The sequence below is a fragment of the Salvelinus alpinus genome, chromosome 9 (assembly GCF_045679555.1).
Source record: "Salvelinus alpinus chromosome 9, SLU_Salpinus.1, whole genome shotgun sequence".
In the NCBI taxonomy this organism is placed as follows: domain Eukaryota; kingdom Metazoa; phylum Chordata; class Actinopteri; order Salmoniformes; family Salmonidae; genus Salvelinus; species Salvelinus alpinus.
Window position 1 is genome coordinate 55,547,877 of NC_092094.1, and position 110,398 is coordinate 55,658,274.

At 41.6% G+C, this 110,398-nt stretch overlaps 3 protein-coding genes across 8 annotated transcripts; 1 reads left to right on the forward strand and 2 right to left on the reverse strand.

The window, feature by feature from the left end:
* Window positions 1–2,447: 2,447 nt before the first annotated feature.
* Window positions 2,448–29,922, forward strand: oaz2a (ornithine decarboxylase antizyme 2a). The gene is given in 6 exon segments (XM_071326793.1): window positions 2,448–2,670; window positions 11,819–11,885; window positions 11,887–11,967; window positions 22,720–22,892; window positions 25,216–25,301; window positions 27,427–29,922. Coding segments are annotated over 6 exon segments (648 nt in total). The 5' UTR covers window positions 2,448–2,560; the 3' UTR covers window positions 27,558–29,922.
* Window positions 29,923–31,890: 1,968 nt separating this feature from the next.
* On the reverse strand, window positions 31,891–61,979 carry psma4 (proteasome 20S subunit alpha 4). Of its 6 annotated transcripts, none has more exons than XM_071326786.1 (9): window positions 56,234–56,367; window positions 55,616–55,640; window positions 55,444–55,486; window positions 51,298–51,460; window positions 51,089–51,166; window positions 46,520–46,608; window positions 46,078–46,208; window positions 40,844–40,967; window positions 31,891–32,148 (listed from the first exon to the last, which is right to left on the reverse strand). In XM_071326786.1, the coding sequence occupies exons 1-9, from the start codon at window positions 56,350–56,352 to the stop codon at window positions 31,994–31,996; spliced, it is 927 nt and encodes a 308-aa protein (XP_071182887.1). In that variant the 5' UTR covers window positions 56,353–56,367; the 3' UTR covers window positions 31,891–31,993. The 6 variants fall into 6 exon arrangements, with proteins under 6 accessions (XP_071182887.1, XP_071182888.1, XP_071182891.1 ...); XM_071326787.1 differs by having other exon boundaries at window positions 56,197–56,340; XM_071326790.1 differs by lacking the exons at window positions 55,444–55,486; window positions 56,234–56,367 and adding an exon at window positions 61,750–61,979.
* A 5,379-nt stretch (window positions 61,980–67,358) lies between these two features.
* On the reverse strand, window positions 67,359–101,230 carry ireb2 (iron-responsive element binding protein 2). The gene is made up of 22 exons (XM_071326794.1): window positions 101,108–101,230; window positions 90,669–90,758; window positions 90,286–90,451; window positions 89,524–89,661; window positions 89,134–89,373; window positions 87,647–87,716; window positions 87,261–87,444; window positions 86,723–86,862; window positions 84,895–85,066; window positions 83,890–83,990; window positions 83,633–83,749; window positions 83,132–83,291; window positions 82,887–83,022; window positions 82,541–82,625; window positions 82,158–82,314; window positions 81,789–81,913; window positions 81,568–81,672; window positions 81,207–81,349; window positions 80,838–80,985; window positions 80,469–80,591; window positions 69,887–70,072; window positions 67,359–69,754 (listed from the first exon to the last, which is right to left on the reverse strand). Exons 1-22 carry the CDS (start codon window positions 101,130–101,132, stop codon window positions 69,644–69,646), a joined length of 2,922 nt encoding a protein of 973 aa, XP_071182895.1. The 5' UTR covers window positions 101,133–101,230; the 3' UTR covers window positions 67,359–69,643.
* Between the last annotated feature and the right edge of the window lie 9,168 nt (window positions 101,231–110,398).

A 110,398-nucleotide genomic window follows, 5' to 3' on the forward strand; every position in this document is an offset into this window, starting at 1 on the left:
TAAGAGGAGGCGTAGACCTTCTTTGGCTCAAATTCTTCACGGCTTTGTTCTCCACCCAGAGCTCCTGAATATTTCATCCCCATGGGAGGGAGGGATATAGGCTGCTTCCCAAATGGCATCCTATTCCCTACATAGTGCACTTCTTTTGACTTGAGCCCTATGTTTATGGAAAGGGTCTCATTTGAGTGTATGCTTACATGGATATCTGGAGTGGACATACTGTAGACGATCCCATCGCAATGTTACAGTGGGATAACACACATGGGAGAGCATTCCCTTCCGGGGCTTTAACCTTTGATTCAGAATCAGCACCCCTCATGATTCAGCATTTATACTCCACTCCACGGTACATCTCGGCCTGAACGATGACACAATGTCAGAGACGAGCTGTCAAATAGAATTTGCATAACAACAGAATTTCAGTGTCTCACGTGGTCCATCCCAAATGGCACTCTATTCCCTATTTAGTGCATTACTTTTGACCAGAGCCATGGGCACTATATAGGGAAGATATATTAGGGAATGGACATATTTTCCACTGAGGGGACAAGGTGGCTGTGGTTCTGTTAGCCTTCACACAGCAAGCTTTATCAAGGCCAGTCGGACTGACACCATTATTAAAGTCACCTTGGTGCCAGGTTCAAGTACCAAAGTTGGTATCTTGTTACTAATCTCTTAATCTGTTTTGGCAGAGTGGCTCTTTTCCATCCTTGGCTTTACATAAGTGTTCTACGTGTTGGGATACACTTGGTGGTGTAAACAACCAAAACAGTTATAAATAAATATATGTTGTTTCAAACCAGTGGAGGCTCCTCAGAGGAGGAAGGACCACCCTCCTCCGAATTTCATAAAAATGAAAATGTTAAAACATTTAAATGTTATCCTTATTAGATAGAACTATACTAAATATATTCACGTCACCAAATAATTGATTAAAACACACTGTTTTGCAATGAAGCTCTACAGTAGCGTCAACAGCACTCTGTAGGGTTGCATCATGGTGTAGCCGGAAGACAGCTAGCTTCCATCCTCCTCTGGATACAGTGACTTCAATAGAAAACCTAGGAGGCTCATGGTACTCACCCCCTTCCATAGACTTACACAATAATTATGATAACTTCCAGAGGATGTCTTCCAACCTATTAGAGCTCTTGCAGCATGAATTGACATGTTGTCCACCAAATCAAAGGATCAGAGAATGAATCTAGTACTGAAAGCATAAGCTACAGCTAGCTAGCACTGTGGTGATTAGTTGACCCAAAGAGAGAGAAAGCCAATAGTTTAACAGTTGTGAACAAATTCATTACTTCCAAAATGAAGGAGAAGCAAGAAAGAAACAGAGAGATTTTGCATTTTTTTCCACTTTAAGTTTCACTTACTTACCTAGCAAATGCAGCTAGCTAGTTTAGCCTACTCAAACACCCTGCTAAAACAGAGGGATGCTATGTTAGCTAGCTGGCTTGGACTATCCAACACAACACTGGAACTCTTCCAAGTAAAGGTTAAGGCTGCTGCGGTGACCGTATTACTGCAACACCGGCGGTCACGAGTCATGAATGCAGTCAAATTCCACATGGCCGTTAGGTCACGGTAATTAGGCTTCTCCAAGCTCTGAAGCTGCTGCTGGTCATTAGTAGCATACCAAACGTGTTAACTGCCTGGTAATCAGCACTCTATCGTCCCTCTAATCACTCTGTCATCAATGCAAATGAATTTGAAAATCTAATCAAACACTTCATGAGAGCCCATGAGCTGATGTTGCGCAACATTTCTATAGGCTATGCAATTGCGAGAGAAAACAGAGTGACTGTCTCTAATAAAAAGAGGAGGATCCCATGAGCTTTCTATAGGATTCCAGTTAGCACTAATCTTCCTATTTGAAACGCACACAAATCACAGAGTTTCTAAACGCAGAAGCTCAGCATAATAATGAGACTTGCGAAGAAGACCACGCAGACAAGGGTTACGGTTAGATTTAGGGTAGGGTGTGAGAAGTTAATAAAATAAGTGAAAAATGATTTCTTAGTTGTTAATTTTCTCATAATCTAAAAGGCACAACCTACATTCGAGCCAATGTCTTAAGTAGTTGAACATGTTAATAATCCAACCTCGTAGAATTTACAAACCTACACGTTTTAATTTTCGTCAAAAACAACTTTATATGGAAAGAGTGCCGTTGGTTTGACGGTCTGCATATGCGCAGTTTGGCACAAGACGACCGTTAGACGATTACGTGTTTCTGCGCATGAGTTTAGCTAGCCAACGTTGCCATGACATCGTCTACATACGTGATCGGGGATTTCTATTGGAGAAGCTGTTTCTGCGTTTCTTCATACTGTACTGTCTTTACCCAATCGGTCAATAGCTAGTACATTGCTTCCTGCTTTGAATTACCCATGATTCCAATGGTCGTGTCGGACGGGCATATAAATAGCCCCTTTCCAGCATCAACACTTTAGTCGATGCAGAGGCGTCTACGGCTTGTCCTTTTGCGAATTGAAGCCCCATATTATATAGCTAGAACCGCGCCGGAGTTAACTCTAATTCCGTTTTTTTACGGATGGTGCACTTCTCCGTGGAGCTTCTGTTAAATAGTCATTGCTTTGGTTGTCAAAAAGGACATAACGTTATCGATTTCCTCGAGGGTATCATGCTGAATACCGAGGAAAGGTAGGCAATGTCTTACACGATTTTGCGAATACATTTCTACAATTATAGATATTTATTTTCCTAATCTTTTTTTCCATTGATTTGCTAAACTGACCATTGATTATGAATATTTAAATGATTATGAATATTTAAATGTATTCGTTTTCCACCCTTTAACTTTTCAGAATAACACAATAATAACCAGATATTTCATGTTGTGATAATAACACTGAATATTTGTCTGTAATTCCTGTCTGTAGGTTATCAATTATAGCTGGTGTATCCATGATTTGCTTTAGGTTTTTGATTAGATTAATTTACAAGCATTATGCATGTGAATTTTCTATACTATTTATGAACACTAATAGAATAGTATCGACGTCACATACTAGGCCCATATAATGTAACATGTCCTAATAGCATTTGTACGCCTACATGCATAACCTAGACAACATATTGTTTGTTATTGGTTATAGCCAATTTTGTATCAATGTATTCAACAATGACCCTATTGCGCACTATGCATTTAATTGCTCCAACAATAATTAAATTAGCTTATACTTAATATTTTTATAATGCTTACCCCTAAGTCTACAACAATTGTCCTACGAAGTTGTTTTCATACAGCGTAGAAGACGGATCGAATTACCAAAAACATTTCCGCCTTGTACTTTCTGCGCACGGGACATTTCATTTTGTGCAGTCAGTGAACGTAACCTATTTTCTTGATGCCCAAATGTCGCACTAATACCGCATATTTTCTTAGAAAGTCAAATCAATAGGGTTAGTATACCTTTAATATAAATGAGATGTTAATAAGGAAAAATATAGATGCACCTCTTATTATTAGGCTATTGTTGCCATAATTTGTCCAGGTGCCATGCCTACCTATGACCTGATATCACCCCCATGCCTAGACCTACTTAGATTTTTTTGCTTTCATCTATAAATCGGCTTTGTGTTAAAATGGAAATTGCTCCTCAGGACGGGGTTGCTTAGCTGTAGTCGAAGCAGCAGAGCAACAGTAGCCTCCTAGACTAGCCTATATAATGACGTGATGCATCCACAATGCTATCATCTTCAGAATCTTCTTCCATGTTCCATCAGGAGAGTCGTTTATAGCCTATCACTCAATCTTGGTAAACATGGTACTGCCTTTTCAAGAATGAGTGTCAATGTCCACAGCAGTATTCCATCATCATATACCACCAGCCTGTCTCATAAAAGTATGCATTACATGATATGCAGAAGCTAAGAATATCAAAATAGCCTACATTGAATATTACATTGACAACATAGTATGGGTGTGTACTATGCACGCATGTGCATTCATGTTTTACATGTGTGGTGGCAAGCGCAGGGTCCATTCCCTAGCGTGCTAGCTTATGTCCCTGTCAGCAGAAGGCATCAGCTGCCCTACATTACACAGACGCACACTATTACACAACCAGCCGAGCCCCCAATGGGCTTGGACTAGATTATATTAGCTTGTGGCTAAAGCACCAGTGGAAACCTGTGTGGGATGCTATGGACGCTATCTGTTTAACAGTACGATTTTCTTACTAGTCTAATGTGATTAATTTCTATGGATGATAGGGGAACCCTTTGAATAGATAATATGAGGCTATGACATGCTGTACAGTACACTGATCTCCTCAAGGGATCACCTTGTGCTGTTCTGTCCTAAAATGGCATCCTGAATGTAACTTGATACAGTACTGTAGGTTAAGACAAACGTCATATAAACATGTTTGTAAGTAGTAGGTTCTGGCTGTCAGGTGACATTTACTGTGGTCATGATACTCTTGACCTAAGCCAAGTCAAGAGTAGAAAGGGGATCGGGACAGGGTACACATGGTGGTCTCCAATGAGCACACGCAGCTCGAATTACCAGAACTTCTCAGTTTGGTATCCTTGTTTTTTTTAGAAACGAGAACCTACATTCACACTTATACTGTACAGCTCTAAATCTTACCCATCAAGTTCATGGGAACTTTTGGTTTGCTATGTAGGCAAGGATTTGTTTATCCAGTAGGCCAATGGTTAATAGTATGGTTAATAGTATATTGTTGACTCACTTAAATTGTATAAAACTAGTTATAAAATATTTGGAGCAGCTCAGGTTTGACACATGGATTAACTGGCTAATAAGAGGTGGTTTGGCCATTCGCTCGGAGCTAGTCTGTTAGCGCTTTCCTGGAAGACTTGCGAGGAATAGTATCCTGTTTTGGAGCCCTGTGTTCCTTGGACGTGTGCCACACACACAAACTCTTAACCAGTCACCAGGACAAACATAGAATGCAAAGCCATTATCTAAGGAATAATTAACTCAAATCAGGCTGCCAAAGGTTGAAACTCAAACAACTGCAGCACCAAGAGAAATGGACTGAAGAAACCAGTTATATTAATAATTGCAGAACTCATGATATTTGAAATAATCGAAAAATCCTGACCAGACAAAAAGCACTATGGGTTTTGGATTTACCTATCACCTTCAGACCATATTATTTATCGACCTTCCATACAGTACTCTCTCATTGCACTACTCTATATTAAACCCTAAAGCAGAGTTTGGTATGCTTGCCTGGGTTCCAGTGATTATACAACCCCTCTCTCACACTCTCCTAACACAAGTCCCGGGAGAATACATGGTGCATGACGCACTTATATCCCTGTGTCCCAGTGCTGTGCCTGCAACACAAATATGATTAATACCTCACCAGTATGTTAATACAGTACAGTGCAAGCTAGGTCACTGCTGCAAGACTTGAATAATGTTTATACTAGGTTGCAGTGGTTTTTGTTTTTGTTCGTTTTTCAACTTGTGACTGTGGTTATTTAGCCTAGCGCCCTTTGGCACTAGGGGGGGTCTGAATGTCAGAGGGCGAGAGTGTTGCCTTTCAAAACAAGCTGGCATTTCGTGCAAGGACAGGCGCTTTCCTATATAAGGGAATGGAAAAAGGTGCTGGTTCTCAGCATTTTATTAGCAGTGGCACCATTATTTAACCCTAACCGTAACCTCCTTAGGAAGTTGGCAGAACATTGCGCTTGCAACGGCAGGGTTGTGGGTTCCCCCCATGAGGGACCAGTACAAAAAAGTTTAAAAAAAAACTGCACTCACTACTGTAAGTCACTCTGGATAAGAGTGTCTGGTAAATGTATAAAATGTAAATGTAAAAATGGAATGTGCCCGAGAAAGTGTTAGCACAACTAAGAATGCTGAGGGGGTTCAAAACTTTTTAGGAGCTGTGACACTCCTGAAACTTTTGGAATGTTCTCGTCATCTCGTGACACATTGAGTAATCATGTGGCTAGTGACAACAAATAAATCAATGCAAGTCACCCACTAGGAGTTTCCAGGATTCGCCCAAAGAGCATAATTTTTTACACTGCTAGATTTTGCGCTGCACATTTGGAATAATATAATCAATAGATTAACTATTACATTTTTTATTTACTAAATCAACTATAAGAACAGCAACTGGTAGATAATTCTCTCTCAAAGCCTTTCCAAGGTAACTCCTAGAAACCACTTTTGATTGAATTACGAACTGTATGGGGCTATAAACAAACAAAAAACCGCACACCCAGAGGCAGCATTTCTGGTGGGCGGAGACTTTAACAAAGGGAAACTTAAAAGCGTTCTACCAACACGTCTCCTGCGCCAATAGGGGCGCTAAAATGCTAGACCATTTTTTTCTACCCACAGAAACACATAGAAAGCCCTCCCTCGTCCTCCCTTCAGTAAATCAGACCACGACTCTATCCTCCTGGTTCCTGCTTACAAACAAAAGCTCAAACAGGAAGTACCAGTGACATGCTCAATACGGACGTGGTCTGATGAAGCAGACACGAGGCTACAAGACTGTTTTGCTAGTACAAGCCTGGGATATGTTCTGGGATTCATCTGATAGCATTGAGGAGTTTACACATCCATCACGGACTTCATCAATACATTTACGCACTAGGCTAGAGCTACCGCTTACAAGGAACGGGACACAGATATGGACACATAAAAGCCAACTATGAACTCCGAGACATAAAAAATGAAAAACGACATAGGAAGTGGAATCCTATTTACACCGGCGCCGATGCTCGTTATATGTGGCAGGGCTTGCAGACGATAAACAGACTAAAATGGGAAACCCACCCGTGAGTGACGAAGAACTTCCAAATGAGCTAAATGCCTTTTATGCTCACTTAGAGGAAAACAACACACAGTCTTGTATGAAAGCCCCTGTTGTTCCAGATGACTGTGTGATCTCGCTCTCTGTGGCTGATGTAGGTAAAACTTTTTAACAGGTTAACACTCGTGAGGCAGCCGGGCCAGACGGAATACCATGGCGCGTTCTCAGAGCATGCACAGACCAGCTGGCAAGTGTCTTCACAGACATTTTCAATCTCTCCTTGTCCCAGTCTATAATCCAAACATGTTTCAGGCTGACCACCATTGTCCCTGTTCCCAGGAACTCAAAGGTAACCTGCCTCAATGACTATCGACCTGTAGCACTCTCATCTGTAATTATGAAGTGCTTTGAAAGGCTGGTCATGACACCATCATCCCAGACACCCTGGACCCACTCCAAGTCTCATACCGCCCCAACAAAGCCACAGATGACAAAATCTCAATTGCACTTCACACTGCCCTCTCCCACCTGGACAAGAGGGGACATAACTATGTGAGAATGCTGTTCATAGACTACAGTTCAGCCTTCAACACCATAGTCCCCTCCAAGCTCGTCGCCAAGCTCGGGACCCTGGGACTGAACACCTCCCTCTGCAACTGGATCCTGGACTTCCTGACGGGCCGGTCGCAGGTGGTGAGGGTAGGCAACAACACCACTGCCACGCTGACCCTCAACACAGAGGCCCCTCGGGTGTGTGTGCTTAGTCCCGTCCTGTACTTGTTCACCCACAATTGCGTGGCCACACACAACTCCAACATCATCATCAATTTTGCTGTCGTCACAGAGGTGGTAGGCCTGATCACCGACAGCAATGAGACAGCCTACAGGGAGGAGGTCAGAGACTTGGCAGTGTGGTGCCAGGACAACAGCCTCTTCCTCAACATCAGTAGGACCAAAGAGCTGATCGTGGATTACAGGAGAAAGAGGGGAGAGCACGCCATCATCCACATCAACAGGGCTGTAGTGTAGTGGGTCAAGAGCTTCAAGTTCCTTGGCGTCCCATATCACTAAGGGCTTAACATGGTCCACACACACCCAAACAGTCGTGAAGCGGACACGAGAAGATGCTCTCAGGAGGCTGAAAAGATTTGTCATGGGCCCTTGAATCCTCAAAGTTCTACAGCTGCACCATCGATAGCATCTTGACTGGCTGCATCACCACTTGGTATGGTAAATGCACTGCCCTCGACCGTAAAGCACTACAGAGGGTGTTTAACTCTGCATCATTGGGAAGGGCTCGTAAGCAAGCATTTCACCGTAAAGTCTACACCCATTGTATTCGGCGCATGTGACAAATAATAATTTATTTGAAAAGCCTCTGAACTTACGTGGCTAACCACCAGTCCACACTGGCTGCGGGTGAGACATAGACACTCCCCAGAGTGAATGTGACCCAATGCCAGGGTTTCCGTTAGCCAGTAATAGCCGGCTTTTGGCCGATATCTTTTTTTATTTTATTTTTAAAAGCAGATTAATAAAATTGGCAACGGCCATGTGTCCGGGAAAAGGACCAAAAATCCCATTGCGAAATAACGTTTTTTTGCCTATTAATCGATGGAAATACCAGTCGATGGAAATACATTATGCGGTTAATTTGCATAATTCTGTGGAAATAAATTGGCGTGTGTATATTCGTTATGTATCTTATTCATCACATGCGCCCAGCATGCAGATACAGAACCTTTGAGCAGAAAATCTGCTGCTTCAGCTCCTCAAACAGCTCTTTCGTTGCTGCTGGAGTGTAATGTGCTTTTATAAACCCAATCATTGCGCAACAATTCTAAATCGCGTTGCATCTTTAGATCTTCCCTCTTTCTAAATTTCGAATGGATATTTTCATGTCACATGGAACCGCTCGCATGTGCAGTGCGCTTTTGACAAGTGTTTTTGTGCTAATTGCATCATGGAATGAACATTTTCGCATTGCTGCGCTTACAATGTGAAGAAATAATAGTTTATCAACATTTAAAGCTAAACATTCTAATCTGTTGCATCAGCCTCATTGCCTTTTAAATTTGTTTTATGTAGCCCAGGCCTACTGGTTGTATGAATTTGGAATCTATCGTCCCACAGTCTGTTAGGAATAGGCTATTTCTTTATCTACAAGGTGACGAATAGAATAGGTCAACTTTTCTACTTTGGGGTATAGTAGATTGACATAGGCTAGTGATTTTGCTGTTTGTTACTTGTCTTGTTGGCTGTGGAAAAGTAAATGTGGACAGTTATGCCTCATTTACATCGTAACGCGTTTCATTATGCCATACGTCATCTTCATGCAATCTTGTTCAGCTACTGGACGGAGAGTTTAAGGAGGTTTTCACAATGCAAGATAAGATGGAGGAGAGCCTAGTGTCTTGTCAGGGATCGCATTTATTTTGTGAGATTGTCAAATATGACCTTTTTATTCAAGACAGGTGGAAACATATTGTTTCAGTTGATAATAAAACATGTTTTGTTTACTTTTTCCTGAACTTGTTTCTATAACTTTATAGCAAATCAAGCTAGCTTACAGAGCAGTTAGCTAGCTAAAATCTAGGCTATACTGTAGCTAGCGACCTCCACCTAATAATTATCATAAAAAACAAACGTCATTACCATCACAAACTAAAACGGGAGGCAACAGTTATGAAGTATAATTGGCATAACAGTAAATTTGGATTATTTAACATACTATTAAAATAGTACTCACTTATAGGAATGTGTAATTGTTTACAAGTTGCTAGCTATCCCATAAATCCATCGTCCAAAACCACATATTTTCATCTTCTTCAGTGGTTCGGCAACTTCCTGTTCTTCGAACTACTGATGAACTGAGCCTTCAACCGTAAGGGGGCGTTGTGATTCCACTCCGTTGTGGACGGTCCCCATTCAAATGAATTACCTCCATGGCAACGTAATGGACTAGTTATGGTTAATGTGAATGGGGCATTATTCTAAAATCTTCAAAGTACACATCGGAATTCGGGTAAGAATTCCATGTTGTTGCGTCCTCGACTTGCATGGTCTGTTAAGATGAACTACCATAATCTAAATGTGATTTGTCATTCTGAGCACTGTGGTTGGATGCCCTAATCGGGTTATGCATCCAATGCGTATGGGTCCGGTTAATTTTTGGTAAATGAAAATGCTGCCGGTCAAATGTGCGGCGGCACATTTTCTTAATGGAAATACTGGCCCATGCAATGTTTTTGTAAGCTCCCTCGGGAGCATCGGGCTATTCTTACTACTGGCCTGAAACTAGGCCCCGTAACTCCAAACGACCGAGATGTGTGTTCCTGGGCCCCGATGAGGCTATTTGCAGAGGTGTTTACAGATCATGCGCTTGTTTGTGATGCATGCCTTTCCACCACAAGCCAGAGCCTTTCTCTTCACATCACAGCAGTTCCTCTGCTGCTGGTACAAGACTTAGCAGCCTCTCAAGTCAAACCACAGTGTAGTGTGACTTTTCGATTTAAGTGCTGATAATTTCATAGCTTTGAAAATAAAATTGGTTTGTATTTTTTTCCCATATTGCAACAATGGGTAGCATAGACAACCCCCTTCCTGAGTAGCTACAGTGTATGCGCACATTTGTTCCATAACAATATTTGCAGGACCGGAGACCAGAGTTGGCCACCCCTGACATTTTGATTATTTACTTTGTTTATGGTTTAGGTTGGGTTAGTATTATTTATTACTAGTCGATAGGCCCTGAGGCCAAAGAGTTGTTTACACATACTTGTTTACTTGTCTGCCCCAGAGAGAAAGTTAAAACCAGCCATGCCTGTCCAGCCTGCCTTAAAGCTCAAGGTGAAAGCCACTGATTTTGTACATTCAGTACTACCTGCATCTGATAAGAGGCTTGGCGGCTGCTTTAGTCTTATGGGATGTTTACAAGACGTCTTATGAGAGCAGACAATGACAAGTACAGCACAGCATGTCATGGTATAATGCACTATTCTTCAGGCCCTGATTAGACATGACTCTGGGAAAAATAGGGCAAGCTGTTCCAGCCAAGGACTGCAGTGAGGTGAACCATGAATAACACAGAGGGGGCAGGCATTGACAGAGGCAGCGCTAACACTTAACTTCAGCAGGTTGTTATTGTAAAAGTCAATTTGTTCTCTATGACATCGCCTGCCACAGTGAAGGTTGAGGTTGCCGAGATTAGATGCAGTGCAGATGGAACACTGCGACTTCTCAACACCTAACTATATTACTTTGCCTTTGGCATAGGCAGGAGCAAAGAGGTGTTGTTACCGAGGTGCTGTTATTTGGTGCTATTTGTGGAACAGCACTTGATTAACACTAAGGTAGGACTGTCGTAGTGCCAGTGACGCAACAAGCTGGCAAATTGAACACAACCAAAGAAAGACATCAATCTAATGCAAACTGGACACTTTTATTACTTGGGTGCTTGGTTCCCATTAGCCATCCACTTCCATTAATTGTATTAAAATCATAAATGTCCAAGTAGAGTAGCAACGGGAAGTATGTGGGTTGACTTTATGACATGGCAGTGCACCACTTAGTGTTATTGTAACGGTGGCTGCATCCCAAATGGCACCTTATTCCCTGTATAGTGTGCTACTTTTGACCAGGATCCATAGGGCTCTGGTCAAAAGTAGTGCACTATGTAGGGAATAGGGTGCCATTTGGGACAGAACTGGTACCTCTAGGAAAGAAGATGAAATACCCTGGGCCCTTTTAACTACTTATTGATCCTGGTCCTATGTTGAAACACTGAATCAATGGTTTTACGGAAATAGTATCTCCGCCAACATTTTATCAAGTTAATAGCTGCCAACAGACACAAGGCTGGTGAATGAGACTAGGCAAATCGTATATATCCCAAACCTTGCCCCAAACCTCCAAAAACCGACAAATCTAAACCTGAACCTTAATCAGTCAAGTGCTCCTGCTTTTCATGTCTCTTTCATGAATCCTGTGGCATGGTCATTCATCTCTATCTCTCTCTTTTTCCTTCCATCCCCTCTCTGCAGTTCTTTGTTAGTGGGCTCCAGGTTCCACTGCTCCAGGCACCAGGCTCCGGGGCCTCTGTGGTGCTCCTGATGCCCCTCACCCACACTTGAAGATCCCGGGTGGGCGAGGGACTGGCAGGGATCACTCTCTCGGCCTGTTACTACACAAGGTGAGAACCCCAGAGGCAACTTCATTGCAGTCACTGATCAACAAATCACATTAACCCGTAAATAGTCCTTAAGTGGTCATGATAAATGAGTCTGAGCCTCGCCGGGCTCAAATGGATGCCCTGAAAAGCTGAATATCATTGAATGATTTATGCTCTTTATGCTGAGACAACACAGGAATCCTACATGCACTTCCTATTTTGCCCTGATCACCCCATGTCAGCATGTATAATGTACACATTGTACTGTCAAAGTAATAACCTGATAAAAAGGTGTCTTATGTACAATTATGGTACATGAAAATGCTGCTGATCTATAGCTCTGGCAGACAATATTGAAGCCATATATGGTTTGAACAGAGGCAGTCAAAATAACTGAGAAAGGTTATCAACCATAGACTCTGTACATGGTGATCTAGAAAGTGTGCATTGTCCAAGAGTTACTATCAAGTCAAATCAAATGTTATGTCACATACGCCGAATACAAAAGGTGTAGACATTTAGTGAAATGCTTACTTACGAGCCCTTTCCCAACAATGCAGAGTAACAAGTACAATAAAAAAAATGGTAACACAATTAAATAACAATAATGAGACTATATACAAGGACTACTGGTACAGAGTCAATGTGTAGGTGATTGAGGTAATACAGTGCATTCGGAAAGTATTCAGGCCCCTTGACTTTTTCCACATTTTGTTAGGTTACAGCCTTATTCTAAAATTGATTCAATCGTTTTTTCCTTCATCAATCTACACACAATACTCCATAATGACAAAGCAAAAACTGTTCTTCTGAAAAATGTAAATATCACATTTACATAAGTATTCAGACCCTTTACTCAGTAGTTTGTTGAAGCGCCTTTGGCAGCGATTACAGCCTCAAGTCTTCTTGGCTATGATGCTACAAGCTTGGCAGACCTGTATTTTGGGGAGTTTCTACCATTCCTCTCTGCAGATCCTCTCAAGCTCGGTCAGGTTGGATGGGAGCGTCGCTGCACAGCTATTTTCAGGTCTCTTCAGAGATGTTAGATCCTGTCTTGTCTGTGTGCTTAGGGTCGTTAACCTGTTAGTAGGTGAACCTTCACCCTAGTCTGAGGTCTTGATGGCCCAGAGCACTCAAGTTTATCTCTGTACTTTGCTCCGTTCATCTTTCCCTCAATCCAGACTAGTCTCCCAGTCCCTGCCGCTGAAAAACATTGTGACAGCATGATGCTGCCACCACTATGCTTCACCATAGGGATGGTGCCAGGTTTCCTCCAGATGTGACACTTGGCATTCAGGCCAAAGTGTTCAATCTTGGTTTCATCAGACCAGAGAATCTTGTTTCTCATGGTCTGAGAGTCTAAGCGGGCTGTCATGTGCCTTTTACTGAGGAATGGCTTCCGTCTGGCCATTCTACCATAAAGGCCTGATTGGTAGAGTGCTGCAAAGATGGTTGTCCTTCTGGAAGGTTATCCCATCTCCACAGAGGAACTCTGGAGCTTTGTCAGTGTGTCCATCGGGTTCTTGGTCACATCCCTGACCAAGGCCCTTCTGCCCCGATTGCTCACTTTGGCCGGGCGGCCAGCTCTAAGAAGAGTCTTGGTGGTTCCAAACATCTTCCATTTAAGAATGATGGAGGCAACTGTGTTCTTGGGGACCTTCAATGCTGCAGAATTTTTTTGGTACCCTTCCCCAGATCTGTGCCTCTACACAATCCTGTCTCGGAGCTCTACGGACACGCACTGTCAATTGTGGGACCTTATATAGACAGGTGTGTGCTTTTACAAATCGTGTCCAATCAATTGAATTTACCACAGATGGACTCCAATCAAGTTGTAGAAACATCTCAAAGATGATCAATGGAAACAGGATGCACCTGAGCTCAATTTTGAGTTTCATAACAAAGGCTCTGAATACTTATGTAAATAAGGTATTTCTGTTTGTTTTTTTATAAATGTGCGAAAATTTCAAAAAAACATTTTCACTTTGTCATTATGGGTTATTGTGTGTAGATTGAGAAATGTTTTATTGTATCAATTTTAGAATAAGGCTGTAAGGTAACAAAATGTGGAAAAAGTCAAGGTCTCAATACTTTTCCGAATGCACTGTATGTACATGTAAGTAGGGGTAAAAGTGACTAGGCAATCAGGATAGATGATAAACAGAGTAGCAGCAACGTATGTGAAGTGTGTGAAAGTGTGTCTATCTATTTGATTAACTGTTCAGCAGTCTTATGGCTTGGGGGTAGAAGCTATTCAGGAGCCTTTTGGTCCCAGGTTTGGCGATCCGGTACCGATTGCCATGTGGTAGCAGAAAGAACAGTCTGACTTTGGTGTCTGTGACAATTTGGGCCTTCTTCTGACAGCCTGGTATAGAGGTCCTGGATGGCAGGGAGCTCGGCCCCAGTGATGTACTGGGCCATACGCCCTACCCTCTGTAGCGCCTTACGGTCAGATGCCAAGCAGTTGCCATACATACAGTTGCCATACTTTACTGGCTGTGATGCAGCCAGTAAAGATGCTCTCAATGGTGCAGCTTTAGAACTTTTTGAGGATCTGAGGGCTCATGCCAAATCTTTTCAGTCTCCTGAGGGGGAAGAGGTGTGCTCTCTTCACGACTGTGTTGGTTTGTTTGGACCATGATACTTCCTTATTGATTTGGACACCGAGGAACTTGAAGCTCTCTACCACAATATCCTTTGGGTTCTTAATAACCATCTGTGCTACCGTGGATGTTGAACACACACATTTTATATATTTATTATTTTTTACTTTTCGTGGTATGCAATTGGTAGTTACAGTCTTGTCTCATCGCTGCAACTCCCGTACGGACTCGGGAGAGGCGACGGTCGAGAGCCGTGCGTCCTCCGAAACACAACCCAACCAAGCCGCACTTGACACAATGCCCACTTAACCCCGAAGCCAGCCACACCAATGTGTCGGAGGAAACACCGTACACCTGGCGACTGTGTCAGCATGCATTGCGCCCGGCCCACCACAGGAGTCGCTAGAGCGCGATGGGACAAGAACATCCCTGCCGGCCAAACCCTCCCCTAATCCGGATGACGCTGGGCCAATTGTGCGCCACCCCATGGGTCTCCCGGTTGCGGCCGGCTGCGACAGAGCCTGGACTCGAACCAGGACCTCTAGTGACACAGCGACGCAGTGCCTTAGACCACTGCGCCACTCGGGAGGCCCCAAGCACACATTTGAGTCTCTTTGCAAGTGTATTCGCACCTGAATCTGCTCTACCCTCCTTCTCTTTGCACACACTTGCACACACACAGGTGTGTCCTTGCCCCAGACATGTGACTGTCTCAGAGTGGGCTAAGAGGGTTAGGCTTAAACAGATCAGTCACACCTGTGATATCAACATCCTTGCCTCGCGTATGAAAGAAAGAGCCCTTTCATTGACAACAGAAGGCTCGCAGCTCTACTGTTACCCACTGTTTTATTAGGTACCACCAATGAGAAGAGCGAAAGAGAGGTGGGGGGTCAACATTAAACACATTTAATAACAAAAACAGAGGTGGGGTCGTATTGGATACTGTGTCCAGTTCAATTTCTGAATTGACTGACGTTGAAATTAGTTTTACCCAGTGATTTTTATATATACAGTGAGGGAAAAAAGTATTTGATCCCCTGCTGATTTTGTACGTTTGCCCACTGACAAAGAAATGATCAGTCTATAATTTTAATGGTAGGTTTATTTGAACAGTGAGAGACAGAATATCAACAAAAAAATCCAGAAAAACGCATGTCAAAAATGTTATGAATTGATTTGCATTTTAATGAGGGAAATAAGTATTTGACCCCTCTGCAAAACATGACTTAGTACTTGGTGGCAAAACCCTTGTTGGCAATCACAGAGGTCAGACGTTTCTTGTAGTTGGCCACCAGGTTTGCACACATCTCAGGAGGGATTTTGTCCCACTCCTCTTTGCAGATCTTCTTCAAGTCATTAAGGTTTTGAGGCTGACGTTTGGCAACTCGAACCTTCAGCTCCCTCCACAGATTTTCTATGGGATTAAGGTCTGGATACTGGCTAGGCCACTCCAGGACCTTAATGTGCTTCTTCTTGAGCCACTCCTTTGTTGCCTTGGCCGTGTGTTTTGGGTCATTGTCATGCTGGAATACCCATCCACGACCCATTTTCAATACCCTGGCTGAGGGAAGGAGGTTTTCAACCAAGATTTGACGGTACATGGCCCCGTCCATCGTTCCTTTGATGCGGTGAAGTTGTCCTGTCCCTTTAGCAGAAAAACACCCCCAAAGCATAATGTTTCCACCTCCATGTTTGACGGTGGGGATGGTTTCTTGGGGTCATAGGCAGCATTCCTCCTCCTCCAAACACGGCAAGTTGGGTTGATGCCAAAGAACTCCATTTTGGTCTCATCTGACCACAACACGTTCACCCAGTTGTCCTCTGAATCATTCAGATGTTCATTGGCAAACTTCAGACGGGCATGTATATGTGCTTTCTTGAGCAGGGGGACCTTGCGGGTGCTGCAGGATTTCAGTCCTTCACGGCATAGTGTGTTACCAATTGTTTTCTTGATGACTATGGTCCCAGCTGCCTTGAGATCATTGACAAGATCCTCCTGTGTAGTTCTGGGCTGATTCCTCACCGTTCTCATGATCATTGCAACTTCACGAGGTGAGATCTTGCATGGAGCCCCAGGCTGAGGGAGATTGACAGGTCTTTTGTGTTTCTTCCATTTGCGAATAATCACAGAAACTGTTGTCACCTTCTCACCAAGCTGCTTGGCGATGGTCTTGTAGCCCATTCCAGCCTTGTGTAGGTCTACAATCTTGTCCCTGACATCCTTGGAGAGCTCTTTGGTCTTGGCCATGGTGGAGAGTTTGGAATCTGATTGATTGATTGCTTCTGTGGACAGGTATCTTTTATACAGGTAAGAAACTGAGATTAGGAGCACTCCCTTTAAGAGTGTGCTCCTAATCTCCGTTCGTTACCTGTATGAAAGACACCTGGGAGCCAGAAATCTTTTTGATTGAGAAGGGGTCAAATACTTATTTCCCTCATTAAAATGCAAATCAATTTATAACATTTTTGACATGCATTTTTCTGGATATTTTTGTTGTTATTCTCTCTCACTGTTCAAATAAACCTACCATTAAAATTATAGACTGATAATATCTTTGTCAGTGGGCAAACGTACAAAATCAGCAGGGGATCAAATACTTTTTTCCCTCACTGTATATATATATATATATATACACTCGATGACTGACAGGAAACGCTGTCTTGAAGCCATACTTTTACATTGTATTATGTGAGCTAAACATACAAATAAAAACATTTTCCTTAACCCTTTACACTCATGGGAATTGGCATATATGGATAGGGTTAAATTGAAATGTTTCTTACAGGAAGAAATATGAATTAGCATGGTGGAACCAACCTGATCGCTGCATTCACCTTTCTTTCTATTTCACTTCAGATATCATGATATGTGAAGTGAAATAGAATGGGAAAACACAGCAATCAGGCTGATTCCACCAGCTTAGGTTATGAAGGTGAATTGGGACAAAACTCAAAACTGTTTTGACCAGGTCAGATGTCACTAACCTGATTCAAGTGTCCTCCCCGTTTAATGTATAGGAATGCTCACAGCGAGGCCATGTCTGTGTAATGCTGAGGGTCCCCTCGTTGGTCTTCTCTATGTTGCATGTTCGGCTGCAAACTGGACATCTTTCGAACAACTGCAGCAGGCAATCCTCATAAACAATGTACTTCCTCATCTTATGAGGTGGTGTTGACTGGGAGGGCCTGTGACAAGTTGAACCAATAGACAGCCAAGTGGTCAATTACATTTTGTTATAAAGAAAGGACAACATTTTTTAGAAATTGCACTTCACAACCAAAATGACAATACACAAAAAGGTGTCTTTCTCCACAAAAAGGCTTTATTACAGACAGAAATACTTCTCAGTTTCATCAGCTGTCCGGGTGGCTTGTCTCAGACGATCTTGCAGGTGAAGAAGCACGATGTGGAGGTCCTGGGCTGGCGTGGTTGCACGTGGTCTACGGTTGTGAGGCCGGTTGGACATACAGCCAAATTCTCTAAAATTACATAGGCGACTTATGGTGGAGAGATTAACATTCAATCCTCTGGCAACAGCTCTGGTGGGCATTCCTGCAGTAAGCATACCAAATGCACGGTCCCTCAAAACTTGAATCACCTTTTGAGAGAAATAAGCTTTTTGTGCATATGTAAATTTTCAAGGATCTTTTATTTCAGCTCATGAAACATGGGACCAACACTTTACATGCTGGGTTTATATTTTTGTTTAGTATATATTTTTGTTTCCATGATATTGTAAAACTTTGTTTAAACAATACAAAACAATTGATCTCAAACAACATATAGCCTAACCTAACATTGAACGCATGGCTACAAACACAGGCATTGAATTAATTAAACTATGCGATGATCCTGTTTTTATAATTTGTTTGAATAAACGCATATAGGCCTATATAAAACTTTACCAAACATTGCTTTATTGTAGGTATATGTAGCGTACGTTACTGCGTGAGAGCTGCATGGAAGAATTCCAATGCCTATGTTAGAAATGGCAAATAGAGAGACATTTCTCCTCCTGGCAAAAATTTACATTTTATATGACTGGAGACCTTGTCAGAATCTTTTTAAGACAACAAAAAATACAGGGAAGGCTATATAGCCAGCCACTGACAGTCTGCCGCTGACAGGTCTGTGGGTTCGTTGTGTGAATGAATGTTTGAATTTCTCTGATCGCTGCATTCACCTTTCTTTCTATTTCACTTCAGATATCATGATATCTGAAGTGAAATAGAATGGGAAAACACAGCAATCAGGCTGATTCCACCAGCTTAGGTTATGAAGGTGAATTGGGACAAAACTCAAAACTGTTTTGACCAGGTCAGATGTCACTAACCTGATTCAAGTGTCCTCCCCGTTTAATGTATAGGAATGCTCACAGCGAGGCCATGTCTGTGTAATGCTGAGGGTCCCCTCGTTGGTCTTCTCTATGTTGCATGTTCGGCTGCAAACTGGACATCTTTCGAACAACTGCAGCAGGCAATCCTCATAAACAATGTACTTCCTCATCTTATGAGGTGGTGTTGACTGGGAGGGCCTGTGACAAGTTGAACCAATAGACAGCCAAGTGGTCAATTGCATTTTGTTATAAAGAAAGGACAAAAATTTTTAGAAATTGCACTTCACAACCAAAATGACAATACACAAAAAGGTGTCTTTCTCCACAAAAAGGCTTTATTACAGACAGAAATACTTCTCAGTTTCATCAGCTGTCCGGGTGGCTTGTCTCAGACGATCTTGCAGGTGAAGAAGCACGATGTGGAGGTCCTGGGCTGGCGTGGTTGCACGTGGTCTACGGTTGTGAGGCCGGTTGGACATACAGCCAAATTCTCTAAAATTACATAGGCGACTTATGGTGGAGAGATTAACATTCAATCCTCTGGCAACAGCTCTGGTGGGCATTCCTGCAGTAAGCATACCAAATGCACGGTCCCTCAACTTGAATCACCTTTTGAGAGAAATAAGCTTTTTGTGCATATGTAAATTTTCAAGGATCTTTTATTTCAGCTCATGAAACATGGGACCAACACTTTACATGCTGGGTTTATATTTTTGTTTAGTATATATTTTTGTTTCCATGATATTGTAAAACTTTGTTTAAACAATACAAAACAATTGATCTCAAACAACATATAGCCTAACCTAACATTGAACGCATGGCTACAAACACAGGCATTGAATTAATTAAACTATGCGATGATCCTGTTTTTATAATTTGTTTGAATAAACGCATATAGGCCTATATAAAACTTTACCAAACATTGCTTTATTGTAGGTATATGTAGCGTACGTTACTGCGTGAGAGCTGCATGGAAGAATTCCAATGCCTATGTTAGAAATGGCAAATAGAGAGACATTTCTCCTCCTGGCAAAAATTTACATTTTATATGACTGGAGACCTTGTCAGAATCTTTTTAAGACAACAAAAAATACAGGGAAGGCTATATAGCCAGCCACTGACAGTCTGCCGCTGACAGGTCTGTGGGTTCGTTGTGTGAATGAATGTTTGAATTTCTCTGCCTGTTTTTTTTATTTTTGTTTTTGTTATTTTTATTTAGTTTTTTTGCAATGTATCATTGCGACAATGTATGAATTTAGCCAATGGGATCACATCATACCAGAGCTAATAATTTTCAGTATAGCCTAGGCTACTTGCTAGAGAGAGGGGGAAGGGATAGGAGAGTTGCCAGCGGAGATGAACAGTGAAATATCCGCCGGAGTTTAGGTTACCCATATCAATAAGTGGTGTCACAGATTTAGATAGAGCACTAAAATGTAAATGCAGGCTTAGTGTCAACATAACTACCCATTGCTTCACTAAAATTAATCAATGGCTAATAGCCTATGGACAGGTTGCGTTTATGTGTTTCTATTTTCTAATGGTTGTCAATTTCATCTTCATAGCCTAGGCCTACAGTGCCTTCAGAAAGTATTCACACTGACTTTTTCCACATTTTGTTATGTTACAGTCTGAATTTAAAATGGGTTCAATTGAGATGTTGTGCCACTGATATACACACAATACCACACAATGGCAAAGTAGAATTTTGTTTTTAGAAATGTTTTGAAATGAATTAAAACGTAAGCTGAAATGTCTTTTAATCCATAAGTATTCAACCTCTTTGTTATTGTAAGCCTAAATACATTCAGGAGTAAACATTTGATTAAGTCACAAATTGCATGGACTATGAGTGCAATAATAGTGGTTAACATGATTTTTTTGAATGATTACCACATCTCTGTACCCCACACATACAATTATCTGTAAAGGTCCCTCAGTCGAGTAATGAATTTCAAGCACAGATTCAACCACAAAGACCAGAGGTTTTTGGCTAATAAATAAACATTTTTATCCTGAATACAAAGCATTGTTGTTTGGGGCAAATCCAACACATCACTGAGTACCAATTCATATTTTCAAGCCTAGTGGTGGCTGCATTATATGGGAATGCTTGTCAACTGCAAGGACTATGGAGTTTTTTTTTTATATAAAAAGAAACAGAATACAGATGTAAGCACAGGCAAAATCCTAGAGGATTTCCAACAGACCCTGGGAGACAAATCACCTTTCAGCAGGACAATAACCTAAAACTCAAGGCCAAATATACACAGGAGTTGCTTACCAAGACGACATTGAACATCGAGTGACCTAATTAAAGTTTTGATTTAAACCGGCTTGGAAATCTATGGCAGAACTTTCAAATGGATTTCGAGCAATGATCAACAACCGACTTGACAGAGCTTGAAGAGTTAAAAAAAAAAAAAAAAAAGGGCAAATATTGTACAATCCAGGTGTGCAAAGCTCTTAGAGACTTACCCCAAAATACTCACAGCTGTAATCGCTGCCAAAGGTGATTCTAACATGTATTGACTACAGTATATCTAATCAAGATATATTAGTGTTATTTTTCATTCATCTTTAAAAGTGTTAGAATTTCTCTTTCACTTTGGAGTATTTTGTGTAGATCGTCAAGAAAAAATACAATTAAATCCATTATAATCCCAATTTTGTAACACAACAAAATGTAGAAAAAGTCAATGGGTGTGAATACTTTCGGAAGGCATTGTATATCACAGCTGTCTCGATCTTCCCCTTAACTGCATTGTTGGTTAAGGCCTTGTAAGCTTTTCACGGTAAGGTCTACACCTGTTGGTATTCGGCGCATGTGACAAATACAATTTGATTTTAACTTTCCCCCTCAATTTACATGATAGGCTACATTGATTTAGCATTATCCTGTAATGTAGACTAGTTTTTGATATCCTACAGAAAGGATTTAAAGCTAGGGCAAGGTTTTTGGGGAAAGGAGAAATTGATTCGCTTATGTGTGAGTGAGATGCGCTGCAGGTGGCTTTGGTTGATGGGTCCTTTTAAGTGTGTGTGTATCAGCTTGCTAATTCTCTCTATGTCCATTCAGAAAGTTTCCTAAAATAGGCCTAGCCTGTCTGGACTCTGACCTTGCGGTGGTCCAGAGAAACTGCACTACGGGAGTGATGCTGGGATAATATTTACATTGTTAGATAGGCCTACAGTGGATTGATGCATGTTGCATATAATAACAGTTGGAGTGCATAATTGCCATGGTGTTTATGCCAACATCCAATGCAACGGTGCCCCCCCCCCCCAAAAAAAAATTTGGACACACAAATCTATGTTTCTGACTCATATCGATGCCACATGGGCCGTTTTCAAAGGGATCAATTGTTTTTTTTTGTGTCAGTCAGTCTTTAAATAGATGTCATTTTGTTCTTGAAACATTTCATTGAAATACTGTAGAATTCCATTCATTCCTATGGAGGACTGCTCCTACTGGGGAATACCAATGTGGCTGACTGGTGGCTTTTAAGCTTCTCATTGGCCAATACATAGCATCAGCAATCCAGGGTTTATATACTGTACTTCGTTGGTTTTACCTCAAATATTCCATGGGAAACTCATGAGATTTAATACAGTCAATAGAAAAAAAATCTGCATTCTTTCAAGGTTTAGAGAATTTATACATAATACTCTAATCCCCATACCCACTCTTTTGAAAAACGCCACAGCCACTGTCGTTGTCTTAAAAGAGCTAGGTGTCAGAGTGCTGTGTGAACAGTTTGTATGACGCAAGCACACAAATTATCTTCAGGAAATTTACCTTTTCGTCTGTCCTCCCTTCCTCTCCACTAAAGGACGAGAGGCTTACGGTGACGCGGGCAGCTCCTGTCAATGGGACACCAGCCATCCTGCACTTCCACTACCAACTGAGCGAGTGCCGCACGGCCTGCTGGGAAACAGCCCTCTCCTCGGACAGCCTCTTTCTGGAGATCCCCACTGGGGCGCTGGCGGAGGGCAGCAAAGAGGGGTAAGCATAGGCACACACGCAGACAGGCAGGGTGTTACATACAGCTTTGAGACACATACCCCTTGTTAAGACCTACCAGCTTGCCTGCAGACACCCATTACAGAAATGTTGGATGACCTGTTAGGTTACTAATTTCACATGCAAGTTATACTCTGACAACATTTATAGTATAAGGACAATGGAGTGTGCACATGCTAACAGAAAGGACGAGGTGGGTAGCTAGCTAAGTGTGTCATTGTAGCAAAGTATTTATCAACAAAAAATCTGATCTAATTTTCGTTCTATTATCTATACAATAGGCAATGATTGATTTTAGCCCAATAGGCCTGGCATATTACCTCTTTCAAGGAGCTTTCAGTTTTGATAGGATTATTTTATCTAAAATCCTTTAGGCCTACCTACAGAAAAAAAATACACATCCCTGCACAGCATGGCAAGAGTGGCACAAAGAGTGTTAAGCGTCCCCAGTGGCTCTGCAAGCGCTGAGAGGGTATTCTCCTCTGCTGGCCTGCTCTCCAGGGACCAGACTCTGGCCAAACTCATGTTTCTAAAAATGAATTCAAAAGGCACATAAGACTGAGCCTAATAAGGCATTTTTTAAATGTATATTTAATTCTAAGTAAGTCACAGCTTATGTGCAATTTATAAACTATAACTATTTAATACAACTAAATGTTTAAATTCTGAGCGCTTCATGTCCCTGCCTAGTGTGTCACACATTCAAATGCTTCACTATTTATTTATTTGAAGGCTATAGCCTTGAAATAATTTAAATAATATAGCCTAAATAATAAATGAATTGTTCCTTCTTAGGTTACCTGTCTGGCTCCTGACCTATTTAGAGTGTTTTATATGCTGTTTAATACTGTATGACATGTAGCCTACTTGAAATTATAAGCACTTCTTACAGTCACTTTTTCCTGTTTATTTATTGAAATACTTTTCATTCAAATCATATTTTATTTAACTCGGCAAGTCAGTTAAGAACAAATTCTTATTTACAATGATGGCCTACCCCGGCCAAACCCGGATGACGCTGGGCCAATTGTGCGCCGCCCGACGGGATTCCCAATCACGGCCAGATGTGATACAGCCTCTACAGACTGTAGTGACGCGTCTTGCACTGAGATGCAGTGCCTTAGACTGCTGCGCCACTCGGGAGATTTGGTTTCAATACTTCAAAACCAAATGGTAGGTCCAGGTAGTCAAAAAGAATAGATGTGTGTTGGTTAAATTGTGATTTGAATGAATGGAGTGAATTTGGAGCAGCAGTTTTATTTCCCTTTGAGCGAGGAGCGGTTTTTAGCGGAGCAGTTGGAAAGGACGTGGAGCGCCAGAGTGGTGTGCAAGCCACCGCTCCATGAGCAATGAGCGGGATTTCCGACCACTCAACTCCACTCACATACTCTGATCTGGACCAGAGGAACACCTTTGTGAGAATTCTGTTAATTGACTACAGTTCAGCTCCCTCAATGTCAGCAAAACGAAATATTTGATTGTTGACTTGCTCCGATCCACATGAACGGGACTTCCGATAGTCAGTAGTTTTAAGTTCCTCGGCGTCCACATCACCGAGGACTTGACATGGACCAACAACATCACCAGTAGTCAAGAGGGTGCAACAGCGCCTCTACTTCCTAATGCTCCTGAAGATATTCGGCGGTAGAAATCTGACTTACAGCATTTTGCCATGGTGCGAAGAGAAAAATGTGCAGTTTATAACGCTATTCTACACATTTTGTCCCGAGGGGCACATACCCTGTGTGCTTGTTCGGTAATCCGGCCCTGCATGCATGTCACTTACATATGACTAATAAAACTTGAAACAATGCATTTCAGGGAGGCTATTCTCTCTCTCTAGTCCAGTATTTCCCAACTCCGGTCCTCGAGTACCCCTAATAGCACACATTTCTGTTGTAGTCCAGAACAAAAACACCTGATTCATTCAACTTGTCAAGGGTTTGATCAATAGTTGAATCAGGTATGTTTCTACTTGTCAACAGGGCCACTACAAAAATATGTACTGTTGGGGGTACTCGAGGAATGGGGTTGGGGAACACTGCTCTAGTCCATTCCTCTTATGAATAGAAATGAGCCATTTACGCTGCATCGTCATGTAATATGTCATCAGTGTCATGTCAATATCCTCTTGGCACAGCCTTGGCACAGTGCCAGCACCGTCTCAGCGGCTTCTCCAACTCTGCAGAGCTAACGAGCTAATTCTAAGGGGCACTGCAGCTGCCACTGCATTATTATGTAAGTCTACTCTCTTATGTAAAAACAGTGCATCATCTCATTCTCTCCCCCTTCTCTTTCTCCCCAGGCTCACCAGCCTGCTGGAGTTTGCTGAGGAGAAGCTGAAAGTCAACTACGTGTTCTTGTGGTTCGATAGAGCCAGAGAGGATCGATGTAAGCGCTCCGCTATTTAGTGCTGGATTCAAAAGAGGAGTGCAGCTAGAATTCTTATTTGAAACAAAAAAAATGTCACCCCGCCTCTGTTTTGGTGAAAAGCTCTGGATGGATGCAAGGACTGACCATCCATGATATCAAAATTATAGTTTTAAACATGTTGAGGCTATACACTGTTTGTTTACATTTACATTGTTTTACTCTAATCTTGTAAACAATCTTATATTTGGGGTTTTGATGAGGTATGACATTTAAACTAGGCTCATGGGGCATTTATAAGTTATATTCTTAAAGAATCAATGGCTATATATCATTAATGTATAAGTCACAAATGGATGAAGCAACTGCCAGTTCTAGCTTTAATGGGCACATAATTGGTGGTTAGGATTAGCATGCTAATTCATGTCCATATAATGTACTTAAACTGTCCCAATTAGATGTTTAGACTATGATACACATTGGAAAGCAAGGGTTGCAGTTCCTTTCCAACTGTAGAACATTTCCTTGGAGAAAAAAAAAACATTAAATGGATAATGACATTTGATTGAGCTATCCTTTTGTATATTAATAACGTCCATGTACACTATACATACAAAGTATGTGGACACCCCTTCAAATGAACCACACCCGTTGTTGACCGGTGTATAAAATCGAGCACACAGCCATGCAATCTCCATAGATAAACATTGGCTGTAGAATGGCCTTACTGAACAGCTCGGTGACTTTCCACTTGGCACCGTCATAGGATGCCACCTTGACAACAAGTCAGTTCGTCTAATTTCTGCCCTGCTAGAGCTGCTCCGGTCAACTAAGTGCTGTTCTTGTGAATTGGAAACATCTAGGAGCAACAACGGCTCAGCAGCGAAGTGGTAGGCCACACAAACTCACAGAATGCGTAAAAATTGTCTGTCCTCGGTTGCAACACTCACTACTGAGTTCCAAACAGCCTCTGGAAGCAACGTCAGCACAAGAACTGTTTGTCGGGAGCTTCATGAAATGGGGTTCCATGTCCGAGGAGCCGCACACAAGCCTAAGATCACCATCGCAATGCCAAGGGTCGGCGCAAAGCTCGCCACCATTGGCCTCTGGAGCAGTGGAAACGCGTTCTCTGGAGTGATGAATCACGATTCACCATCTGGCAGTCCGACGGACGATTCTGGGTTTGGCGGATGCCAGGGGAACGCTACCCGCCCGAATGCCTAGTCCCAATTGTAAAGTTTGGTAGAGGAGGAACAATGGTCTGGGGCTGTTTTTCATGGTTCGGGCTAAGCCTCTTAGTTCCTGTGAAGGGATATCATTGTACGCTACAGCATACAATGACATTCTAGACGATTCTGTGCTTCCAACTTTGTGGCAACAGTTTGGGGAAAGCCTTTTCCTGTTTTCAGCATGACAATGCTCCCATGCACAAAGCGAGGTCCATACAGAAATGGTTTGTCGAGATCGGCGTAGAAGAACTTGACTCAAAGCCCTGACCTCAAACCCCTGACCTCAAACCCATCAAACACCTTTGAGGTAGAATGGAACGCCGACTGTGAACCATGCCTAATCACCCAACATCAATGCCCAACCTCACTCATGCTCGTGACTGAATGGAAGCAAGTTCTCGCAGCAATGTTCCACCATTTTAATTTTATTTACCTTTATTTAACCAGGCAAGTCAGTTAAGAACAAATTCTTATTTTCAATGACGGCCTAGGAACAGTGGGTTAACTGCCTTGTTCAGGGGCAGAACAACAGATTTTTACCTTGTCAGCTCGGGGATTCGATCTTGCAACCTTTCGGTTACTAGTTCAACGCTCTAACCACTAGGCTACCTGCCACCCCACCATCTAGTGGCAAGCTTTCCAAGAAAGTGGAGGCTCTTCTAGCAGCAAAGGGGAGACCAACTCCATATTAATGCCTATGAATTTGGAATAAAATGTTCGATGAGCAGGTGTCCACATACACTACATGACCAAAAGTATCTTGATTAGAAGTGGCAGTGATGTTCTAGCGAAGTTAAGCTTAGATAGTGCTTCTAATCTGCTACCCAAGACAGAATGGCCACAACACTGGTTAATCCTGTCCTGGTCCTGCTAGGTTCACTAACTTCTCTGTATGGTCTCTCTTTCTCTCTGAACAGTATCCATCATAAAGACTTTCCACTACATGGGCTTTGAGGTGGTGAAACCCGGCAACCCTCTGGTGCCGGCTCGGACAGACCTCATCTTCATGGTCTACTCTCTGGAAAACAGCAGCTCCGATGAGGAGTGAATGAAACATTGTAACACCGGACCACCCTGCCGCTCCCTAGCCCACCCATGACCCCCACAGAACCCCTCCCGCCAGCTGCCTTCATCCCTGTCCCCCATCCTCAAACTGTGTGCCCCCTCCCTAACCCCAAAGATACTCTTCCACCCAAACCTCTACCCTTCTCATTGATTGGGTTGTCACACTTTTGTAGACTCTATTATAAGAGGGGTGTGCTGCTTGGGGATGCTAAGATCTCTGTGGTGATACATCTTCCCCTGATGAGCACAGCGGTGGAGCATGGAAGGGCGGAGCTTGGACCGAGTCATCACCCGATTGGTTCAGATTTTACTAATCGCCCCACCGATGGGCTCCACTCCATGCCAGGCTTTACATGCCTGCCCACAACAATCCAACAGGGTGACTTTTTGGCTGGAAGAAGCATATCTATACTCTGACAGCTTGCACGGAATATCAAAGAGCCTGACTTGGGTCTTTTAATGTACAGTAGTTTCTATACAAAGCAGGGCTTGTTTAGTAGGGACAGCAATGTAATGGGTAGCATAAGGGAATTATCTTAAGGGGATATTTGCCTGTGTATGGTTGGGTCAACATGAATTAATTAATTGTTCTGCTTGTATTTTTTCTATGATAGGGACAAGTATAACACTGATCTTTCCGTTACAATTGCATTCATTCTATAACATATATATTTTTTCTCAAACTTTTGGGTATATTAAGTCATCATTCCTACTTTTGCGTCACTAGCTATGATCTTTCAGTTTACGGTTTTCTTATTTTCTTATCAGATTATAGTTAGCGTGATGTTAGTCTCGTCTGATATTTGAAAGCTGAGCGAAGGTTGTTGTTTTGAATGTTGGGTCAGGGCAATCTAGTTCACAGCTCTCTGCAGCAATGACGTGCGTTCCCTTCACTTGAGGTCGCTCAGCTACGCAATGAGCCTGTGAAACTAACAACACCTGAATTATTGAGCCAGTAGAGGTACATCGAGAAGAGTGGAAGAGCATTAAACATAAATGTTGTAATCCATTCTCACTCGGCACATAAGTCACCACATAGACATGGCTAGACTTAGCCCTCATCATTTTGCAAATACATTGAAGCGGTATAAGAATGGGCTGAGACAGCTTTTCCTGGTTTCAATCCCAGTTAGAACTGTATACGAAGATATTCATTTTATCAACCAGAGCCCTTTTGTACTAGTAGTACCACCCCCAACTACACCTCTGCGCAGTTGAAACTATTTTGAGAGGGTTGTGGTGGGGCCTTTTCCGCCTAAGAAAAGAGTGCAATGTTCTGTTTTACACTTCAGTCTTACTGTATAATGTTCCCCATTTCCCACATTCATCCCTAGCTACCCAAAGCAATGTGGCAAAAAGGAAACGAACCCATGAAGGGAAAAGTCACAACACAAGCACTTTTGGTAGACACGTAAAATCGAGTGGAAGTGCATTAGGGTCCATTACGGAGATGTGGCCAGCGCCTTCTATTTTGTTTTGCCGTGCAAACCAGACAGAATTGCCAAAGAAATAGTTAAAAAGTTCCAGTCAACAGTAATCCGATAGGACACTGGCTTAATTTTCTCTCTCACACTAACAATATCCCTAAAACAGTGCTAGGGTGACCTGGTTTGTTCAGGAAAGCAGTATACAAATATATTCCCCTACCAATAGCATTTTGTCTCAGAGGAACATGGTCAAGAGAGATCTGTGCTTGGGATCCTATGTGAAGGGCGCTTTCATTTTTGCATGTGTGTAGATGTCTTCATAGATGAGTTAGATGATGTCACGAAAACTATACACACACTTCAAATGGGGCAGAAGTCCATGAGTTGTGATTCTGATTGGCCAGATATCTACCAACAATGACAAGAATCTGCCATGTGGGGAATCGTAAATGACTCATTTTAGCTAGTTTCATCATGTTCTTGATACCTTGTCTTGTTTTGACTGATTTCATGTCAATGCTTATGGCAAAATTTTGCTAGCTAGCTAACCAACCAACAACTGTAAAGATGTATTTGAGAGACAAGTGTTCATTATGCAAATGCATTTATGATTTCAATAGACATTGAAGAAATATAGTTTACAAGTCAACCCAGTCAGTTTTGCCCCATAGTTGCGCACGCGTCAGTTGTGTTGCTAAACAACCAACCCGTCTATAGCTGTTGAATGAGCAGTGACGAAAAGGATAATGTCTATTCATCTTCAGAGTTATATTTTGATGTATCTTTCTTTGTTGATTGTTTCTTATAGCCTAGTTTAGTTGTTTTGTTTACAGTGGCATACAGAGAATCATGAAATGGTAATCCATACTTGTATACCTTTAACTTTTTCTGTGCGGAAAAAAATAAAATTGTTTTAATCTATCTGGCTTGTGTTTGTTTATCCATCGGGATGTGTGTGCATAGTTGCTGACAATTGAGAGAGAGAATGTGTTTGAGTAAGAATTTATGTCTCTGGGTTTGATCCCGGGTTTTGGCACCAAAAAAAGGAATTTTAATAAACGGTAATAACCGACTCATGAGCACCATTATTTGACAGCCAGACAGACCCTGTACTGCAACGGTCCATCAAACAGGTTGTCGAATTTAGCATTTAATCTTCTGTGATTGGCAGTAATAGTAGTGACGCTAAATAGGGTCGGTCATATCCACCTCCTAAACATAAAAAACGTGAGACAAAAAGTAAATTGTAGAAAAAAGTGCACTGTGTTATTCCTGCACTATGATATTATACGTGTTGATTTCACAGAAGTCTCCATCATCCCCAGGGCTTTATTCCATTTCCTGCACCATTTAGACTTCAGTGGTCTGGCCCTGACAAAGACTTCTGTGAAGTCAAACCTTTGCTTTATTGCTGCAGTATGATATGATACAATCGGGAACAGCAATACACCATGTGTGGGCCTACACAAATACATGTAGGGTCTGCTGTCTGTAGGCCTACACTTGTGTGTGTGATTGTGAACTACCCCCTCAACCTTATTTAGACAAGGCTTTACAAAACCTCAAAAAGGTATCTACAAAACAGTAACCTAGTGCATGTGAGAGACAAAGATGTTGGGATTAATGGAATAGGTGAGTCAAATGCAGAGTTGTTTATAAGAATGAGTAGGCCAAAGGCTATAAAACGCTCTTCTCCTACTGGGCTCTCTTGCCGATTCAACCAATAATCTTCAAGCTGTTTCCGGGAAACTGTCCCGACACTCCTGATGTTCTGCCAAGCCCACTTTGTCCCAAATTGGTTGATCGTTCCATCTATTTCCGGTGTCAGGCCAGTAAAGGTGCTGTGCCTTATGGTCCACTTCACCTAGGCATTTTCCACAGTCCAGTGTCAAGGCAGCGCAAAGGACAGAGCTTGACCTCTGACCTCATTACAGGCGTTGTGTGCAGATGACAGAGTTAGGCCTGTTTACTGCTAAGTGGAAAGTAACTTGTTTAGCCTAGGCTGCCCCCAAGGCATCTGTTCTGGGTTTCATAGCAGCATCATGGCTTGAAACAGACTTTAAAACTCCTATTCATCTATGTAGTCCCACAATCACTATGGTCTCAGACATGCTATTTATTTAGTCTGAATGTGGGCCTATTTTGTTGCTGGGTTACAAGGTGTATTTTAGGCCCTGTGCACACTCAGGTTGTAAGGCTGATGTACAGTACAACATATTTTCAATGAGTTTTTCCACACAAAATGTTTTATGCAACATGACTTTGACACAGCAGAAACCCAGCTGCCATTCTGGCTCCCACCACTAATCCCTGGCGGGGCAAAAAAAGACAGTCAGTCCCTTCTGACCTTAATCTTCACTTTACATAACAAGCCTTCAGATTGACGCTGTTACCGCATGGATGTCAGTCACGGCATTTTGCAGAAGTCCCTTTTCTGCATGTACAGCTATCAGGGTTCGAGGATCAGGTCAGCAGAATTAAAGCAAGCTAGAGTCAATGACTAATCCCTTCTAAAAATGACCTGACTCATCTTTTACATCGCATCTGATATCTGCTAATTCCACCAGAAAAGCGCATGGAATATGGATGTTGCGTAAGCACTTTTAGGGAATTTCAATGTTCTCCACATTACATGATCAGAACACTATTCATGAACATTGGCTCAGCATATAGTTTACAGCATAAGTCACATATTTCCTCTCAAACATACTGTGTTCTCATTTGATGCCTCATATGTTTAATATATGACACACGTGGTGTGACAAATATTAGACTGTGCAGAGGCTTTGAGTTTTGTACAGAGTTGTTACACAGAAAATTTGAGATGTGACAACACATCCCACAGCCCTAGCTTTCTGAATTAACATCATTCAGCAGATGCCAGACATGTATAGTATTTAGCCTTTATTTAAAGAAATACAACAGATAGTCAAAGAACAATTTAGAAAACCTGAACTATTTTATTTTACAGAAAAGTAACAATGTGGGCCACTCATTTGTCTTTCTCCTTCTGCTCTTTTTCCTTCTTCTCTTTCTCCGCTTTGGCCTCCTCCGCCTCATGTTTCTTGATCAGCTCATCCACTTCCTTCTGTTTCAGCACCTTGATGCAAGTCTTTCCGTTCTCTCTGGTCAGAGTGGCGATCTCCACTAGATAACACCAAAGCGGAGACACATAGGGTTACAAAAAGGAGGCTACCACCCAGCATGTACACCAGTAACATAACTTTTGGGGGGAATATTTTTCACTTAAGTGGTTGGAAGGGGGAAAATGAGGAACGCAATACAGACATACATACATATACAGTATATGCAAATAAAGCCTTGTTCACACAGCAGGCCTTAATGCTCAAATCAGTTTTTCAAATCCATTTTGGACTACTGGTCTGTCCAAACAGCAAGTTACAAGTGACCAAAATGGGTGTGTGTGTTTTCAGACAGCAGTCATTTGCTGACAAGTCTATGCTAGTTGTCATAGTAACAACAGTGTGTGTGCAGTGTGTAGGCTGATTGATGATGGTGCTTGTTTCCCATTCCTCAGAAGTTAAGTTGAGGTGACAATGCCTGCCATGGACATTTTCCATTTCCTTTGAATGTTCAAAATCATAGGATAAGAACATTATTAAAGCCTCAAAAGGATAACTATCATAACTAGACCTTTTTGGCTTTCTAGCACAATCACCAATTTGTTTGTAAACAATTAACAAGCTAGTTAGCTACCATGTTCTTGTCAAACAGAGTAGCTAGCAATCAACAATATAAAAACCACTTGAGGGCAAATAAATCAGATTTGACCAGACTAGAGGTCGACCGATTAATTGGAATGGACGATTAATTAGGGCAGATTTCAAGTTTTCATAACAATCGGAAATCGGTATTTTTGGACACCGATTTGGCCGTTTTTAATTATATATATATATTTTTTTTACACCTTTATTTAACAAGGCAAGTCAGTTAAGAACACATTCTTATTTTCAATGGCGGTCTAGGAACGGTGGGTTAACTGCCTCGTTCAGGGGCAGAACGACAGATTTTTACCTTGTCAGCTCGGAGGATTTAATCTTGCAACCTTACAGTTAACTAGTCCAACGCTCTAACCACCTGATTACATTGCACTCCACGAGGAGCCTGCCTGTTACGCGAATGCAGTAGAAGCCAAGGTAAGTTGCTAGCTAGCATTAAACTTACATTATAAAAAACAATCACTCAATCATAATCAATAGTTAACTACACATGGTTGATGATATTACTAGTTCATCTAGCGTGTCCTGCGTTGCATATAATCGATGCGGTGCGTATCATTGCTCCAATGTGTACCTAACCATAAACATCAATGCCTTTCTTAAAATCAATACACAGAAGTATATATTTTTAAACCTGCCTATTTAGCTAAAAGAAATTGAGGTTAGCAGGCAATATTATCCAGGGGAAATTGTGTCACTTCTCTTGCGTTCATTGCATGCAGAGTCAGTGTATATGCAACAGTTTGGGGCGCCTAATTTGCCAGAATTTTACGTAATTATGACATAACATTGAAGGTTGTGCAATGTAACAGCAATATTTAGACTTATGGATGCCACCCGTTCGATAAAATACGTAACGGTTCCGTATTTCACTGAAATAATAAACGTCTTATTTTCGAGATGATAGTTTCCGGATTCGAGTATATACACTGCTCAAAAAAATAAAGGGAACACTTAAACAACACAATGTAACTCCAAGTCAATCACACTTCTGTGAAATCAAACTGTCTACTTAGGAAGCAACACTGATTGACAATAAATTTCACATGCTGTTGTGCAAATGGAATAGACAAAAGGTGGAAATTATAGGCAATTAGCAAGACACCCCCAATAAAGGAGTGATTCTGCAGGTGGTGACCACAGACCACTTCTCAGTTCCTATGCTTCCTGGCTGATGTTTTGGTCACTTTTGAATGCTGGCGGTGCTCTCACTCTAGTGGTAGCATGAGACGGAGTCTACAACCCACACAAGTGGCTCAGGTAGTGCAGTTCATCCAGGATGGCACATCAATGCGAGCTGTGGCAAGAAGGTTTGTTGTGTCTGTCAGCGTAGTGTCCAGAGCATGGAGGCGCTACCAGGAGACAGGCCAGTACATCAGGAGACGTGGAGGAAGCCGTAGGAGGGCAACAACCCAGCAGCAGGACCGCTACCTCCGCCTTTGTGCAAGGGGGAGCACTGCCAGAGCCCTGCAAAATGACCTCCAGCAGGCCACAAATGTGCATGTGTCAGCATATGGTCTCACAAGGGCTCTGAGGATCTCATCTCGGTACCTAATGGCAGTCAGGCTACCTCTGGCGAGCACATGGAGGGCTGTGCGGCTCCACAAAGAAATGCCACCCCACACCATGACTGACCCACCGCCAAACCGGTCATGCTGGAGGATGTTGCAGGCAGCAGAACGTTCTCCACGGCGTCTCCAGACTCTGTCACGTCTGTCACATGTGCTCATGTGCTCAGTGTGAACCTGCTTTCATCTGTGAAGAGCACAGGGCGCCAGTGGCGAATTTGCCAATCTTGGTGTTCTCTGGCAAATGCCAAACGTCCTGCACAGTGTTGGGCTGTAAGCACAACCCCCACCTGTGGACGTCGGGCCCTCATAACACCCTCATGGAGTCTGTTTCTGACCGTTTGAGCAGACACATGCACATTTGTGGCCTGCTGGAGGTCATTTTGCAGGGCTCTGGCAGTGCTCCCCCTTGCACAAAGGCGGAGGTAGCGGTCCTGCTGCTGGGTTGTTGCCCTCCTACGGCCTCCTCCACGTCTCCTGATGTACTGGCCTGTCTCCTGGTAGCGCCTCCATGCTCTGGACACTACGCTGACAGACACAGCAAACCTTCTTGCCACAGCTCGCATTGATGTGCCATCCTGGATGAACTGCACTACCTGAGCCACTTGTGTGGGTTGTAGACTCCGTCTCATGCTACCACTAGAGTGAAAGCCCCGCCAGCATTCAAAAGTGACCAAAACATCAGCCAGGAAGCATAGGAACTGAGAAGTGGTCTGTGGTCACCACCTGCAGAACCATTCCTTTTTTGGGGGTGTCTTACTAATTGCCTATAATTTCCACCTTTTGTCTATTCCATTTGCACAACAGCATGTGAGATTTATTGTCAATCAGTGTTGCTTCCTAAGTGGATAGTTTGATTTCACAGAAGTGTGATTGACTTGGAGTTACATTGTGTTGTTTAAGTGTTCCCTTTATTTTTTTGAGCAGTGTATATATGACCTAAGGGTTGTATTTCTGTGTGTTATTATGGTATAATTAAGTCTATGATTGGATAGAGCAGTCTGACTGAGTGGTGGTAGGCAGCAGCAGGCTCGTAAGCATTCATTCAAACAGCACTTTCCTGCGTTTTACCAGAAGCTCTTCGCTGTGCTTCAAGCCTATCAACTCCCGAGATTAGGCTGGTGTAACCGATGTGAAATGGCTAGCTAGTTAGCGGGGTGCGCGCTAATAGTGTTTCAAACGTCACTCGCTGAGACTTGGAGTAGTTATTCCCCTTGCTCTGCATGGGTAACGCTGCTTCGAGGGGTGGCTGTTGTCGTTGTGTTCCTGGTTCGAGCCCAGGTCGGAGCGAGGAGAGGGGTGGAAGCTATACTGTTACACTGGCAATACTAAAGTGCCTATAAGAACATCCGATAGTCAAAGGTTAATGAAATACAAATGGTAGAGAGAGAAATAGTCCTATAATAACTAAAACTTCTTACCTGGGAATATTGAAGACTCATGTTAAAAGGAACCACCAGCTTTCATATGTTCTCATGTTCTGAGCAAGGAACTTAAACGTTAGCTTTCTTACATGGCACATATTGCACTTTTATTTTCTTCTCCAACGCATTATTTAAACCAAATTGAACATGTTTCATTATTTATTTGAGGCTAAATTGATTTTATTGATGTATTATATTAAGTTAAAATAACTGTTCATTCAGTATTTTTGTAATTTTCATTATTACAATTTCTTTTTTTTCTTTAAATAATAATTTAAAAGCCGATTAATCGGTATCGGCTTTTTTTTGTCCTCCAATAATCGGTATCGGCGTTGAAAAATCATAATCGGTCGACCTCTAATTCAGATGTCACATGTCCAGGATAGGGCTGGGCGATATGGCCAAAATATATCACAGTATTGAAAAATAAATTGACAATATGACGGTATTTTATGTTGTCGAATAATACAAGTTCTGACAGGGTAGGAACCAAAGTGTTGATAAAGTGTTTCCTAGGTGACCCTATAATCTTTGGCTACATGGAATCATTACTTTTAGCTCCTTCTGGTAGCTACCATTCATGCCTTGCATATTCCTCAGGGGTACGCGCAATGCCGTCGGGGTACGCCAAATAAAAATGTGATTCATATTTTTTTCCTTCACATTTTCAAACAGTACATTTATATTTTCCAACGGGGCTATACATTTGGGTGAGTTTTTTTGCCCTCGCCTGAGGAACCTCATTTCACTGCCAAAAATACAATTAAACCATCTAGTGTTCAGCGAAATAACAACACTGTCAAATACAGGTAGCCTAGTCAAATAATTAACATCCAATCACATTAACCGTTACTTTCTCGTGGGAAACCTTCACTCTTGCGCAGACATTTTGAAATGAAATATGACAATTTGAAAAATAAGCCACAGGAGTTTGAGCGAGAATAAAGACTACTTTTCAGTAGTAAGACATGTATAAAAGCAACAGATACCATTAAAAAGAAGAAGCTAGAAGAGTCTTATATGGTGAGCTACTGACTTAATTCTTCCTGCTGCCGCGGATATGGCTGGGACAATGCTGGGGGAAAAGGCCCAAAAAAACTATAGACAATGCCTTCATCAAACACTATTTTGAAACAATTACTGCTTCGCATACAAGCCAGTGAATTGTGTGTGTTACAACTGGATGAGTCAGACATGGGGGGGGGGGGAGGGTCTGGCACAGCTCCTGGTATATGTCCGATATGTTTATGTGGGTCAATTAAGGAAGACATCCTCTTCTGCAAAAAGTACTGGACAGCTTTGTGACATCAAATGGACTTGTGGTCAAGATGTGTTGGTATCTGTACTGATGGCGCAAAAGCCATGACAAGGAGACCTAGTGGATTGGTAACGCGCATGCAAGCAGTTGCTCCCGACGGCACTTGGGTACACTGCAGCATCTACCGAGAGGCTCTTGCTGCCAAGGGAATGCCTGACAGCTTGAAAGACGTTTTGGACTTTAACTTTATTAAAGCAAGGCCCCTGAACTCTCGTGTATTTTCTGCATTATGCAATATGAGCAGCGACCATGTAATGCTTTTACAACATACAGAAGTGCGCTGGTTAGCAAAGGGAAAAGTATTGACACGTTTTTTTATTAAATTGAGAGATGAGCTTAAAATTCTTACTGACCATAATTTTCACTTGTCTGACTGCTTGCATGATGACGAGTTTCTCACACGACTGGCCTATCTAGGTGATGTTTTTTCCCCTCGCCTGAATGATCTGAATTACAGGGCCTCTATATTCAATGTGCGGAACAAAATTGAGGCTAAGAAGTTGGAGCTCTTTGTCTGCATTAACAAGGACAACACAGGCCTTTCCATCATTGTATGATGTGTGTGCAAATGATACGGACAATGTAAAATGTGATACAGCGAAGCACATGAGTGAGCTGGGTGCGCAATTACGCAGGTACTTTCCCGAAACGGATGACACAAACTGGATTTGTTATCCCTTTCATGCCCTGCCTCCAGTCCACTTACCGATATAAGCCTCATCAAAATTGCAACAAGCGGTTCTGTGAAATTTGAATTTAAAATCAGAAGCCACTGCCAGATTTCTGGATAGGGCTGCGCTCAGAGTATCCTGCCTTGGCAAATCGCGCTGTTAAGTGGATTCTCAGCCCTCACAAGCATGAAAACTAAGTACAGGCACAGACTGTTGTCGTGTCTTTGGCATCATTAAAACTGAAGACTTATCTTTATCAAAAATTCTCTGTAATTATTATTACGTGATTAAACTACTTAATCATGTAACTGTAATTAACTAAGAAGTTGGGGCACCAAGGAAAATATTCATTTTACAAAGTTATAATTTTCCTAATATAACTTTCAGATGTTTTAATATCTGATCACTTAGTCTTCTGATTAATGAATTATTATTTACCTTAGGTTAGTCTCATTCCAAACGTCGTAAATTGTTGGTTATCTGCACGAACCCATTCTTCACTATGAGTCATCCATACATCAATTGTCTTAAAATAATTTATTTACTAACTAAGTAATTCACAGAAATGCATCACACAAACAAACAAAATAGATATGTTTACAAAGAAATGATAGGGGGATGTGCCCTAGTGGGCTAAACCGGTATGGGGGCTTGTTAGACAGTGATAATTATAACAATTGAAATGCTAATCCTTTGCACATGAACGCTCACTCATTCGGGAACAATTGCAATCAATATATATATTTACGCTCAGTGTGTCGTCGGGATCTCTGTTGAAAAGTTTATGTTCTCTCTCGTGGTTAGAATGGATAGTTCAGAGTGACATTCATTCATGTCGTTATAGAATAGATGTTATGGCGGTTGTCGGTCTTCGCGTTCAATGATACCGAATTCCTAGCTGCAGACTAGTAATTAATATCAAAGACTTGTTCTTATTCTGTCGGTATCGATAGTCTAAGAGTTTAATCACGTAGGATGGTTAAAAGTTCAGCAGTCTGGTCTCAAACCTTGGCCCTCTCGTTATCGAGGTAAGCTTGTCTGCAACCTTTAGCCATCTCGTAATTGAGGTAAGCTCGGTCTGGTGATATAAAACCCCCACCCGGGTTTTCTTCGGAAGAGCAGAAAAGGGCCTGTCCCAGGACTCCAGACCATAACTGTGCTCATGGGCGGTCCTCTGATTTATTATTTGAAATCCAAAGGGAATTGGATTTTTCATTAAACAGTCCAAAATCACATTACACAATTTCATAAACAGTATCACTCACTCATTCATCTTATACAACAATTAGATGTAAGCCTCATATCTGAGGCTATTGTATAAACAGCATTATGGTAATGTGGCCGTATTGTCTCCCATGAGTTCCACAAAATTGTACCAAACGGACCAGTTCGTAGCTGGATTCTTCACCGATCTTTTATACGTTCTCCAGAACAAATACTGTTCGGACCTCCAGTTCTGTGAGGTGGAAGAAATTCCTTTGTTCTCGCTCTCTATACTAAAACTCACTCTCTCTATACTGTGGCCATGAGGAGATAATCTCCTCCAGGAATTTACGACCTGAGGTTGCAGCAGCCTGAGTGTAGGAGACAGAAAGAGGGGGATTGTGCTCGCTGTACCCAAAGAGGGCAACGTCATGACACTGCATGGGAAATTATTTAAGACCGACTCCAATACAACCCAACACTGCAGAGTTAAGTGCATCCTTTCAAGCACACCCTTCTCATTAACCTATGGTGAGTTATTCACAATTTTCAATTAACAAATAATGTTTTATATGTAAGATGGCTAAATTAAGAGCATAATTATTGATTATCATCATTTGTGCCTTGGCCCTATAAGAGCTCCTTGTCACTTCCCACGAGCTGTGTTGTGACAAAAACTCTCATTCTTATGTTTAACAAATCTATCGTATAGTGTGTGGCAGGCTTACAATGATGGCAAAAAACAACATTTGAGAGTGCGCTGACCCTGGTGCTAGAAGGGGCACACAGCTGGAGGTTGAATGTTTGAAGGGGTACCGACTATAAAAAGTTTGGGAACCACTGATTTAGAAGATCCTGTTGCACAAACACGCAGATTTAAGTGTACACCATCACTGGTATTATCAGGCTGTATAGCTAATTACTTTTGCTCTGACTAAGTACATTTATTAGCTAGCTAGCCAGCTAACTAGCATTAGCGACTAACAAGATTTAGGCCCAACTGGCTAAGAGAAAACAAACTAGCTGTTTGCAGATGGATGAAACAGAAACTAATAGTGTAATTATATACTGAACAAAAATATAAAGCAACATGTAGTGTTGGTCCCATGTTTCATGAGCTGAAATAAAAGATCCCAGCAATGTTCCATACACACAAAAAGCTTATTTCTCTCAAATTGTGCACATATTTTTTTACATCCTTGTTAGTGAGCATTTCTCCTTTGCCAAGATAATCCATCCACCTGACAGTTGTAGCATATCAAGAAGCTGATTAAACAGCAGGGCCTAATGAATTTATTTTAATTGAGTGATTTCCGTCTATGAACTAACGCAGTAAAATCTTTGAAATTGTTGCATGTTGTGTTTATATTTTTGTTCAGTATAGAACACTAGTGGATTTATAGTAAGAAGCATTGTTGCATGTACCGCATTGACCATGCAGACTGAATGCAAGTGTCTCTGTCTCATGTTCGAGGAACAACAAATTGACCTCCTTGAGTGACAGGGGTCAGGCTAGGTCTGTGTAGAAAGTGGCATAGAGAGAGATGACTTAAGTAACAAAGTCAACTATAAAAATGGATGTTACACACGGTGTATCACATTTAACAAACCAACATTCAAATGCCGTTACAGAAGGTAAAGTAAAAACCCAGCCTAGTCCGTCCATCAACACCAGTATATAGTAAAATACGGTATCCTACCCAGCCCTAGGGCAGGAATCAGATTTGCATCTGACTTTAAAACAACCTACGAAGGTGGTTTGAAATGTGGCCTGAAATATCTGAGTCACTTCAAACTACCAATGTCAACATGGCATAAGTTAAAAAGGTCCATTAACACTCAGTTTGAGTAATATTCCATTCTGATTGAGTCTCAAGAGCTCTCTCATACACACAGGCAATCTTTCACTAACACACACCTTTCTCAGCAGACAGCTTGCTGACGTCCATAGTCTTGTTGAGCACTTTGACGGCCAGAGCCAGGGCAGAGGACAGAGACATCTCTCCTTCTTTGAAGTCCTGCTTCAGCATGGACACGGCCGCCTTGGAGAGGACACAAACAAGACACAACATCTTTAACACAACACAGAGAAAAAAAACACACTTTAAAAGTTATATTACTGAAGACACTGGGGGTGCTGGTGAGCCAAAAAGAGTCCCCTAAATCGCCAGAAATATTGTCCAGACAACCCCACACACCTGTGAGAAAAATACAATATTACAAAAGAATTGTGTGGTTTCATGAAATAACATCAATAAATAGGCCTATATCAAGAATTACACATGCACTGCACTGGGGATGAATATTTTCCTAAAAATCTACCAAGTTTTAATACAGGTAATCATTCATATTTATCAGAGATTCCTGGGAAATACCGCAAAAATCAGAAGTGCCCATTTAAAGTGTTTAAAGCCAAGAGATGATCACTATGCCAGGGTTCTCCTCAAATAAGAGTTTGGCTGCGCCACCGGATCGCCAATGACGTTGTTAATTACGAAACAGGCCGTTCATAAATTCTGAGCGTTATCATGTTCCTTAATTCAGCAGTTGGCTATCTCGACACAGAGTTCTCAGGATGCACCGAGCGCACCTAGAGTATAGCGCGGTCGAATCATACAAACTTTGTAACAAAAGTCAAATGACCAAAGTTGCTAAGCTTGCTAGAGAACCTTCAACGAATGACAGAATATCTCCTATATTTGGCAAAATTGTGTTAATGAACAGTGGAAATATACTGAACAAAAATATAAAAAACACAACATTCAACAATTTCAAAGATTTTACTGAGTTACAGTTCATAAGGAAAATTGGTCAATTGAAATAAATTCATTAGGCCTTAATCTATGGATTTCAAATGACTGGGAATACAGATATGCATCACAAAAAAAATTGTGACATGGATCAGAAAACCAGTCAGTATCTGGTGTGACCACCATTTGCCTCATGCAGCACGACACATCTACTTCGCATTGAGTTGATCAGGCTGTTGATTGTGGCCAGTGGAATGTTGTCAAACTCCTCTTCAATGGCTGTGCGAAATTGGTGGATATTGTCGGGAACTGGAACACGCTGTCGTGCACGTTGATCCAGAGCATCCAAAACATGCTCAATGGGTGACATGTCTTGTGAGTATGCAGGCCATGGAAGAACTGGTGACTTCCAGAAATTGTGTACAGATCCTTGAAACACGGGGTCATGCATTATCATGATGAAACATGAGGTGATGGCAGAGGATGAATGGCATGACAATGGGCCTCAGGATCTCTCTGTGCATTCAAATTGCCATCAATAAAATGTCCATAGCTTATGCCTGCCCATACCTTAACCCCACCGCCACTACGGGGCACTCTGTTCACAACGCTGACGTCAGCAAATCGCTTGCCATACACGGTTGTGAGGCCGGGTGGACGTACTGCCAAATTCTCTAAAACGACAATGAGGGGGCTTAAGGAATTGAAATAAACATTCAATTCTCTGGCAACAGCTCTGGTGGACATTCCTGCAGTCAGCATGCCAATTGCACACTCCCTCAAACTTGAGACGTCTGTGGTGTTGTGTGACAAAACTACAGATTTTAGAGTGGCCTTTTATTGTCCCCAGCACAAGGTCCAACTGTGTAAAGATCATGCTGTTTAATCAGCTTAACGATATGCCACACCTGTCAGGTGGATGGATTATCTTGTCAAAGGAGAAATGCTCACTAACAGGGATGTAAACAAAATCTTAAGAGAAATAAGCTTTTTTTGCATAAGGAAAGTTTCCCGGGATCTTTTATTTCAACTCATGAAACATGGGACCAACACTTTACATGTTGCTTTTATATTTTTTGTTAAGTGTAGGTAAAATACCAAGATTGATCTCACATTCTCTGCCCGAAGCTCTCGTACGGGCAGAAAGTATGAGACAGCGCAAAGAAGAGGGTGAAATGTGGTGGTATTTTGGCATTCATAGGTTGAAAGATGTGCTTTTTGATAATGCAACCTATGGATGACAGAATAAAATTAGGAATTTCCATGCGAGACAGAAGTCAGGATTTTGGGTTTCAGTGGGATTGGAAACTAGCCTAGGCTCTTGGACAGAAGATAACAATTCAAAGGCATGAGGGGAAATTGTAACAGGATTCATGTCTGTGACAGAGATGCCTGTTGTGAATTGTGCATAGGCCTATCAAATGTGACTGTCTGAAGTGTCAATGACAGCCCAAAGAGGCACACATTATTTTGTAGGCTATACCAGGGGTCTCCAACAGGTCGACCGTGAGCTACCAGCAGCTCGCAGACCACCTATAAGCAGCTCACCAAACAATTCTGAAAGAATATGCAATTTCCCCGTGGTCCATCACAAACAAATCTCAAGTATCAGACACCGCAAGATCCCAGCTACTATCTAACCAATGCAACATTCTCTCACCTCTGGTTAGCCACTATTAGCTTAAAAATCCAAACCTAACACAATATCTGATAATTATTTCCAGCAATATTACCCTTTACTGTGTGTGGTGCAGGCATTTGTCAATCACTCCGTGTGTAGCCAGTAGTGATGGGTCGTTCGCGAATGAACAACTCTTTTTGGTGAACGTCAGGAGCGAATCGCATATGTGAAGAGACTATCATTTGGCTCCCAGAATTGCATACAGCTACTACTGCTGATCTGCAGATTAATTATAAAAACATTCTCTGAAGATGGTAATTCCTCAGTGCAGGAACAATAGCAAGGAGAGATGAGCCAAATGAACAGCTCTTTTAGGTGAATGGAGCCAAATCATCGGGCTCACAGAAAAGCCTGGGAATGCCCATCACTAGCAATTCATGTGATAAGCGCCTTGTGGGTTGACAAATACTTTCCCCAAAACCTTCTCAATTAAAATGTTACTCAAGAATATTCAGAGACTTGTCCCGAAGCCACCCCTGCGTTGTCTTGGCTGTGTGCTTATGGTCATTGTCCTGTTGGAAGGTGAACCTTCGCCCCAGTCTGAGGTCCTGAGCACAAGGATCAAGGATCTCTGTACTTTGCGCCGTTAATCTTACCCTTGATCCTGACTAGTCTCCCAGTCCCTGTCACGGAAAAACATCCCGACAGCATGATTCTGCCACCACCATGCTACAATGTAGGGATGGTGCCAGGTTTCCTCCAGACATGACGCTTGGCATTCAGGACAAATAGTTCAATCTTGGTTTCATCAGAGAATGTCGTTTCTCATGGTCTGAGTCTTTAGGTGCCTTTAGGCAAACTCCTAGCCGGCTGTCATGTGTCTTTTACTGACGAGTGGGTTCTGTCTGGTCACTGTACCATAAAGGCCTGATTGTTGGAGTACTGCAGAGATGGTTGTCCTTCTGGAAGGTTCTCCCATCTCCACAGAGGAACTCACCTCCCTGACCAAGGCCCTTCTCCCCCAATTGCTCAGTTTGGCCGGGCAGCCAGCTCTAGGTACAGTCTTGGTGGTTCCAAACTTCTTCCATTTAAGAATGATGGAGGCCACTGTGTTCTTGGGGACCTTCAATGCTGAAGACATTTTTTGGTACACTTCCCAAGATCTGAGCCTCGATACAATCCTGTCTCAGCGCTCTACGGACAATTCCTTCAACCTCATGGCTTGGTTTTTGTTCTGACATGCACTGGTCGACTGTGGGGCCTTATATAGACAGGTGTGTGCCTTTCCAAATCCTGTCCAGTCAATTGAATTTACCACAGGTGGACTTCAATCAAGTTGTAGAATCATCAAGGATGATCAATGGAAACAGGATGCACCTGAGCTCAATTTCGAGTAACATAGCAAAGGGTCTGAATAGTTATTTAAATAAGGTAAATGCTTTTTCATTTTAATACATTTGGAAAAAACATTCTAAAAACCTGTTTTCACTTTTTCATTATGGGGTATTGTGTGTAGATTGCTGAGGAAAATGTTTTATTTAATCTATTTTTAGAATAAGGCTGTAACGTAACAAAATTGGGCCGACCAACCAGTGCTCCCGCACATTGGCTAACCGGGCTATCTGCATTGTGTCCCACCCGCCAACCCCTTTTACGCTACTGCTACTCTCTTTGCATCATATATGTATAGTCACTTTAACCATATCTACATGTACATACTACCTCAAATCAGCCTGACTAACCGGTGTCTGTATGTAGCCTCGCTTCTGTATATAGCCTGTCTTTTTACTGTTGTTTTATTTCTTTACCTACCCATTGTTCACCTAATACCATTTTTGCTCTATTGGTTAGAGCCTGTAAGTAAGCATTTCACTGTAAGGTCTACTACACCGGTTGTATTCAGCGCACGTGACAAATAAACTTTGATTTGATTTAGAAAGTCAAGGGGTCTGAATACTTTCCGAAGGGACTGTATAGCACAGGAGGTTGGTGGCACCTTAATTGGACGGGCTCGTCGTAATGGCTGGAGCAAAATTAGTGGAATGGTATCAAACACATGGCTTCTATGTGCTTGATGCCATTCCATTTGGCAAAAAAACTAAATAAATGATTTAAGTGTATGAATCATACAGCCAACAATCAACATTTTCAGGAAAACAATAAGCAACTACATTTCCATAGTGTACCTTTAAGAGCTCTTATGCACACACAATCTGGCTAAGCAAACATGTCCTTGATATTCAGGTTAGTCAAAGACTGAGCCATCATGGTGACACTTCCTATACAACAATCCTGGGTGGTGAAACATTTGAGTTTACTCTTTTAATCTGTTCAATGGTGAGCGCCTTTCCAACATGCAGAGACCTTCAGAAGCACAGCTGCTGCCCTCTGGTGCCCAAGCGTTGCATAGTTTCATCATTCAGTTAATTGCAGGACAGCATACGGACAAAGAGGGGCAGGAGAATCAGGTGCAGCCATGAGTGGTCTTTTGGTGGACTAAGTGAAATCAGGTGTGGTAGTTATGTAGGAACCAGTATTATGGTACCGTTCATGTCTCCATAACCTACACATATCTCAAAGTATACTACAGGTCATCTGAGAATCTACCACAGAAACAGGCTGCTTTATATAAAGGGGATTTAGGGCTGACAAAAAAACAAAAACGGGTAATTTGTGGTTGAAGTCCATAGTCGACCCGTGGTCCATCTCTGGTGATTGCAATTTGCCACAGCAGATGAAGAACGCAGCACGTAAACACATCCAATGTTAAGAGGGACTTACGGCACTATTGTTGCCGATACAGGTGGCCTTCCAGCCTCCGTAGTTGCCGCTGGGGTCACTCTGGTAGAGCTGGAAACCATAGTGTTTGTCCCAACCCATGTACAGCAGAGACACGCCGAAGGGCCTTTTCCCTGTGGTCAAACCGCACAAACAGAAATGTAAAGACTTTTATCTATAATGTCAACTTTGCTTTTTTGAACAACCTCAGAGAACGAAAGGCAATCATGAATTTAGAAGACACTGCTTTTTATACTGAAGGTGGCCGGACCAGCCACTTACAACTTCACACTTGAAATTACAGTATTGTGTAGCAGTGAGCTAAACATAATGGCCTTCCAATTGACACAGCCCTCTAGTTGCTTACGGTGACCTGCAGGTGGACTCTCGTTTCATTGGAGAGTACTACTGAATAAAGCCTCATCTGGTGTAGACAGCAACTTACCTCCAAACTGTGTGTAGGCCTGTTTGATGTCACACAGAGCTGTAACCAGCTGCTCACAGGGGATAGGCTCCTGGTACTGCAGTAGGTATCTGTGGGAAGGGAGAAGAGGAATTCCATAAGTTTCCACAATGTTGCTTCATCACTAGCTTCAATAAACTATTTAGGAGCAACAAAAAGGCACATGGTAGCCTAAATTTCAGTCTTTTAGGGCATTTTTACATATGAAACACGTTACTCTGGTTTGGATTCCTGGAGCGTGTGAGATTTCTACAGAAAACATTTCAGGGTGCGATTAGCAAGACACATTCTACATGACGTTAGCTAGCTAGCTTATTTAGAACAGGCAAACACACGGAACAAAAATATAAAATGCAACATGTTAAGCGTTGGGTCCATGTTTCATGAAATAAAAGATCCCAGAAATGTTTCAAATCGCATTAAAAAGCTTATTTCTAAAATTTTGAGCACTTCCCTGTTAGTGAGCATTTTAGCCTTTGTCAAGATAATCCATCCACCTGATAGGTGTGGCATATCAAGTAGCTGATTAAACATGATCATTACACAGGTGCACCTTGTGGTGGCCACAACAAAAGGATACTAAACTCTGCAGTTGTGTCACACAACATAATGCCACAGATGTCTCAAATTGAGGGAGCGTGCAATTGACATGCTGATTGCAGGAATGTCCACCAGAGCTGTTGCCAGAGAATTTAATGTACATTTTTCTACCATAAGCCGCCTCCAACGTCATTTTAGAGAATTTGGTAGTACGTCCAACCGGCCTCACAACATATAACCTCACCAGCCCAGGACCTCCACCTGTGGATTATCTGTGACCAGCCACCCAGACAGTTGATGAAACTGAAAAACTCATTCTGATTGGCAGGTCCTGGCTCCCAAGTGGGTGGGCCTATGCACTCCCAGAGCCACAGATGGCTGCACCCCAATCATGTGAAATCCATAGATAAGGCCTAATATTTTTTTTCTCCAATTGACTGATTTCCTTCCATGAAATGTAACTCAGTAAAATCGTTGAAATTGTTGCATGTTGCATTTATATTTTTGTTCAGTATAGTTACTGCACAATACTAACCTAATTGACAGAGTGTAAAGGAAGACTGTACAGAATAAAAATATTCCAAAACATGCATCCTGTTTGCAACAACGCATTAAAGTAATACTGCAAAAAATGTGGAAAAGCAATTCAAATTCTTTCCTGAATACAAAGGGCTATGTTTGGGTCAAATCCAATACATTACCAAATACCACTCTCCATATTTTCAACCATAGTGGTGGCTGCATCATGTTATGGGTACGCTTGTAATCATTCACGACTGGGGAGTTGGTCAGGATACAAAATAAATGGAATGGAGCTAAGCACAGGCAAAATCCTAAAAGGAAAACCTGGTTCAGTCTGCTTTCCACCAGACACTGCGCGATGAACTCACCTTTCAGCAGGACAATAACCGAAAAAAAGGCCAAATCTACATTGAGTTGCTTACCAAGAAGAGTGAAAGTTCGAGTGGCCGAGTTACAGTTTTGACTTAAATCTGCTTTTAAATCTAGGGCAAGACTAGCAATGGTCAACAACCAATTTGGAGAATTTTGAAAATAATAAAATGTGCAAATATTGTACAATCCAGGTGTGCAAAGCTCTTAGACTTCTCTAGAAAGACTCACTGCTGTAGTCACTGCTAAAGGTTATTCTTAATTTGTACTTTTTAACAATTTTTTCTCCTAAATTCTCATGATAGCCAATTGGTAGTTACAGTCTTGTCCCATCGCTGCAACTCCCGTACGGACTCAGGAGGCGAAGGTCGAGAGCCATGCGTCCTCGGAAACACAACCCTGCCAAGCCGCACTGCTTCTTGAAACACTGTGCGCTTAACCCGGTTGCCAGCCGCACAAATGTGTTGGAGGAAACACCATACAACTGGCGACCGTGTCAGCGTGCATGCACCTGGCCCGCCACAAGGAGTCACTAGAGCGCGATGGGGCAAGGACATCCCGGCCGGCCGAACCCTCCCCTAACCCAGACGACGCTGGGCCAATTGTGCGCCGCATCATGGGTCTTCCGGTCGCGGCTGGCTGTGACAGCCCGGTATCGAACCCGGGTCTCTAGGGACGCATCAAGCACTGCGATGTGTCTTAGACCACTGTGCCACTCGGGAGGCCCTACTAAAATGTGATTCTAACATGTATTGCCTCAGGGGTGTGAATACTTACGTAAATGAGATAATTTTGCTCTGGTAGAGTATGTGGACACCTGCTCAAACATCTGAAAGCAGGAAAGGGCCTGCCCCAAAAGTTGGAAGCACGGAATCGTATAGAATGTCATTGTATGCTGTAGCGTTAAGATATCCCTTCACTGGAACTAAGGGGCCTAGCCCAAACCATGAAAAACAGCCCCAGACCATTATTCCTCCTCCACCAAACTTTACAGTTAGCATTATGCAGTCGGGCAGGTTCTCCTGGCATCTGCCAAACCCAGATTTGTACGTTGGAATGCCAGATGGTGAAGCATGATTTATCACACCAGAGAACGCGTTTTCACTGCTCCAGAGTCCAATGGTGGCAAGCTTTCCACCAACTTCAGCTGATGCTTGGCATTGCGCATGGTGATCTTATGCTTGTGTGCGGCTGCTCGGCCACAGAAAACCATTTCATGAAGCTCCTGACGAACAGTTCTTGTGCTGACGTTGCTTCCAAAGTCAGTTTGGAACTCTGTAGTGAGTGTTGCAACCGAGGACAGACAATTTCTTTCGCGCTTCAGCACTCGGCGGTGCCGTTCTGTGATCTTGTGTGACCTACCACTTCGCGGCTGAGCCGTTGTTGCTCCGAGACGTATCCAATTCACAAGAACAGCACTTAGTTGACCGGGGCAGCTCTAGCAGGGCAGAAATTAGATGAACTGACTTATTGGAAAGGTGGCATCCTATGACGGTGCCATGTTGAAAGTCACCGAGCTCGTCAGTAAGGCCATTGTACTGCCAATGTTCCCTATGGAGATTGCATGGACGTGGCCGCGATTTTATACACTTGTCAGCAACAGGTGTGGCTGAAATAGCTGAATCCACTCATTTGAATGTATGTACACATACTTTTGTATATATTGTGCATTTCCATATAGTGTATTTCCTTTTCAAGACATTTAAAAAGTCTAAACATGTTATCATAGGGTATTGTGAGTAGATGGGTAGAAAATAAATCTATTTGTATACATTTTTTATTCAGGCTGTAACAACAAAATGTGGAATAAGCTCACATTTGATTGAATAAGCTCGCATCGCCACCAGATGCCAGTATAGCAATATAGTATAGCAAAAATATACATACTATTCATCGCTACCTTTCAATACATACATGCGTGGTAAGTCAGTACTGTAATTTGAGTAGTAATGAGCAGAGTTGAGACATGCGTACTGGTGAACACACATTTCCTATTGGCATTACAACACAATTCCAGGTTAATGACTGTATTGTATTTTTATTGGGCATTTGGGAATCTACTACTTAATAGCTACGAAAAAGCATCTTGCATCAGACTGGCAGCTTTAATATCACAGGTCAGGAGAAGGGCGGGTGGGCTGTGCGAGGAAAACGGCAGATGAACGGCCACCAGAACGGCAGGAGCTGACGCTTGATAAAGTTGAATATCACGGGCACCCCTTGAATGAGGCAAAAAATCTCTGGAGAGAAAAAAATCACATAAGGAGGATGGATTCAGCATTGGGTCTTTCCCCCTTCAGGCGTGATTCGCCCATGCTCGCAATGTCAAAGTCTGATGCATTTTTTGCACCATACACGGTGTGGGTTGGTTGGGTCCAGTGATAGAGGTAAAAAAATATATATTAAAGTGGGTAAACTACACTGAACAAAAATATAAGACGCAAAATGTAAAGTGTTGGTCCCATGTTTCATGAGCAGATATAAAAGATCCCAGACATTTTTCATACGTACAAAAGGCAGGATTTAATCTACATTTGCCAGTCATTTTACCTATCGATGTGACGTTTTCCACCGCCTAATCAGTCAGTTCTGTACCTGCTTGGCTGAGTGGCACTGTGGGTGGAATGAGTGAGCTCGGTTGGCAACCAGAACACAAAACACACGATGAAATAAAACTTGTCAGTCTGCCAGGAAATCATTTTAAGACCAATACATTTTTCATATTAACATATTTGATCATTTTCTGTTCTCTCCTTGCAATTCAAGCGCTAACTTAAGAAAATGTCAGATTTTCAAGGTATTCCAGTACTTTAATTTCAGAGTGCCAAATTCAAGTACTTTAAGCATCTTGCGCGAAACCTTGTGTGAAGTGAACACAGAGGCATTTCAGATGTCACTGACAGTAAAATGGAACAGTGATATTTGTCATTGGTAAGGAAAACAATTGTCTTTTCGGTTCTCCGAAACATTTTCCTAATTTATTATTAAGCTTCATCATACCTATTAAGCGCATCAATCCTATATATATATATATATATATCTATCAGTGCTTGATTGACACGGAGCTCTGCCCCACCCAGCGCCACCGTCTAATCATCTGTTAGGTGGTCCCCTGCTCACCTCTGTGCTATTAGTCTCAGCTCATTGGTCAGTACATTGGCATCTGATGTGATTCCAGCCACGCTACACGCTATATCCCTGCAACACAAGACAAGAGGAAATGTCACACAAGCCAGTAGAGGCAATGGAAGGGCACTTCTGCTTGCCACTAGATGATGTACCTAGGTTTTTTTATCTGAAGATAAACACAAAAGGATGCAGCAACTTACTCATTCAGCTTGTAGATCTTTTCTGAGAAAAACACCTCGTCCAATAGCTTGTGGATGTTCCTCCTCTCAGCCGCCAGCAGCACACCGTCGTTGGCCAAAATCCCCAGACAAGTGCCAGCATGACCAATGGCCTCCATGGCATACTCTACCTGGTATAGGCGGCCTGCCAATGAAAAATGGCAAATGATAAATGTGGGCAATTCCATGATAACGGAATGTTAAAGTTTAACAAACCATATAACTTCATGCACAATGACTACTTTGAACAATTTACACAGTAAGAAACAAAAACAAAAAACTTTCCTGGAATAACTGAGCAGATGCAAAGTTTGGAAACAAAGGTAAAATCTCCTTCAGTTTTATTTTTACCAAATACTGCATCTCCACAGTTCCTGTAAATGTGTTTTTATAAAATTGTCAGTGGAAATTGTTAAAAGTAGTCCTTGTGCATAGAGATCTATGGTTTGTTAAACTGTGAAATCATTGTTTTTGTTTGGTATACATTACTGTGAAAAAATCTGAGTCGCTGAGTAACTCCGTTACCATGGAATTGCCTGTGTGTCTCAGCACAACTAAACTCAGCAAAAAAAAAGAAACGTCCCCTTTTCAGGACCCTGTCTTTCAAAGGCAATTCGTAAAAATCCAAATAACTTCACAGATCTTCACTGTGAAGGGTTAACATGCACCTGTAAAACTGTCGTTAAGACACTAACAGCTTACAGACTGTAGGTAATTTAAGGTCACAGTTATGAAAACTTAGGACACTAAAGAGGCCTTTCTACTGACTCTGAAAAACACCAAAAGAAAGATGCCCAGGGTCCCTGCTCATCTGCGTGAACGTGCCTTAGGCATGCTGCAAGGAGGCATGAGGACAGCAGATGTGGCCAGGGCAATAAATTGCAATGTCCGTACTGTGAGACGACTAAGACAGCGCTACAGGGAGACAGGACGGACAGTTGATCGTCCTCGCAGTGGCATACCACGTGTAACACCTGCACAGGATCGGTACATCCGAACATCACACCTGCGGGACAGGTACAGGATGGCAACAACAACTGTCAGAGTTACACCAGGAAAGCACAATCCCGCCATCAGTGCTCAGACTGTCCGCAATAGGCTGAGAGAGGCTGGACTGAGGGCTTGTAGGCCTGTTGTAACATCACCGGCAACAACGTTGCCTATGGGCACAAACCCAATGTTGCTGGACCAGACAGGACCGGCAAAAAGTACTCTTCACTTACGAGTCGCGGTTTAGTCTCACCAAGGGTGATGGTCGGATTCACGTTTATCGTCGAAGGAATGAACTCTACACCGAGGCCTGTACTCTGGAGCGGGATTGATTGAGGTGGAGGGTCCGTCATGGTCTGGGGCGGTGTGTCACAGTATCATCGGACTGAGCTTGTTGTCATTGCAGGCAATCTCAACGCTGTGCGTTACAGGGAAGACCTCCCTCATTGGTATCCTTCCTACAGACTCATCCTGACATGACCCTCCAACATGACAATGCCACCAGCCATACTGCTTGTTCTGAGCGGTATTTCCTGCAAGAAAGGAATGTCAGTGTTCTGCCATGGCCAGCAAAGAGCCCGGATCTCAATCCCATTGAGCACGTCTGGGACCTGATGGATCAGAGGGTGAGGGCTAGGGCCATTTGTCTTGGAACTTGCAGGTGCCTTGGTGGAAGAGTGGGGTAACATCTCACAGCAAGAACTGGCAAATCTGGTGAAGTCCATTAGGAGGAGATGCACTGCAGTACTTAATGCAGCTAATGGCCACACCAGATACTGACTTACTTTTGACAGGGACACATTATTCCATTTCTGTTAGTCACATGTCTGTGGAACTTTTTCAGTTTATGTCTCAGTTGTTGAATCTTGTTATGTTCATACAAATATTTACACATGTTAAGTTTGCTGAAAATAAGCGCAGTTGACTGAGAGGACGTTTCTTTTTTTACTGAGTTTATAAATGCACCCTTCCTTTTAGACAGGGCCGGTCCTGGCCGTTCTGACGCCCTACGCTAGATACTAAAATTGCCTTCCCCCACAAAACTAGAACAGTAAGCAAAAAGATGTTGAAAATACCTACCGTAATGTCCGGACTATAAGCCGCTACTTTTTTCCCACGCTTTGAACCTCGCGGCTTATACAATGACGCGGCTAATTTATGGATTTTTCCCGCTTTCACAAGATTCAAAAAACTGAGCACCGTCACATAATGTGACGTAAATCGAGCGCGCTCAAACTTCCCATCATTCTGATTACGGTAGTCATTTTGTCACCCTCATCATGGCAAAGACACGGAGAAAAGCATATGATGCAGCTTTCAAGTTGAAGGCGATCGATCTGGCTGTTGGAAAAGGAAATAGAGCTGCTGCACGGGAGCTTGGCCTTAATGAGTCGATGATAAGACGTTGGAAACAGCAGCGTGAGGAACTGACTCAGTGCAAAAAGACAACCAAAGCTTTCAGATGGAAGAAAAGCAGATGGCCCGAACTAGAAAATGAGCTTGAAGACTGGGTCAACACACAGAGAGCAGACGGCCGAGGTGTTTCAACTGTGCAGATCCGACTGAAAGCCAAAACAATCGCCACCGCAATGAAGTTTGAGGATTTTTGTTACAAGCCGTGTTTCGTTTAAAGGCTGTGTAAAGTTCATTTGTTTCAATGTACCGGTAGGCACCTGCGGCTTATAGACGTGTGCGGTTTATTTATGTACAAAATACATATTTTTTTATTTTATTCAGTGGGTGCGGCTTATATTCAGGTGCGCTTAATAGTCCAGAAATTACGGTATTTACCAGACATTGAAGTTATGATATGAATGGTGAAAATACATAATTTAAAGACACCTATGTTGGGCCAAATCAAGGCCTGTACAGACCGGACAAAATCTGAACCACACATTAGACGTCTATGATTGGTTCGGGCTTTGGTCCGGTACAAAAAGCAAAGTCCGTGGATATGGAAATCAAGGCCGGTCCGAACTGCACCAAAAAAAGACATCCGGACCAAAAAAATATGTCCAATAGGCGTCAGCCCGTGCTTACTGAGGTATAGCCTACAGTGTCGCCTGAAATTGAATTTTAGGAACGCCCATCTATGTGGTAGGCCCACCATTTCTAAAACAGGCCGTTGCATTGGCTTTATTAGTCCTCTTTTCTATCACTAATCGACGTGGCTATTTAAGCTCTGAATATCAGATACCCAACTTAATCAGGAGTTCTCCTAAACCTATTTGCAATATGTTAACACAGCGGGAAATGCAGAAGTATTTTCTTTTTCGCTATGATCAGCCCCTAAAAGATTGAGTTAAAAACTTGAAATCACTGATCATGACAACTGCTGTCCATGAAACTCATGGAGTAGCCTGATTGTCCGTTCCATATTCTACATTTTACTTTGGCCTGTCCTGTCCTGTTTTTAGGATATTTTGTTTAACAGGTCAGCACATTTTTTATTTATTTTTTGATTGGGCGCCATTTAGGTTAGGCTAAATGATCAGAGAAACCTGCATGATGTGAAAGGTTTCTGTCTCATTACATTGTCATACATTTATCTCCAGCCTGTAGGCTACAGAGAAGACCACATACTCTCTACCATATGCTATATTTGCTACATGATTTATGTTCGATAATTTTTGTTGACAGAATGTTGGTGGAGGTGACTCTCCAACAGCAGCCTGGAGAGGCGTGCTTTGAATGGACAATATAAATAATTTGCGTCCCTGCCTTTGACAAAGTGGGCACTGCTTATCACAGGGTGGCATCAAAGCTCACCTAAAAAGCCCATATGACACTGGCTGACAAATTGTCATTGTTTTTGGGGTAGAATTGTGAGATTTTGTGTTATTTGGAGGTGCGTCTTGATCAGTTAAGCTCAGAAAATACCACCCTTGTCAATCTGCCACCTGGCAGCCACCTAGTCCTGCCTAATGAGCGGGCTGGCCCAAGATTCAGAAATAACTGATCTGACATGATTGGATTTGTAAAACTTCGCAGTAGGATATAAGCTTTCACCTATCCGATTGCATTTGATCCATCTTATTTCAAGGAGCAAATGAAGGATACATTCAAAAGTATTCCAACATGAATGTCCATCAGTTGTCAATAACTTTACTGCCTATAAATTGAGAGGCTCAATCTTACCTTCAGGCGAGAAGATGGTTGTTCTTGAATCATATCGACGAGACTGTAAAAGTTCAACAATATCACACTACATAGTGCAGACTACAAACTATCATAAATTGCTGTTGTGCTTCCATCAGTTTCTTTGGCTTCCATTACAAAAACTTAAATCTCAGGTTGATTTGATACTCACCATCTTAGTAGTTTCCTTTAAAATGCTGTGGAGGTTAAACAAATAATGTTCAGATAACAAATTAATCAACTCCACTATGTGATAAGCAAGTTGCTAAAGGCTTAGTCAACTCATTCTGCCAGATTGAAATTTATCAGTGCCGGTATTCTAGTTCTACAGCGCTTGCTTGTCATAGCTATGGATAACTTTAGCTAGTTTGCCTGCGCTAGTACGGACGCCAGCAGAGTGAAACTGAAAGTGCAGTAGTACCTGAGGAATTGGAAATAATTCGCTATAAGGACAACATATGTACACACCAATATGGAATGATTCATTGCAAGTTAACGTGAACTAGCTAGTTAACTATAGCAGAAATAGAAGTTACAACTTTTGTACTAGCGCAAGCTCTATCAATTAGGATGCTTGCTAGCTAACTGCTAGCTCTCGAGCTACCATGAAGCAGCAACTTTTAGCTCACTAGCTGCCCACTCCATCCACCATTACAGATGTTAAAGGAAATGGCTAGCTAGCTAATGACATGAATTACAATATCATTACTGTGCAAAGCAATAAGCGTGTTTAGATTTTTTTTAAAGGGATACCTAAAAGCTTAAATATACAACGCAAATTGTCATACACCTTCTCTTGCGTTGTGACCTAACGTAGCCGGCGTGAACGAAGACTGTGTCAAAGATATTTCCTTGTTCTGCTTTTTTCCCCTTCGACTTCTTCTTCGGGATTAGGTTGGAGGATCGCATCCAATTTAAGGTGCATACACCACCACCTACTGTACTGGAGTATGAAGCCAGTCACGGGCTACGTACATAAAATACCCTTTCCTTTCTTGTTCTATCTGTGATTTGGTTGTGTTGTTACCAGCCCATTGACTCAACAATCTTAAAGACCGGCCACTCTGATTTTAGACAGATCCCGCCCGCCCACCTAGCATCACTACTCTGGATTGTTCTGACTTAGAATATGTGGACAACTACAAATACCTAGGTGTCTGGTTAGACTGTAAACTCTCCTTCCAGACTCACATTAAGCATCTCCAATCCAAAATTAAATCTAGAATTGGCTTCCTATTTCTCAACAAAGCATCCCTCACTCATGGTGCCAAACATACCCTCGTAAAACTGACTATCCTACCGATCCTTGACTTCGGCGATGTCATTTACAAAATAGCCTCCAACACTCTACTCAGCAAACTGGATGTAGTCTATCACAGTGCCATCCGTTTTGTCACCAAAGCTCCATATACCACCCACCACTGCGACCTGTATGCTCTCGTTGGCTGGCCCTCGCTTCATATTCGTCACCAAACCCAGTGGCTTCAGGTCATCTATAAGTCTTTGATAGGTAAAGCCCCGCCTTATCTCAGCTCACTGGTCACCATAGCAGCACCCACCCGAGGCACGCGCTCCAGCAGATATATTTCACTGGTCATCCCCAAAGCCAACTCCTACTTTGGCCGCCTTTCCTTCCAGTTCTCTGCCGCCAATGATTGGAACGAATGCAAAAAAACAACAAATAATAATATATATATTTTTTTTAATCACTGAAGCTGGAGACTCATATCTCCCTCACTAACTTTAAGCATCAGCTGTCAGAGCAGCTTACTGATCATTGCACCTGTACACAGCCCATCTGTAAATAGCCCACCCAACATCCCCATATTGTTTTATTTTTTTGCTCCGTTGCACCCCAGTATCTCTACTTGCACATTCATCTTCTGCACATCTATCACTCCAGTGTTAATGCTAAATTGTAATTATTTCGCCACTATGGCCTATTTATTGCCTTACCTCCCTAATCTTACTTCATTTGCACACACCGTATATAGACTTTTCTTTTGTGTTATTGACTGTACGTTTGTTTATCCCATGTGTACGTTTGTTTATCCCAGGTCGCAGTTGTAAATGAGAACTTGTTCTCAACTGGTTAAATAAAGGTGAAATAAATAAAAATATAATAATAATAAAAACAACTGCCTCGGCTATGCCACCTAGTGTTGTGGAGGACTTGGCACGTGTTTCGCACCCCAGAGCCCAGTTTTTCAAAAGTTATCTATCTGGATTTCACCTATTGGATAGGATTAAATGCATAGAAATACAAATAATCGAGTTTAATGGGGACTCTCGTTCTATTCATTCTATTTCTATGCATTTAATCCCATCCAATAACCGAAATCCAGATAGATATCTATAGAAAATAAAATAGAAAACTGGGCCCTGGAGATGACATTTTCAAGATCTTTGCTTTGAACATAGCTCTCAAACTCAGGGGCATTCTGCCTTCTACCTAGTTTTCAGCCATTAGCCAATTGTCATACTTGAGTAAAAGTAAAAGATACCTTCATAGAAAAGTACTCAAGTAAAAGTGAAAGTCATCCAATAGAATACTACTTGACTAAGTCTAAAAGTATTTGATTTTAAATATACTTAAGTATCAAAAGTATAAATCATTTAAAATTCCTTATATTGAGAAAACTAGATGACATATTTATTATTATTTTTACAGATAGCCAGGGGCATGCTCCAACACTAAGACATCATTTACAAACGAACCAATTGTGTTTCCTGAGTCTGCCAAATAAGATGTAGTAGGGATGACCAGAGATGTTCTCTTAGTGTGTGAATTGGACCCTTTTCCTGCTAAGCATTCAAAAGGTAGGAGTACTTTTGGTTGTCAGGGAAAATGTATGGAGTAAAAAGTACATAATTTCCTTTAGGAATGTAGTGAAGTAAAAGTTGTCAAAAATATAAATAGTAAAGTACAGTACAGATACACCAAAAAAACTACTTAAGTAGTACTTTCAAGTATTTTTACTTCAGTACTTTACACCACTGGCTACGCTCACGATTGACTCATGTGAACTAAAATCCCAATGCTATGTTTTAACGTTTAGAAACATCAATAATCATCGCTTGCGACACGGCTTTCGAAACATATGGCCCTTATCTTTCATCATCGAGAAAGAATCCTTCAAATAGAAAATATACATTTACTGCTATGGTGCCTCCATCTGAGGAAACAACATTTCCGCTACACTTCCTGAGTTATGCTTATGTAACCCTTGTTATTTTAGTCCTTTGAGAGGTACAGTCCGTATCCTCCGCCCCCTCTATGACCTCTGATAGTAATGCACCTAGGTCCTAGGTTATGCAAGTTAGCATTCTAGCTAACAACTGCTGCATCCAAAATAATTATTTTGCAAAGATCACAACCAAATATAATCTTAGCAACTGTTCAAGCAAAAATCAAAACATCAGTGAAAGCGTATGAGAACCCCAAAAAGTAATTTTATTTAGAAGTAATAAAAACATAAACATAGGCTATGTTGAATGGGCGCAGATGGCGATGGATTTCTTACTGCAGTTCATGACATCAGTAGTGCAATGGCCATAATAGGTGCTGTAGGAGATGGCTGCCGTTTTACGGGCTCTTAACCAATTGTACTATTGTGTGTGTTTTTTCACATTATTTGTAACTTATTTTGTACATAATGTTTCTGCCACTGTCTCTTATGATCAAAAATAGCTTCTGGACATCAGGACATCGATTACTCCCCTCGTACTGGACAAAGATCTTTTCATTTAACGAGTCGGACGCGAAGGATTTACTTCCGATACCCGACAAGGCCAACTTCCCTGACATTCGCAGGAGAAAGAGACAGAGTTTTCGGGGACGTAGGTCGGGGTGCCTTGTAAGGATCTGACGGCGAGTGTGTAATCTGCCTTTACCATCGGTCCTATTAGCCAACGTGCAATCATTGGATAACAAAATAGACGAGCTACGATCACAAATATCCTACCAACGGGACATTAAAATCGGTAATATCTTATGTTTCACCGATTTTTCACTGCTGACTAGACCGTGCATGTTGATTTTGTCCATCCACACCAAATGCGATCAGGACCCGTAGGTTGAAATATCCAAACAAACTCTGAACCAACTATATTAATTTGGGGACAGGTCGAAACACATGAAACATTAATGGATATGTACCTATCTAGCTGGCTATTGCTAGCTTATTTGTCCTGGGACATAAACATTGGGTTGTTATTTAACCTGAAATGCACAAGGTCCTTTTTTTCTGGATCTTTGTAGAATTTTTACCTATTTTGAGTCACACAAAATCATGTGTTCGCTACTCCAACAATTCATCCACAAATAAAAGGTGAAACCTAGTTAGTTTCTAGTAATCTCTCCTCCTTTAGTCTTCTTCTATGGCCTTTTATATGGCGGTTAGCAAACAATTTTGACTGGAGTGTGGACCTCAGTCATCTTTCAAATCACCCACATGGGTATATGCTCCTAAAAACCAATGAGGAAATCAGAGAGGCTGGACTTGCAGCATGTTAAGCGTCAAAAATAGAACCAAATTCTATTTTAGCACCTGGCTACGCAGACGCTCATTGACGTGCAAGCTTTGGATGAAATGATTGAATAACATGCATGTGTACATTTATTTTGCAACGCTCACACACGCAACGCAGACGGTGTAGTCAGCATGATATACAATGTAGGCCTATCACTTGTGCATCAGTGCGCTCTGAAGAGTTAAGAACGATATGCAGTCTTACATTGCACCCAAACAGCACAGATCTGAGATATTTTTGCTATAGAAGTACTTAGTCCTCTTAAATTGTAATTCCAAATTGCACATCAAAAATATTTAGGGTTATATGACCAAAGATTTGTACAACTAACCCAAGATAGACCAGATCCTGTCGTGTCGTTTCCAATGGGCATAAATTCATCTTAGTGGGCAGAACAAGCAAGGTGTGCCGAGCCAAGCACGAGCTAGTGAGATCCTATTGGTGTGTTCAAGCATTTATTCGCCTACTCTTTGAAGTGCATGTGTGCTCAATTTGTCTTTGCACTACACAACACAGTCCACTCTGTTTGTAACAAAGTCTAGTTTTGGAAACAGAAAACTGTATGGAGATCAAATGTTTCATCTATGAGAAAATCTGAATGTTGGCCAAAATCCATCTCCCTCCATCTTCTCCCACTGCCAACCATGGGGACTTCCTCTCATCACCAGATTTGGTAGTGAGTGGAAACTCCATCTGGATGCTTCACATGTATGGTCCCTACATCCAGGGAAATATATGTCTCGTTCTTCTAGCTGTGATATGACAGTCTGCTCTTCCATTCTTCAACCTTCACACCAGGGCTGCCAAAAATATAGGGTCGCTATAAGACTTTTGCAAAAAATAATGGACCTGTGAAAAAATATATAAAATAACTACCCACTACCATGAGATGTATATATTTGATGTAATAATTGAATGATGACCACATCCCTTCCAAAAATAAATTTAAATAGTGTTTTAATACCCTGCTCCATGTATTCAATCTATTCCATTTCAAACTTGGTCATAGTGCAGCTTTACTTCCGGGCTATTATGATGCATCTGGCAGTTCCTTCTCAGTATCCCCCTCATTTTAGAACGTTTTTAAAAACACAGAAGCCAAACGCGGAAACTATGGATACAACTTATTTTGTGCTCGCGCATTATTATAATTCATATGAGGCCACTAGAAATCCCTGCATAAGCATGTTTCTGTTAGCCCATACACCATGACAAAATACACCATATGACTGCCCTGCTAATGTGTTTGCACCTTGTAGGCTAAACTGCCAAGAAAATAAATCGCGTAACTGATCCAAATGGTTGCCCAATCAGTCAGGCTAGATGCAGTTATTTTGAAATGATGAATATGCATTCTAAACGCCAGGCCTTTGAGCGGTTATTCAAATTACATAGGCTATTCACTGCAGTTTACAGCCTATACTAGAGTTTTGTACTCGAAAACAATAATACAATTCTTCATTACGTTGTGTTGTTGTAGCCTAGGTATAATACAATTATTGTCCCTAAAAAACTTAAACAATATGGTAGATTTTCGAGCTGCATACCCGGGTACTGGGAGGGAGCGCACATAGTGTAAGCTACCTATGATTTCATTATCTAATAAAACAAATATATATTTCACTGTGTAAATTGACTGGATATATTCACTGCAGTATTAAGCCTAACCTTGAGTTTATGAATTGTGTGCTAATATGCATACGCTTCTAATTTAAGATTTAGGCTACATCTCAAGCCTGTCTGTCTTCATTGCTCTGTTGCACAATTACTCACCGCCACGGCTATTCCTTATACATCTTGTTGAGTCCGTCCCAGGAAAAGCCAGACTACAAAAGCTTGTTGGATACTTATTTCGACTTGTTTTCTGTAGCCTACTAATAGCCCACTGGAGGAGAGATGCACGCTTGCTCTTGCTTTCTGAATAAAATAAGCTACAGCATTAACGCCCTGATCACACTGACAGTATCCTTGCGTTTTGGTACACCAGAAGTACATTCATTTCCAATGGAATGCTGCGTTTGCCTTGCAGTGCGTTCCGTGTGTATAACACAGGAGGTTGGTGGCACCTTAATTGGGGAGGATGGGCTCGTGGTAATGGCTGGAGCGGAATAGGTGGAGTCGTATCAAATACTTCAAACATATGCCATTCCATTTACTCCATTACGACCATTATTATGAGCTGTCCTCACCTCAGCAGTCTCCACTGGTGGTGCATATGTTGGATTTATCAAATTTATGCACCAAATTGTATCCGTAGATGGCTTTACAGAAAAGGTTGAAGGTGAATGTTTAACTTTGTACACACACATCCAGATGATGTTGCGTAACTTTTTTGCACAATGAAACTGTATGTGTGATCGAGGTGTAACAAGCTGGGAGTTGGAAAGGAAAAGCTCATATTTTCCTACAGTAGGCCTATCTTAACACCGGGCTACATCCTGACAAAATAGGCCTACACCATATGAGTGGCCTGCTAATGTACCTTTCTGGACCTTCTAAACTGTAGAGAATAGACCCAAATTGATCCAAATGGTTGCATAATCAGGCTGTTGGCCTATGTAGTTATTTCAGCATGAAACAAAACAGGAAATGTGAGTGGATATTCAAATTAGCCTACATCACTGCAGTTTACACCCTATAGACAAATGTGTATTCACTTGATATCAATAATACATTCCTTATTGCACTGTGTTGTTGTAGCCCAGGTATAATACTTTTCTTGTCTAAAAACGTAGTCCTAGGCCTATCCGGTGGTCTCGTCACTTTACCCCTACCTAATACCTATATGTACATATCTACCTCAATTTCCTCGTTCCCCTGCACACAGAGTCGGTACTGGTACCCCATGTATATAGCCAAGCTATCATTGCTCATTGTGTATTTATTCCCCATGTTACTTATTTTTTTTTCTATTATAATTTTTTACTTCTTACTGTATGCAGCATTGTTGAGAAGGGCTCGTAAGTAAGCATTTCACTGTTAGTCTACACCTGTTGTTTATGAAGCATGTGACAATAAAAATGTGATTTGATTTCATTCATAGTGGAGCTTTGTGTGCCCAGGCACCACTGGGGAAAGCCTGGAGGAACACACTACATATCTGCCATTTCATAATCTGGTTACCTATTTTTCTTGCACTTTGACAGGTAAATATTTTGCCTATGGCCCTAATATTTAGCTAATGAATGGCCTTATATATAGGTAATATTTATACTGAACAAAATTATAAACGCAACATGCAACAATTCTTACGATTTTACTGAGTTATAGTTCATTTAAGGAAATCAGTCAAATAAATTCAGGCTCTTATCTATGGATGTCACATGACTGGGCAGGGGCGGAGCGATAGGTGGACCTGGGAGGGCATAGGCCTACCCACTTGGGAGCAGTGGTATAAAGTACTTATGGAAAAATACTTTAAAGTACGACTTAAGTATTTTTGGGGGGGTGTGTGTACTTTACTATTTAGATATTTGACAACTTTAACTTAAAAGCAATGGTAGCATTGCTTTTAAATATTTACTTTAAAGAAAATAACGTACTTTTTACTCCATACATTTTCCCTGACAACGAAAAGTACTCATTACATTTTGAATGCTTAGCATGACAGAACATTTACACACTTATCAAGAGAACACCTGGTCATCCGTACTGCCTCTGATCTGGTGTACTCAAAAAACACAAACGCTTAGTTTGTAAATGACGTCTGAGTGTTGGAGTGTGCCCTGGCTATCTGTCTGATTTGCTTAATATAAGGGATTTTAAATTATTCAATCTTTTACTTTTGATACTTAAGCATGTTTTTGCAATTACATTTACTTTTCATACTAATGTATATTTAAAACCAAATATTTTAAGACTTTTTTACTCTATGACTTTCACTTGAGTCATTTTTTAATAAGGTATATTTATTTTAACTCAAGTATGACAATTGGGATATTTCCACCACTGCTTGGGAGCCAGGCCCACCCGCTGGGGACCAAGCCCAGCCTTGGACTCTTTAAAAGCAATGCTACCAAATACTAATTGAGTGTATGTAAACTTCTGACAAACTTGGAATGTGATGAAAGAAAAGCTGAAATAAAAAGGAAAAATGTGAAATGTCAGAATAATAGTAGAATGATTTATTTCAGCTTTTATTTCTTTCATCACATTCCCAGTGGGTCAGAAGTTTACATACGCTCAATTCGTATTTGGTAGCATTGCCTTTAAATTGTTTAACTTGGGTCAAACGTTTCCGGTAGCCTTCCATAAGCTTCCCACAATAAGATGGGTGAATTTTGGCCCATTCCTCCTGACAGAGCTGGTGTAACTGAGTCAGGTTTGTAGGCCTCCTTGCTCGCACACGCTTTTTCAGTTCTGCCCACAAATATTCTATAGGATTGAGGTCAGGGCTTTGTGATGGCCACTCCAATACCTTGACTTTGTTGTCCTTATTAAGCCATTTTGCCACAACTTTGGAAGTATGCTTGGGGTCATTGTCCATTTGGAAGACCCATTTGCGACCAAGCTTTAACTTCCTGACTGATGTCTTGAGATGTTGCTTCAATATATCCACCTAATTTTCCCGCCTCATGATGCCATCTATTTTGTGAAGTGCACCAGTCCCTCCTGCAGCAAAGAACCCCCACAACATGATGCTGCCACCCCCGTGCTTCACGGTTTGGATGGTGTTCTTCGGCTTGCAAGCCTCCCCCTTCTTCCTCCAAACATAATAATGGTCATTATGGCCAAACAGTTCTATTTTTGTTTCATCAGACCAGAGGACATTTCTCCAAAAAGTACGATCTTTGTCCCCATGTGCAGTTGCAAACTGTAGTCTGGCTTTTTTATGGTGCTTTTGGAGCAGAGGCTTCTTCCTTGCTGAGCGGCCTTTCAGGTTATGACAATATAGGACTCGTTTTACTGTGGACAAAGATACCTTTGTACCTGTTTCCTCCAGCATCTTCACAAAGTCCTTTGCTGTTGTTCTGGGATTGATTTGCACTTCTCGCACCAAAGTACGTTCATCTCTAGGAGACAGAACACATCTCCTTCCTGAGCGGTATGACAGCTGCGTGGTCCCATGGTGTTTATACTTGCGTATTATTGTTTGTACAGATGAATGTGGTACCTTCAGGCGTTTGGAAATTGCTGGATGAACCAGACTTGTGGAGGTCTACAATTTTTTTTTCTGAGGTCTTGGCTGATTTCTTTTCCCAGCAGAGGCACAGAGTTTGAAGGTAGGCTTCGAAATACATCCACAGGTACACCTCCAATTGACTCAAAGTATGGCAATTAGCCTATCAGAAGCTTCTAAAGCCATGACATAATTTTCTGGAATTTTCCAAGCTGTTTAAAGGCACGGTCAACTTAGTGTACGTAAACTTCTGACCCACGAATTGTGATATATTGAATTATAAGTGAAATAATCTGTCTGTAAACAATTGTTGGGAAAATGACTTTTGTCATGTACCAAGTTGATGTTCTAACCGACTTACCAAAACTATAGTTTGTTAACAAGAAATGTGTGGAGTGGTTGAAAAACGAGTTTTAATGATTTCAACCTAAGTGTGTGTAAACTTCCGACTTCAACTGTAATATTTATATAAGTTCCCGGGCATTTCTGTGGGGAATGGCCCTAGCCCTCACCCTCCGATCCAATAGGACCAAGACGTGCTCAATGGGGTTGAGATCCGGGCTCTTCACTGGCCATGGAAGAACACTGACATTCATGACTTGCAGGAAATCATGCACAGAACGAGCAGTATGGCTGGTGGCATTGTCATGCTGGAGGGTCATGTCAGGATGAGCCTGCAGGAAGGGTACCACATGAGGGAGGAGGATGTCTTCCCAGTAACGCACAGTGTTGAGATAGCTTGTTGTCATTAGAGGCACAGTCCGATGATGCTGTGACACGAGCCCCGACCATGACGGACACTCTACCTCAATCCCGCTCCAGAGTACAGGGCTCGGTGTAACGCTCATTCCTTCGACGATAAACGCAAATCCAACCTTCACCCCTGGTGAGACAAAACCGTGACTCGTCAGTGAAGAGCACTTTTTGCAAGTCCTGTCTGGTCCAGCAATGGCGGGTTTGTGCCCATAGGCAACGTAGTTGCCGGTGATGTCTGGTGAGGACCTGCCTTACAACAGGCCTACTAGCCTTCAGTCCAGCCTCTCTCAGCCTATTGCGGATAGTTTGAGCATTGGAGGGATTGTGCGTTCCTGGTGTAACTCAGACAGTTGTTGCCATCCGGTACCTGTCCCGCAGGTGTGATGTTCGGATGTACCGATCCTGTGCAGGTGTCTTTACACGTGGTCTGCCACTGCGAGGACGATCAGCTGTCCGTCCTGTCTCCCTGTAGCGCTGTCTTAGGCATCTCACAGTACAGACATTGCAATTTATTATCCTGGCCACATCTGCTGTCCTTATGCCTCATTGCAGCATGCCTAAGGCACGTTCACGCAGATGAGCAGGGACCCTGGGCATCTTTCTTATGGTGTTTTTCAGTCAGTAGAAAGGCCTCTTTAACGTCCTAAGTTTTCATAACTGTGACCTTAAATTTCCTACAGTCTGTAAGCTGTTAGTGTGCTAACAACAGTTTCACAGGTGCATGTTCATTAATTGTTTATGGTTCACTGAATAAGCATGGGAAACAGTGTTTAAACCATTTACAATTTTAGATCTGTGAAGTTATTTGGATTTTTACAAATTATCTTTGAAAGACAGGGACCTGAAAAAGGGACTTTAAAAAAAAAATTCACACACCTATATAAATATATATACACACACACATAAAACACACACGTTTACTTGACTTTTATTCTCTATAAATTGACCCTCAAATAATTTACTCCGGCAAGTTTACTTTCCTATTGCAGCGCAACGGTGGCAAACAGAAGTCGAATCCATCACTTCTGTTGTTTGGCTGGGTCCATAGAAACGTTAGAAAATGTGGTGGATAGAATGTAATGGATCTCATCCCGACAGTGCAGCTCAGTGTAAACAAGCATAACGGCAGGGTCGTTATCTCCTGGCAAAGAACAGACATTCTTCAAGTCGAAGTTGGATATTAGTAGTGCTGTAGTAAAGGATCTATTTTACAGTCAGTTAAGATAGCATTTAAACCTACAAATGTAGCATGTTAATTTCAAGCCAACACATGTAAGTGAACGGGTTTTCCAAAATTCTGAAGCTTCTTTACCCTTCATTGCTAAGCAAAACAATGAGCCAGTCTAGCCTGGGGGTAAGATAGCCCAGGGCTAAGAACAAAGTAGTGTGAAAAGGTCTTTCTTGGACTTGCGGGTGATGTGCTGGAACAATAATGCCAGCACTGATTTGAGAGCCCAGCATCCAAATAGATGTTTTTGTAGTTTCTTTACAGTAAAACATACAAAACTTTAATTTCAATCATTTATTAAAAACTATATACAATATCTGTTATAATTCAGTATTCGGTACTTAATTATTTTTTTTACCACTTCTCTGCATTAACCAGGTACTTATTGTTATGTGCAATGTTGCACTTGCTTTGCTTGCATATGGTAAATTTTTTGTGAAAATGAAAAAAGAAGCAGTACCCCAACAACAGCTACACACAAATAATAACACCACATACGTCATCCATTGATTAAAATTTACTAAATTACCGTGTGCTTGTATTCTCAGGGAAAAAACTAAAATCCCCAAAGCAGTCAGTGAGACGCATACCTGTGAAGTCAAGCCAATAGAACGGATCACACTTTCAAGGGAAATTGCATTCACATAAAACTGGGGTATACTCAGCGAGGTGAAACACTCAGAATAACATTGCAGATAGAAATGAACACAGTTGACTTGATTACACGTTCTACATGACAATTAAATCGTATCTACACTAGACATTTCTACCTGATTCTGAAAGTTCTTCAGCGTTGCACCATCTGGATCAGACCACCGGCCAGGACTCAAGTACCCAATCAAAACACAACAAAACACAGGAAACCAATAAGCCCAAATCAGGCTAATTGAAGCTCTGTAGTTTGACAACCAAAGACGTGTGTATGCACCCTCAAAACGAACGACATCATTACAGGTCAGGAAACTCTGTTCTCTGCTTAAACTTGCTTTGGAAATTTGTCATGGCAACACATTGGCATTGTTCACTCTTTGAAAGTAAAAAGTAAAAACATTTTAAAAATGTTGGGTTTTCAAACAGCTCCAGACAGTCAACTGTTTGAATTTAGTATGACAATAAATACATGACAATCTCAATGATCACTAAAGTATTCGTGTAAAAGCTAATGTTCAAATCCACATTCCAGAAGTCTCAATTATATTGTATGAATAAAGTTTCATATAGTGCCATTATCTGAGTAAGCCAACTGAGGCAACGTTGTCACACAGACAGCCTTAACATGCAAAATGTCCAACCACAGTGTTAATACCAACACACGAACAATGGTTGCCCACTACTTTGTAAACCTTAAATACCGGTACCTGACAAGCAACATGTAATGAGATATTGTAGATCAAACTAGACTATCAGAGCCATATATAAAGACATACAGTTCTAGATTGTATGCATCTTACAGAGGACCTCGCAAATTGTCATGAGAAGCACCAAAGCGAAGGACATTTTGACACCTCTGCCTCAGCAGCAGTGAAATCGATAGTTTCCACACCCAAATACTAACCCCGTTGTCAGATAATCAGTTCAACCAGTAGACAATGAAGCTGTGTAGACATGGAGAGCAAAAAACTACTTTTTCCTCCACATTCTCATTCTGACCATAAGTGCAAAAGAGGACATCCCTGGAAATACTCTGTTGTAACGGATGGACGAGTCTGCAGGAGATATGCACAGCCGAGACTGGTGCACGAATCCAAATCTAAAAAGATTACATTATGTAGGCAAAGTAGAATATTCTCCCTATTGCTTACAGCAATCCAATCTGTCCAGATCTACATAAGCATTAAAGGAGTAGAGGGAAAGAGTTGGGTTGGAATTGGGCACAAGGTCTCATCTGGTCGGCTAAAGTAGATCGATCTGGTCTCAGAATTGAACTTGACTGATGTGGTTAGGAAGCTCAAGCGCTGATAAAAAGTGCAGATACCTGTTCAAAAGAGATTAAACCTTCCAACTGACACATAAAAATCAATGACTTAGAGTCAGACACAACCCTTTCATTCACACGATATCAGGTTATGTCCATTCTTTACATTGGACTTCTACACTGCAACGTTCTGAATGTTCCACCCTATAGAACAGGCACCCTGCTGGAGCTGGTTGATCTGAATGGGGCATGCTCAGCCGTTAAATATCAAACTGTACTAAAGTGGATTGTGTTGGTCTAAATGCTGAAGCAGATTGATATCGTCAAAGAGGACTGAGCTGGTCTTGGAACTGAAAGAATGTTGGGCTGGTCTGAGCTAGTCTGAAGTGGAGCAGACTGGACTGGTCACAAGCAGTTCAAAACAGCACAGGTTCGGTTTAGACCTGGGAGGCATTTTTCTGTGGGTGGGGGAGGGTACATAATCTCTGTGAATTAGCGTCTGTGTCTTCCCTACTTGAGCAAGCTAGTTTAGTAGGCCCATTTCCACACATTCAACTAGATGGTTGGAGTGTGAATAACCCCATATATAAGCACAGAAAGAAAAATCAGGCCTTGAGGTTAAAGCTGAGTTAAGTTAAAATGATCTAGTCTAGAGCATGGTCCGAGCCACGTATCGCAGCAGCCCGCCATGCCGGTAAAAGGCCACGTCCATCTCGTTGTCAAAGAGAGTCGTCACACTGAAGGTCTTTCCAGAGCTAGTCTAGAGAGAGAAAAAGTGAAAAATGTAGTTCAATGAAGAGACAATGCAATGGACAAAGATAGTTGCGAGACATTTTAACTGGGGATGGGAAATTTGAGTTATAAAAAGGTAACATTTGATTGGAGGCCATACTTTGACAGTCAGCATTTGCTTTGGGGACAGGTCCTCTGGTAGAGTGATAGTGAACTTCTCCTTCCCGCAGAGCTCTAGCGAATCGGCACTTTGGCCTGGCAAGAACTGGAGTGGCGCGATGCCCATGCCCACCAGGTGGTTCTTGTGCATCTTCTCAAAGCTTTCTGCTATGACAGCTCGCACACCCTGCCAACCATAGAACACACAGAATAAGAGACCAATGGGATCTGTATCTCATAGAGAAAAAAGGCACATATACAATTGAATGAAATTTCCCAATGAATATTTGATTTATTTAGAATTTCATTGTGCACATTTTTTTCTCTCCAGCTCATGTAAATTCAAACAAAGAACAATGTAGGAGTAGAGATTTTATGCAGAGCCAGGATGACTTCTGCCTTTAGGATCTGGTTCATCTCGCTCTTTATTTCAGACTATGTTATCACCATTGCCATACTATTTGGGGGCTTTAGGTATAGGTCAAGTGTTCTGTGAAACATGACTTGGTAAAAACGTCTATTGATTGAGATCACAGAACAGACGGCATTTGGCGCTTATGTTAAAAAAAATATATTTTTATATATTTTTAGGGGTATATCAGCTTTAATATTGCAGATATACTGTGGATTCTATCAATGTAATTGTCTGCATCATTTCCAAAAACCCATATATATTTTTGTAAATGTATATATTATTTTAAATATGTATCGTTTAAATATATATTTCCTTCTTTATGATTGTCCCCCAACCCTACCACCCCTCCCCTACCACCCCTCCCCTAAACTAATGGACAACGATACTTAGGCCTCTACTTCCAGCTTATAGATACTATGTACATTTTACAGACAGTATATTTTACATTAGTTATCTTTTGTTTGTTTTTAGTCCCAGCCTTCAGCTCCCATCCATCTCTGAAGACCATTCGATTTCTAGCTGCCATTTTTCCACTGTGCGGTTTCAAAAGTTCTGAACCTTTCTATTCTCAAAGTTTTCACAGATTGTAAATTAAAGAATCCTTTTTGCTAAGAATATTATTATATTATTGATCGATTGACTATGACTTTTGAAATCACCCAACAGCACTATTTGCAGAGTTAGCTCCAAGTAAATCTCGCAATTTTTTTGCCATTCCTGAACCTGTGACCAAAAACAAGCTACCTATGGGCAGTACCAAAACAAGTGATCTAATGATTCTGTCAGCAAAATCTGCAGAGCTGGGAAGGTTGTATACCTCATATATATATATATATATACACTGCTCAAAAAAATAAAGGGAACACTTAAACAACACAATGTAACTCCAAGTCAATCACACTTCTGTGAAATCAAACTGTCCACTTAGGAAGCAACACTGATTGACAATAAATTTCACATGCTGTTGTGCAAATGGAATGTTGTGCAAATGGAAATGCCAGAGCCCTGCAAAATGACCTCCAGCAGGCCACAAATGTGCATGTGTCTGCTCAAACGGTCAGAAACAGACTCCATGAGGGTGGTATGAGGGCCCGACGTCCACAGGTGGGGGTTGTGCTTACAGCCCAACACCGTGCAGGACGTTTGGCATTTGCCAGAGAACACCAAGATTGGCAAATTCGCCACTGGCGCCCTGTGCTCTTCACAGATGAAAGCAGGTTCACACTGAGCACATGTGACAGACGTGACAGAGTCTGGAGACGCTGTGGAGAACGTTCTGCTGCCTGCAACATCCTCCAGCATGACCAGTTTGGTGGTGGGTCAGTCATGGTGTGGGGTGGCATTTCTTTGTGGGGCCGCACAGCCCTCCATGTGCTCGCCAGAGGTAGCCTGACTGCCATTAGGTACCGAGATGAGATCCTCAGAGCCCTTGTGAGACCATATGCTGACACATGCACATTTGTGGCCTGCTGGAGGTCATTTTGCAGGGCTCTGGCAGTGCTCCTCCTTGCACAAAGGCGGAGGTAGCGGTCCTGCTGCTGGGTTGTTGCCCTCCTACGGCCTCCTCCACGTCTCCTGATGTACTGGCCTGTCTCCTGGTAGTGCCTCCATGCTCTGGACACTACGCTGACAGACACAGCAAACCTTCTTGCCACAGCTCGCATTGATGTGCCATCCTGGATGAGCTGCACTACCTGAGCCACTTGTGTGGGTTGTAGACTCCGTCTCATGCTACCACTAGAGTGAGAGCACCGCCAGCATTCAAAAGTGACCAAAACATCAGCCAGGAAGCATAGGAACTGAGAAGTGGTCTGTGGTCACCACCTGCAGAATCACTCCTTTATTGGGGGTGTCTTGCTAATTGCCTATAATTTCCACCTTTTGTCTATTCCATTTGCACAACAGCATGTGAAATTTATTGTCAATCAGTGTTGTTTCCTAAGTGGACAGTTTGATTTCACAGAAGTGTGATTGACTTGGAGTTACATTGTGTTGTTTAAGTGTTCCCTTTATTTTTTTGAGCAGTGTATATATAACATTCTATTGGTTGCAAGAATTTTGTATAATAATTCAAATGGAAAACCTAAGTTTTGAATCCGTCGTTCTGTGTATCAGTTCACAAACCAAGTGCTATGGAATTGGTACATCGAAAAGCTTCTCCCAACAATTTTTGCAACATGTATCGCGCAGCTGTCAATTTTTTGGTCCTTAAATGAAACTGGTATACTTCTCATTTATCACGATTTTCTTTAGCCAATTTTGGTCTTAAATGCAGGGCCGACAGACAAGTTCCTTACCTTCTCCCCTTTCCTCTTCCAATTTTGCAGTAATGCTGCAAATAGTTGGTTGTAATTTTGGATAGAGCAGACATTTCCATATATTTATCTTAACTGCATATGTGATATAACTCCACCATTATTTACAAAAAATAGCTATATGTTTTTTTAGATGTTCTGAAACCTTTCGTGAGAGGTCCAATGCTTTAATATTTAATCATTTCTGCCCTCTGAATACATATTCATTACTAAAATAGGCCTGTTTAATTTTGTATGGCTTGCCGTTCCAAATAAAGTGGAATAGTTTGTGCTCATTTAATTTGAAAAACAAGTCGTTAGGTGTAGGCAGGGCCATGAGTAAATAACCCTCAAACTTTTACTGATGCACAATTGAGAGCATCCTGTCGGGCTGTTTCACCACCCACAACCGCAGGGCTCTCCAGAGGGTGGTACTGTCTGCCCAACGCATCACCAGGGGCAAACTACCTGCCCTCCAGGACACCTACAGCACCCGATGCCACAGGAAGGCCAAAAAGATCATAAAGGACATCAACCACCCAAGCCACTGCCTGTTCACCCTGCTATCATCCAGAAGGCGAGGTCAGTACATGTGCATCAAAGCTGGGACCAAGAGACTGAAAAACAGCTTCTACCTCAAGGCCATCAGACTGTTAAATAACCATCAGTATCACATTAGAGGCTGCTGCCTATATACATAGACTTGAAATCACTGGCCACTTTAATAATGTTTACACACTTTTCATTACTCATCTCATATGTATATACTGTATTCTAATATATCTTAGTCTATGCCGCTCCGACATTGCTTGTCCAAATATTTACATATTCTTAATTCCATTCCTTTAGATGTGTGTATTGTTGTGAAATTGTTAGATATTACTGCACCGGTTGAGCTAGAAACACAAGCATTTTGCTACACCCGCAATAACTGCTATACACATTTATAGTTGAAGTCGGACGTTTACATACATTTAGGTTGGAGTCATTAAAACTCGTTTTTCAACCACTCCACAAATTTCTTGTGAACAAACTATAGTTCTGGCAAGTCGGTTAGGATATTAACTTTGTAGTAATTTTTCCAACAATTGTTTACGGACAGATTATTTCACTGTATCACAATTCCAGTGGGTCAGAAGTTTACATATACTAAATTGACTGTGCCTTTAAACAGCTTGGAAAAATCCAGAAAATGATGTCATGGCTTTAGAAGTTTCTGATAGGCTAATTGACATAATTTGAGTCCATTGGAGGTGTACCTGTGGATGTATTTCAAGGCCTACCTTCAAACACAGTGCCTCTTCACTTGACATCATGGGAAAATCAAAAGAAATCAGCCTCAGAAAATAAATTGTAGACCTCCACAAGTCTGGTTCATCCTTGGGAGCAATTTCCAAACGCCTGAAGGTACCACGTTCATCTGTACAAACAACAGTATGCAAGTATAGACACCATGGGACCATGCAGCCGTCATACCGCTCAGGAAGGAGACGTGTTCTGTCTCCTAGAGATGAACGTACTTTGGTGCGAGAAATGCAAATCAATCCCAGAACAACAGCAAAGGACTTTGTGAAGATGCTGGAGGAAACCGGTACAAAAGTATCTTTATCCACAGTAAAACGAGTCCTATATCGACATACCCTGAAAGGCCGCTCAGCAAGGAAGAAGCCACTGCTCCAAAACCGCCATAAAAAAGCCAGACTATGGTTTGCAACTGTATGTGGGGACAAAGATCGTACTTTTTGGAGAAATGTCCTCTGGTCTGATGAAACAAAAATATAACTGTTTGGCCATAATGACCATTGTTATGTTTGGAGGAAAAAGTGGAGGCTTGCAAGCCAAAGAACACCATCCCACCCACGGGGGTGGCAGCATCATGTTGTGGGGGTGCTTTGCTGCAGGAGGGACTGGTGCACTTCACAAAATAGATGGCATCATGAGGCAGGAAAATTAGGTGGATATATTGAAGCAACATCTCAAAACATCAGTCAGGAAGTTAAAGCTTGGTCACAAATTGGGTCTTCCAAATGGACAATGACCCCAAGCATACTTCCAAAGTTGTGGCAAAATGGCTTAATAAGGACAACAAAGTCAAGGTATTGGAGTGGCCATCACAAAGCCCTGACCTCAATCCTCAAATATAATATTTATGGGCAGAACTGAAAAAGCGTGTGCGAGCAAGGAGGGCTACAAACCTGACTCAGTTACACCAGCTCTGTCAGGAAGAATGGGCCAAAATTCAGGAGGAATGGGCCAAACGTATTGTGGGAAGCTTGTGGAAGGCTACCGGAAACATTTGACCCAAGTTTAACAATTTAAAGGCAATGCTACCAAATACTAATTGAGTGTATGTAAACTTCTGACCCACTGGGAATGTGATGAAAGAAATAAAAGCTGAAATAAATAATTCTCTCTACTATTATTCTGACATTTCAAATTCTTAAAATAAAGTGGTGATCCTAACTGACCTAAGACAGGGAATTTTTACTAAGATTAAATGTTAGGAATTGTGAAAAACGGAGTTTAAATGTATTTGGCTTATGTGTATGTAAACTTCCGACTTCAACTGTATGTGTAAATAGGTCAACTGGGATATGACTAACTTTCCACAAATAGACAGGTGTTGTCCTTTCCATGATAGCAAAATCTTATCTAATTTAGCTAACTTTCTATTAAAATGTATTGTCGTGCGATAATTTCTCTTTCGGGATATGAATACCAAGTATATCAAATTTTATTTTGTCACATGCGCCCCGAGAGGAGTAAATGTAAGTAAATGCTTACTTGCATGCCCTTAACCAACATGCACTTATAAGAAAATACCTACACAGTCGGACCATTTTATTGGTAAGCTACACGGTAATGTAAAAGTTGTCTTTAGAGAGTTTCGAAAAATTATCTAGATCCTCTGAGCCTGTGCAGGGATCCAAATAAAAGATTTAAAAGAAAACATGAATCGTCAGCATACAAGGACCCTTTTGTTTTTAAGCCCTGGATTTCTAGCCCCTTAATATTGTTGTTGGATCCGATTTTAATATGTAATAAATAGATTTGCCGATAGTGGACAACATTGTTTTACTCCTCTTGACAATTTAATACTTTGAGAAGTAGCCATTAAAATACTATTTTACACCTGGGGTTAGTATACATAACTTTAACCCATTGTATAAGAGATTCCCCAAAAAGTTCAGTGTTCTATTGTTTCCAGTATTTGTCTTATATTATCTCCAATGTATCGTCCATGTAAAAAACCTGTCTGATTAGGATGAATAATGTCCAACAATACCTTTTCAATTCGCTTTGCATTTTACTAGGATTTTGGCATCACAACACTGAAGTGTAAGGGGTTCTAGTTTTTTAGGTGGACTTGATCTTTATATTTAACACCTGGGTACTGTTTCAGTAAAAGCGAAACCAGACCTTCTTGCTGAGTATCTGATAGTCGACCATTTTTATAGGAGTGGTTAAAACATGCTAATAACGGACCTTTGAGTACATCGAAAAATATTTGATATACCACAACTGGTATGTCATTCAGCCCTGGTGTTTTCCCGGACTTGAAGGCTTTAATTGCGTCTATAAGTTCCTCTTTTGTAATTAGTCCTTCACACGAGTCTTTCTGTATAGCTGTTAATTTTACACTATTCATAGAACAAAATAACATACAATTAACTTCAGTTAGTGGAGATGGAGACTGAAATATAAACATATGCTTAAAGGACTTTGCTTCCTCTTTCAAAATATCGTTCAGTGAATCATGATAACTCCGTCATTTGTAACAAGTTTCTGTCTATTTTTGGCAGCATTTATATGTTGAACATTAAGAAATAATTTGTGCATTTTTCCTCATTCCATCCAGTTCTCTTTATTTTTTATAATATATTACACTTGATCTTTCTTGAATAAGTTAAACTATGTATTTTCCTCTAATGTATTCTGTGCCTCTGTGTTCATTTTTATTGCCATCTGTACTGTTAGTTCCTCTATTTCCTGCAACAACAAAAAAAATACTCTTTTGACCTAAATTGCTTTTGTTTTAAAGATGAGTATTGAGTCGCATGGCATCTAAAGGCACATTTAAAAGTGTTCCATACAATAAGAGGATCTGCTGTACCTATGTTACATCAAAAGTCAGTTATAAATGATTCTGTCTCGGTTAAAAACAAGTTGTCATTCAGTAGGCTTTGACTACATTTCCATGTGGAACCTCTCTAAGAGTAATGTGTATACCAATTATTTGATGGTCCGAACGCATTCTGCCCCCTATCAACACTTAACTTTCGGTGCCAGCAAAAATTACATAAGAAAGTAGTCAAGACGACTAGCTTGATTGAGCCTCCACCATGGTATATTTCACTAGGTCAGGATATTTAAGCATCCATAAATCCACTAGTACCAATATAGCCATGATATTTGTATTTTCCCTAAGTGCATGAGGGGAGATAGTTTGTAGTGCAATTTCCTTTACGGTCCATTGAGGAACTTAAAACCGTATTATAATCTCCCACCATAATAATCGAGTCATGTATTGCCTATAAGCTCGATAAATTATTATATATATGTTCAAAGAAGTGTGGATCATCATCATTTGCACCATATAGATTAACATAATCTGTTAATGGTCCAATAGCATATTTAAAAGGATCCACCGTCCTTGCGGATCTGTTTAAACAGTTTTGCACATTCGTTCCAAATTATTATTAAGTAATATCATCACCCCTTTTGAGTTTCTTTGCCCATGGGAGGAAAATACTTACACCCCCCCACATACTTTTCCCATACAACTTTATATATTATATTCCTTCTCTTTTAGCCAGGTATTATCTGCTAAGCCATTGCAATTATAACTAGCTATACTTATTTCACCACTTACCATGATGATACAAGTTGAGTATAATGACCATAATATATGTTTGTAAACTTACCATTAAGAAGTACCACAATAATAGTGTGTCCATATATATACACGATATATACAAAAGTGTGGACAACCCTTGCTGACAGGTGTATAAAATAGAGCCTACAGCCATGCAATCTCCATAGCAAAACATTGGTAGTAGAATGGCCTTACTGAAGAGCTCAGTGACTTTCAACGTGGCACCGTCATAGGATGCAACCTTTCCAACAAGTCAGTTAATCAGATTTATGCCCTGCTAGAGCTGCCCCGTTCAACTGTAAGTGCTGGTATTGTGAAGTGGAAACGTCTAGGAGCAACAACGGCTCAGCCGCAAAGTGGTAGGCCACACAAGCTCACAGAACGGGACCGCAGACTACTTAAGTGCATAGCGCGAAACAATCGTCTGTCCTCGGTTGCAACACTCACTACAGAATTCCAAACTGCCTCTGGAAGCAACGTCAGCACAAGAACTGTTCGTCGGGAGCTTCATGAAATGGGTTTCCATGGCCAATCATCCGCACACAAGCTAAGCTCACCATGCGCAATGACTAGCGTCAGCTGGATTGGTGTAAAGCTCACTACAATTGAACACTGGAGCAGTGTAAACGTGTTCTCTGGAGTGATGAATCACGCTTCACCATCTGGCAGTCCAACGGACGAATCAGGGTTTGGCGGATGCCAGGAGAACGCTACCTGCCTGAATGCATAGTGCGAACTGTAAAGTTTGGCGGAGGAGGAAAAATGGTCTGGGCTGTTTTTACAGTTCGGGCTAAGACCCTTAGTTCTAGTGAAGGGAAATCTTAACGCTACGCTGCATACAATGACATTCTAGACAATTATCTGCTTCCAACCTTGTGGCAACAGTTTAAGGACCGCTCTTTCCTTTTTTTACATGACAATGGGAAAGGGAAAGAGGGATACCCAGTCAATTGTACAACTAAATGCATTCAACTGAAATGCGTCTTTCGCATTTAACCCAATCCTTCTGAATCAGAGGTGTGTCAAAATCGACATCTTCGGCGCCCGGGGAACAGTGAGCTGCTTAACTCAGGGGCAGAACGACAGATTTGTACCTTGTCAGCTTGGGGATTCGATCCAGCAAACTTTCGGTTACTGGCCCAACATTCTAACCACTAGGCAACAATGCCCACGTGCACAAAGTGAGGTACATACAGAAAAGGCTTGTCGAGGTCGGTGTGAAAGAACTTGACTGGCCTAAACAGACCCCTGAACTCAACCCCATGGAACACTTTTGGAATAAATTGGCACGCCGACTGCGAGCCAGGCCTAATCGCCCAACATTTGAGCCCAAACTCACTAATGCTCATGGCTGAATGGAAGCAAGTCCCGCAGCAATGTTCCAACATCTAGTGGAAAGCCTTCCCAGAAGAGTGGAGGCTGTTATAGCAGCAGAGGGGAGACCGACTCCATATTAATGCCCATGATTTTGGAATAAGATGTTTGACGAGCAGGTGTCCACTTTTGGTCATGTAGTGTAGCTGTGCCATGATATGCAGTTAATCATACTGTAGCTGCGACTAAGTAAACCTCTAAAGATTCTTCCAATATTCCACCTGTTAAAACCTTCCCTCATCCCAAGTTAGGTTGTCGTCCCAGTAACTGGCTGATCATCCCTGTACACATGGATCCTAGGGCCTTTAAGAGATAGGGGGCTATCCTTTAATTAACCTCTTCGGGCTAGGGGGCACTATTTTCACGTCCGGATAAAAAGCGTGCCCAAAGTAAACTGCCTGTTACTCAGGCCCAGAAGCTAGGATATGCATATAATTGGTAGATTTGGATAGAAAGCACTCTAAAGATTCGAAAACTGTTAAAATAATGTCTGTGAGTATAACAGAACTTATTTGGTAGGCGAAACCCCAAGGACAAACCATAAAAAAAAAGAAAAATTTGTAGGTCACTTTTTTCAATTCGTTTTCTATGGGAAACTATATTTATGGAGCACGTGGTTGCAGTTCCTATGGCTTCCACTAGATGTCAACAGTCTTTAGAAATTGGTTGATGTTTTTCTTTTGAGAAATTAGGAAGTACGGCTGATCATTGTGAGTGCCAAGTGGACTCTATTGTTTTGCGCGCGACCTGGAGCTCGCTCCACGTTGATTTTATCCGCTATTGAACACAGTATATTCCGTCTTAAATTTGACCGATTATTTACGTTTTAGGATACCTAAGGTTGGATTAGGAAAGTTGTTTGAAATGTTTGTACCAAGTTTACAGGTAACTTATTAGATCATTTGTAGTCATGTTGGGCGAGTTGGAACCGGTGTATTTCTGAATCAAATGCGCCAAATAAATTGACATTTTGGGGATATAAAGAAGGAATTTATCGAACAAAAGGACCATTTGTGATGTTTCTGGGACATTCTGGAGTGCCAACAGAAGAAGATCTTCGAAGGTAAGGCACGAATTATATCGTTATTTCTGACTTTCGTGTCGAAAGTCAAACATTGAAAAATGTTTGTCATGCATTTGTATGATGGGGCACTGTCCTCAGATAATCGCATGGTTTGCTTTCGCCGTAAAGCCTTTTTGAAATCTGACACAGGGGCTGGAATAACAAGAAGTTAAGCTTTATTTTGATGTATTGCACTGTGATTTTATGAAAGTTAAATATTTCTAATAATTTAATTTGAATTTCACTCTCTGCAATTTCACCGGATGTTGTCGAGATGTTCCGCTAGCGGAACGTCTAGCCGTAACAGGTTTTAAGAGCACATGGTGCCAGCCACAGTACAGAACCAGATCTACAGCCAACATCACGTCAAATGCCCTCACCTCGGGTTGTACTGCATCTAGTTATTAAAAAAAATACTTTATATATAGAAAAATCTTGCAACACTTCAAGTGTTAAAGAGTGTTTAAAAAAAAGTGTTAAAGAACAAGCTCCACCCAGAAGCCAGTTTTATTGGCATGTGACCAGTGCTTGAGCCTCTTCGGTGTGTAATGTAGCCTTTACCAGTAGGTAGGGTCCTTTGGCCGCCCAGTCCCGAGAGTTTCCTGAGCCGTACTGCTTCCCTGCCAGGATGATGAGGGGAACCCCGTCTCTCTGGTAGCGCTCTACTGCCTCAAACACGTCCAGCTAACAGCACAAAAACACACTGTTAAACAACTTGGCCGAAATCATGTATATTATCCACTCTCCATTTACTGCAAAGATGAATCTCATGTTATTTGTAATATGGTATTTTACTATATCACTTAAAGCGTTTGCTTGGGTTATCAAATCGTGAGCAGCAGGGAGATACTTATTCCCTTCCGTACAGAGCCGACTGAAGAGCACAGTTCAAATGCACTGTTCCTAGACTTGACCCCCTCTCTCACTTACAGTCTGGCCTGATGGAATGTGCACGGTCTTGGGGCCCGGTTTGCCGATGAACCGGTTCTGGAGTTTGATGCTGGCGAATGTCCCTCGGGTCATCACTGCGTCGTTTCCCCTCCTGGCGCCGTACGAATTGAACTCTCGTGGTGTAAGGCTGAGAGTGAGAAATCCAGAGTTTAAAGGTCAAACTGCTTTCCTCCCGAGTCCCACAGAGTTTACCAAAACATTTGCTCCTGACCCTGGTAAAATGCTAAAGTAGCACTCTGCATACGACATAAATAAATAAATGGAGGTGAATAATTTGAACAACCCAGCCCCTGGTAAAATGCTGCAGCAGTCTGTGTACAACGTAGAGATCAATTATAGGGTGCTCACCGTTTGCTCAGCAGGTACCTGGCAGCAGCACTGACCCTGGCGATGCTCCCGGCAGGGGAGATGTGGTCGGTGGTCACCTTGTCTCCCAGGAACAGTAGGGCGTGTGCGTTCTCTATAGACTGGGGCGGCTGGACCTCTTTACACTGGGAGAGAGGAGAGGTCATATAGAACCAGGGCCCAGAGTAGTTCTGAAATACCACTTCAGCTTAACCTGATGCCAATATGTTTCACAAACTATCCATTACACTTTGAATATATGAAATACATATATCTACTTCTGAGTTTCTTAAATGATCTCTCTTAAAAGTGTTTATTATTGTTGTACATTTGAGTAATTTACCACACAAAAAATAAGACTCACAAGTTTGTTGAAGAAGGAAGGAGAGCGGATATATGTTGATTTGGGATCCCATGGGAAAACCACAGAATCTGGACATTCAAGGTTATTCCAAAACGTGTTCCCTTTCTGTAACAGAGTGACAAACAGCACACCGTAATGACTGCACCGTAATGAAACTTGAATAGGTTGAGAAAAAAAAGACTCAAGAGAGGGAGCCAACCCTAAACAAAAAGAACCCTCACCTCCCTTCTGGCACGGAGCTCTGTGAAGATGGAAGAGATGACCTTGTCCTGCTCTATCTGCTGCACCTCCTCCCTGGTGGGCCAAACGTCCCGCAGGTACACCTCCTTCCCCTCAGAGGTCACACCTACACCAGAGGGACAGGGTAACAAACATGCTAACACATTGTTTTTAACCTTCCATTGGGGTCTCCCAGGGGGAAAAAATTGACCCCCCCCCAGATAACGTTTCTGGACCATCACAGCAAGTGAACGGTAGTTCATCAATGGTATCAAAAAGTGTAGAAGACAGGAGACAGATTATTAAAATAAAGTGTCAAACAAACCTCAAAATGTGGTCTTGAGGTTTGAAACGTGATGTTGTTCACTTACCCAGAGGCTCTTTCTCGAAGTTGATGCTGACGGTGCCGGCGATGGCGTACGCCACTACTAGGGGCGGAGAGGCCAGATAGTTGGCCCTGACACAGTCACATAGGCGTCCCTCAAAGTGTCTGTTCCCAGATAGCACTCCGCAGGCCACCAAGTCCCCCTACAGAGGGCGCATGGGGAAGGTTAGACCTTCCTATAAAACCTCTCCGTCACTCTCTCTAGCCACCCATGTGGTCAAAAGATTTGACGACAGGGTGCGTTAAAGGAGGCAAATGAACACGGGATTGGATAATATCTCCTAAATACTTCATTCTGGAATACAGTGTTATTCATCCCCAGCTCTGCAGTGAATAGTAACCAAGTTAAGACAGAGTTTGTTCAAGTACCTCTTTGATAGCTTCAGAGACGGTCTCTGGTAAAGGTGCAGTGTTTCCAACGCAGGTGGCACATCCATAGCCTATCACTTCAAACCTGAGTCAGATATGAGGAACAATTATCTAATATTCTACTCCTGCCAATTATGCATAATCAAGTGATGTGGGTGTGTGTCGGATATGAGTCGGTTACATAGTTGCTCATGGTCTCGTGATGAGGTAGCCCTGCCTGTGACTTTAAAACCTGTGTCAGCCCTTGGCCCAAGAGGAAATGGTCTCCTGGTCTAACGGTCGAGACGTTGGTTTCTCCCGTAGGAGACCTAGGTTCAGATCATGTCCGTGACGTGCGTGTCCTCACCCTAGCTGGCTGAGGTAAGGCAGTACTCCACTGGTGTTGAGGTAGTGGGTGACCATGCCACTGCCAGGAGCCAGGCTGGTGCGGATGTAAGGCTTGACGATAAGGCCCGCCTCCACCGCTTTCTTGGCCAGCAAACCTGTCAATCAAAAGGCGATACCAGGTGCATTGGCAAAAATCCTGACAGTCCAATTGGAATTTCAGGAAAACCTGAGAACATAGTACCGTGTTCCTCCAGTGTCTCTCACCTGCGGTCAACATGACGGAGGGGTTGCAGTTGTTGGTGCAGCTGATGACGGCTGCGATGACCACAGAGCCGTGGGCCAACTTGTACTCCTGACCGCCGTGGAGGAACGGCACCAGGCTCTCCTGCTTCTCCTTGGAGATGTGGAACCCTTTGAAACCCACCTGGAAAAAGAAACACAATTTAATTAACTAATCCTTACTTTCAATATTTTACAGCCAGAAGATGTGGCAGGGATCTCACCCCTTTCTACGTAACAGACAAAACCGGGTCATTCTAACAAAAGTATTTATCACTCATATAAAGTTGTAGTGAACAAGGGTCATATGATTGATTCATTTGAGATGAACCAACGAAAAGCCTTATATAGGACATTTCCCCTCAATGGGCAGTTTAACTTTTCTGTTGCTATGCAAACTAAAATATGAATAGGCTAATTGTTTGATGATCTCAAGTATTTCAGTTCTCGACTTCGTTGACCTAAGGCGTCTGACTGATATGTTACCTTCTCGTTGAGACAGCTCTGGAAGTCCTCCTTCATGCTGCTGACAGCCACCCTGTCCTGGGGCCTTTTTGGCCCACTCACATGGGGCACCATGGAGCTCAGGTTGATCTCAATTACCTTTAGAGAAAACAGGGACAACATAACTGTACCTCTGACTGTGAAACAGAAAAACGATGCACTTCGTAATATGGACCAATATTCCTCCATAGCTTCCTCTACTTATTGGCCACTAATATCTGAAAAGACTAAAAGAATACCTCAGAAAATTGTGGGTCTTCTGACGAGTCCTCGTAGCTCCTGAAGAGTTTCACAGCCTTCAGATAAGCCTCCAATAATTCAAGTTTCTCCTCAGTAAAGTCTGAGAGCAAAGGAAAACATAAAGTTTTAACATTACATGCCACATATGCAACATTTAAACATCAAGGGACAATTCACCCAAATGCCAAATTTACCCCACCTTCTGGAAACCAAGAAAGTAGTCTGTAGACCGAATTTGGGTTTGTTTAAGTTAGCATTAACATTGCTGAGCGAAAAACAATTAATACAGCTTCTCTTAGCATTGATGGATTCTGTTAAAATGTAACATGTTTCAAGTTAAACTGTAGTTTGTTTGTATCCTGTTTCGTGAATGATTACTGTGAGTATTAAATGGAGTTTAGGCCATGAAACTGTGTGTATGCTAATTTGTAAAGGTTGACCTAATCTCATAAGACGAAATTGCCTTGGATCAGAAAGCATGGTCAGGCCCAGGACAATGACCAGGGTTGTGATTCTGACATATAGCTAAACAAAGAGAGGACCATGGACATTCCACAGGGGAGATAAGGGAAATAAAATGTATTGCTGGGGATGTGACACCTACAAGAAGGTGGTGACCAAAAGGAGGGAAGAGTATAAATGTATGCACTCAACTGATGGCATCCTTGGTAATAAACACTTGAAACTTCTCTTGAGCTTTTGGTCTCAATTCCTTATTGCAAAGAGGTTGCAATAAAACATTTCTTTATAACAGCATGTTCCAAATAGCATGCACATAAATCTCAAAATAACACCTGACATACATCCCAGCCTCAGAAGTGACAGTCTAGCCTCAGAAGTGACAGTCTAGCCTGACAGTCTAGCCTGGCCATAATTCTTATGGTAAATTTTCACAGCGTGTGCTGTCTTACCATCTCCTATGGTGATTGTTACGCTAATGACCAGATAAGTTGGCAAGACACCACAAACAGACCTGGAAACAGGCTAGTGACAGCTTGTCTTACTTGTTTGCTTAAAGTGTTTGAGTGTGACATGGTCGACAGGGAAGAAGCTGACGGTGGCATTGTACTCGGGACACATGTTGGCAATGGTGGTCCTGTCTGGGACAGACAGCTGGGACACGCCGGGACCAAAAAACTCCACAAACTTCCCAGCTATGCCCGCCTGACGAAGGTGCTGAGATGGAGAACACATTGAATCAAGCTTGGCAGTGCATTTAAAACATCTCCATCATGTACTTTACAATGACAATATAGATAATACAAAAGAAATTAAAAAGACCTAAAGGTGGTTCAACGACATGTAGGTTAACTTCTTTGGGACTGGGGAGCAGTATTGAGTAGCTTGGATGAATAAGGTGCCCAGAGTAAACTGCCTGCTACTCAGGCCCAGAAGCTAGAATATGCATATAATTAGTCGATTTGGATAGAAAACACTCTGAAGTTTCTAAAACTGTTTGAATGATGTCTGTGAGTATAACAGAACTCATATGGCAGGCAAAAACCTGAGAAAAAATCCAACCAAGAAGTGGAAAATCTGAGGTTTGTAGTTTTTCCAACTCATTGCCTATTCAATATAGAGTGTCTATGGGGTCATATTGCACTTCCTAAGGCTTCCACTAGATGTCAACAGTCTTTAGAACCTTGTTTCAGGCTTCTACTGTGAAGGGGGAGAAAATAAGAGCTGTTTCAATCAGCGGTCTGGCAGAATACCATGAGCTAAGTCACGCGTGCTGCGTTCCCTTTCATTTCTAAAGACAAAGGAATTGTCCGGTTGGAATATTTATGATAAAAACATCCTAAAGATTGATTATATACATCGTTTGACATGTTTCTACGAACTGTAATGGAACTGTTTTGACTAAGTGCCTGCGCCTTGTGAATTTGGATTTGTGAACTAAACACGCAAACAAAAAGGAGGTATTTGAACATAAATGATGGACTTTATCGAACAAAACAAACATTTGTTGTGGAACTGGGATTCCTGGGAGTGCATTCCGATGAAGATCATCAAAGGTAAGTGAATATTTATAATGCTATTTCTGATTTTTGTGACACCTCTCCTTGGTTGAAAAATGGCTGTATGTTTTTCTGTGGCTAGGCGCTGACCTAACATAATTGCATGGTGTGCTTTTACCGTAAAGTTCTTTTGAAATCTGACACAGCGGTTGCATTAAGGAGAAGTTTATCTATAATCGTATGTATAACACTTGTATCTTAGATCAATGTTTATGATGAGTATTTCTGTAATTTGATGTGGCTCTCTGCACTTTCACCGGATGTTTGTTTGAGACAATGCATTTCTGAACATAACACACCAATTTCAAATGAGGTTTTTGGACAAAAAGATTAACTTTATCGAACAAAACACACATTTATTGTCTAACATGGAGTCCTGGGAGTGCCATCCGGTGAAGCTCATCAAAGGTTAGTGATTCATTTTAATGCTATTTCTGTCTTTTGTGACACCTCTCCTTCTTTGGAAAACATAATCGCAAGGTGTGCTTTCGCCGTAAATCCTTTTTGAAATCAGACACTGCGGCTGGATTAACAAGAAGTTTATCTTTAAAATGGTGTATAATAGTTGTATGTTTGAGGAATTTTAATTATGACATTTCTGTTGTTTGAATTTGGCGCCCTGCAATTTCACTGGCTGTTGGCAAGGTGGGACGCTAGCGTCCCACATATCCCAGAGAAGTTAAACGCTAGCAATCAATAAAAAGTGATACTTTGCAAGTGCTGTGTACGGGAGCTTCTTTTGAATATGGTTTCAACATTTCTGAGCTACCATCAGATGTGTACCAGTATGTTTCATTTCTTAGCTGTAGCCTACCTTGGTGATCCCCAGAACAATATCGATGGACGTGGCCAGGATGTTGACGGAGCCTACTAGCCTGCAGCCAACCACCTGGGGAAGGGTCAGAGAGATGGGCTGGCCCAGCATCACTGCCTCCGACTCGATCCCTCCCACACCTGAGAGAGAGCGGGAAAGAGACAGGAAACCGTCTTAAAGCTATAGGGTAATTCACACGTCGATCTCCTTCTTAAGTTCTTTCATCACCAAAGCATTGTAACTTGGATATTAACCTATGACCTGATGAATGTGGTTTCAGCATAATTCTTAGTCTTTTATCTATTCTCTTTGATGTTTTTCTGTTTGATGCTAATATAGTATTTATTGGAGGTTAATAGGTACTTCAGTCCGTATACTCTGTGCAACACACAGCTATTGTGAGGTTGAGCACTTGTGAAATGTCCCTCCTTCAGGGCACCGTAGTTATATTCATAACTTTTTTTTTAATGCCAATGGATTTCAGCCAGTATTGGCAGCTGTGTGGACATTGATAGAACTTTAATTTGTTGTTCTTTACCCCAGCCGAGGATGCCCAGACCGTTGATCATGGTGGTGTGAGAGTCTGTGCCCACCACGCTGTCTGGGTAAATGAAACCCTGGCTCTCCTGCACCACCTGAGACAGGTACTCCAGGTTTAGCTGGTGTACTGCGCCCACATCCGGGGGCACCACGTTCACATTCTTAAACGCTTTGGAGCACCACTTCAGGGGAAAAGGAGAAAGACGTAAGAAAAAGGATTAGACTGGTGCGCTACACAGGCCTAAATAAGTTGCAGCCGTGTTACAATGTGTGATTATAGGTGCTGGTTTCAGTTCGAAATAGCTGTTTCAGAGTCTCTGTAACTAAGTATCTTGCTTACATTGAATTTACTTTGACGGAAACTAGAGAGAGAGACAAAGTTACCTTAAAAAACTGCAGCCGTTCTTTGTTTCGGATCAGCTCCAACTCCTGGTTTTTCAGAGCTGTTTCAGGTCTGCAGAAAACAATGACAAGGACAATGTGCACCTTTCCTCTCTCCTATACAGAGTACCGAGTAGGCTTTGCTACACTATACATCTACCCAATACGCAGGAGCCAGGACCTGCATTCCCGAATTAGAGGTCTTCACGGATTCCGAAATTGAGATACGAATGGAATTGGATCTGTGAAACTCCAGAACGACTTGACCCAGTAGTTTCCCCCCCCAATCCAACCCAAAATATGTCATATGCCAAATTGGGTCGGGTCTGTATCCCACATGGATCCGAAAGATAAAATAATGCAGCTTTAATAGCTGCGCAAGCCATCAGAATTGTTTTGACTTGTCTAGCAGGCAGTGAAAGTTAACGTTTCACATGCATTTTCTGTTCTAAGCCTAGCTAAAATAATTGAGTTGTGGTCTACACTACAGCTTAGTATTTTCAGAAATGACATGCCAAATGTAAAATGTCGACACAAAAAGAAGGGAACTGGGGTGTGTGACGAAGATGCACTAGTAAGCACGTCTCTCTCCAGAATGCGCTCTCCGTCTTCCGCTAATTTGTGTGTATTCATCGTGTGAATTGTTTGCCTTGTGTATTTTATAGGCTCTCTCCAGAATGCGCTCTGTCTCCCGCATGTTTAAAAAAAAGTTGTGGTAGTTTCAACTGGGTTTTTGGTTCATGTGTAGTTGATAAAGTGATCGTTTAAAAAAAATACAAGTAATATGATTACTATTGTTGCACATGCTGTGTAGATAAAATGTTCTATGTTTTCAATATATCACAAACTGTTTCTGCATATTGGTTATCAAGAAGCTTGATCTTGCAAGCTAGCCACTTACATAGCATAGTTGGAGCCCTGAGCTGGAGATAATTTATTTGGCACATCTTAGATAGTTAAAATTATACTTATAATATATTTAGCTGGAAAAAAGTAGTAGTGAATTTTAAGTGCAACTTGATCACCTGCACAACAGTGGATCGTCACGTCACGAAAGCTTCCGCTTGCTCTGTGTGCTCTTCGCAAACAAACATGCCATGTGACTCAATCAGCTACTTTGGGGGAACGGCTTAATAATTAAATAATAATGCAACAAGCGAAATGAAGAACGCAATCTGCTTTATCTATTAACCTTGTGCACAAGTTGCCTGCAGGTATTTAAAAATAACAAATATTCAACAAAACAATGACAAATAATTAGTAGGAAACAACTTTTCCATCATTATGTTGTCGACAATTTTACTTTAGACATGGTCATATTGCCATTAAAGTTTGTCAAAAATCCATAGCAATGCTAACGTTAGCTAGCTCCAATCCTCTCCCCTCAATCTTAGCTAGCTATCGTAATGAATACACCCCAGTCTTCAAGAGAATATTCCTAACAATGGCTTGATGCAACGTGCAATTCATGAATATGTATAGTGTCTTACTCAGAGACGGGTTGTAGGTGGAAGGGGCATAGGAGAGGGGTGTTCTCAATCTGCTGGACAGCAGTGGCAGGTCTTCCCGGGGTGGCGGGGGTGTCACTGCAGCCCCCTTTGCTGCAGCTCCCTCTCTCGCCTCCACACTGGGACCCCCTTCTGGGTGTGGGTCTGGCGGGGGAGGGGCGAGACGGAGGCCCCTGGCTCTGGCTATCCCCTCCACCAGGGTTGGGGGCGTTCTGTATGGCACTGCAGAGAAAGGGTGGATCATTTAATTTCAGAAATAGCACAGTATCAAGATATCCAACTCAGATAAAGAAGCCATCAACCTCAGGAGGGTTTCCCAGCTATCGCAAGGTAAAATATGTAACTTTAAGCAAACTGTCCCTTTAAGCCCACCATTTGTTGAGGTCGATCTGTAGCGAGTGGTCAACAATGAGGTCTGTGGGGCACACAGGGTTGACCAGGCTGGGGTCCACTCCGTGTTTGGTCACTGCATCCCTCATGGCAGCCAGGTCCACCATGGCAGGGATGCCCCTGTGTGGAAGGAACAACAATCAGATCCACCATTCTACTCCACAAAACAAACAATAACACACAGGGAAACCAACACTGGTGACCGATAGCACTGCGATACAGTATTGGTGACCCCACTAGGATTTAATACATGTAGGCCTATTGGGATTTTAAGGAGGTGGAACCATAGAAATTAGTGGAACAGTCTGCAATAGGCTAGTTTAACTAATTGTACTCAAGATCTTGATTCGATCATGTAACCAGATAGTGCTGCAATGTTGCTATACCCTTGAGCAAGGTCTCTTAAGAAAAATACTGTTCATTCCTAAGACAACAAGCAAGACTGTGTGTACTTGATCAACTGCCCAAGATGAACACACTGAGGATACCAGTGGCGAGCCCTGACCAACAAAATATTACAGAGACTCCATATACTTCACCTACAGGCGCTACAAAAAGGAAGCCAACAAAAAGGTCTGGGGATGGCTGCAACTCTACATTTCTTTGGAGGGATAGACAGGGAGTATGCTATGACACAGGGACACTGCTGGTATCTTGGACCAGGTTTCTCTTGCAAAAAAGGTTGTATATCAAAGAGATTAACCTGGATAATCAAAGGTTGGGGAGGTAGAGAAAGACACTCACGTGAAGTCTTGCAGCAGGACCCGGGCAGGAGGGAATGGCACCTCTGCCACATTCTGCTGCTCGCTCCAGTCTAGGATGTTGTGGACGTCCTCTTCTTTCACATAGAAGCCGTCGCATTTGCGTATGGCCGCCTCCAAGAGGACACGGATGGATAGAGGCAGCTTGTCTATGGAAAGGAATGAGAGACCATTATCAACACCCTCAGAAAAACTAAACTTTTGGCATTTATTTACATTCTATTGGTTGACCACAGTTCAACTAATGGCCCTTTAATGACAAAAGCTACATTTTGAGAAATAATTAGACTCTGGTTTGGTCTTTTGACGCATAAGTGCAAGCCTTAGCCTATTGTTCAACACAGGAGCTGACAAATCCACACTCACTGTATCTTGCATCATTCAGCTTCTGTGGATTGAAATACTTCCGGTCGCCATCTTTCAGCGTGTCAATCAGGTGGTTAAAAGGATGCTCCTCTGTATAGGGAAACAGAAACACATATCAATCTGACACTAGAGACTGCCCGTCCTAGAGGAGAGCACGTACACTCATTATTTACACCCCGCATGAGTTCAACTAGGCTACTACTACTTCCAGCCTCACACAAAGAGTGAGTGTGTGTGTGTGTGTGTTAGCATGAGGGATCGTTGTATTTTCATTTTACCTTTATTTAACTAGGCAAGTCAGTTAAGAACAAATTCTTATTTTCAATGACGGCCTAGGAACAGTGGGTTAACTGCCTTGTTCAGGGGCAGAACGGCAGATTGTTACCTTGTCAGCTCGGGGATTCGATCTTGCAACCCTCCGGTTACTAGTCCAACGCTCTAACCACTAGGCTACCTGCCGCCCCAATATATTCTGTATCGGAGTGAAAATTCCACTGTACATCCTATGGAAACTTTGAGGGCCATTTTGCCTGTAAAAAAAAAAAAGCCTGGGGAATGTCATGTAGGCCTATGTGTTCTGTTCCACTAGGTCCCTGGCCCTTTGAACCAAGGCTAGAATGAAAGCTAAATCACAAGTAGTCAGGAAGGCCTCTGTAGGGGACAGCACAAAGTGGTCCCAATGTTTGTGACTTAACCAGCCTACTAACACTAGGGACGAGTTGAGATTTAGATAAAAAGGTGCCTACGAGTCTCTCTAGACAGACGGGTTGCCTCCCAAAATATACGAATGCTCTGCACCAAGGTCTGGGATTTCCGAGACTAGGTGGCTACTGTTTGAAAACAATGGTCGTAATTTCACCACATTAGTATAAGAAAATTGCAAGCATCTTGTTGCCAGCATAACTGTCCATTGTGCATCTGTGTATGTCAACTAATTTCTTCCTTCTGGGCATGACAAGCCTCAAATAATTGAATAACAGTTAAGACTTGCATGCATACTGTAAAACCAACATGCTTACTGTCACCAGGAAATCAACCACATAAGATCATGAACAAAAAGAAATGAGGGACACAAGGAAGGCAACTCAAATATGCTCCAATTTAGTAAAGGGAGGTAACGCGTCCTGCTTATCATCACAAGCCTCATGTCAAATGTTTTCGAAAGATTAGGCCAACAGTAGAAACACCGTTGCTAGTGTGGAGTTAGCTAATCATACAAAAGACTAGATGTATATAATAACACATTTAATTTGTATAGCACTTTTCATTACATAGTTCTCAAAGCTCTGAGAATTGCTTTATTATTACAGTGCCATCAGTAAGTTCACACCCCTTTAATTTTTCCACATTTTGTTGTGTTACAGCCTGAATTGAAATAAGATTACATCTACATTTTTTGTCAATGGCGTACACACAATACTAGAGGTTGACCGATTAATTAGGGCCGATTTCAAGTTTTCATAACAATCGGTAATCTGCATTTTTGGACACCGATTATGGCCAATTACATTGCACTCCACGAGGAGAATGCGTGGCAGGCTGACTACCTGTTACCTGAGTGCAGCAAGGAGCCATGGTAAGTTGCTAACTAGCATTAAACTTATCTTATTTACTTATCTTATTTTATTTTACTAGGCAAGTCAGTTAAAAACAAATTCTTATTTTCTTGCAACCTTTCGGTTACTAGTCCAATGCTCTAACCACTAGGCTACGCTGCCGCCCACTAGGCCTATAAAAAACAATCAATCTTAACATAATCACTAGTTAATTACACATGGTTGATGATTACTAGTTTATCTAGCTTGTCCTGCGTTGCATATAATCGATGTGGTGCCTGTTAATTTCTCATCAAATCACAGCCTACTTCGCCAAACGGGTGATGATTTAAGCGTAGTCATGAAAAAAGCACTGTCATGGCATCAATGTGTACCTAACCATAAACAGCAATGCCTTTTTTTTTTTTTTATCAATACACAAGTATATATTTTAAACCTGCATATTTAGTTAATATTGCCTGCTAACATGATTTTATTTTAACTAGAGAAATTGTGTCACTTCTCTTGCGTTCTGTGCAAGCAGAGTCAGGGTATATGCAGCAGTTTGGGCCACCTGGCTCGTTGCAAACTGTGTGAACACCATTTCTTCCTAACAAAGACCGTAATTAATTAGCCAGAATTGTACATAATTATGACATAACATTAACGGTTGTGCAATGTAACAGCAATATTTAGACTTAGGGATGCCACCCGTTTGAAAAGTTTCCGGATTTGACCATATTAAATGACATAAGGCTCGTATTTGTGTGTGTTATTATATTAAAATTAAGTCTATGATTTGATAGAGCAGTCTGAGCGGTGGTAGGCAGCAGCGGGCTCGTAAGCATTCATTCAAACAGCACTTTCCTGCATTTGCCAGCAGCTCTTCGCTGTGCTTCAAGCATTGCGCTGTTTATGACTTCAAGCCTATCAACTCCCAAGATTAGGCTGGCAATACTATAGTGCCTATAAGAACATCCAATTGTCAAAGGTATATGAAATACAAATGTTATAGGAATTATGACAATTTCTTTCTATATTAACTACAACCTAAAACTTCTTAACTGGGAATATTGAAGACTCGTGTTAAAAGGAAACACCAGCTTTCATATGTTCTCATGTTCTGCGCAAGGAACTTAAACGTTAGCTTTTTTACATGGCAAATATTGCACTTTTTCTTTCTTCTCCAACACTATGTTTTTGTGTTATTTAAACCAAATTGAACATATTTCATTATTTATCTGAGACTAAATTGATTTTATTGATGTTTTATATTAAGTTAAAATAAAAGTGTTCATTAAGTATTGTTGTAATTGTCATTATTACAAAACAAAAATCAGCCAATTAATCGCTATTGGCTTTTTTTGGTCCTCAAATAACCGGTATCGGCGTTGTAAAATCATAATCGGTCGACCTCTACACAATACCCTATAATGTTAACGTAGAATTACATTATTCAAGTTATTAAAACAAATTAAAAGCTGAAAGTAAATAAGTTCATGAGTAAAAACGTGCTTAACAAGTCACTCTGTGTGCAATAAGTGTTTAACATGATTTTTTAATGACTACCCTATCTCTGTACCCCACTCATACAACTATCTGTAAGCTCCCTCAGTCGAGCAGTGAATTTCAAACAGATTCAACCACAAAGACCAGGGAGGGTTTCCAATGCCTCGCAATGAAGGGCACCCAATGGTTGATGGCTAAAAACTTAAAACCAGACATGGAATATCCCTTTGAGCATGGTGAAGTTATTTATTACACTTTGAATGGTGTATCAATACACCCAATCACTACAAAGATACAGGCGTCCTTCCTAACTCAGTTGCCAGAGATGAAGGAAACCACTCAGGGATTTCACCATGAGGCCAATGGTGACTTTCAAACTGTTTAATGACTGTAATACTAACCTAATTGTGAGAGTGAAAAGAAGGAAGCCTTGTACAGATAAAATATTCCAAAACAGGCATCCTGTTTGCAATTTGGCACTTAAGTCAAACTGCAAAAAATGTGGCAAAGAAATGTACTTTATGTCCTGAATACAAAGTGTTATGTTTGGGGCAAATGCAACACAGCACATCATGGGCCAGTAACCAATAGTTTGCTGGATCGAATCCCCGAGCTGGTAAAAATTAGAGGTTGACCAATTAAATCGGCATGGCCGATTGAAGTTGAAAGTTTACATTTAGGTTGGAGCATTGCTCCACGTCTGAAGTTTGCAAAAGAGTACGTGGATGTTCCACAGCGCTACTTGAAAAATATTCTGTGGACAGATTAAAATAAAGTTGAGTTGTTTGGAAGGCACACACAACACTATGTGTGGAGAAAAAAAAGGCACAGCACACCAACGTCATCCCAACTGTAAAGTATGGTGAAGGGAGCATTGTGGTTTGGAGCTGCTTTGCTACTATCAAAACTTGTGAATTCATTTTTCCGTCTATCAAGACATTTTGCAGGAGAAATTAAGGCTATCTGTCCGCCAATTGAAGCTCAACAGAAGTTGGGTGATGCAACAAAGACAATGACCCAAAACATAGAAGTAAATCAACAACAGAATGGCTTCAACAGAAGAAAATGCGCATTCTGGAGTGGCCCAGTCAGAGTCTTGAACTCAACCCGATTGAGATGCTGTGGCATGACCTCGAGAGCAGTTCACACCCGAAATCCCAAGAAAATTGCTGAATTGAACCAGTTTTGTAAAGAGGAATGGTCCAAAATTCCTCCTGACCATCGTGCAGGTCTGATCCGCAACTACAGAAGACATTCGGTTGAGGTTATTTCTGCCATACTATTCCCACCCTGCACTGTGAATGCTTACACGGTGTGTTCAATAAACACATGAAAACGTATAATTGTTTGTGTGCTATTAGTTTAAGCAGACTGTGTGTCTATTGTTGTGACTTAGATGAAGATCAGATCAAATTGTATGACCAATTTATGCAGAAGACCAGGTAATTCCAAAGGGTTCACATACCTTTTCTTGCCACTGTATAAATGCAACATGTAAAGTGTTTGTCCCATGTTTCATGAGCTGAAATACATTTTTTTTCTATTATCTTTTTTTTTTTTTTTTCAGACATTTTCCATACGCACAAAAAGCTTATTTCTCTCAAGTTTTGTGCCCAAATTTGCTTACATCCCTGTTAGTGAGCATTTCTCATTTGCCAAGATAATACATCCACCTGACAGGTGTGGCATATGAAGAAGCATTAAACAGAATGATCATTCATGACACAGGTGCACCTTCCGCTAGGGACAATAAAAGACCACTAAAATGTGCAGTTTTGCCTCAACACAATGCCACAGATGTCTCAAGTTTTTAGGGAGCGCGCAATTGGCATGCAGACTGCAAGAATGTCCACCAGAGCTGTTGCCAGATAATTTAATGTACATTTCTCTACCATAGAATTTGGCAGTACATCCAACCGGCCTCACAACCGCAGACCGCGTGTAACCACGCCAGCACAGGACCTCCACCTACGGGATGGTTAGACGAGCCACCCGGACAGCTGATGAAACTGTGGGTTTGCATAAGCGATGAATTTTTGCACAAACTGTCAGAACCGTCTCAGGGAAGCTCATCTGCGTGCTCGTCGTCCTCACCAGGGTCTTGACCTGACTGCAGTTCGGCGTCGTAACCGACTTCAGTGGGAAAATGCTCACCTTCGATGGCCACTGACACGCTGGATAAGTGTGTTCTTCACTGATGAATCCCAGTTTCAACTATACCTTTTTTTTAAGGTATCTGTGACCAACCATGCATATCTGTATTCACAGTCATGTGAAATCAATAGATTTGGGTCTAATGAATTTATTTCAATCGACTGATTTCCGTATATGTTCTGAGCCGGCAGGGGTCTCAATGCAGAATTAAATATTTTCTCTCTCGTCAATAGCTATTGAACCAAGCATGCCATGAAAACAAAATAGTATATTCTGAACTAGGGGAGGATGGAGAACAATCACCACCCCTTTTGTTGGAGACTGTAATCCCCCAAAATAAAAATACAATAAGGAAAATCTAACAAAAAAAGTGCCATTGTTCTCCATCCTCCCGTTTCAGAAATTACAATTTTCAATGGTGGAGTTCGTTTTGCATGGATAGGTGCCTCAGGTGGGTGAAGATTTCACTTGAAAAATCAACCCAAAACCACTCATTCCTTTAATTGACAGTGTTAAATAACACTAATATCTGAGAACAATATTTTTTGTGAACAAATGTCTCATATTGACATTATAATAAGGTTGGTAGCAACATGAAAAATCGTTGTTGAAATCTGTTGCAGCTCAAGTCAACTACAAAATCCACAATGCAATGCTCTCTCTATGGACTGGCTGGCTGGCAAGCTAGCTAGCTAGCTAGCAAGCAAACGTAGCTACACACAATAATACCAAAGACAATATCAGCATTTAACGTAGCTAGTTAGTTGTAAAATCCCTTAAACAAACAGCATTATCAATTTAGGTGTCTACAATCTCACCATGTTCAACTTGCAGCTCGATGTGCCTCACAGAGTGGTCTAACATTCGCAACGGCAGATATATACCACGCTACGTCAATGGGCTGCGTGGTGCATTCTGGGCGATTCTGGTAAAGGGAACGTTTTTCTTCAAGGAGTGAATGGGAGTCTACTGAGTGCTAGCTCCAAAACCCAACATTAACCCAAATTTTGTCAACAAGAAGTTAAACATTGCAAATCTTTTCCAAGATGTGAGTTAATTAACTTAGAAATCATGAAATTACATATTTGAGTTAAATGGCCACGTTTCTCAACATATACACTAACTGTATTCGAATACCCATAGAAAACATACTGTATACTACATGACATTAGTTCATTTTAGTATATTGTAATGTAAACAAACGGTATTCTTTCAGTTGAGCATACTAGCTCTTCGCCTGTCTACCGGAAGTTGATGCTGTTGCTTTGCAACCTCTTGCTAGCTAGTTAGCATAACAAATGACAAGTTAGACATTTTTAAACTTTGGGTGTGTTCTTTAATTCAATCTGGAGTGCCAGAGTGTGCTCGTAAATTCAGAGTATTGTCAGATTGTCCTTTTGTAAATTCAGAGCGTGTCGGTCTTGGAGTGCACACTGGACGCTCGGGCCAAGGAGTACGGTTGATTTGAGCATTCTTACCTTACAACGGCAGTCAAGCACCCAAGATAATACTGGCTAGCTTGCAATCTACTTCCAGACACAAATGAGACCACTCTGACCATTTTACTCACCCTAGCAGAGCTGGTTAGGCTGTCTTTATGTTATCCCGAGTAGAGGTCGACCAATTATGGTTTTTCAACGCCGATACCGATTATTTGAGGACGAAAAAAAGCCAATACCGATTAACTGGCCGATTTTTATATATGTAATAATGACATTTACAACAATACTGAATGAACACTTATTCTAACTTAATACTGTATAATACATCAATAAAATCTATTTAGTCTCAAATAAATAATGAAACATGTTCAATTTGGTTTACATAATGCAAAAACTAAGTGTTGGAGAAGAAAGTAAAAGTGCAATATGTGCCAATTAAAAAAGCTAACATTTATATTCCTTGCTCAGAACATATGAAAGCTGGTGGTTCCTTTTAACATGAGTCTTCAATATTCCCAGTTAAGAAGTTTTAGGTTGTAGTTAATATAGGAATTATAGGACTATTTCTCTCTATACCATTTGTATTTCATATACCTTTGACCATTGGATGTTCTTATAGGCACTATAGTATTGCCAGCCTAATCTCGGAGGTTGATAGGCTTGAAGTCATAAACAGCGCAATGCTTGAAGCACAGATAAGAGCTGCTGACAAACGCAAGAAAGTGCTGTTTGAATGAATGCTTACGAGCCTGGTGCTGCCTACCACCGCTCAGTCAGACTCCTCTATCAAATATCAAATCATAGACTTAATTATAATAAACACACAGAAATACAAGCCTTATGTCATTAATATGGTCAAATCAGGAAACTATAATTTCGAAAACAAAATGTTTATTCTTTCAGTGAAATACGGAACCGTTACGTATTTTATTGAACGGGTGGCATCCCTAAGTCTAAATATTGCTGTTACATTGCACAACCTTCAATGTTATGTCATAATTATGTACAATTCTGGCTAATTAAATTACGGTCTTTGTTAGGAAGAAATGGTCTTCACACAGTTCGCAACGAGCCAGGCGGCCCAAACTGCTGCATATACCCTGACTCTGCTTGCACAGAACGCAAGAGAAGTGACACAATTTCTCTAGTTAAAATAAATTCATGTTAGCAGGCAATATTAACTAAATATGCAGGTTTAAAATATATACTTGTGTATTGATTTTTTTTTTTAAAAAGGCATTGATGTTTATGGTTAGGTACACATTGATGCCATGACAGTGCTTTTTTCATGACTACGCTTAAATCATCACCCGTTTGGCGAAGTAGGCTGTGATTTGATGAGAAATTAACAGGCACCACATCGATTATATGCAATGCAGGACAAGCTAGATAAACTAGTAATATCATCAACCATGTGTAATTAACTAGTGATTATGTTAAGATTGATTGTTTTTTATAGGCCTAGTGGGCGGCAGCGTAGCCTAGTGGTTAGAGCATTGGACTAGTAACCGAATGTGTAGTTAACTAGTGATTATTGTTTTTTATAAGATAAGTTTAATGCTAGCTAGCAACTTACCTTGGCTTGGCTTCTTTCTGCACTCGCGTAACAAGTGGTCAGCCTGCCACGCAGTCTTCTCGTGGAGTGCAATGTAATCGGCCATAATCGGTGTCCAAAAATGCGATTACCGATTGTTATGAAAACTTGAAATCGGCTATGCCGATTAATCGATCGACCTCTGATCCAGAGTGTTGGTGACTAACTTCTGCCGGCAACAAATTAATTATGCTCTTTTGCCAAAGTTTACTTACACCGACCATATTCAACGGGTATTGAGCGCTCGTAAATTCATTATTCTGCGCTCTGGTACACAGAATGTCCATTGAGAATGCACAACGACTATACCATTTAGCTAAGACTGACGGTTATAATCAAGTCAATAAACGTTGGGTAGTTAAGATAGATGGTTAATATACTGGCAGGTTTTATGTATAAGTAGCCAACTAACATTAGGTAGCTAGCTAACATATTGCTTTAATAATATGCTATGTGGTTCGTAAAGACAGCGTAAAGACGTAAAGACAGCGTAGCTAACAAATTGTCAGCCAACATAACTTGTAAGGTCATTTATTTGAAAAGTTATTATTGTTATTGCTCAACAGTTTCTTAACATTTGTCATAATTAGTTAAAGCTATGAATTTGTATCCGATCTCGTTGTACTTCGGCTGCGTACTTTCCGCCATTTTCTTCAAATCTGAAAACGATGTGTAGCCATGCCCATTTCCTGAAGAATTGCATTATGGGCCCTAAAGTACAGACATAGTGTCCTCTGTGTGTATACTTCATATTTTGGCAAATTTAGTACGCCATCCGGGAACTTTTAACATACTAACTATATCCATACTATGACCAATAAGCATACTATATACACATTCAATTCACGTCACAAATAGTATGGTTAGTATGAGTATTCGAGCGCAGCTAATGACTTTGAGATGGGATTGTGTGGCAATTAGCTTAGCAACCGCGTGAGCAGCACGATAATGTGAACGCGATTTGTCGACAGTATGCTGGGTGCTGCATTATACATTCCTTCATTCATTAGATTCCTATCTCCTTTCTATAATATATCTGGCAATGGCCCTTACCATGCAATGCACTCTGGCCTAAAGAGGCAGACAAAAAGGAAAAATGTGATAGAACCTCCATTAAATAAAAAAATTCTCAAGGTAGGAATATCGCAAAAATATGATCAATGGCTCATTCGAGAAAATCCATTCTCCCGAGTTATCACATCGGCCAGTATTGAAATCTGACATGTATGATAAGTTGTTTTCACCATCTAAAAGTCATATTCCTATTATCTTCCAGTTTACTGAGAGCGACTTTATCACAGTACTAACCCATACCGGACGGATCTGACTGCTTGAACGGCAATAACTCAGATACACATGCAAACACGAAATAACCCAGGGAAATCGATAGAACATCCCTCAGAGATGCACAAAAACAATACATTTAAAATGGGTGAACCTTTCCTTTAAGGACCAATGGAATGGTCTAAAATGATCAAAATCTGCCCACCTTTGACACAGGGCCATGCAAAATGAACTTGTCCATTGTCATGCTTGGTTCAATTGCTATTGCCGAGAGAAAACCGAATATCCAATATAAAACTCACTTTAACATTATAATCGGTGCCGATACCTGCCGGCACTCTAAAAAGTCAGGTAAAAAAATACTTTCCTGTGGATATTTTGTCTCAAATTTCGAGCAGCTAAAGGACAAACCGCACGTACAAGCGGTAGAGTAGGTTTAAATGTAATTTTATTCAAAATTCTGGCTTGTAAGAAAAATGTACACGATTTTGGAAGCATTAGTTTCAGGCTGTATATACCAATTGTGTATTACATCCTGATAAGACAAACACGCTAACGTTACTAGCACGCTATAGTTAATAGCTAGTTAACCTTAGCTAAATACTTTCCCCCACGCGTTCAATAAATAACGTTACTGCAGTGCAATTCCCCGTTAGATAATTGGATGTATAGCTAGCTAGGTAACGTGACTTTTTGGGGCGACTGCAAGTGAAGATTAAAGGAGTAATGTTACTAGCCAGCTAACGTTAGCTAGCTAAGTATCATTAGCATAACAAGCTACCTGGACAGTGAGGAAGCCCAAGTAAACGTGAGACATTTTAGGCTTTACATAATGAAATAATTGGCATGGCCGTCAACTGCTTTGCAAACTGTGTTGATTTGAAATAATAGCTTGGCAATGTTATTGTAGACGACTCTTACCTTTGACTGAGGAAGTGAGCGCCATGATGACTTCTGAAACGGGAGAGGCTATACCAGAGAGGAAGAGTCGAAGCGAGAGGGTTTACTCCGCCCAAAACATGTCCACGTTAAGGAACTAATTAATTATTAAGCAGGTGAGGCGTTTTTGTATGTGGGGGCAATGAGTGTCGAATTTCGGACATAAAAATGAAATTATATTTTGATCTAATAAAAGTTGTAATGCTTAGGTTATTAGGAGTGGACTGATAAGTGTGATGAATGTGACATCCTGGCAACTGTGTGGGAAAAAAACTACTTTATCAGCTTTTGTTGGTTAAGGGCTTGTAAGTAAGCATTTCATTGTATTTTTATTTGACTTTTTTTATTTAACCTTTATTTAATTAACTAGGCAAGTCAGTTAAGAACAAATTCTTATTTACAATGACGGCCTAGGAACAGCGGGTTAACTGCCTTGTTCAGGGGCAGAACGACATATTTTTACCTTGTCAGCTCTGGGTTTCGATCTAGCAACCTTTTGGTAACTGGCCCAACCCTCTAACCACTTGGCTACCTGCAGGTGCATGTGACAAATAAAATGTGATTTAATTTGTCCCTGCTGAAATTATTTATATTTATGAGGCTAGCATAGCGTCTCACTCTTCATTGAATTCAGGCGGTTTGACGTCAACAGCCCTCATCGAATATTCAAATATCATTCAAATAACGAGATGTATCCACCAATCAAAGAGAGCATAGGAAGACGCCGTTCCACGCTGTGGACATCGAATTCCATTGTTAGGGCTGAGACCTAAGCATCTCGTCATTATATCCAGTATCTCTGGCTATACAGCCATAGAGTCTTATGCCGCGTCCACGTACTAGTCCGAACCTCGGACATTTCTCACTTGATAACAGGTTGAACGCGGCACGTGTATCGCTATACCAGTTAGCAAGTCGAACATTTTAGAGTTTCCTAGTTCCAAATGTCACGTGAACGCGGCAATAGACGTTACCTAAATTGATGACATATGACGTGGAGACGATTGGTTTCAGTTCAGTCAGTCGCCCTGATGAGTCCTTCATGTTCTTTTAAAGCTCAATGGCCCTTCCCAGCAAGCTAGTTTATGCTGGCTAGCTGGCAAATCAAATGTTATTTGTCACGTGCGCCGAATACAACGCTTACTTACAAGTTCTTAACCAACAATGCTTTAAGAAATTAAGGAAAAAAATACAAATAAAATGTTAAGTAAAAAATACAAAATGTAACAGCAGCAGTAAAATAACAAGCGAGGCTATATACAGGGGGTACCGGTGCAGAGTCAATGTGCAGGGGCACTGGTTAGTTGGGGTAATATGTACATGTAGATAGAGTTAAAGTGACTATGCATAGATTATAAACAGAGAGTAGCAGCAGCATACAAGAGGGGTCTTGGGTAGCCCTTTGACTAGCTGTTCAGGAGTGGTAACAGAGAACAGTCTATGACTGGGATGGCTGGAGTCTTTGACAATTTTTAGGGCCTTCCTCTGACACCGCCTGATATAGAGGTCCTGGATGGCAGAAAGCTTGGCCCCAGTGATGTACTGGGCCGTACGCACTACCCTCTGTAGTACCTTGCGGTCGGAGGCTGAGCAGTTGCCATACCAGGCAATGATGCAACCAGACAGGATGCTCTCAATGTTGCAACTGTAGAACCTTTTGAGGATCTGAGGACCCATGCCAAATCTTTTCAGTCTCCTCAGAGGGAATAGGCTTTGTTGTGCCCTCTTCATGACTGTCTTGGTGTGTTTGGACCATGTTAGTTTGTTGGGGATGTGGACACCAAGGAACTTGAAGCTCTCAACTTGTTCCACTACAGCCCCATCAGTGAGAATGGGTGCGTGCTTGGTCCTCCTTTTCCTGTAGACCACAATCATCCCCTTTTTCTTGATCACGTTGAGAGAGAGGTTGTTGTCCTGGCACCACACGACCAGGTCTCTGACCTCCCCCCTATAGGCTGTCTCATCGTTGTCGGTGATCAGGCCTACCACTGTTGTGTCATCGGCAAACTTGATGATGGTGTTGGAGTCGTGCCTGGCCATGCAGTCATGAGTGAACAGGGAGTACAGGAGGGGACTGAGCACTCACCCCTGAGAGGACCCCGTGTTGAGGATCAGCGTGGCAGATGTGATGTTCCCTACCCTTACCACCTGGGGGCGGCCCGTCAGGAAGTCCAGGATCCAGTTGCAGAGGGAGGTTTTTAGTCCCAGGATCCTTAGCTGAGTGATGAGCTTTGAGGGCACTATGGTGGTGAATGCTGAGCTGTAGTCAATGAAAAGCATTCTCACATAAGTGTTCATTTTGTCCATGTGGGAAAGCGCAGTGTTGAGTGCAATAGAGATAACATAATCTGTGGATTTGTTGGGGCGGTATGCAAATTGGGGTGGTTCTAGGGTTTCTGGAATAATGGTGTGGATGTCATGACCAGCCTTTCAAAGCACTTCATGGCTACAGACGTGAGTGCTACAGGTTGCTAGACATTTAGGCAGGTTACCTTAGTGTTCTTGGGCACAGGTACTATGGTGGTCTGCTTAAAACATGTTGGTATTACAGACTCAGTCAGGGACAGGTTGAAAATGTCAGTGAAGACACTTGCCAGTTGGTCAGCACATGCTCAGAGTACACGTCCTGGTAATCCGTCTGGCCCTGCGGCCTTGTGAATGTTTACCTGTTTGAAAGGTCTTTTGCGGCCCATTTGCAGCCAAGCCTTAACTTCTCTGGGATATGTGGGACGGTAGTGTCCCACTTGGCCAAAATCCTGAAAAAATGTAGCGCGCCAAATTCAAATATATTACTATAAAAATCAATCTTTCATGAAATCACAATTGAAAGACACCAAATTTAAGCTACACATGTTGTGAATCCAGCCACAGTCTGATTTCAAAAAGGATTTACGGGGAAAGCACACCAAACAATTATGTTAGCTCAGTACATAGCCACAGAAAAACACAGCCATTTTCCCAGCAAAAGATAGTAGTCACAAAAAGCAGAAATAGATATAAAATTAATCACTAACCTTTGATGATCTTCAGATGACACTCATAGGACATCATGTTACGATAATGTGCATATTTATATCCACAAATCTCTGTTTACATTGGCGCCATGTTCAGAAATGCCTCCAAAATATCCGGAGTAATTGCAGAGAGCCACGTCAAATAACAGAAATACTCATCATAAACTTTGATGAAAGATACATGTTTTACACAGAATTAAAGATACACTTGTTCTTAATGCAACCGCCGTGTCAGATTTTTTTTTTTTACTTTACGTAAAAAGCACACCATGCAATAATCTAAAACGGCGCTCAGATTTAACAACATTTCTCCGCCATGTTGGAGTCAACAGAATTACGAAATTACATCATAAATATTCCCTTACCTTTGATTATGTTCATCAGAATGCACTGCCAGGAATCCTAGTTCCACAATAAATCGTTGTTTTGTTCGATAATGTCCATTACTTATGTCCAATTAGCTACTTTTGCTAGCACGTTTAGTTCACATGTCCAAACGCTGGCGCCGGTCCAGGCGAACTCGGACGAAAACTTCAAAAAGTTATATTACAAGTCGAATAAACTGGTCAAACTTAGTAGAGACTCAATCTCCAGGATGTTGTTATCATATATATCCAATATCCACTGTGACTTAAAACCTACCCAAACCAGAAACCGTGGATAGATGGCAGCATTCGTGCAAAATTGAAAGAGCGAACCACCGCATTTAACCATAGCAAGGTAACTGGGAATATGGCAGAATACAAATAATCGCCCCTTAAGGCAATCAAACAGGCAAAACATCAGTTCAATTCTCTGGCAACAGCTCTGGTGGACATTCCTGCAGTCAGCATGCAAATTGCACGCTCCCTCAAAACTTGAAACATCTGTGGCATTGTGTTGTGTGACAAAACTTCACATTTTAGAGTGGCCTTTTATTGTCCCCGGCACAAGGTGCACCTGTGTAATGATCATGCTGTTTAAAATGAATCAGCTTCTTGATATGCCACACCTGTCAGGTGGATGGATTATCTTGGCAAAGAAGAAATCCTCACTAACTGGGATGTAAACACATTTGTGCACAAAATTGGAGAGAAATAAGCTTTTTGTGCATATGGAAAATATATGGGATCTAATATTTCAGCTCATGAAACATGGGACAAACACTTTACATGTTACATTTATATTTCTGTTTAGTGTACATTAGTTAATTTGGCTGCATTGAGCAAAACTTGAATGTAATATAACCTATTCTAGGAGCCTATTGTTGGTATGGTCTTTATTCATTGTTAACTTGTTTTTCAACAATGTCAAGTACAGGCAGGGGGCTTTCTTAAGACACGGGGTAAGAAATAATCTGAACATCAAAGATAGAAATTCCAGTGCGCCCATGATAAAGGTAACTACATTACTTTAGTTGGCTGCTTATGGGAGCCGTGTGTGTGTTTGTGTGTGTGTGGAATATGTTTTGATCATTGGGTTTCCTGAAAACAGGTACTGACAGGAGGAGCAAAATTAGTCTGTCAGAAGTCTTCAAGCTGGATGGTGATGGAGGCTTTGGTGGTCCACACAACGAAGAAGCAGGTGTCCCTTCCAGTGATGTGGAGCTGACCTTGGACCTGGTGCCAGTAAGGATGGTCATCACGGAGGCGATAAGATCCTCCTTCCTTGATATAGAAATCCTTCGACATCACTGCCTTTTCAATGGTAAGGTCTCTTGCAACATAGGGACACTTAAATCAACCAATCAAATGTATTTATAAAGCCCCTTTTACATCAGCAGATGTCACAAAGTGCTATGCAGAAACCCAGCCTAAAACCACAAACAGCAAGCAATGCAGATGTAGAAGCACGGGAGCTTGGAACAACTCCCTAGAAAGGCAAGAACCTAGGAGGAAACCTAAAGATGAACCAGGCTCTGAGGGGTGGCCATTTTCTTTCTGCCGGGTGGAGATTTATAAGAGTACATGGCCATTAAGGCCAGATTGTTCTTCCAGATGTTCAAACATTCATAGATGACCAGTAGTGTCAAATAATAATCACAGTGGTTGTATAGGGTGCAGGTCAGTACCTCAGGAGTAAATGTCAGTTGGCTTTTCATAGCTGAGCATTCAGAGGTCGAGACAGCAGGTGCGGTAGAGAGAGTCGAAAACAGCAGGTCCGGGACAAGGTAGCACGTCCTGTGAACTGGTCAGGGTTCCATAGCCGTGTAACAGTACTCTTCTTGCGTTGTGTACAATCAATCATCGACACGAACTCCAACTTGTAGCACCAGTCATGGAGATTTATTCTGATAGAAACAGCACAAAATTGCACGTCATGGATTGCACGGCTCACCATCCAACTCTCCACTTACGCACGCTGGTTTGGTGCTTGTTCACTGGGCAATGTAGTTACCAAAATAATACAACAATATAATATTTTTAACATTGTACCTGATAGAAACAGCACAAAATTGCACGTCATGCAATGCACGGCTCACCATCCAACTCTGCACTCATGCACTGTACAAAATATACGAACCCCCCCACCAGACACAGTTAGTTGCTAGCTAATATTAGCTGGAATTCTCTATAACAAAATGCACAACAAATAAATATGCATCAAAAAACACTACATCTTAGGTGTGGTATTTTAATAACATTTACAAACAAATTGATATAAATTGTACATTTAAATCATCACTTGGGAGTATAAAAATCACTTTTGACGTACAGTGCTTTGCAACCAACAACTTACCGCTGGTTTGGTGCTTGTTCACTGGGACGATTCTAACTGAAACATCCTCCCTCATAAGCAAGCTACGCAAACCAGCCAATAAGATGCCATGTTGAGTAGGTGAAGGCAAGACAAAACTAAAACCAAAAACCCATTGGCTTAACAATAAAGTGGCAAGGGGAATCCCCAATATAACCCTGTTACAGCCACAGGCAGAACAGTTGAAACTGGAGCAGTAGCACGACCAGGTGGACTGGGGACAGCCAGGAGTCATCAGGCCAGGTAGTCCCGAGGCATGATCCTAGGGCTCAGGTCCTCCGGGAGGGGAGGGGAAAGAGGGAGAGAGAATTAGAAGGAGCATACTTAAATTCACAAAGGACACCAAATAAGACAGAAGAATTACACCAGATAAAACAGACTGACCATAGACCCCCATCACATACAGCGGTTCTTTCTTTAAAAGTAGTCGTACTGCAGGACAGCTTGCGGGCTGCCACAGAATTCTATGTCACGTATTTAAGTGTCGGCCATTGTTGCCATTAATGCTAGTTATTGCTAGTTTGACCACCAGAGGGTATCTTTGAGAAGAATTTGACTGTTTTTAATATTGGCTGTACTAGAACATATTATATGGGATTGATTTGAAGAAATTAGGTTAATTAATTTGATTAATATTATGGTGTTTCTATTCCAAGAAAAACACAACCCTCAGGTACTATTTAATGAAGCTGCCAGTTGAGGACTTGTGAGGCATCTGTTTCTCAAACTTGACACTCTAATGTACTTGTCCTCTTGCTTAGTTGTGCACCGGGGCAAACTTGCTCAGTTGTGCACCAGAGTAAGTTTGCGCTGTTCTGTAAAGGGAGTAGTACACAGCGTTGTATGAGATCTTCAGTTTCTAGGCAATTTCTCGGATGGAATAGCCTTCATTTCTCAGAACAAGAATAGACTGAAGACTTTCATAAGAAAGTTCTTAGTTTCTGTATCTTTTGAGCCTGTAATCGAAACCACAAATGCTGATGCTCCAGATACTCAACCAGTCTAAAGAAGGCCAGTTTTATTGCTTCTTTAATCAGAACAAGTTTTTAGCTTTGCTAAGCTAATTGTAAAAGGGTTTTCTAATGATTATTTAGCCTTTTAAAAGGATAAACTTGGATTAGCTAACACAACGTGCCACTGGAACACAGGAGTGATGGTTGCTGATAATGGGCCTCTGTACGCCTATGTAGATATTACATTAAAAATCTGGCGTTTCCAGCTACAATAGCCATTTTCAACATTAGCAATGTCTACACTGTATTTCTGATCAATTTGATGTTATTTTAATGGACAAAAAATGTGCTTTTCTTTCAAAAACAAGGACATTTCTAAGTGACCCCAAACTTTAGAACGGTATTGTGTATATAAAGAAAACCCAGAACATTAACCATGTGTGTCCTCTTGTTTTGTACTGCTCTGTAGTTTCGACCAAATAATTTGTCTGACAAACAAAGAACTTTGCGTGCCGCAGGCCATGGATCAAAGCTGGCGAGACATTCAATGACATCATCGAGAGATATGCTGAACCCTATGTCAGAGAAGTGTTTTTGGGACCACATCGTGTCTATTGTCCTGCTAATAGCCCTTGAGAAAAAATGCCTCCAGGGCCGACAGACAAGTTCCTTACTTTTTCCGCCTTCCACTTGCCTCTTCCATTTTTGCGGTAATGCTGCAATTAGTTGGTTGTAATTTTGGGTAGAGCAGACATTTCCATATGCAGGATACTGCAGGATCTAGGACTGCTCGATGTATGTCGTGACATCCACAAGACAGATAAGGAATATACTTTTTACTCATCCAGCCACACTGAATACTCCAGGTTAGACTACTTTTTTATGTACAGTGCAGATAGACACAGGCTTAAGGATTGTAGAATCGGGCAGAGCGACTTATCAGATCATAATGGAGTTTACCTAACTCTACACCTTGATAGCAAACCAAGAAATACTATATGGAGACTTAATACAAGCATGCTGAATGATCCAGCATTCAAGGAATCAATAAATACAGAATTGAACATCTATCTGGAGAATAATGATAACGGGGAAGTATCTCCTGCTACATTGTGGGATGCAGCTAAGGCGGTTATTAGAGGAAAGATCATAGCCACATCATCTCTCAAGAAAAAGATTAAAGCCCAGAAACTGCTGAAATTACAGGAAACCCTAAGAAACTTACAACGATCTCATAGTCAATACAAAGACCCTCTTATATTACGAGAGATTCAAAAGGTAAAACAGGAAATTGACCAGATTTATAGAGAAGAAGTAGAGAAAAAGCTTAGGTTCCTGAAACAACGATATTATGAAGCAGGCTCAAAGGCAACCAAATTACTAGCATGGAGACTCAGGAAACAACAAGCACAGAATACCATTTTCAAAATAAAAGACCCCAAAACAAAGAAGATCACATGCAAATTAGATGAAATACAGAATGCATTTGAATCATATTACACAAATCTGTACAAGCAACCAGAGAAGGCAGATGCACAGACAATAGAGCACTTTTTGAACTCACTTGATCTTCCCTCAATTGGGACAGAGCAAAATGATAGACTAACTTTAGAAATATCCACCGAAGAAATTAATAAAGCAAAATCTCAACTAAAAGTAAACAAGTCTCCAGGCCCTGATGGCTTCCCTTCAGAATGGTTCAAGACCTTCAGAGAACAACTAACACCTCTACTTAAGGCCTGTTTTAACTGGACTCTGCGGGAGGGGGGTCTCCCACCGTCATGGAGAGAGGCCTGTAATCCCAAAAGAGGGTAAAGATAAGAAGGAATGCAGTTCATATCTAGGTCTATATATTCATATTCATATATGGTCTATATGAACTGCATTCCTTCTTATCTTTACCCTCTTTTGGGATTACATTAGCACAGGCAATAAAACATGATGTCAATAAGACAGGATGATTCTTAACACAGATTATAAACTACATGCATCAATAATAGCCAAAAGAATGGAGAACATAATCCCAGAATTGATTGACGGAGATCAAACTGGTTTCATACAAAATAGGCAGACACAGGACAATATAAGGAGAACACTACATGTCATGGACCACATTACTCAGAATAAGACAAGTGCAATATTAATCAGTCTAGATGCAGAAAAAGCATTTGATTCAGTGGGATGGGATTACCTATTCCAAGTTATGGAAAGATTTGGTTTCAACAAAGAAGTGATACAGTGCATCAAAACACTGTATTCATGTCCGACCGCTAGAATAAAGATAAATGGACATTTGACACGAACGATAAAATTAAAGCGAGGGGCAAGACAAGGCTGTAATCTTTCACCCACGCTCTTCTCCTTGTACCTCGAACCATTAGCACAGGCAATAAGACAGGACCCAACCTTAGAGGGAATAACAATAAGAGGCAGTGAACATAAGATATGCATGTATGCTGATGACGTTCTGTTATTCCTTAAAGACCCATGCTCAAGTGTACCTAGATTGATGGATGTTTTACCCTGAATATGTTCCAAATGTTTGTATGTGCTTAACGTACACAAGACCC

Excerpts from the sequence above, each read along its gene's own strand:
- psma4 (XM_071326786.1), bottom strand. The coding sequence starts at position 56,352 with ATGCGATCCTCCAACCTAATCCCGAAGAAGAAGTCGAAGGGGAAAAAA. Across the intron at positions 51,461-55,443 it reads AACCATCTTCTCGCCTGAAG|GCCGCCTATACCAGGTAGAG; the intron begins GTAAGATTGAGC and ends TTTCATTGGCAG. Across the intron at positions 46,609-51,088 it reads CTGAGACTAATAGCACAGAG|ATACCTACTGCAGTACCAGG; the intron begins GTGAGCAGGGGA and ends CCCTTCCCACAG.
- ireb2 (XM_071326794.1), bottom strand. The coding sequence starts at position 101,132 with ATGGCGCTCACTTCCTCAGTCAAAG. Across the intron at positions 90,452-90,668 it reads GCTGAATGATGCAAGATACA|ACAAGCTGCCTCTATCCATC; the intron begins GTGAGTGTGGAT and ends TCCTTTCCATAG. Across the intron at positions 80,986-81,206 it reads AGGTACCTGCTGAGCAAACG|CCTTACACCACGAGAGTTCA; the intron begins GTGAGCACCCTA and ends TCTCACTCTCAG.